Here is a 144,179-nt window from a genome sequence, read left to right on the forward strand (position 1 = left end):
GTACTTTAGTTCTCTCTGACTGCTCCTTCTTTTTTGTGCTCCTGTTTTTCTAGTGGCCACTCTTTCCCTGCCCACATGTTTGGAAGGTAGTGCAGAACAGAAGCGATCTGTGCCTCTGTTTGCAGGATGTGGCAGAATGCAAGAGGTAAAGGTAGAATTCTTTCCCCACAGCATAAGGTCAAGAGTCTTTAACACAGCATATGAAATTCTGCTTGATCTTGTCCCACAACCTGCATTACCCCATACATCATAATACACTCTGTGTTCTATTAAAATTCTTAATTAATGTTTATTCCAAATACCTTAAGCATTATACCTTTTCACTAGTTTGATCCTAGCCTAAATGTGTATTTTCTATATAACTGTTTTGACCATTGCCCTTTTATGTAGAATCTGTGACTCCGTTGACCGCACAAGTGACACTTTTCTCTTACGCATTATCAATCAGTTTTTCCTTAGCTACTGGAACCATCCAGTATCATAAAAATCTGCTCCAGTCTTTACATCTTAAAACAACAAAAACAGTAATAGCAATGACAACAGTAACGGTAACGAAGGAAACTATAAAACTCAGTTACTCTCTGGATACCACAACCCTCTATTATTAGTTTATGATTTTATGCTTCTTTTTCACGGTAAAATTTCTATAAAGATCTGTTAACTCTTGGCACTTCTACTTTCTGTAATCCCATTTACTGTACATCCCTCTCAAAAATACTTTGTTTTAGATAAACCAAACCATTGTTATTATTAGATACAGCAAACATACAGTTATTCTACCAAATTGCTATTGGAATTTGAAAATGCTTACACACAGTTTCCTAGTTCACAATTTCTATACCTAGCTCATCTAGAAAACAGCTACTGGAGCAGCAACCATCTGTGGATTCCTCTCCTTTGCTTCTGGCAGTCGCGCTCTGTCTGTTGTCCTCTTGGCTTAGTGGTAGTAAAAGCTCTGCTGCTGTTAGCCCCAGGTTCACGTAGCATCTGCTGGGGTTTTCCTAAGCCCCACTTGCATATTTGTAATTACTTTCTTTGTGAACAAATGAACCCACCTCACCTTAACCTAGGTTGAGTGGGCTGTGTGTTTCCCACAGGGACTGTGACTAATCAGTACTAAATGCCTTATCCTGGAATAGGAGGTGACTTTGTGAATTTGGCGGGGCTAGGGGGATGAGGAGGCAAAGATACTGCTCTTGTAAAGGTTTACAGAACTCTGCCAGGTCCAGGTCCAAAATACAGGGCTAAATCTGCATCTCCTTGAGCTCTTCCTTTATTGCTTCATTCATCATTCTCCTCACATAGGTCCTGTAACAGTTTCCTGGTTTTACTCTAGCTCAATGGCTACACCTTGTCAGTCTACTTCTATGAGCTTCTCCTTTATTATGTGTATTCTGAACAGTGGTGTCCCCCAGGGTTTGATCCCAGGCCCTTTTCTCTTCTATACCTATCCCCCACCCACCATGATTGCATATATTCTCAAAATTGTGAAGACCATGTATATGGTGATAATGCCCCAAGCTTATAACTCCATTCTAGATCACTACCAAGTTCCAAACAAATCTCTAATTCGTGACAGTATATAGCCACTCAGAAGTCTAAAGCCATCTTGAATTTAACATATGCAAAATAGAATTTCTCTCCATATCTGCCCCTCCCCTCAACCCCCTCAATTAATTAACCAACCAGTTAATACTAAAAGTTAGGAGTCATTTTGTTCCTCCTCTTTCTTCATTGCCTACATCCAACCTTCAACAAATCCTAAAAGATCTGCATCTGAAATGTACCCAGGTCATCCCATCTCTCTTTATCTCTGCCACTCAAATTAAAGTAACAGTCCTGGGACTTCCCTGGTGGCGCAGTGGTTAAGAATCCGCCTGCCAATGCAGGGAACACGGGTTCGAGCCCTGGTCCAGGAAGATCCCACAAGCTGTGGAGCAACTAAGCCCATGCACCACAACTATTAAGCCTGAGCTCTAGAGCCCAGGAGCCACAGCTACTGAAGCCTGTGCACCTAGAGCCCATGCTCCGCAACAAGAGAAGCCACTGCAGTGAGAAGCCCACGCACCCCAGCGAAGAGTAGCCCCCACTCACTGCAACTAGAGAAAGCCCGCATGCAGCAACAAAGACCTAGTGCAGCAAAAAATAAATAAATAAATTAAAAAAATAAAGTAACAGTCCTTAGTCATTTCTAATGTCATCTAATTCCATCTTTCCTTTTTCCATTTATTGCTATCAATTCATTGCCCACATAGGAAGCCAGAGTGATATTTTTGAACTATAACTGAGGTAAAGTCACTCCCCATTTTAAAAGTATTAGATGGCTTCACCGTGTACTAAGAATAATCTTACTTATCGTCAAATCCACCATCAACTACAAGACAGTTCTTCATTTTGCTTCTGACTGTATCTTCATCTTAATCTAATGCTAGGATTTCCTCTGTTTACTAACTCCAGGACCAATAGCCTGTTTCTGTTACCTGAACTTGCCTTCCTTCACCCTTTTCCCTCCTGCTTAGCAATAGATACTGCGATGGCAGCCACACAAGCACTCTTATTCTAGAAAGTGAAACACACACTGGTGACAAAGGCCCATGTGATGAGTTTTTGGGGTAGGAAGATGGCATGAGTTTGGAGCCTGATGATTCATTAGTCCTACACTGCCTACCATTGGACTTGTTATATGAAATAGATACCGCCTGTGTGTTTCGACCGATATTATTTGTGACTACAGTAACAACAATAATAAAACCAGTATATTTTGTTTTAACATCCTAACCGACCTTTAACTGAAAAGTCTCTGTTATAATGGTGTTATCTGCTTTTCTGATATTAGTACAGCTTTTCAAGATTTCTTTTGATAAGTTTTAACGTGATATAAGTATTTTCACCGGATATGAGCCTGGAAAGCTAGGGAGCACAGGAATTCGGTGCATACCCTACCACCTAGGAGGAATAAGGCTCTACTAAAGTCTTTTCCCATGATGAGTAGGACTTTGTTACACAGAACTCTCTGTAAATCTTTCATAATGGTTCTTTTTTTTCTCTACCTACCAGTGCCACCGAGTCTTTCCTGACTTTACCAAGGGAGAACCTGGTGGGGTTGCTGCAGATAAAACCAAAGAGAAGCATCCCCACTCGACCACAAGACTGTGGCTCTGTGGAGTTTCTCAAGGTCCTGTTAGTCTGTAATCAGCCCCAGCAATTTCACAGCATTACCATTTAAACGTACTTTATAATTTATGGCTCCAGAACTTTCATACATAGATCTTTGCTGTGATTTTATCTAGTCACCTTTCTCTCCACATTTTAGGGTGGCTGTCTGTCCTGCACCTCAGTTCTCTTATAGGTCCAACTCAAATAATAGATTTTCAATGTATTCAGTTTTTTGTTGTTGTTGTTTGTTTTATAATTGAAGTAATGGTATCCAGTCTCTTTACATGTCAGAGCTAAAACTGGAAGTCTAGAACACTGATTTTTAATATTTCATCCTCAAAGAGGCCCATCACTTTATTCATATTTCCTTTGCAAGAACTACTAACATGATCCTACCTAGATACAGATGGGTCTGGAGCATATAGTCCCTGGTTGGGCAGCTACTTTCTCTGTGAGGAGGAAGTGCAGATTTTGGTGGTCAAATAGGTTTTGCAGTCACAGACTGTATAAAGGAGAAAGGAGAAGTTGACATTCAGGAAGCACTTTCTAAGTGTCAGAAACTATACTAAATATTTTATATGTGATCTTATTTACTCTTCTTAATTACTATAAGAGATAATATTATTTTTCTCTTGTAGGAAATTGGACCAGAGAAGTTAGTCAGAAGCCCAAGGGCACATAGCTTATTAACAAGTGATTTGATATTTTAACCTAAATTCATATAACCCCCCAGACCGTGTGCTTTGGAATAAGGTTGACCTTGGTTAGTAATTTTATTGAGATTTTAATTTAAATGTGATTACATTTATAAAATCATTTGAGAAGAATCAGTCACTTACATTGGAAAATCTTCTAATCAAAGAACATTGCAAGGCTTCCCTGGTGGCGCAGTGGTTGCGAGTCCACCTGCCGATGCAGGGGACACGGGTTCGTGCCCCGGTCCAGGAAGATCCCACATGCCGCGAAGCGGCTGGGCCCGTGAGCCATGGCCACTGAGCCTGCGCATCCGGAGCCTGTGCTCCGCCATGTGAGAGGCCACAACAGTGAGAGGCCTGCGTACCACAAAAAAAAAAAAAAAAAAAAAAAAAAAGAACATTGCATCTTTTTTCACGTAGTCAAGTTGATTCTGATACACTTGTCATTATCCATGTATAAAATATGCAACACGTTCACTCTTGTTTTTCCTAAACATGATCACATTTGTTAGATCACAGTTGTTGCTGTAGGGCGTTCTGCCTCAACCAGGCACCATCAGCAGTCTGGAATTCCCTTTTCTTTATATTACATTTCTCTCCACTTTGGTGAGTAGTATTTTCTAAATGCAGTACCTCTTTATTTTGGTATACAGGAAAGTTACTGAGATAATAACTTATGCCCTTACCTGCTGTGGTTCTTGTGTGGTTTTAGTCTTCTCTTTTCAAAAGATACCCTATCTGTCCTCTAATTTTTGACTTAGGTTTTATTTTTGTGCCTTTTAATGTATATAATAAAAATAAAGACCTTTCTTTCCTTCACATCTGTGTCTACTACAAAGATCCTGACACATTTTAAGAGCTTAATGAATATTTATTAAATAAATGAATAACATAGTAAAACCAGATCACATTGTATATATTTACATACATGTAATGAATACATTAGTATAAAATCCTGACTTATCTTCCTATGTTATAGCTGAGCCCAGTTCATTGCAATTCGATATAGGAAATATTACCATTCAGGATTAAAATGATTATGTTATTTTAAGTCTTTCTCAGAATTCAAAGTAATACCTATAAAGTTAAGTTTGAAGAAATCTGAACTATGAACCACTATTGAAAATAAAACTCATAAATTGTCGATGGTTTGTACATGAAAATAAACAATGTATCTTTCTTTAAATTTGTTGATGGATTTCTTTAACTTAAAAAATGATATTGCATACTTGTAGCTGCATAGCTACTAAAGGTAAATAGTGTATTTCAATGCAAATCATGCTGATTTACTACCAACAAATGGACAACTTTTAGATGAATAAAGCTATAAATGTTTGTAAACATTGGATTCCACATAACACATCTCCTCAGAGAGCTGTTTCACGTTAATGAGCTTTATATTTTTGAATTTGCAGTACCCGGAAGAGACACAAAGCAATAATGCTATCATCAAAGCATAATGTGGAGCAGTTCATTCAGATAACTTAATGTAAGGGGCCATTTCTATATATACAATGCTGGGTAAAGCAAATGAAATAAATTAACTTGGAGCTGATCACAGATTATGGTGGATGATATAAATACAGTGATATAATAAAACTGAATTATTGTAACTTTTTTATGCATTAGAATATATTTACATTTAAGGGTGCCATATAGAAAGGGTGATAGATTCGAACTCCAGTGATCTATTTTAGCCTCTACTTTTCTAGTTACTATATCTGTGGTTTAAAGTATATCAGATAAATTCTAAGAGACCCAGTTTTCTTACCTATAAAATGTCAATGATATATATCTATTAATTGGTTCTCCTTTTCCAGAAAATGTTGTGGATGGAAGGATTTCACATGTAGAAATAACCAGCAACTGTTGAAAATGCAGAATCTAATTAGAGAAGTCAGAGTGCCAGATACAGAACTGGGACAGCCTCATAACTGGGAATGTTAAAATGATAGCAGTCCATGAGGTTTTCAACAGGAAGTTTATAGAAAGAGAAAAGTAAAGAGTTAAAGACAGAACTTGAAAAATTTCTCTCGTCAGCCTCGCTCATGAAATTCCATTCCATATATCCAAATACCTACTGGCCATGTCAATGCAAATACAGAACACACACACAAATATTGCTGTACAATAGACTCAAAAGAGTGAATGTATATTAAAATCATTAGAAACTTTCTAAGCTACATTTAAAAATTAAATTCTGGTTGGTTTCTATGATCATGATCATGTGATTATGACCATTAACAATCCATTATCTCCAATTATTTCAATAACTTCAGTAGTACCTACAGTGACACTAAAGAATCATAGACTTTTATCTTGATTTTAAATGTTTCTTGTGTCTTTCATTATTATCAGACTCCTATTATTTTTAGAAAAGCTAAAGAATAAATGAGTAAATCAAATACAAATACACATTTATTTGATATTAAAATAAATAACTGTAAGTATGTATTATATACATTGAAATTTCATAGAGTAAGCTTCTGTCATAAAGTAATAACTATTATGTTATTAATTATTCCAAATTTATGGATGACTGACCTAAAATGATAGAGGTTTGGTTACTTATAAATGATCACATGGTCACTAATTTAGTTACTTTTTGAAATCAGGAAGTTTGACCTCAGAGACAGCACGCTTTACACTATAAAGTTTCCCATATGTATAGTCTTTCATGGAAATAGTACAGTAATAATTGTTACATTAACATATACTCACATGCACATACATACTTGTTTATTTAGAAATCTGTGTCTAGATTTCTGTATTGTACCTATGTGAGAAAGACAAAATACTTTTGTCAGAATCTAATAACTGCATGCAATCTGTAAACTTAGCTTCTCTTACTGTCTCCCTCAATTCTGACAGATGATTAGGATAAAAGGTAATTCTTTGTAAATAATAATCAGGAGAAAAGAGAAAATACTCAATAGCTCAATTCACACTCAAGATATGATGCTGTATTCATATATGATGCTGTATCACAATCACATATTTATATATGATGCTATATAACAATCAAATACTCTTTTCATTCCTTTCTTCCTTTGCATTTTCATAAAACTTTACCTAAAAATTCACATGCTGGTAGTGAATTTTGTTTTTATTATGCCAGAATGAAAAAGAAAACCATTAACTCTTCAGTTTCAAGCTATGGTTGCTTTTTTTTCCTATTATTCTATTTTATACATTAGATAATTGTCTTGATATTACTAAAGCAAAGGAAGCAGAGGAGGTAACAATGGAAAATATTTGTAGTCATAGTGGCTTCTAGAAACCACCTCTTTGTATAATATTTTGGTATAAGCAATGGTAAGATTATTTTACCTAGTTGTGTTGTCTTCTAGTCTTTTATTCTTGACTCAAAGGAAGATCAATAAGGTAATCAAATCCCCCTGAAAGACAGAGACAACACTAGGAAGGAAACAAACTAAAGAAGATGAAGAAAAGGAGAAGCAGAAGGAGAAGAAGAGGGAAGAGGAGGAGGAGAAGAAGAAATAAGAGGGAAAAGGAAAGGAAGAAAAAGAAGGAATAGGGGACAAAGGAGGAGTGTCAACAATAATAGCAAAAATGATTTTTTATGTTGAATCAGACATTCACTGAGCCTTTCACATGTAACAAAATGGATTTTAACTCTATGTTGTTTTCAAATATTTTGTAAAAATATTATAAATATGCTTTTCTCTAACTACTGAATTCCCAATCTCCTGTTCATTGCCTCCCATTCACCAAACCTTACCCAAAGCCTGACGGCAAAGGAACCAAGTTGATGCAAGCCAGGCTCCTATGGCACAGACCAGGTCGAAGCATGATGACAAAATGCAATTAATTCAGTATTTTTGCCTCAAAGATTTTCATTTTAATTGAAGTATATACCTTTGTATACATAAATAATATATAACTTCTGTTTGTGTGTTCGTATGCTTTCTCATTTGGCGTCATCTTAAATAGGCTTTGAAAAACACTTAATGACTTTTAAAATGATAAGGGAAAAAATCCAAATAATTGTGAATTGTAGAACACATAGTACCTCAACATTGTACCCACTGATGCAGCATAAAGAACAATGATAACATGAGTCCACTTGAAATTTTGGTTTAAGACATCAGTCATTGCCAAATAAAAGGCTTGTACCATTTTCCTCCTCTCTGTTTATATCTCCTTATCTCCTCTTGTAAGGTATCATTCTTCTATCTTTAGTGAGAATCATTACCCCACTTTTCTTTATTGTTTTATAGTGATATATACACTCAAAATGTAGTTAATTTTTGAATGATAATTCTAGTAGGCAGAAAGATGGCCCCCTAAAAGATATCCACATCCGAATCCCTGGAATGTGCGTGACCTTAAGAAAATGGAAATGTCAAAGAAAGGAAGTTTCCTCTAGAGCCTCTAGAAGGAATGCAGCCCCGCCCGACATTTTATTTTTAGCACATTGAGACCCATTTAGAACTCTAACCTTCAAAACTGTAAGATAAATTTGTACTAAGAAACAAAGTTTATGGTAATTTGTTACAATAGCAATAGAAATCTAATCAAATGATCAGTTATAATGAAATGTGCATGCTTATTATAAATAGAATCACATTATATCCATTCTACTATGATTTGAAACTTAAGCTCAACATTTTTGTGAGATTCAACCATCAAGCATCAATAATGCTTGAGGCTACAGATTATTCATATTCATTACTGTATGATTTCCCATTGTATGAATAATCCACAATATATTTACTCATTCCAATATTAATAAATCTTTGAGATTTTTCCAATTTTGAACTTTACAAAAAATGTTTACAAACCATTCTGGAAAAATAAAAAAAGGAGATCAAGGGCCCTTGGAGAAATGGCTGATTCTGGGACCAGGGCAGGGAATAGACAAGATGATCCTGCAGTAACTTGTAGTGCCAGAGAGTAAGGATTTATTAAAAAAAAAAAAAAAGCAATGATGATGAGGTGCGCCAAAAGAACTCAGGAACCAAATGAAAGAGCTCCCAATGGCTAATTCTAGAACAATTTGTGCAAAAAAAACACGTAGTGTATAATTGGATTTAACCCAGAGCATAAAATAAATATTCCTTGGTCCATACTGACATAAAAAATGATTTTAAAAAATATATTAGATACAGAAGAATTCCAAATAATTTATGTGGATACTCTATCCTCAAAGAAATAGGGCTTAACTCCACACTACTTGTGTCAGCTGTGCATATTGAGTTTCTCCAAATGAGGACAGTATGGAAAGGGCATAATATTACCTTTAGAATGGAGAAACCTGACAAATACTACTTGTTCAAGAGGTCAACGTCAACAGTGACGTCGTGTTGATAGCATGTATCCTTGATATGTTGTGATAGAAATTCACTTTACGTCTGTGATCCTCCTTCCTAAAACCAGAAGTATAACCATGAGAAAAATAACAAATCTAATTTGAGGGACCTTCTATAAACACATGATCATTACTTCTCAAAATTGGCAAGGTCGTTAAAACAAGAAAAGTTTAAGAAATTCTCAAAACCAAGAGGAGAATAAGGAGACCTACTGACTACAGGTCATGTGATATCTTGGGGGGAGGGGTGGATCCTGGATTAGAAAAAGAAAATTAGGTTAACTATAGAAATCGAAATAATATATGGATGTTATGTAAAAATAATGTATAAATATTGATTCATTCATTGTAAACAATGTACCTTTCTAATGTGAGGTATTAGTAACAGGGGAAACTGGGTGTGGGCTGCAAGGAAACTACTATATTTGTAATTTTTTCATAAATTTAAAACTGTTCTAAAAAATAAAGTTTACTTATAAATCAGTCATTTTCATCCCATCTGCAATTTCATCTGTGTAATATATCAAGCTTTTAATAGATTTGTGTATTTGCTTCTGAGGTCTCTATGTTAAATTGATTATGTGTCTATCGGAATGTCAAAAACATACCCTTTTAATTACTATAGATTTTAAGTGAGGCAGTATTGGGTACAGCAGATTCTTTCACTTTGTAATTCTTATACATAGGTTCTTGTGTGTCCTGGCCCTTTGCCAGGACATACAAGTTTTTGAGACCCCCTATACCAAGGTCCATAAAAAGCATGTTTCAATTTTGATTTGAATTTTGTTGAATCCATAGTTCAGTTGGCAGAGAATTGACATCTTTCCAGTATTAAGTATTTCCAGCTAAGAACTTGGAAGATGTTTTCATTTGTTTAGGAGGGTTTTTATGTCTCATAGAGGTCTTGTTTATGTTTTTATTCTTGTTTTTTTATTCACATGTACTTCCTATTGTGGATGCTGTTGTAAAATGACATCCTTTTAAGCTAATTTTTAAAATACATTTCGTTGTATATAGAAATGGAACTTTTATGTTGATTTTATATACGGCAAATTTGCTGTGCTCATTTTTTAAATATCTAGTGAACATATGTTTTTCTATTTATTCTGTTTATATGGCAGATTGCATTAATGAATTTTTCTAATGTTTAAGCAGCCTTGCATTCTTGGAGTAACTCACATGGTAATTCTGCTACCCATTTTATACTTTGCTGATATTGTTTTGCTAAGAATAAGATTTTTCCATGTTCTTCATGAAGAACCTGACCTATAGCTGTTTATTCTTATATTGTGCTTCTTATTTTTTGGTATCAAAGTTATAAGCATAAGGGTATGAGTTGGGTATAATCTCCTCTTTGCCCTTTCCTCTGGAATACTGTGTTTATGTTTAGGTGTGGTTTGTGTTTTTGTGTGTATGTGTGTATGTGATTAGAAGTAGAATTTCTGAGTATACAGTATTCAACTTTATTAACAGTTGGTCTCCAAAGTGATTGTAGTAATTCATACTTCTGCTAGTTTTGCTAGTTAGTGCATAAATGTTATGTTGATTTTTACATCAGTGAAATTCTTGTAAGTGTCAGGCATTTTATATTTATCAATCTGATGTCAGTGAAATGATGTCTCATTGTTTCATTATCTATTGTCTAGATTATGTGTAAGATTCAACCTCTTTTCACGTAGTTATTGAGAATTCAGAATTCTTCACCTTTGTGTTTTATTGTATCCTCTGTATATTTTTAATTAGGTTTTTAAAATTATTATTGCTTTGCAGAAATTCTGTATATATTTTGGATAATGATCTTTGGTTAGTTACATATTTTGAAATATCTTCCCTCAGTTTGTGGCCTATACTTTAATGTTATTAATTTTATCTTTTGTTGTTTGGGAAAAAATATTTAAAATACAACCAAATAGCTAATTTATTTTAATCCTTGTGCTTTTATTTTTTAAAACAAATTCTATTCTACTCAATATCATAAAGATAGTATCCTATTTTCTAGATATCATTTGGGAATTTTTGTTTAGACATTTATGTCGTTAATGTGTATGGGAATTATACTTCATGAGGTATGATTAGATCAAACTTTATTTTTTTCCCTATGGTTAGCCAACTTTCTAATATTTACTGAGTGAATTTCCTCATGGATTTGTAATGCTTCTTTAGTAAATAGCAAATTTACAGGTTAAAATGACTTGTTCTCTTATTTTTCTCTATTCCCTTTGACTCTTTATCTACTATTTTACCAACATCATACCATAGTTTCATCATAATTGTTGCTATCTTGTAGGAAAATTTCCTTGCCTTATTCTTTTTAATATTCTCAAACTTCTTGGCCTTTTATTTGACCTTAAAATGTGTAATTATTTATCAATTAATGTCCTTATCATTATATTCAAATCATTGGTGTAAATAAGGATGTTTAGATTTAAATCTGATTTTTATTTCAGAAACTAAACATCTTTAGTGACTCTAGTTGACCAAGGTTGGTTTAAAATAAGCATGGCTATGCCATTTTGTAACATGTATTTCCTCATGGCATGATTTTATGATTTAGTCCATTCTAAATGAATTCAGTGCTTCACTGCATTACTGATGTATCTTCAAGAAAGTGCCTCTGATGAATTTCAAATGACTAAACTTTGTCCTTGTGAAACCATCGAAAATCAGCTCCATGAAGGGGTTCATCTGGTAATTTTTCAAAGTCATGATGCAGACTTAAAAATCTTGCCTGTAAAGTTAATAGATATTCATAGAAATCTGAGTACAAGCATGCACACACGCAAAAAAGTGTGTGTGCATTTCCATTTTCTTTGGTCTTTTAAAAAGGTTTCAAATATTATCAGCCAAAAGTTGTGAGTGAGTTGTGTCTATATATATGTGTGTGTGTGTGTGTATATATATATATATGTGTATATGTATATATATATATTTATGTAACAATTGCATGTTATTTTGGGGGGCATAATGTTTTTCAATGTTGTGAAATGTTTGGCTGAATCCCCTTGTTTTTGTTTTTGTATTTTTTTAAGTTATTTTATTTCTTTATTTTTGGCTGTGTTGTGTCTTCTTTGCTGTGCGCGGGCTTTCTCTAGTTGTAGTGAGCGGGGGCTACTCTTTGTTGCAGTGTGTGGGCTTCTCATTGTGGGTGGCTTCTCTTGTTGTGGAGCACGGGCTCTAGTCACGTGGGCTTCAGTAGTTATGGCACATGGGCTCAGTAGTTGTGGATCACGAGCTCTAGAGCGCAGGCTCAGTAGTTGTGGTGCACGGGCTTAGTTGCTCTGCGTCATGTGGGATCTTCCCGGACTAGGGCTCGGATGCATGTCCCCTGCTTTGGCAGACGGCTTCTTAACCACTGCGCCGCCAGGGAAGCCCTGAATCCCCTTGTTTTTAACGACAAGAACAAATGTAATGTGAATGCTTACATTTAAAGGATTAAAAATAAGTATTTCTTTTTCTTTCCCAATATTCTCAGTGAAAGAAAATATAATGACCAAGGACAATTGAATGCCTCATGTATATAAGTAATTCTGACTTTTCCGTGCAGTCACTGTCTTTGTTTTATTGACCATGTTGTAAACACTTACATTATAAAATGGATATAACCACAATATCAAAATTTAGTAAAAGTGAATTTTCGTTATACTTTAATTCATTAAATGATTGTATTATTGGATCTCATATTTCCCCAAGGCTATTTAATAAACCAAAACTTAAAAAAAATCAATATTTCCTTTTGGTTTCACTTTGCATTGATGCATTAATTTTTAACGTACTCATAATATCCTAATATTTCAAAATAGGCAGATGTACTGAGGCATATGATATCAGCATTTAAACAACATATATTTGTTCATTGTATTGATTTACAATAAAAACAGATACATTTTCTGGCGTGGATATATTGATTTACAAAACTAATCTCAAGAAGTTATGATGAGTAAAAATAAACAAAACAGAGCTTTTTACTGTCTTCCATATCCTGAAATATTCTTCAATTAATAGGAATAAAGAGAAGGTATGCTGTGGGCAAGGCATATTAATTGTGTAGGAGAAACATCTAAGTTTTTCTCTAAGGAAAACCATTTCACTAAAAGTATAACGCCAAAATAAAAATGAATCAGGAGCTTTAAAATGGTGCCTGTGGAGGGATAGAACTCTCAGAGGGCATCTAGAGTTGGATTTCAGGTCAAGGTATTTTCATTAATATGCATTACTTTTCTCAGTGGAGTTCATAGCTTTCCTACATTTATATGAAATTTTAATTTATGTATCATATACCTCTCTCTATACTGTATCCTAAGCTCTCAGAGCAAAGGTTTTTGTTTTGTTTGTTTCTGGTTTTGCTTTAATGCATTTCCGTATCACCAGTGTTTGTCACAGTTCCTGGCAAGTAGGTTTTCTAAGCATTTTTTGGATGAATGCATGAATGAATAAATGAACGAAGTGTTTCATATTTAAATTATAGTTTAAAGCATGATGAAAATACAATATTTAAAATAATTTAAATTTTTTAAAACAAAAATTGGCATTCACAGGAACCATGTCACGTTTTTTCTTTGCCCGACGAGAACCTAGATGAGTGTTACAGTTATATTTATTAAATGAATGAATGAGTGAATGACCAACATAATTTGTACCTAAGAATTATATTAGTCAATTCTTATTTAAACTATATGTGAAAAATTCCAAAAAACTAGTTATGTTTCTTTAGACAATCTGTTCTGTGATTATCTCTTACACCATTCAAAGGAAAAGCAGATGGTGAGCAAGATTACAGTCTCCAGGGTCATAGCTTATCCTTGCTCGAATAATTGTTAAATCGTATCTGGGGGGGAAGTACATTTATTTCTCTAGATGATTAGCAACTATATAGACTTTTTAGCGTAGTTAAAAAGTATGTACTAGCCTTGTATGTTGGGCTAGTGGAAATTGTCAGTGGGTAAATGAGAACAGGGGACAAAGAGAAGTGATGAAATTAACATCTGCTTCCAATGAGAGGGAAACGAACTTATCTATCCTCAAGAGAAACACATTTAAGAAAGATGAATTTCATTCTATTTTAAGTTTACCCTACAACATATTTAACATGTTAATTGTGTTCATTGGTGCATATTAGTCCATTGCTAAGCAGCAAAACCCTGCCCATTTATTTAGGCTGCTAATCTATTTATTCCGTATCTAAACTCATCAGGGTAACTCATTATAATGCTTATTAACTGCTGTGTTCCTAGCAAAAATATTAATACATTTTTGCTGCAGAAAAGATGAACTTTTAAGCCATTGACATTATTTCTCATTGTTTCAAAATACCAGATAAATAGACAGTATTTTGTACCTTTATTGCAGATGTCTGTGTAAATATTCATATAGACCTGAATGAAAATATTAAGAAAAATAATTGCTATGCAATTAATGACCAAGAAATTCTACTAATCAATGAGGCAACAGTTAATACATTTAGTATTTGTATTAAACCTTAGGCAATAGTTATTTGCATATAATTTACATATCAATGGGTAAAAGAAGTACATTTTAAATTTGTAAATATTAAAGTTTCTTTCCTAGTATATGGCAAGGAATAATAAATTTTGTTCAAGAAAACAAATTTTCACATCTCCCAATAAAATGGTAGTTACTAGGGTTAGTATAACATATACAATGGTTTGTATTAATTATGAGAGTGAATTTGAAATTATAGATGTAATGATACACAAAACATTCTTGAAATAAAGATAGCAGATTACAATATTAAACATTATTTAGGAAAGAAATAAAGCTATTTCTTGTAAAAGAGTCTAAATCATTTTCTGGTACAGGAGCAAACGCTTATACACTTACAGTGAACTCTTATTTGATTTTCATCCTCAGGGAAACTCTGTTTCAAGTTTTAATCAACAAATTTACTAGTAGATTTTAAAATCCAAACTATAGACAAGTTGTAGTCTGCATACAGATATGCACACATTTAGTTTTACATTTTTGCGTGAAATAAATGTTTGATATAAATATTTGCCACTTGGAGATAGTGCAGGTTCTATTTAAGTGGAGTTATTGTGAAACCGTAGCTTGTTCTATGAATGCCAATGTTTTTTACTGTGAATATCAGATAAAATTTTTGACAATTTTCGTTATCACTTAACATTATTGAACATAATCCATTTTCCATCACAATATATTATTAACTTAGTTTGCCATAATATGATGTTTATTTTAGGAAATATTAAATTGAATATATTAAGTAGGTCCTCATCTGTTTGAACTTTATTTGAGCAATGAAATTCTCCTGTTATACATTCCAGATTGGGTCACACAAATTTCTAATTTTTGTCATCTAATGTTCTTCTTACTAAACAGTGTACTTGACTTTAAGAATCCGTCCTTTTTAAAAACTATATACTAGGAAAGTAAAATACAAAAATGTTAGAAATTGAAAGCAAGTAACATGAGAGGCAATTTATGATTAAAATGTTTCTGACACATTGTCTGAATAGATCTAAAGTCCAATTTTCATTCCAATAAAGTGCTAACAACAATAAAGTGCTAACCTTTTTTCTGACATTCAGGGTTTTTGTGAAGAGCAAAAACAAGATATGTAAATCAGGTTACAAAGTATTTTGTAACAAGAATGTATTCAATATAAAACTAATTGATATGAGTTGACTTCTCTCTGCTGTTTTAGGTTTTTGTTTTGCTCTGCTCTGTTTTGTTTTACGGCCTTTTAGCTGCATTTTAAATGGCTATAAATGAATCATCCTTTCATTTTCTAATGGCTTGTCTGTGGAGTTGTCCTTGGGGGTTATATTCTATATTTAGTGCTAAGGTAAAACTATGAAACAGGCAAAATTTCCCATGAAGCTGGGACACGCAGTCTCATCATCGAGTCTTTTAACTTTCTCTTAGCCACATAAGAATGGGCATTGGGTCTGGAACATTTCCTTACCAAGAGAGAAAGAGTCCTCATAGCTTGTGCCTGGCTTATCACCTTGTGTGGGTAAGTTTTTCCCTGTTTCAGACTCAGTGTGTACTCTTTTGTTCCACTTAAGACAGTGTGTCATATGGCACTTGGCCAGCCCACTGCTGTATCTGTCCCCTGCGGGGAGGGGATAAGGCCCTTCTGCTGCAGCACAAGAGGTGTGAGTACAGGTCAGCTGCTCGGGGTTGGCTACGTGTAGGAACCCGCTAGCTGTGGGAGACTGAAGCCCACTATTTTTTTTTGTTTGTTTTTTGTTTTTGTTGTTGTTCTTTTTTGTGGTACGCGGGCCTCTCACTGCTGTGGCCTCTCCCGCTGCGGAGCACAGGATCCGGACGCGCAGGCCCAGCGGCCGTGGCCCACGGGCCCAGCCGCTACGCGGCACGTGGGATCCTCCCGGACCAGGGCACGAACCCGCGTCCCCTGCATCGGCAGGCGGACTCCCAACCCCTGCGCCACCAGGGAAGCCCTGAAGCCCACTATTGAAGCTGATCTTGCTCCTCTCTTCTCCTTGCAAGTAAAGCGTTGTTCCATCCAGCGTTGATGTTTTCCTTGATGACTCAGATACCAAGATGCAGTGGGCAGAAGTGCTCATCTTCTGTTCCTAACAGGCAACTGATGCCACTTGCTAATCAGAAAGCAAGCACATTAATTAAAATATGACTGATTTTACATATTCACAACTAAAGTACAAATATTTATGGACATAAAATTCCTGGGGAAAATTCTATATACTCTATATAATTCCATAGAGGGATAAATTAATTCAAGTTGTTTCCTACTAATCTATAACATAATTTACACGTGTTGTTTGAGTTTCCTTAGCAGAGGTGACATAGTTAACTGATTATGAGCACAAGCTGAACTCTATCTTTTCCTTTTGATCTTTGTATCTGACTTCTAAATACAATCATTTATAGGCACATTTTTTTGTAAATCCTACGTATTTTACTTTTCTGTTGTCTTTGTATTACATCCACATATCACTGTGTGTCCTTTAAAGATTTGATTGGATTAGTAGAATTAAATATGAATAAGGGATGCTTGAATAGGAAATAATTTCATATGTAGAGGGTTTATTATTAATTACTTAATCTTTTCTAAACAACCTTGTTATTCTGAGAACTGAAATAAATAAATTTTATAATAATCTTGTTTATATCTACAAAAACTTTGTTGGGATTTTGATAGGAATTGGGTTAAATCTGTGTATCAATTTGGGAAAAACTGACATCATATTATATTAAGTTGTCCTATCTGGTAGGACAGATAGGTATGTCCCTCCATTTATTTAGACCTTTATTTTCTTTCATCCGCATTTTGTGGTTTTTCAGCATACAAGTCCTGTATATGTTTTTTTTCGATTTACCTTAAGAGTTTTATTTTTTGAGCAATTGTAAAAATTAGTAATTGGTATTTTTTCAAAGTGTTAATGCCAATATGTATACTTTCTAAAATGACAGATTTAAAAATAAAATACAGTAGAGACTCAGCATTCCTGTAAATGCGAGCATTAACAGGAGTTTGCAGACCCATGGAAAACATTCAGTTGTCTAAGATCTTGAATTATAAACAAATCAAAGCAGACAAACAAAAGCTTTATTCACATTAAGCTGCAATATTGAGCATTTATTTAAATTACGTTCACAGTCCACAAAACACAGTACGTTAGCAGTAGTCATGAATAAAATTCACAGTAGGAATCTTTGGTATTTCCTGTTGCTTTACACTTTCATACCTAGCACAAAGTATTACTTAAACTAATTCACTTCAAAATCATGGTAATAATTAGATCTATTTCTAAATCTCAATTTTAATGTATTAATTGAAAAGCATACATATTACTATATCTCACTTTTAAAAATTTTGAAAAATGTTTTCGTATATAAAATAGATAATTTTTTCATTTAACAAGGGGGTCTTTATATGCTATATGAAATGGTCTCCAAGATTTGTTAAATAAACACTGAATAAAACAAAATGAAAAGTTTTAGAACAATATGCATATTATGCTAAAATCTGTGTGAAAAGAATATATAAGCAAATATATATACTTTAAGGAAAGTATCTCTTAAAGACCACCCAATAAACTCATAACACTGAGCAATTTCAGAAGAATTAGGTGCGTGAAAGACAGAGGCAAGCAAGAGAAATCCCTTCGTAATTTTTGAGCTGTGAGCCAGGTGTTTATTAACTTTAAAGCAATAATAATAAAAATAAAATTATAAAATATAATCAAAATAATAGTTTACTCAGGGATAATAAACATACAAACAGTTGTTTGTATGTTTAAGCACAATTTAAGTTCACGTGCTTTATGTTTATAATTATATTTTTAACTTAATTGTTGGGGCTAGTCATGTGTTTCATATAAGAAAGAGCTCAATCAATATAAGTAATAAATTGTAAGAGATACTAGCTCAGAATGTTCTTTTCATGTGTGGTATTGGAATCATCATAGGGAGCATTCAGTTCTTATATGATTTACATTCCATTCAAAATTACCAGACTTCTATTAATGTAAAACAATTTTAGAACACTACTAACAACTCTGACTTAATTTTGACTCATCAACTAGACACAAACTGTTCTAAATAGTATCATCCATTCTCTCTGCCATCACATGGTTTTACTGCATCAGAATTAAATGACTTTAATGACTTGTCATGATTTATCATCCAGAGAATGAATAAATCTATACTTTCTATTATTAATCTCATTACTCCCATGCATGACTTGACATTATAAATTATCTTGAAAAGAAACATGTTTTACTCATTTTTCTTTAGCATAATGTATTAAAATATAACTCTCATTCTGAGGGAAAATGTATACCTGATTAGCAATAAAAATGTGTATTTTACATCCATTTAAACTTTACTTGAAAATACGTTCATCTCGTGCATCAGGTTTTAATTGAACAAGAATCCACTTTAGGCATATGTATTTTTGTGTACTAGAGATAACTAATACATAATGATGAATCATTATATATTTATATATTTAATAAGCAAATAGTCTGTAAGTATAGAGAGAGCTAATTAATAATAATATAATAGTCTAAAAGGGACATGTTTCTTTTTTTTCTTTTTATTGAAGTACAGTTGATTTACAATATTGTGTTAGTTTAGGTGTACAGCATAATAATTCAGTTATACCTATATTCTTTTTCAGTTTTTTTCAAAAGAATTATGCTGTTAATATATGATATTGTTAGGTTTATTACAGTTTTGACTGTGTGGTTAAAGCAATCTAAACATGGGTATAGTTGGTTCAATAATTGTTTTTCCAACTTATTTGCTATCTACCACCAGATTTTAGAATAGACACTGTGTATAGTTTGCATATAATAATATTTATAGAGTTATTAATACTTCCAAGAAGGACACTATTTAATTAGCATCAAAGGCAAATGCTTGAATTGTTAATTGTGAACTCTGGATTTGCTTTATACCTCAGTTGCAATAATGGATATTTCTTATTGTGTATATGTTTGTGTTCATTAATTTAAATAAACTCTATCCATTTATAAATTATAGTTGAATAAAAATAATAATAGAGGCAGAACAATGTGCAAACACACAGCTTTTGTCACCAGGCATCCTAGGCCAAACCTTACACTATATATCCCTGGTATTGTAGAAGATTAATTAGTCTCTAGAGTGGTCAGATTTCTCTTCTACAAGTTTACATTATACAGATCTCTTAGATAAAATGCATTCCATATTTATTTGTCCTAAAAGGTTTAATATTCATGCCAAAAGTAAATCTTACTTTTTTGCCTAAATTTTTCTATCCTTCCCCTGGGTACAAGTAAAGCATTGTGTTCCCACTCACTTGCATTTGTCTGGTGTTGAAGTTCTCAGATAATGGCCTGGGAGAATCAGCTACTAGTCACTTAGTATAATTAGGTGGTGGTATGGTGTATGGTTAAGAACAGGTCCTGGAGCCACATTCCCAGGCTTTGATCTCAGTTCTGTCACTTACTAACTCCATGACCTTGAGCAAGTTCCTTAATCTCACTATATTTCAATCCTTACTTATAGAGTAGGGATAAATGAAAATACCTATCTATCTCATAGTTTTTGTGAAAACACTAAGTTATATATAAAAAACTTATAACATTACTTAGCATATATTAAGTATTATGAAATTGTTACCTGTTTTTATAATCATCATCATTATCATCATTGTAACCATCATCACCAAAAGCTTGTAAACTCACTTTGTTCGCTAATATATTCCAAGCACATAGAACAATGATTTGTATGCAGTAATTATTCAATAACTTTTTGTTTAATGAGTCAATGTAAGAGTGAATGTATGACATTATCCTTTTTCCTATATAGTATCATTCAATATCCACAAACCTGTGAGTTGACATTATCCTAATATAGAGATGACAGTGAAGTTGAGAAAGGAAAAAAGAGGTATATAGATGTAGTGCTTATAAGGATTTAATCTTAGTTCAATGATTCATGCACTCATTCAGTTAATTATAATTGAATGCCTTCAAACTCTCAAGTCTAATATATCCAATATTTACTCCTAAAACAAAGAAATAACAACAGGCATAAGGAGAATTTAGCATGAAAAGAGTGTCCAGTTACTTGAAACTCTATCCAGAGTCACTATGTGACTACACCCTCTAACACATTTTTTCTAAAATAATTTTCCTCAAGTTTAAAATCACATTCCTTAAGATCTTATCCTTTCCCTTTCCAAAAGCTTGGTAAATGTTAGAATAGTTATAGAGGGTCTCTTCATTTGAAACAGTGTAATTACATTACCTAGCCTACTGCATTCCTAATGTACACTGGCCCTTAGCAATCATCATTTGCACAGGAGTGGCTCAAAGCATGCTTAAAATATTAACTTGGAGAGGCAACATTTGTATGTGGGATATTGTCAAACTGAACACAACTTAAAATAAATATATAAAATAATACCATTACAGTTAGGTAGGAAGAATCACTACATTGAACTGTACTACCTTAAATATCATGCCTCCTAACTATCATTTTTGGGTAGAACAAACATCAAACTTTAAATGTTAGAGAAGTATATCAGATATCCTGAGTTTTCCCTTTAGATCTGATTATGGGAGTTTGGAAAATAAGTTCCATAGCTGATGAAAATAAAGGGATCCAAAATGTGATGAGACAGTAAGTTAGGTGTCAGCTACCATATAAAAGACAATGAAATTACTCATCATTATTTAATTATTTAAAATTAAATCTTTGAAATATTCAAGGAATTCAGTAAACAATTTTTGACTACAGTTTTTAGTATGCTGATTCAATTGGACATCAACAGACAAGCTTGAGTAAAGTGAACATAGAGAAATAATGTATTGAACACATGTGAAATATCAGACTGTAGATGTGGAGGTGTGATTTCATTTAATTATTACAATAGCCCTATAAAATAGAAATAGATATTAAATAAACTTTACTCAGAGACATTAAGTGAATTGTCATTGTTCAGTTAAGAAATGATAAGTTTAGGATTGAATCATTTGTCCGTACAATACTATCTATCTTTTCCCAGGAAGTCCCGTGAACCAAAAATATTGGCAAAACCGTATATTTAATTTTGAAAATAGAATTATTTTTGACTTAGTGCATATTTAATAGTTTAGAGGAGGATGTTGACTAGTTTGTATGAGTAGAAAAGGGATAAAATATGCTTTATTGAAACAGGATTTTTGTTTTTGGCTGTACAAATGGCTTTCTTCATGATATCAATGGTGTAATATTGAAATATGTAATCAGGGGAACTTTGATGTCTTAGTGCCTTCAAAAGTATTTATTTTCTGAAAATAATTTATTTTCTGAATTGTTTTAGACTTCCCTGAAAAGCAAAAAACAGAGCCAAAAAACTTATCAAGTTCTAAGTTTTTTTCATGAATCTGAGTTTTCCTTTTTCCAATGTGGACAAAAGTAAAATGACAGAAATGTAATTACAGAAAAAAAAAAACCCACATTTGATAATTTTATTAATTTGAAGAAAATTTAAAACTTGAAACCTTTATTTTATTCTTAGACTATTCAAGGCATAAGCTCAGTAAAATTATTCTTTTTTTAACATCTAGGCACTTAAAATAAGCAAGCAGAGAGAAGTACACTTCTTTTTTTGACACACTGCTATCATATAACTGGTTCCAATTTCTTTTCTCTATCCTCTCTTTTTCCCTTAAGCTTAATCCTGAGTAAGACTTGGAAGAATTTAATTTAATTTAATTTTTATTTCATACAAATATAAGTGATATGGTAGAATGGGATCTATAGTGTTGACCTGTGCTTTGTTTTCCCCGGCTTGTGGAAGGAAACAAAGACTAAGATCCTGTCTAAACTACTATATCTGTAGTAATTAGATAACCTCTTGCCTTGGTATCAGAACTCTTCCAAAACAGAGGAAGTCAGTTTGTTAAATCCAGGTAAAGATCTCTAAGAAGTGAATCCCCAAATTGGTGATATTTTAAATGCTCTTTAATCTTTACTAGTGGAAACACTTTTTTTTCCAGAGAAATTATATCTATAAAACAAAATTAAATTTTTATCCTAATTCCAGTTGTCTTAATAAAGGGCACTTGGATATATTACCCCAACATAGTACATGTGAAGGTTTGCCTAAGCAATGGATAGTTATGTTTCCATCAACACTGATCAATTCATGATTATATCTAAAACTATCAATTCCCTAAGAACATTATACAAAAATACAACTAGTAAGGCAGGCCCAAATAGTGTGTATTTTCTAAGCTTCTTTTGTTACATTAAATAAGGAAGGTAACATTTGGGGTGCTGTAACTAATTGGTCTTTTTTTTTTCACCTATAGAATATTGCAGTCTGTTTTGATTACTTACAGGGTATGTAAATAATGGGACCCCTTCGTCCCCCATTTCACAATTTCAATACTTTTTTTTTTTAAGGTGAGAAACAGTTACTGCTTGAGCTACTTTAATATTTAGATTCCACCCACAATGATCTCTGAAAAAGAAATACATTACATTACGTTTTAGAAGCTCAAAGCACTTCCATGTCTACTACATTACTAACTCCTAGGGAAGATATTCAGGTGTAGGAAAAGAAAATAGATTAATATGAATCCATTCAGAAATCATACATTGAATAGTTACTGATTTCCAGCACTCTGGTAGGTATTTATGATATCACGTTGAAAGTGGTATTATCCCTTGTTCTCAAGATGTTGGATATGCTTCAGGATTGCTTGAAATCCTTCTGTTCACTTTAAAATGTAGAGGACTTAGTATCATAACCATCTAGAAATATGTTGAAATAAAGTAAGAGATTTATCTGAAAATATAAAAATTTAGTACCATAAAGCAGAAAAGAGTTTATTTTTTAAGGAGAAAAGTTTAATAACTGCCTACAATGCAGGGCAACCCTTATATATAAAAGAATGTAGAAAAAAAGTCTAGTAAAACAACTTTTAAAAGATCATTTAATTACCATAGGAGATTCTGTGTGACAAATATCCACAGTTCAGTTCAGTTAATTTTATATAGGAAATGCCAAACATATGTCTGTGCATATTTTCCCTTTTTATTCTCTCTCTCCTCTCCACTCTTACACACACACATATTTACAAACTCTTTTCTATACTAATTTTGTTCAGTCTTTACAGTCTAAAGAAAGCTTTTGTCATTACAAAATTTTATATTTCAAACTTAAAATTGTGATGGTAAATGTTTAGGATTTCAGGGTTTTTTTTAAGAAAAATCTTAAGAATATTAAAATATATTAATTTAATTGGACACTTCATTTATTCATTCATAATTTATTTATTCATTGGTTTTTCATTCCATAAAATATTTATTTAGCATAGAACTCAGGTGAGGAAATATGCCTGGAGATGGATGGTTCGATGGTTGGATGTTTGGATACATGGAAGGATGGATGGGAGGGAGGAAAGGATGGAGAGAGAGAATAGATGATAGATAGATGATAGATAGATAGATAGATAGATAGATAGATAGATAGATAGATGAGTGAATCAATCAATTGAATAGATAAATGCCATACCTTACTTGCATAAAGGAGTTCAACATCTTAAAGGGGTAAAAGAACTCTAATAAAAAATTCAATCTTTATTTCATATTATAATCTATGTGCCATATATAATCTAGAATCTAGATATGTTTGCCTCAATACATACTTGTCAGAATGTAGAGCATGCTTTCTTTTATTTCATATTTCCCAGGTTAATTTGTGTTTAAACAATGAAATCCATTATCACGTTTAATAAATCATCACTGTGATCAGAATTCTACCACATTATCAAGGATTTAAAAATGAATAGGGCAAACTTCTCTCCCTAAATCACACAATCTTCAAGAACACACTCAAGTAATTGCAGCCAACCCTTTATATATATATACATGCACACATATATATATATATATATATATAATTATTCTAAGATATGAAAATTTTGATACAAACCAAGGGGACATTTTGAAAAATATCATGAGCCAAAACACAGAACAATATATATAATATTATCCATATTTACTTCAGTCACTAATTAAAATATTCATTGTAGTGGAGACTTTATTCCTCAAAATTTAAAATTTTAACATGGAGTAAATGCTATGTCTTATGACAGAGAACATGTTGACTATATATGTTCTAATTGTAAAAATAGATATTTAGAGGCTAAATCAAAAGTTTATTACCTAGTATAATTTTCTTATAATTTTAGATCATGTTCCCAGTATTTTACTTAATTTTTAAAATTGATGACACATAATTTGATAGATTTCAATTGCTATTTGTTAAGTAAGGTAAAATAAATGTATTTATTTATTGAGAATCTAAGCAGAGATATTTCTTATCAATATATTATGCATCTATCAATCAAAAATTAGTAATATCAAGGAGATATGTTTGAATTCTAAGTAGAATTTTTGAAATGGAGAGAGTATTCACTTTGTGGTTAATTTTTCTCTCTGACATAGTAAAAATTGAAGCTTCTTTCCAATATCTACTAGTATCAAGACTTTCAAAATCTATTTGAATGCCTACTTAAGAGTGTTTCTATATATAACTCAAAGTAATATAAATTGGCATAATCTACTATTTCAGTCATTTAAATATCTTTTACTATTCCTAACTAAAAATAAATATTTTGTGTTTCATTTCTTTAACATTTATTACATAATTAGATTATTCAGATTTAGCCAGTTACATACATAATTTATCTCTTTTAAAAATGTCAATTGACAGAGAACACAAGAGGCGTTGAAGCATTAACCCCCCCAAAAAAACCCTGTTTTCATAAAACTGCTAGATTTTAGGCATAGTTTGAAATGTAGGCAAATGAAATGTAATGAACAACATATATCTATACAAAAATTGAAAGAAAATATTTCATTGGCTTATGTTTCTGAATCTTGTTTCTCAGTGACTTAAGGAAGTTGGCTAATAGTTTTCCTAGGTTAACAGTGTTCTATTTCATTGGCTATTTTTTGAAGGTATTGTCATGGAAACCTCCCTATGGATTCACCAACCGTTTTTTCCGTTAAAATTGTGTCCCAGAGAAGGTGTGAAATAGGTTTACTGCTGACAGCTCATTACACTGGTAACTTTTAGGTGAGGTGTGCACTGGGATGTCTGAGGAAACACTGCTCTCTACTATTTGAGAATGCTTGAGGCTTCATCAAAGAAGAATAAAAAGTGTTCCAAAATTCTCTCTGCTAGATGATATCTAATGCATAAAAATTATTACCAACCTAAAATACGATTTTCTTGCATTTAACCTAATAATTAGAAGTTAGATAAGACTGGGTCTGAGAGGTTAATGCAACATCAAAATCATATTTCTGTTACTTCTTAGAGAATTTATTTTAAAACATTGAATTCAAGGAATTGAATGTTACTGTAGAATCAGGAAACATCAAGGGTCACTTAACAAGACATCATTTTAAGAAAATTTTATTCATTAGGATCAGGTCTCTTCACTTGACTTTATGAAAATCACTTCCTCTCTTTGGGTCTTCCTTTTCTCATCATTAAACTGAAGGCACTGATTGAGACAATCTCTATAACAGGTTCTAGCTCTAATATCTATGATTTTATAAAAGAAAGAGTCTGATGTTCTACTTCTAGCTCTTAAAATGAACTACCTTTAAGCAATAATTTAAATAAAAAGACTATAAATCTTCTCTAAATTAATGATCCCCATGTTTTTCTTAAGTAGAGCTTTCAAGTTTTCTAAGCTGCCTTATTGAAGTGCTGAAACAGCAAAGAAATCCTTTCAAATGTGTTATGGGAAAATGACTCAGTATGTCGTGTTAGATGATTAGATAGCTATAGCCTTAGCTTTATTAAGAAATTTAAAATAAATTAAAATATTAAAAGAAGGAAATGATCCATTCTAAGATAAGCTCATTCTGCACAAGAATTTCCTGATTTTTAATCGTTATAATTTATTAATAAGTTAGAGAAAATAACTCAGTGGGTAAAAAATGTGGAGTATTATATATAAAATACATATCAAGCAATATAAAGTAGCATTCTATATTTATAACAGTATACATGTGAGGACAGTTATAAATTCAATATAAATTATGTATTTGTATTATATTTTAAATTAGTTTTTTTAATTCAAGAAGAAAATATGATATAATGACACATTCTTAGAGATGTTATATAATCCAAATACAAATAAATTTAAAATGTAAAATTGCAACCTATCTTTAATAGTAATAGAAATAATAACTCTTGGTGTTAAATATTCTCTAGGTAATTGTGTGCTTTCTTATGTATAATTTTTCTTCTTAGATGTATTGTGCAATATGACATAGATGCAAAGAAATTCATAAAAAGCACTTTGATGAATAAGTATGGTGCTATCACCCATGTCATCACTCCCTAGTTCAATAATAAAAAAAGTTCCATCATCCACAAAAGCTCCACTGTGCTAGTCCTTCACCCTTAGAATTAATTAGAATCTTGATTTGTACAAATTATCATGTTTATTTCTTTATTGGTTTATGATCTGTATAAATAATAGAGTTTAGTTTTACCTGATACTAAACTACATACATAAAATACGATTTCTGTGTAAGTTGTGCTGTTGTTTAACATGCATCCCAGCAGTAAAAAACACTAAGTAGTTTTCATTATGCAAATTTTGAAAGATATTTCAATACTGTAAGTTTGGATATACTGAAATATTGAACCAACTTTATATGAAAGTTTAATTAAAGAAACATTTACTGGTATTAATTTATAAAGTTATATAATAAGTAAAACCAAACAAGTTTCCCGTTAAATCAAGGTTCATACTACAAGGTAGTGACTAATCAATACTAACCAGCAAACACATTAAATTATATAGTAATTGAGTTCCTTATAAAATGCATCAGCCAAAAGCAGATGTAGTAATACAAATGAATTCAGAAAAATCAACAAAATATGACAAACTGGCATAAATCCCTATCAGTACAAGTAGGCACCATAGAGCTCGACCATTTTTTTAAAGAAAGTCCAAGAAAGAGAAAAATTCTAAATTTGAGGAAATCTATTGCTGATATTCATTGAATATCAGTAAATTATAATAAACGGAAAAATAATTGCATCCAAATAGAATAATTTTCAATATCATAAATGTATAAGGTGGACAATTTATTCTTATAAATGTATCTTCATACAATGTGAAACCCATATTCTCAATTCTTCAAAACTTGTCATCACCGTCATAATCTAAATGAATCTCTTCATGATGCAATTATCTTTAATAAAATCACAAATATACTAATCATCTCCCCAAAAGATGAAACAATGTCCCAAAGGTCAATTTATTCTTACAGTGATGCTTATTTTGCTTGTAGATGAGACACCCTTATCTTTGGATTATTGAAACAAATATAAGTTAACTACTATGAATTATTTTTATTTTAGATGGTAAATGTATGGGTGAGGAGAAATAAAAAAGGAAAGAACTGGTTAATATATTTATAATTATATCCATATTAATGCAGAAATACAACTAATGAAGTCCCAATTTCTGTAACTGGTCACATGGTTACCACTTATTTATGATATTTATGATCATAACTGCTCATTCTTATACTCTTTGTCCTGAACTGTGAACCTAGTTTCTCCTGTTTTGTTGCCTAATTGGGTGACCTAAATATTCCTCCCTGATGGGTCTTGGTCATTGGCAAGACTGCTTACAACAGTAGTTTTCCATTAAATATTATGACCTGTGAATACAAATAATAGATATACCCTGCATGCCAAACAAAATTTTTTCTTATCCCTGATGGGTAGTAGGGATATAATTTCCCCTTGGTAGTCAGACATTTACCTTAGCCAGTGTAATAACACCCTTCTTTGCCTGTTCGTTGACTGGAATAAGGAGTTCAAAGTGGCCAAGTAGCCAAGCAGACATTTCACTGGTGTATCATAAAGGGAGTCATCCCATTTCCACCCTTTGATTTCTGGTGTCCTGTGAATCCTGGCTTTGGTAGAGACAACACTCTATGTTGGTTGCTGATTCTGAGCATATAACACATTGAAGAAGGATTTTTCTCAGTAGGATAAAACATTACCCTCATTCTGATGCTATAATGGAATCGTTAAAGACCGTTCCACCATTCCTCAGGCCAGCTGCTTTAGCCTGATTAGGAATATAGCAAAAACTATTGAATTTTATGACCAGAAGCCCAATCCGGACCCTCATTTACTGTAAAATGAGTTTCTCAGTTAGAAGCAATGCTGTGTGCCAGAAGTGTTACTGGCACAAAAAGGAAATGCATATCCAGGCAAAGTGTCTGTTTCAGTGAAGAAAAGGTACTGCCCCTTCTGTGATGAAAGTTCTCCAGTGTGATCCATGTACAACCTGATGTCTAGATGACACCCTAGGAAATGAGCCACAGTGTGTGTTTAGTGTAGGTCTTTGCTCTGGACATGGTTATGCTCAGTAGCAGCTCTAGCAACATCAGCCTGGACCAGGGAAAGTCTACTTTATTTAGTTCATTAATAAACCCCAACCTTGTCAACATAGTCACTTTGTTCATAAGCTCAGTGGAAAAAGTCTAAATATGAAATGGGTGGCTGGGGAAAGAGGCTATCTGAGATCCACACAGTGGATTGTCTTATATATGATTTTTAAGTTCTACTTCTGCTTTCAATTGTCTGGCTCTCTTTTGAACAATTTCAGTCATATGAACCTAAATTTTCCCAGATTATAAAACTTGGGCTCTGTAAGAGCTCACAACAGGCCTAAGAAAATATTCAGTACATTCGCAAAATTATTTTTTTCTCATCCATTCAATCTTGCAAATAGACAAGCATATAAATTCCAGGTGGATTTTCTTTATTTCCTTTATTAAAAAACTAAGCAGGGCTTCCCTGGTGGCACAGTGGTTGAGAGTCTGCCTGCCGCTGCAGGGGGACACGGGTTCGTGCCTCGGTCCGGGAAGATCCCACATGCCGCGATCCTCTAGGCCCGTGAGACATGGCCGCTGAGCCTGTGCGCCCGGAGCCTGTGTTCTGCAACGGGAGAGGCTACAGCAGTGAGAGACCCGCGTACCGCAAAAAACAAACAAAAAACAAAAACAAAAAAAAACTAAGCAGTTTGGCAGCTGTGACATTAACACAATTTGCTAACACTAGTGCATTGTGTATTACCTAATGTTAATTAGTTTTAATTTAGAGTAACAATAGATTTTATTTTTGTGTAGAGTAACAATAGATTTTATTTTTGTGGTACGCGGGCCTCTCACTGTTGTAGCCTCTCCCGTTGCGGAGCACAGGGTCCGGACGCGCAGGCTCAGCGGCCATGGCTCACGAGCCCAGCCGCTCCGCGGCATGTGGGATACTCCCGGACCGGGGCACGAACCCGCAGCCCTTGCATCGGCAGGCGGACTCTCAACCACTGCGTCACCAGGGAAGTCCTATAGATTTTATTTTAGTTTTAGATTCTACCTTGATTTTTAGGTACTTAAGATTTTACCTTGGTGCTTAGCCTTTAGCTATTACCTTGGTGTTTAGTGGTACATATAGTTAGAGCGACATTGATTAAGTTTACTATCTGTGAAAGGCCAAAATTACTTGGATTCTAGAATCAGTCAGCTCTTTGAAAATTGATAGTTGTATCTTCAAGCACATTTATGGCTTTTGTAATATTTTTTATTACAGAAAATATTAGTTCCTGGTGAAAGGGACTTTGGAGATGGAATTAAGCATAAGGATATTAAACTAGAGATATTACCCTTGACTGGAGTATTATATACATAATCATGGGGGTCCTTAAAAGTGGAAGAGGAAGGCAAAAGAGTGGGTGAGAGAAATGCTACTATAGAAGAAGAAACATGAGGGACTTGCTATGTGATGAGAAAGCCATCTTTGAGTTGCTGCCTAAGCATTATACAATATGACAACCTGCTTACACCCAGAGTCTGGACATTTAAATATGGACCACAGCTTAGGATTCCCACCTTTCTTTTCCCAGGACACCTTTTAAAATGACCACTCAGAATTGAGCCCATTAAAAATTAGTGACCTCTGCCCCAACCACTTTATTAGTACAGAATAGGTGTTTGCTATCCTGCTGTCTGTCTCCTGCTCACTTGTGACCTGGGACAGAGGACTACCCTTCCCCCAGCTCGTTGCACCGTGTTCTGGGATTTGTAAGTGATAAATCTTATGACTTTATTTCCTTTGTGTAAGTGTACTGGAACTACTCCCTCACTCAAAATGGCTAGGGTTTTCACCTCCCCATATTGGAAGCTTGGAGGCTGAGGGAGTACCTGCAGACCCCGAGAGGGTGGCTTGTACATCCTCATTAAGTAGGTCTTAATCTGCATGCTGTTAACACATCAGCCCCGGGGGTTCCAACACAAGCTGTTTTTGCTGACTTTGAAGATGGGGGAAGGGGACCGTGAGTCAAGGAGTTTGAGCAGCTTCTAGAAGCTGGGAATTGCCCTCAACTGTTAGCCAGCAAGAAAATATATCCTCTGCCTTACAAATTTAAGGAAATAAATTCTACTAACAACCTGAATGATCAGGCAAACAGACTCTCCCTCAGAGCTTCCAGAAAGGAACTCAGCCCTGCTGACATCTTGATTTTAGCTACAGAGAACTGTGTCAAGATTTCTGACCTACAAATCTGTAAGTTAATAAATTTGTGGGTTTTTTTAAGCCACTAAGAAATGTGTTATAGTAGCAATAGAAAACAAACATATATTTTTACCATTCCCACTTTGACTGGAGGCACATACAAGCAGCCTACTCTCTATATCACCTTTATTGTTTATGTGTTTCTTGCCTCTTATCTGATAAATGATAGGCAGTTCTGCTCACAGCACTATTAGTGGCATGGAGGAATTCTGTGCCTCTGTTTTCAATCTAGGTTGTTTTAGATGTCATCAAAATCACATTTAAGCTATTAACCAAGGTAAATTTGTTTAAAAAAAAGTTTTTGTAAGATCTTTGATTGGCAAGTGTGACAGAAATCATGCAAAAAAAAAAAAAGATGGAAAGATTTCAAGATTCTAAAACAGAAAAACAAATAAAACCTCTGGATTCCCAACTATCTAAAAGCAGAATTTAGGTTGAAAAAGCTGCAAGCCACCAAGAGAGCATACTTTCCTATCTAGAAGTGACCAAGTAGATCTATGGAAAAAACAAGAGGATAGAGGCAAGAGTTGTGGAGCACACTGGAAATGGGAGTTACTTCCCAGGAGTAAAATTGGACCTAAGATAGAAACAGTATCTATGCCCATTGTAGAGGAACCTGGTAACATTTGCCTAATGAGATTTCAGAATTGCTATGAATGAGGAAATACTGTGTGTCATATATTTTTTAGTTCAGGTTTTTTTTTTATAAGGTAAGGTTGTCTGTTGCTATCCTGTCCCTGTACCACCAGTGTACTTTGCATAAATGTTTATGAGTGTTTGGGAGGAGTGCAGAAAATTCATTTATAAATCTATAAATATGTATATACACACACACACACATACACATATACTAGCCAGATATATATATCATAACATTGTGACTTTTAAGCCTAGTGTTATAATTGAAGAAATTTGGGTGTGCTGGGAAGAAGGTGAAAAGGTGAGATTGTTTTCATATGGGAAAGTTTTGAATATTTATGGACTTGAGGGAACCCTGTGGTAATTAGATTATTATGAAAAAATATTTACTCATTTCTTCTTACATCATCATAGGAGTGGTAAACTTCCCTTTCCATTAGTGATAGACACAGCTTTATCATTCTCGTTGGCCAGTAGGATGATAGAACATGTACTGCAAGCAAAGACTTGCATTGTACTCATACAAAGAATCTTGCCAACTTTATCTTCTACTAAGACCACGAGAAAAGCGTTACGTGAAACAGACCAGAATCCAAGCTATGAACCCCATAGCAATGACAGTGAGAAATAAATGCTTCTATTGCAAGCCACTGAGTTTTGTCGTGGTTTTCTTTGCATAATTATAGTGGCAATAGATGATCAATACGAACATAGTGTCTCATCTCCATATTGTTTATTTGAGTTTACAGTTTTCATTGCTTGAGTATGTTGGTTGAGTAACTTGACCAAAGTTAGAAATGTAAAGCCTAGTTTAAAACCCAGGAAATCTATTTGAGCTACAATATTAATTAATGCTTTGTACCAACTTAGTGTCAGTATCCCAAATGAACCCCTATTCCCATACACAATATAATCCTGATAAGCAATGGGGTAAAATGGGAACTGGCTTTTACACAAAGTTACATCAGGAAACTAAAATATGACTTAAAGAAATACACACTAGATTAAACTGTGGGTCATTAATGTAGGTTTTCTTAAAGAGGTAGTCAGTTTTATACAATATAATAACATGCAGTAGGTTTTCCTGAAAACTTCAAATGTTTCATCTCCCCTAAGTTTCATATGTTTGAGGCAGTTGTGTCTCTCTAGCTCTGTAATATCTAGTTTTTTTCCTTAGTACCTGCAGTTGTTGTTCATTTCCTTCTTCACTACATCAAGCAGTGACCATAAATGGCTTTTCTGATCTTATTTCCAAATTGCTGGCCATAGGCGCTCGTATTTGGTTGCTGGAAATGAACATAGTTCTAGGCCCATTTTGCTTTCTTGAGAGAAGCTGTTAAACTGTTGGGACATTCATTTTCTTGTCTTTCTCTAAACCCTTTTCTATGACCTGATCATAAGGAGAACTTCTGACTGAAATATTCTACAACCAGTTGTAGTAGATTTATTTTATTCTTACATTTTAAATTCATTGATAAAATTAAATTCTTTATTAATCTCTACCATCTTCAGTTCTCTCCCCAGAGGTAAGAGATGTTATCAATAAGATATATGATCTCCTAAATACTTTCTCTGTATCTTCAGATATATATACATACTACTGCAATATCTGTTGGAGTTTCAGAATGTATATGTGTGAGTTTGTACATAATTGAGATAATACCATTGTACTATCTTCAAATTTGCTTTTGACTCTTAAAAATTTCCTTAGCTAGGTATGTGTAATCCCTTGTTTATAACATCAGCAAGATATTCCATAGTATGGATTTATAATAATTTATTTAAAGTTATTTATTCATATAATTATTTAAAATTTTTATTAGAAACCTTGATTGAATTAATATATTTGTATGCCACCTAAACATAGCATTTCAGGGCCAAAATAGTTGAACTCCTAAAGATTATATTAATTTACACCCCTATGAAGTCCATTTATTCTTCCAGATTGCCTAGGGGATAACTGTTGAAATGTTCATATACATTTCTCTTTCAAGGACAAGCAATAATTTGCCAAGCCTATACAATCTAAATCACTGAAGAAGACAATAAATGTTTTCCTAATGATTCCGTAGTTTTCAAGACCCCTCTTCCACAAAAGAACTAAGACTTCACAGTATAATAAAGAGCAGCACTAGTTTCATTTCTTGAGTCCCTTACAAAAATACATTTTAAAAAAGTCATTTTTCTCTTTCTGACTTAGTTCACTCTGTATGACAGATGCTAGGTCCATCCACTTTACTACAAATAACTCAATTTTATTTCTTTTTATGGCTGAGTAATATTCCATTGTATATATGTGCCACATCTTCTTTATCCATTCATCTGTCGATGGACACTTAGGTTGCTTCCATGTGCAACTAACACAACAATGTAAAGCAATTATCCTCCAATAAAGATGGTAAAAAAAAAATAAATAGATAAAAATAAAAAGTCCTTTTTGAAATACTTTATATCTTAATGGTCATGATTTTATCAAAGCAGACACCTGTGGATGAAAGTATTAGTTATAAGGACCTGAATTAATTTTTAGCTTTTGTGCACTTCCCAGTTATTATCTTTTATTTGAGTGAGTAGGGTTTCTGTTGGTATTTAATGTTTTTTTTCTTTAAAATAATTAACTATACTATCAGGTTAACTAGTGTCATATCATAGTTTTTAAATAATATTTGTTGTTAAACACACATACACACACACACACACCTACACACACACACACCCAAATGAGCTAAAAAATCACAGCAAATGGTTCTTTGTTTTTGTAGGTCCTCTTATTGTCTTGTATTACAAATGACCAAAGTGAGGTAAAGAGGTTAGCTAAACTTTCCCAAGGTCATTCATTTACATGGTAAGCCATGGATCTGGTTTCTGAACTTGAACTTTTAAACAACAAATAAAATATACCACATATAGTACATTGTGGTTTTTAATGTATATGTCAAATATCTAATATCTGAAACACATTTTGATATGTTAGTTCATCTAGAATTTGACATTAAAATCAGGAACAGTGGGAGATTGATAAGGAACTAGAGATCACTGATTAATAGAAGAACTTCATAGAATATGTTTGTTTCTTAAACATTAAATCAACTTGTCCATTTATGTTGTTGCTAACATGTTCTCCCAAATGAGAAAGGAGCAAACTCTTATTTTACTATTCCAAATAATTTGAAATACATTTTTTGTGGAAGCAAATTAAATTATATTCATTATAAAGGTAAAAGAATTTGTAAAATATACTTGAATTACAAGTTATTGCTGTCATGCCTGTATACTTCCTCTTCTCAGTTTGGAGAAATGAAATGTAATTTGAACAATACTAGATTAAAAATAGGGAAATTGCTTTCAAAATCATTTAGCACTCTAAATTTCTGTGATCCCAGAATAGTTCTATTCCAAATCCTACATTAGTTCCAGTTTTGTTTTAAAATAGCAAATAAACATAAACCATGATATTATGTTACCACATGCATCAATTTTTTTTAACCTCAAAGCTATTTCTGATTAGGTTTTTTTTTTTTTGTAAAGAGTAATAAAAAGCAATTCTCTGATTATTTCCTAATCTATATTTCTTTCATAGCATAATGGTGGCTGGCAATATCAGATGCATTGGTATATTGACAGTGAGCCATTTAAAATGTTTTAAAGCAGAAAAAATCAGTAAATCTTGATTAAGATATAATTCAAGGAAATTATTCCGCTCAGCTTTCACCTTTTGAAGTAGACCCAGGACATATATACAGTATATAAAAATATATGTCTGAATTTACACTATTTATACTTAGAAGCTTTCTGTAAGAAGGGAAAGAGTGGTACTTGGCCCATTTTACTCATGAATATCAAAATACTCATGAATGTCTCATTTGCAGGAAGCCACAAAACAGGATGTGCACATTCCCATTGTCCCAGATCATTAAACTGAGTGAACCATGCATATCGTTGAAACACTTCTGAGGAAAGTGAATGAGGTGACATTAAACCTTGATGACCTTAGGAGATATAACTTAGCCAGTCTCAAATTACCCAACTTCAAAAACTATTAATATCAAGGAGAAATTTGCAAAGGAACCCCTACTGAATTCATGTATAAGAATATACAATAATCAAGTCATTTTCTCAATATAATCAATCTCCCATTATCACAGTCTGGATCTTGCTATCTATACATATTAGAATTATAATGTTTGTAATATTGATTCATAAAAATTGACTTTATTTTTAATAGAGAAATTCCTGATTTTTATATACTTTTTATGTTGTAAAATGTATATATAAAACATTAAATTTTCCATTTTAAGTGTACAATACAGTGGTATTAATTACATTCACAGTGTTCTGCAACCGTCACCACTCTTTATTTCCAAAATTGTTTCATCAACCCAAATGGAAATTATGTGCCCATTAAGATACATGGAGCATAATTTTTGAAACATTCCATGAGGTTGATGACAGGAAACAGATCTGGGTAAAAGGAGTATATCTTTGTAACAAATATAGAGGAAAAATAGACTAGAAGAAAATAAAATAATTGTTGATTATCTATTGGTAGTAGAATACTACTCTATTTGACTTTCTAATTTTTGACAATTAATTTTTCCCATCTTTATTGAGACATAATTGACATATAACACTGGGTAAGTTTAAAGTTTAAACATGTTGATTGACATGACACATATATTGCAAAATGATTACCACCATAGCACTTGCTAATGTATCCATCATGTCACATAATGACCATTTCTTTTTTAGAGTGAGAAGTTTTAAGATACACTCTCTGAGCAACTTTCAATTACAGTTGACCCTTGACAAATGCAAAGGTTGTGGGTGCTGAGGCCCCACACAGTTGAAAATCCACATAAAACTTTACAGTTGGCCCTCTGTGTCAGCAATTCTGTTTCCATGGATTCAATCAGCCTCAGATCGTGTAGAGCTCTAGTATGTATATATTCTTAAAGAATCCAAGTATAAGTGGACCCATACAGTCAAACCAAGTTGTCCAAGGGTCAACTGTATAAATTACAGTATCATTAACTATAAACACCATTAGACCCTCAGAACTTATTCATCTCATACCTGGAACTTTGTACCTTTTAACCAACAGCTCACCATTTCCTCCAAGCACCTGGCCCCTGGTAACAACAACTCTGCTCTCTGTTCCTATGAGTTCAACTTTTTTAGATTCCACATATAAGTGACATCATACGTTATTTGTCTTTCTCTGTCTGACTTATTTCTCCTCACATAATGCCCTTAAGATTCACCCACATTGTTGCAAATGGCAGGATTTCCTTCTTTCTCATCGCTGAATAATATTCCATCATATATACACACCAAATTTTCTTTATCCATTCATCCACTGACAGACACTTCGGTGGTTTCCATATCTTGGCTATTGTGAATAATGCTGCAATGAATATAGGTATGAAAATATCTCTTTTATATCCTGTTATTTATCTTTTATTTTTGAATATATAACAAGAAGTGGGATTGGTAGGTCATATGATACCTATCTTAATTTTTTGAGGAAACTCCATACTGTTTTTGATAGTGATTGTACCAATTTACATTACCACCAACAATGAACAAAGACTCCTTTTTCTCCACATCCTCACCAAAATTTATCTCTTGTCTTTTTGATGACAGCCATTCTAACAGATGTGAAGTGATATTGTGGTTTTGTTTTGCGTTTCCCTAGTGATTAGTGATATCTAGCACCTTTCCATGTACCTGTTGGCTATTTGTACATCTTTGGGAAAATGTCTATTCAGTTCCACTGCCCATTTCTTAATTGGATTTTCTTTTGCTATTGAGTTGTATGACTTTATATATTTTGGATATTATCCTCTTTTCAGATAACTGACTTGTAAATATTTTCTCCCATTTTACAGGTTACCTTTTTATTTTGTTTATTGTTTCTTTTGCTGTGCAGAAGCTTTTTATTTTGGTATACAGTTAGCCCTTGGGTTCCACATCTGCGGATTCCACCAAATATGGATCAAAAAAAAATTCTGGAAAAAAAATTATAGAAAGTTCCTAAAAGCATAACTTGAATTTGCTGCACTGGCAATTATATGCATAACATTTACATTGTATTTACAGCTATTTACATAGAATTTACATTGTATTAGATATTATAAGTTATCTAGAGATAATTTAAAGCATACAGGAGGATGTAGTAGGTTATATGCAAATACTACACCATTAAGGGACTTGGACATCTATAGATTTTGGTATCATGGAGGGTCCTGGAACCAATTCCCCCAAAATACTGAGGGACAACCGTAGTCCCACTTGTGTTTTGTTTTTGTTGCATATGCTTTAATCATGTCCAAAAAATCATTATTTACAGATCCCATTTTGTGCCCAAATTTTTCTAAAGTTTGAATGAATATCATTTGATACATGCAATAGATACAAATTACACAAATAATAAGATAAAATGAACCACCTACCACTAATTTAAGAACCAGACCATTACTAGAAACTGCCCAAGCTCCCTGTTTGTCCCCCCTTGATTCTTTCCCATTGCTCCACCCCAGAGGTAGCTAATTTCTTTATTGTTTTAATGATCGTTTCTTCATTCCTTTGATTTCTTTTTGAAAAGGAGTTTTGCCCCACCAGATATACACATTGATCTAAACAATACAATGTTTATTTTTTTTCTTGCCTTTGAGCTTTATACAAATGGTATTATATTGTATGTAGTCTTCTGAAACTTGCTTTTTCTCAGTCAACATTGTTTGTAAGATTCATACTTGTTGTGTGTAGCTTCTGTTACTTCCATTGTTTTGAATTACACAATTTACCCATTTTCCTGCTGTGCACATTTGGATTGTTCTCTGGTTTCAGTTTTGTAATTATAAACCTTATTGATTTGAAAAAAATCTATGTGTGCTACTGGATGTTCACTAACTTAATGTGGTGATCGTGTGTGTGTGTGTGTGTGTGTGTGTGTATATATATATATATGTGTGTATATATATATATATGTATATATATGTATTTGGATCATCCTTGTTGTATACCTGAAACTAATATACTGTTATATGTCACAGTATATTAGTTAGTATATTAGTATTAGTATTAGTATATTAGATATTAGTATTAGTATTAGTATATTAGATATGTATATCTTGATAAAAACCACAGATAGAAAAAGAAATCATTGTCAAGACCAATGTCAAGGAGATTTTGCTTATGTTTTCTTCTAGGACTTTTTAGTTTTCAGTTCTTATGTTTTGTTTAAGTCCGTAAACCATTTCAAGTTAATTTTTGTGAGTGGTGTAAGATAGGGTTCCAATTTCATTCTTTTGCATTTGGTTACCTAGTTTTCCCAGCACCATTTATTCAAGAAACTACCATTTCCCCATTGAATATTTTGTCTTCCATGTCAAATATTACTTGACTGTAGTAGTATAGTTTTAAATCAGAAAGTGTGATGCTTCCAGCTTTGTTCTTCTTTTTCAGGATTATTTTACCTATTTGGGGTCTTTTTTAGTTCCGTACAACTTGTGAAAAATGTCATCAGAATTTTGATAGGGATTGCATTGAATCTGCAGATGGCTTTGGGTAGTATTGACATTTTAACAATATTAATTCTTCCAATCCAAGAACGTGAGATATCTTTTAATTTATTTCTGTCTTCTTTAGATTTTTCATCAAAATCTTATACTTTTCAGTATTTGGATCTTTCACCTCTCTGGTTAAATTGAATGCTAATTATTTTTTTATGTTATTGTAAGTGGGATTGTATTCTTCATTTCTTTTTCAGATCATTTGTTGTTAGTGTATAGAAACACAATTGATTTTTCTTTATTGATTTTCTGTCCTGCCACTTCACTGAATTCATTGATTGGGTCTAACAGGTGTTGTGTGTGTGTGTGTGTGTGTGTGTGTGTGTGTGTGTGTGTGTTTGCTAGATTCTTTAGGATTTTCGAGATGTAGCATCTGCAAAAAAAAAAAAGAGCTTAGTTTTATTAATCTTTTCAATTGTTTTTCTGGTCTCTGCTAATTTTGGGCTTAGTTTGCTCTTCTTGTTCAGTTTTTTGAGTCATAAAATTGGGTTGATTATTTCAGAACCTATTTTTCTTAATGTGTTTATCACTATAAACCTCTCTTTTAAGTGCTTTTGCTGAATCCCATAAGTTCTTAAATATCATGATTGCATTTTTGTTTGTTTCAAGATTTTTTAAATTTTACTTTGATTTCTTCTTTGACCCATTAGCTGTTCAAGAGTGTGTGGTTTAATTTCCACAAATTTGTGGAAATTTCTTCCTGATACTGATTTTTATTTTCATCTCATTGTGGTAAAAGATACTTGGCATGATTTCAGTCCTCTTAAATTTGATAAGTCTTGTTTTGTTGAATGTAATCTTTTGTTGTTTTATTAAACTTGTCAGAATATGATCAGTGCTGGAGAATGTTCCATGTGTATTTGAGAAGAATATGTATTCTCCTGCTGTTGGATAGAATGTCCTGTATATATCTGTTAGGGGCATTTGGTCTAAAGTGTAGTTCAGGTCCAACTTTTTTTGTTGATTTTCTGTCTGCATGATATATCCATTGCTTAGAGTAAGATATTGAGGCTCCCTACTATCATTATATTGTTTTCTATTTTTCCCTTCAAATCTGTTAGTATCGGCCTAATATATTTAGGTGCTCCAATGTTGGGTGCACATATATTTACAACTGTTGTATCTCTTGATGAATTGACACCCTTATCATTATATAATGACCATCTTGGTCTCATTATCATTTTTGTCTTAAAATCTATTTTGTCTGATATAAGTATAGTTACAGCTGCTGAAAAGTCAGCTGATTGTCTTATGGGAGGACTCTTATATGTAACAACTTGCTTTTTTTCTTGCTGCTTTTAAGATTTTTCTCTTTATATTTAATTTTTACCATTTTAATTATAAGGTGTTTTAATGTGGGTTTCTTTGTGTTCATCTTGTTTGGGATTCTCTGTACTTCCTGGACTTGGATGTCTGTTTCCTTCCCCAGGTTAGGGAAGTTTTCAGCCATTATTTCTTCAAATAGGTTTTCTGTCTCTTTCTCTCTTCTCCTTCTGGGATTCCTATAATGTTAATGTTAGTATATTTGATGTTGTTCTAGGAGTCCCTTAAACTACGCTCATTTTTATGATTTTTTTTTTAAATTTTCTGTTCTGATTGGGTGATTTTCACTACCTTGTTTTTCAGATTGCTGATCCATTCTTCTGCCTCCCGCAGTCTGCTGTCAATTTCCCTCTAGTGTATTTTCAAATTTCAATTATTCTATTTTTCAGTCTTATTTTTCTTTTTTATTTATTCTGTCTTTTTGTTGTTGTTCTCACTGAGTTCATCCTTTCTTCTCCTGAATTCAGTGAGCATTTTTATGACTATTACTTTTAACTCTTTATCTGGTAAATTGCTTATCTCCATTTAGTTTAGTTCTTTCTCTGAGGTTTTGTCTTCTCATTTCATTTGGAAGGTATTCCTTCGTCTCCTCATTTTGCCTAACTCTCTGTGTTTGTTTGTACACTCTAGGTATATCAGCTACATATTCAGGTTTTGAAACAGTGTCCTTATGTAAAAGGTGCCCTGTGGGGCCCAGTGGCACCATCACCCTGATCACCAGAGCCAGGTGCTCTGGGGGTATCCCTTGTGTGGCCTGTGTGTGCCCTCCTGTTGTGGTTGAGCTTCGTTTGCTCTGTGCTCACTGGTGGGTGGGGCTGGTCCCCCTCTACAAGCTCCAGCTGCAACTGCTGTGGGTGTGCTGATGTGTGGGGCTGGCCCTCCAGTGTGACTGGTTACAAGGCCCAACCACTACTGTGGAGGGCATGCTGGTGTGTGGGTCTGGTTCCCAGGATTGGGAGCCACTTTGGAGGGGCACCAGTTTCAACTAGGGCCACCCGCTGGATGGGTGATGTGGGGTTAGACTGAATAGGTGGTTTGGGTGTGTCTAGTCCTAAAGTGAAATGGTAAGGTGGGGCACATAGCGTTAGTTAAGTTGATAGAGAATGAAAGAAATGCCAACTGCCAGTGCCAGACCTACCAGGTGGAAGAAAAGTAAAAATAGAAAAAATAAATAACAATTAAAAAAAAAAAAGGCCCCACCAGCACTTCCATCCTTGGAGAAAGTTCCACTATCTCCCTTTCCCTCTGACACATGCTCTAAAATTAGTCAATGAATATCCCTCTTATATGACCCAGGTGCTTTTCAAGCTGCTGCCTCCTCACTGGTGTTTGGAGAGAGTGAGCTTGTATGTGAGCCCTTTAAGAGTGGAGTCTCAGTGTCTCAGTTTTCCAGAGCACTCTCACTCTCCTGGACATAAGCTCTACTGATTTTCAAAGTCAGACGTTATGGGGATTCATCTTCCCAATGTAGGTCTTCTGGGTTGGGGAGCTCGACATGGGGCTTGAACCCTCACTCCTCAGTTGGTACCTTTGCAGTTGTGTCACTGCACTGGGGGTGTGGGTTCTGATTAGACCGCATCTCTGCCCCACCCATCTCAATGGGCCATTTCCTCATATTCTTAGTTGTAAAAAATCAGTTTTGTCAGTTTTCAGGTGGTTCTCAGAAACAGTGGTTCAATTTTTAGTTGTAAGTTTGGTGTGCCCATGGGAGGAGGTGAGCTCAGGATCCTCCTGCTCTGTCATCTTGATCCCAAGGTCCTTACACATATGATTAAAATGAAAGATATTTTTTTCCTTCCTTATATTTTGCATCCAGAATCTCTACCATAAGAACATCTCTGCTTTGAAAGTAAAATAATCAAACATTAGTAAATGATTAAGAGGTGGATAAGTGTTCTAGCAGCTATTTTATTTGTATTTATTTCTTAGGTCTATAATTTTTTCTAAATAGCTATGAGAACCCACATGAGCCTCATCTTCTCTAAAGTATAGTAAAAATAATTGACTTTAAATGCTTATTTTTTTCCCCTAGTGTTATATAAGCTGTATTATTTACTATTTTTAAGCCCCCAGCCCCACCCCCCCCCGCTTCTGGGAAGGAATAGAAAAGTATTTTTTTTAAACACAACAGTGTTTCTATTTCCTTTTAGTCAGGATGAGAAAAAAATGATTGAAATGGAATTTACTACATTAAACATATTTAGCTTTTAAATTTAAATTGCCCCACCTCTGTCCTTTGTGTCTTTCTTCAAGAGTGAACCGAAGAAAAGAACATATATATTACCTAGAATAACATATCATTGATTGGTTGTGACTTTCTTGATCCTTTTTACAAGACTGTGTTCCTGAAAGAAGGAAAGCTCTCCTTTTCGTAAATCCAGATCAGAGACTGATGGTGTTTCTCAAACTGTGGACAAAGGGAACGTATGTAATCATTAAGGTTAAGCGTTACTTTAATACTGGAAGAAGAAGAAGTAGTGTATTGCTTACATCAAATCCTTGCAAGAACTGGAGTTGAAAATGTCTACAATTTATATGAAAATAATTGTTTAAACTGAAAAGATAACTTTTTAAACTGAAAAACATTCACATATAGTTAATTGCTAATTGTAAATTTTACTACTACCAGAGAGAAGTTGGCAGGGGTTGGAGTGTCACAAAAAATTATTAGGTGCATTATAGAAAAAAAGCAACCTCTAATTTTTTTGGATGTTGAAATGCAGTGTGAGTAATTTTTTAAATCTTATTACAGAGGAACAATAATATAGACTCACATAGATCAACAGGTTTGGGTTTCTTAGAGCAACAGTGACCTCATTTATATATATTATATGAACATTAAGGAAGACTGAAGGATTATTTTAACATATCTCAATTGTCCTGTAGAAAACTAGCAAAAGAATGAGAAACTATTTTATGATTTTTTTCAATGATGTTCTAAAGACTTAATGCTCCATTATTAAAATTTAGCCTAACATAACCTAGAATATGTGGACATTATTAAGTTATTCGTAAGGACCACAAAATATAGAGTCTTGAAAAGTTGCCATTTTTTTCTCCCAAATGGCTTATTCTTCACCCCTGCATATTTTTAGCCTTGTTTCACATGAAAGTTGTCTTAATAATATCTATTTCAATACAGTCAACTGTTCTTTCTTTTTGACAGAGATCTAAAAGTGTTTAAATACTCTGATGCCATCCTGCCAGGAATTAGCTGCAGGTAGAAAGGTGGAAGGAATCAAAAAGTAAACAAAGGTTCAACCCACTGAGAGAGCTGCTCCAAGCTACATAATAAAGACAGCAGATTTATATGCTGGTTTTTCTTCAGGGAAAGAATGTTGAACAGTTTCCTGTTGATTGATTCTCTAAATCTTTCCCTTTCATGTTCAGTCTTTCCACAGTCTTTACTACTATTTCTACTGTTCTTTCAAGGAGGGAGTTTGATTCCCAGCAGTGCTAATATTGGTTTCTTCCCAGACAAGAAAGTTTTGAAAATCTTAAAGCCAATGAGATGGAATTTTTACATCATCCATTCATGTGACAAGTTTGTTACTATCTTTGAAAATTATATTACTGAGTTGCATTGTAGTCATCTTGTAGTAGTAGACAATGAAAATGTAGCTTAACAATTCAATTTTTTATAATAAAAAAGATGTATGAGGAATTTTTATGTGGGTTCTCAAGTTTATGCCAAAGAGAAAAGCTCATATGAGGAATTTATGAAAGCCTGGATTCAGCTTTCTTAGACTGACTCTTTTTCCATTTGCTGTGGTATACAGACCAGTGATGAACATAGTAGTATCATGGACAAAAAGATTTGTCTGAGCTTAAAAAGGTAGCTTCTATCACTTTGATTCATATAATCTGTGTTCTTTTCATTCTTTCCAGCTTCCTGGAAAGCCCCTTCCCTACAAATTGAGAACTTTTTCTGTTCATGAAGATGTGAAAATTGCTTGTCAGTTCCAATGGCACTTGCATTCATAAGGCTGTATCTGGTTCAAGGAGGCAACTATGGCCTTGGTTTTATAACTCCTTCTTCAATAAGTTTGTGTCGTCCCTGAAGACACCTCACAATTTTTAGTATCCCTTCTCTGAGGCTATGGAAAGCCACTTGAGGAGGTGCTCTTGTTTTTGTTAACTAGAGGAAGGACATGAAGAATATGATGCCAGGGAGAGAGTTGGGTTTAATATTAGTGTTTCATTGCCAATGAATCTACCTCCTAGCCTATGTAGCCATTGAGAAAACTAAGGAGACTACAACAAAAAAAAAATCAGTATATCTAATTTATATTAATTTTATAATTTTTAACTTTATAATACATTTAAAGTCAATGTGAATATAATGCATTTAAATGCAGATATGTGTGTGTGTGTATATATATATACATATATATATATAGAGAGAGAGAGAGAGAGAGAGAGAGAGAGAAAGAGAGAGAGAGAGAAAATGGGTACTGGAGATAAAGAAAGGTGTTTCAAAATTAATGTAAGATGCCAACTCATACTAGTGAGCAATACCCACTCTAACCCTCCAGCACCTAACCCGCATAACATAAGAATAGAGCTTGTCAAGAAAGAGAAGCATGGACTTTGTAGGTCTGTGAGAGCTACCAATCTTGACATTTCTTCTATCCACCCTGGTCTCACCTCTATGCTAAGCCAACTACTCCCATGAGGAAAAGCAAGAGTGCATCACTGGAGCTGTGGCAGCCTTTACCCTTGGTTTATGAAGGGCAAAGCAGTTAAGAGTTCCTGTAGGTAACATGGCTTTATTCGGAAATAGCCAGGCTCAAATAATTTTGATGAGATTCTTCTGAAGAAAGTAGCCAGCTGGGGTGAGGGACTCCATAAATCCAGTATACTGCTCTGGAATGAATTGAAAGAATGTGGTCAAGAAGTTTTCTGCCAAATACTGCAGTATGTCAGGGAACTCTGAGGCATAGAAGACCACTGAAGCCTCTGAAAACTCACAGGTTCATCCCAAGGTAATTCAGAATTTGGATGCCTGCTACGCAGAGAATTATGAACAGCATAAGCTGTATTAGTTATCTTTTGTATTAGTTTTCTATTGCTGCTGTAACAATTACCTCATATTCCGTGGCTTAAAATGACACAAATTTACTATCCTACAGTTACGTAGATCAGAAATCCCTATGAGTCTCACCAGACTAAAATCAAGGTGTCAACAGACTATTCTGGAGGCTCTAGAAGAGAATCTGTCTTCTTGATCATTCACCCACTGGCATAATTCAGTTCCATTCAGCTATAAGACTGAGGTCTCCGATTCCTTGCCTGTGGTCAGTGGGAGGCAGCCCATATCTCCTAGAGGCCTCTTTTCAGTCTTTTCACATAATACCCTACCTCTCAGAACCAGGAACTGGGCGTAAAATCCTCATGTTGCTGTTTGTTTCTCTGACCTTCTTCCTTCAAAGCATCTCTGATCACAGCTGGGGAAGTTTCTCTACTTTTAAGGACTCACTTGGTTAGACTGGGTCCACTCAGACAATCCAGGATAATCTCATCTCAAACTCTGTAATCTCAATCACATCTGCAAAATACCTTTTGTCATGTAAGGCTTATTGTCATAAGTTCTGAGAATTTGTATGTGGACATCTTTGGGAGACCATTATTCTGCATATCATATACATCTTTTGTTATTTCCCTTCCTCTCAACTAACTCTGGAAGAACCAGAAGATGGAGAGACTTATAGTGAAAATATAAGTACTGCTATCCAGGTACTTCCAGTCCTCAAATCTCAGTTACCTGGCTTGAGGAGGGGAAAATTTTAAATCAAGGTGAGATTGGAGTTTAATTTGTGCTAGAAAAAGCTTTGCAATACCTTGGACTGGCTAGAAAGCTGTAAGATCTGCCCAAGGTGACATCAAAAAAAGGGAAAGGGTGATTTGAGATAACTGACTGAAAGGCAAAGCTAGAGAAAAAAGTTGTTTCCCATTTATGTATCCACAATGAATTCAACACATTCAATTAACACATTACACATATTTTAATGTTTTCGTTATTGTATTACATTATTAGCAGCATGGCTGTTTAGAAATGGCAGAGAATATATACTCATTTGTAACAGGTTTGTTTTTCCCTTGTGCTGGGGTTGCTATGATGGGGAAAAGAGAATCTTTGCTCTTGTTCAACTGGCAGATATATTCAATTACATATTTTTATGCAACTTAAAAAAACTTTTCATAAAATATAATCATAATAAAAAACAATATATTTCATAAAATATGATCAAAATTACTTACATATTCCAGGAATTATACAGATATTTTAGAATTATTATCATGTTCAACCTCACACAAATAATTGTTTTATTTTTATTTCTGCTACACATATGAGGGACCCATGTCAAGCAAATTATCTTAAGTCACACAGCCAGTAAATGGCAGAAGGCAACTTGAATCTGCATTCACCTTACTTCAAATTAGGGGTCTTAATAGATAGAACACTTATTTTTTTCTCTCATGTTTTCATAAATATATTTTTGTGGATTCACAAACAGCAAGAAAAAATTCCATACTCTCCTAAAAGTTTTATGTCAGAGAATTCTGAAAGATGACCTTGTTATTTTACAGAAGTGTGCATATAAGGAAATCTCAACAATTATGCTCTATTTCTAAAATTATAAGATAAGATATAATTTTCAGACATAATGGAGTTTATCAATTTATCAAGGAAGGAAGAATGTAGTGAGGAAATTTTTTGAAATATGTTACAAGCCTCACTTATTTTTTCAGTTTTGTAAGAAATTTTTGGAACAGGGTAATGTTATACTATATGTAAATGGAAGAAGCTAGAAGCAATCTCCAAAACAAGACAGCAGCATTTACACCTCCTGTCACTTTAAAACACCACTAATTATATACAGTAGTTGTAAAAGCATTATGTTTTCAAATGGTTAGCACACTTGAAAATATTTAAAAATTCAACATTAAGCTATATAAGCATACAGAGAGGCTGAACAATTTTTAAAAAGAAGTAAAACATGTATGAGAAATATCAGAAATGAGAAAGGACATGCTACTACATATCTTACAAACTTTTAAAGCAAAATAAGAGAATAAAGAGAGACCAAATCTACACAAAGCACTAAACAATCTGAGTTGTTCAAATCTATTTTAAAAAATGATTCTATAATCAAAAATCTTGAATTGGAAAATCAATAAACAACAAAGCCATTAGACCCATATGGCTTCACTGAGGATTCTATTAAACATTTAAGAAAGAAAAAAATATTAATACTACAGAAACTCTTTTAAAAATAGAGGACTAAACACTTCTCACCTTATTTTATGAGATTTAACCCAGGATAATAATATCAAAATCTGAGGAAGAAGTTACAAGAACAGAAAATTACATGCAAAAGAAATTTATTATAAAACTAGTTGGAAAAATTCTTAACAAAATATTAGCAAACTGAATACAGCAATATATTAAAAGTATAATGCATCACAAACAAATGGGGTTTATCTCAGGAAATCTAGTTGCTTTATTAACATTTTAAATTAAATTAATAAAATTCACTTAATAAAAATAATAAAAATGAAAAATTACATGATCATTTCAATGGTTGAAGAAAAAGCATTTGAGAAACTTCAACATCCCATGCATGCTTAAAAAATTCAGACTATTATTAATAGAAAGAAATGTCTTCCATTTGTTAGCAGGCATATTAAAAAATATCTAGTGTTAATTAATAAGTCAATGGAAAAGAACACAGAGTTTTGAAACAGAGCTACATGAGTGGTCAATTTATTTTCAGCAAAAGTACCAAGAAGACTGAATGTGTAACGGAAAGTCTTTTCAATAAATGGTGCTGGAACAAATGGATAAATATATAGCAAAATAGTGAGCCTTGACCCCTATCTCATACCATCCTCAAAAGTTAAATCAAGATGGATTAAGGACTTGAATACAAAAGTTTAAGATTTTAGCTTTAGTAAATACAGGAGAAAGCCTTCACAACTTTGGGGTAAGCAAAGATTTCATAGACAAAACTAACTCTAAATGAATAAGCAGTGCTACATTAGACTTAATTAAATTAAAATTAGATCATGAAAAGATACCACTAAGAACTTGATAAAGGAAAATGTAGATAGGGAGAAAATATTTTCAATACATACAATATGAGAATTTTTTAGAATATATAAAAAATTAATTAAAAGTCAGTAATATAAAGATAATCTGATGAAAAATGGATATTTGAACTGAAATTTTTATAGTCATTAAAATATGAAAAGGAACTCAGCAGCATCACTGTCTATAAAATGCAAATTAAAACCATAATGAGATATTATTTTACATCTACTAGCCTGGGTTTAACAATATCAAATATTGTGAAGGATGTATATGGAACTCTCATACTTTACTAGAAACAGTGTAAAATGATACATTTTTGTAAAACTACTTGGAGGTTTTATATAAATTTAAAATCTATCCTGTGACCCAGAAATTTCACTCCTGTGTATTTGCACAAGATAAATAAAAACATGCCTACAGTAATACTTGTACAAAAGTGTTCTTTCCTCATAAGAGCCCCAAACTGTAAATAACCCAAACACCCATCAACATAAGAATGGATATTCAATTTAAATTATAGTCCTACAGTGGTATATTCCTTAGCAATAAAAAGAAAAAGAAACTACTAATAAATACAGCAACATGGATCAATCCTAAAAATATTATTGTTTCAGATTCCACATATAGGTGAGATTATACAGTATTTGTTCTTTGTCTGACTTATTTCACTTAGCATAATGCCCTTGAGTTTCATCCACGTTGTTGCAAATGGCAAGATGTCCTTTTTTTGTCTGGAAAATATTCTATTTTTATACACCATTTTCTTTATTCATTTATCCACTGAAGGATACTTACATTGCTTCTATGTCTTGTCTACTGTAAATAAAGCTGCAGTGAACATGGTGGTGCATTTCAAGTGAGTTTTTTTTTTTTTCCACTTCCTTCAGATAAATACCCAGATGTAGAATTGTTGGATCATATGGTAGATCTATTTTTAATTTTTGGAGGATCCTCCACCCTGTATTACACAGTGGCTGCACCAATTTGCATTCACACCCATAGTGCACAAGGGCTCTCTTTTCTCCACATCCTCACCAACACTTGCTATTTTTTTTATCTCACTTACATTGGTGGAAATTTAATTAACAATAAAATTCAGAAAAAGAGGGAATTTTATCTGAGCCAGACTGAGGATTATGACCTATAAAACAAAGCTCTGAGAACTGTTCTACATGTTAGAAGTAGAAGGCACATTCATACACATATCTGAAGCAAAGGATTGTATATCAAAATGGCAAAATGACATTTTACATAAAGTTCACCAAGGGTAAGCACGTGCCAACTGAGCAGCAAGGCACCGTGACCCCTTACAGACCTGGGAAAGAACACTGTTCTTTTAGGAAGTTACATTGCTACCATTAAAAGAAAGAAAAAAAAGATTGATCTTTACCGTTGGGCAGGCACTCCCATCTTTGAAGAGCTCTGGTTAATGTGTAATGCGGATGCACACTGCACATTAGGGAGGGAGGGAGGAGACCCAAACAAACACAGAGAGAGAATTTAATTTTTAGTCTTTTTTTTTTGTCCTGTCTTAAAATATAAATTTTATTTCATCATTTATATGTGAAATCTAAAACAACAGCAATAACAACAAAACCCCTGAACTCATAGATACAGAGAACAGATTGGTGGGAGGTGGAGGATGGACAAAGTTGGTGAAGGCAGTCAAACAGTACAAACTTCCAGTCATAAAACAAATAAGTCCTGGGGATATAATATACAGCATAGTGACTATAGTTAATAATTCTGTATTGTATATTTGAAAGTTCCTATGAGAGTAGATCTTAAAAGTTCTCATTACAGGAAAAAAATTGTAACTGTGTAGTGATGGATGTTGACTAAATATATCGTGATGGTCATTTTGTAATATATACAAATATCAAATCATTAGTTGTACATCTGAAACCAGTATAATGTTTTATGTCAGTTGTACCTCAATTAAAAAACATGCTTTTGGCAAAAGAAGCTAGTTAAAAAATGAATTCATGTTTATGGTTGTACTTATATGAAGCTAAAGAACAGACGAAAGATATGGCAAATGAAATCAGAGCATTTCATTTCTTATATGATGGGGATTGAACAGAAAGAGGTTTATTTTCAGGAGAAAATGAACCATGTTTAGAAATACAAGGAAAAGGGATGGCAGGAGAGAGGTAGTAAACAATATTCTTCAAGCAGAATCATGACACTATCAACTCCTACTCCCACAAGCCCCAGACACTGGTAACCGGTATTGGAGATTATATCTAGTAGGGAGCAAAGACGTGGTTTACTTATTGATTTACCTGTTAATTGATTAATTAATTAATTTGTTTGTAAAACTGAACCATAGTAGAGAAAGATATATTGAAACTGATATCATGGGTGACTGTTAGTGTACCAAACCTAGAAAACAACTAGTAAAGACTGAGGCAGAATAAAGGAGTGTTTGAGGACTTTTATCTTCTGGAGGAAATGACATTAATCAATTACCTATGACCTGGTGGGGTTCAAGTGTTGGGAAAAGATAATTAAAAACAAAATATCTTATAAATACACTATATTTCAATAAAAATTAAAAAACAACACAGGACAAATAAAAAACCCAGAATCTCTTCCCAATGCAAAAAACCTCTCCGCAAGTGTAAAAGAGAAAAAAAAAGTTTATTATTGAATAAACCTTGAACTAGAATGTAATATGCATCACAGGCAATCACTAAGAGATTGCAAAGACATGAAGAAATCCCACCCTTTTATATAGCCAAGAAGATACTACCCATGACATATATGTCCTCAGGTGAGAGGACTTGACAGTACCATTTGTCACAAATAGTTCATCCTAAATGCTCTTGGTAGTGGAGTGACCGTCTGTGTTCCTGATTGGCTTTATCGACAGGAAAGATGTAGTTTTGCAGCTTGGAGCAAGGCATCTGCAGAAGTTAGGCACCTACTAGCCCAGGTGAACTGGGAGATACAAGCTGTCTCTTTCATGATAACATTTAAAAGAGATAGCTCCCAGTTCCTTGAGAAAGACAGTCTTGGGTGGTAAAGCTGTTTATTTGGGCTTCTAAAAGTTTACATTCATTTAGCTTTTTAAAAGTTTACATTCATTTCAAAGAGATAAAGAATTTATAATTACAAGCTTTCTAATGTAAATGAGTTAAGAAAAGGGAGGGGAAGTGACATTCTTTCCCTTATTTTCAACAAGAAAGCCTTTCATTTTAAGTTTATATTTGACCTTACACAGGCTCCTTTATTTCTTCTACCCAACTTTTTAATTTTTTTAAGTATTACTAGGTAACGCTCTGATTGAAAATTAAGATTTAGCACACAATTATATTTCCCATTGTTTACTCAGTAACTCTTTAAATGCACTTAATATAAGCACTCCAAAATCTTTAACAAGTCCAACAAGACCGCATCTTTGTATCTGCCTGTACTTGCAATCTCATCTCACTGTACTTTCTCCTTATCTCACTAGTTTCAGCCATGTTAATTTAATTAATTTTAATTTTGTAATTCATACAATTTGGCAAGTTATTTCTCTCTCCATCCTTTCTCTAAATAGAATTTCCTTTTCCCTGCTCCCCATCTGGAGAGCTCATATTCATCCTGAAACCTAGCTTTCTCTGATTCCAATAACTTGGATCACTCTGCTATACTCTTTCAGGCTACCTTATGTTTTCCTTAATTTATGCTCATTACCCAGAAGAGTTCTTGAGTTATAGTGGGTATTCAATTAATATTTGCTTAATGTCAATGCTTTTGAATCAAATGGTCATAGTAATTATAACTCTATTCAAAAATCCTAAACCACTAGGTGTTCAAAACCAGAAAAAAAAGAAGAAAATCCATCAGAAACCATTTTAATCATTAACTACTGATTTAGCATCTGTCTAAACTTGTCTATAACATCAAAACTTGAATAATTTATCATCTAATAATAAAGGCACATGGAATGTAAGCTATTAATTAAAATTTAGTATGGAATTTAAAATGAAATACTTAAGCAGTTAATTGCGTACATCTCATTGGGGATATCAAAATTATTTTAATAGACTTATAGCATCAGTCATTAGATCAATCAGTCTATTCCAATAGCTATTTAAAATTACTTTGCCATTGAGTTTTATTCAGGTAAAATTGTTCAGGTTTTCAAATTTCTCAAAACTCTCCTCAACATTCTGAAACAAATGGAACTTTAAGTAAGGAACAATGGAGTTTCAGTAGCATAAAGCAAAGCTTAGAATGCAGCAAGGATGTGAGAAAAATAATATTCAAATCAATGTGAACTAACAATTAATAACAGGCTCTCCTCCTACCAATGACCAATAAAATGTTTCAGTAAAAAGCCTTGTCATTGAGGAAAGAAATGGACAGAACTCTGAAATGCTAGAAAGAACAAAAATAAAAAGTTAATATGTTTGAATACTTATTATCTGGCAGATAGTGTTATCTAGATAAAGAAACAGGGAGAAAGTTTAATGGTTTTACTCATCCTAATTTGTAGGATGGAATAAAATAGGTCTTTAAATCAAGTTATAAATTAGTTATAAAAATAATCTCAAAGAACCATCCTTTCAAAATATATCCTACTCCCGATTAAGAGATTATCATTTCTGCCCACCAAATATTTTTAATTGTTTTTATTAGGATTATTATTGTTATTATTTTTTTCAGAACAGTGCTGTAATCTGTTTTATTATTTATTTATTATTTTTTAACATCTTTATTGGAGTATATTATTATATATCTCAGTGATTTTTCTTGTTAATACAGCTGCATAAAATACTAAGAAAGTTACAATTGATTCAACTCCTACAGTGTACTGGAGTGCTTTTTTAGTATATGTAAATAGATGACAGATAGATAGGTAGAGATAGATCCAGTTAGATGGATGGATTTATAAAATCTTTTTCCCATTTAAAAAATGATGAAATTGAAGTGCAGAAATTTTGAATTAGCATACATATATAGCTAGGAACCAGAAAAAGGTGACTGGAACTCAGAACTCTCTGATTCTCAATTTAGTTTCCCCTCTGCCACTCTCCCTACCACACACATGTGCACAGGTAGTAAAACAATCAAAATCACTACTTTTAAAAATACAGCTGCATTATTAATAAAGACCCCTAGGTCTTAGAGTTTTTCTAATATATGATAATATTTTGATTAGAATAAAATATTCACATGACTGCTCATAATATATTTTCAGTGCTCAGAGCACAATCATAATGAGAATAGGGATTTTAAAATTTGATTACTGATTAAGTTGTGTATTGAAGTGCTTTAATAATTATTCCAGTAACTTTTACTGCTTATTTATTTGCATTTGTTTTCTTCATGTTTAGAAAGATATATTGACTCATTCACCTTCTCACTACATTTGAAAGGTGAATACTAGTTGGAACCCTTGTTATATAGCAGAGATCAGAGAAATTAAGTAATTTGCCCAAGGTCACACAGCGCCATGGTGGCAGAGTTAAGGTTAATAAATATCTGTCTAACTCAAAACCTAAAACCCATATTGGCTGTCACCATCCTACATTGTCAATAAATAGCATGGAGTAAAGATCATAAAACTAGTGGCAGTGTTGTTTCCATGGTTATCAAGACCTCCTCTTTCAATTCTTAGACATTTTGCCATACCAATATCTTTGTAAAATCTTCTCCTTTGCAGGCTTGCTACTTGATGGACTGTTGAATGACATTATCAACAAGTGGGTACTGGTCAAATCTTTAAAAAAAATTTTAAATACTGGTCAGTCAGTGAGCTCTAATCTGTACCAGTTTTGTCAGGTACTGTAGGTTATCTGTCTGACAGCTGTCCCTTGTCATCCCCAAGTGAAATCTCACTTTTTGTTCTGGGAGCCAGTGCATCCAGATCCACAGGATGATTCATAATTTACCTAGTCCAGTCGTGATGATCCTAATCCTTTGTGCAATGTTTGATCAAGGAGCGAGCTCTGAAGTATTTCTCACAATAGAAATATTTACATCCCAGAAAGAAGATGGAATGTGAGAAAAAAAGTCATATGCAGCTATCTTGGAACCATAAAAGTAAACATTTTCATACACTGAGGAAGGCAGAATCGCAAGATGGAAAGAGTTTGTATCCTCAACCCCCTTATCACATACTTGACACCACATACTAGCTTTCTTGTCAAGTTGGTATGCTTTTAGGCAATTTTAACCAAAAGCATCCTTCAGTGAAACACAAGTTGAACAGGTAGGGAGAGCAAATAAATAAACTATTTTTTTCATTTACAAGGTATCACTAATTAAAATTGTAACTTTTTCCTCAATACTTATTTTTAATTATCTGTTGTTTCTAGGAATACAGAAACCAACAATACTGACAAATCCCTTCCTTTGTAGTTTTACATTTTGGGGGGAATCAGACAATATACAATTAATAAGTTAAATTTACCCTATGGGGGGGAGGGTGATGTAAATAGAGAATTTAGGAGAAGTCTCACTGGAATGATAATACCTGAACAAAGAACTGAAGGAAGTGTGGGAGCAAAATATATAGATATTTGTATGAAGGATATTCAGCTAGCAGGAGTAGCATGTACAAAAGCCATGTGGCATATTCACAGAAAGCAAGGGGTCTGGTATGGAGGGAGAAGAGTACCAGGGAAAGTAGTTGGAGATGAGGTCAGAGATGTTGCAGAGAGCAGTGAGGGGGATACACATACCATTTAAAGAAGTTGGTCTTTATTTTGTATAATAAAAAAGCTCACTAGGGGACTGAGCAAAAGAATGATATATTAATAAGATAATTTTGACTGTATGGAGAATAGAATGAGCATGGTGAAGGCAGAAGCAGAAATATCAGGTCGGAGGATATTACAGTTGACAAGGGGAGAGATGACTCGTCCAATTATGCATCTAATCCCTGAAGAGATTTGTATGTTCTTATATGTAAATTTTAAGAAGGATTTCTGATAGCATTTGGAGAGGTGAAGGGATCAGCAAAAGTATTTTAGACAAGGAAATACTGAAGAGTCACAGTGGTATGAATAATCATGAGATACTTGAATAAGAAGGAGGAGAATGCTTGGTAAGCTGTGTTTTAGCTCACTCAGACTGCCATAACAAATACCACAGACTGGTGGCTTAAACAGTTGACATTTATTTCTCTCAGTTGGTTCAGAATGCTGGAAGTTCAAGATCAAAGTGCCAGCAGTTTCAGTGTCTGGTGAGAACCTTCCTTGTGGCTTGCAGATTAATGCTTTCTTCCTGTGTCTTCTTACTATATGGTAGAGAGAGACTTGTGGTCTCTAGTCTTCTTCTTAAAAGGACACTAATCCCATCATGGGTGCCGCATCCTCATGACCTCATATAAACATAATTATCTCCCAAAAACCCCACCTCCAAATACCATAACAGTGGAGGTTAGGGCTTCAACACAGACATATGAATTTTGTGGGGGGTCAAGGAGTACACAATTTCAGTCCATAACAGGCTGTTTTTGAGGAATTATAATGATGCACTATATTCAATAGTAGTTATCTTCACTGTCAGATGTTGCTTAGCCAAGCCTTCTACTTAGTTACTAGACCACCACCTATTTCAAGTTGATTTTTTAATTTATTGAAATGAGTTCCTTTCCTTTACCTTTTTTCTTATCTTGTCCTCACAGCTGACCCCTCACTCCACACCCCCAAAAATGTATATCCATGTTGAACAGTACACATTATGAAGATGTTTTACATCAGTGTAACCTGGGGATTATCCAACCTGTGGTTCAAATTTGATGTGTTCCTGTGAACCTGAAGATGAAGAATCTTTAACTTCAAGCTATTATAGTCTGAGGATTGCTGAGCTTCTGATTGAGACATACACTAAGGCTGAAAATTGTTGATAGGCTTTATCCCATGGAACTCTCAAAACGGAATCTCATAAAGGTCCACAAGAGAGACATCAAGTGCTAGGATACAAACAGACCTGCAAAACATGGCAGATATCAGAGCAAATGTATATGACAGGTGGAAAAAATGTCCTGTTATGCACCCTCAGAAAAAATGGCAGCAGACAGCAGGGATCAGTCATGCCTAGAGCAGGGGCGAAGGCCAGATGGACTGCAGGCAAACCAGAACTTCAGTATTGAAAGCACTTGAGCCCCACACTTTAAATTAATATATAAATTAGAGAATTTTAATTAGAATATCAAATACTTAATCTGAAAAACAAGACAAAAGAGGGCATAAAGGAAAGCTTTCTGATAGTTCAGATGAGACCCAGCCCCAGTTGATTTCATGGATGTACAAATTTTAAAGTAATAGTATGATGTCAGCTCTGAAAATAAAAGTAGTTTTTAGATAGATGACAGAAGAAAGTGCAAGGATTTAATACTATAATCATTTTCAGAGAACTGATTAAAATTGTGGTTATATATGTGTGGTTTGTTATACAGTTTGATGAATAACAACATGATTTTTCAAAATAAAACAATAATAATAAACATTAAAATAGTTGCCTCTTTTGAGGGCATGCTATGTAGCAGGCACTGCAATACAATTCTCTGTATTTTATTTTGTGAAATCAATGCAATAAACCTGAATTCTAGGTACCATTATTCAGCTTCCAAGGACAGGAAAGTGAGTTTCAAAGAGGTTAAGTAATTTGTCCAAGGTCACAGAGTCAGTGGTTTAAACCCAAAACCTCATCTGTGCTCACTAAATCTCCCTGAATCTAACTAATCTGCAATAGAAATGTCTTTGCAATGTCCATGTTCATTGTTTGTTCTAAGCAAAACACATTGTGATAAGAAACCACCAGAGAATATTAGAGGTGGATGGAAGCTTATGAATCAAGGGGAACAGTGGTTCTCACAGAGAAGAGAAAGACGGTGACTTCAGCTTGTGTGATGTGGTGGGAGGAGGTGGCAGGAGATTGTTACAATCAAACATTTAGGGAGATTTTTAAATTGTAATCACTTTGATAAACTTCTCTAGGTGATTTATGTTAAAGATCCTGAATTACAGGCCACCTATATGGTCAAAGATTAAGAAATTAATGTCTTGAAAATGTTTCTTGGATCTCTCATAACCCTCTAGGATGATTTCTAGTATCAACCCTTTAGCCTTTTATTGTGATGCCCAGAAATCTGCATTGTAACAAACAGGCCAATTTATTCTTATTTGTAGGAAAGCTTATTTGAACACCCCATCTAAAAGTTTTGAAGCATTTGCAAAAGTTTTGCACCTAATTAGTATCTGAAACAGTTAGAATTCCAGTCTCTTCATGAATCAGAGTAATTCAAAAAGCATAATATTTGAAGAAGTTAGGAGAAACCACTGTTTCATCATGTAGGTTGTATGCCCAATACTAATATGCACAAAACAGTGAGTCCATAATAGGTGTCAGCAGAATGAGGCCACATCACATAGGCTGACAGAAGTTAACTGAAATGGAAAATTCCTGAGTACTTAGGTTTCCATGGTTTGAAAATGGAACACACTAAAATTGCAGGCAAGCTGAACTGACTGCATTTTTCTGTGTTGAACTGAGTTTATTGTGGCCTCACATTACCTTTCATCTAGTTAGAGAAAGAAGGCTTCTTGAAAAAAAGTGAGATCATAGTTTTGAAAGTTGGCAAAGAGTAAGGGAAGTTGCTTCTAACATAAGAACTGTGGATCTTAATCTCAGGAAAGTAACCATAAAAAATGTTTCATTAATACAAATACATTACTCCATATTGGCTAAAAATTAGTGGGATTAAATTTCAAAATAAAAAGAAATCATGTACATTCTTGCTATGTTTGATAATATGATGATCTTTATTATGGTTCTACAATTCAGTATTTCCTGAGTTTATCTTTACCATGAAAATCATACCTAAGTTACATAAGTACTTTCTCAGAATCTATAATTTTAAAGTATACTTATGCCTGATACAAAGCATTGTTTTGCTGTCCATTTTAAATGATAATATTATATTCAAATCCTTCAATTTCAGATAAAAGATTTTTCTTACTCTTGTCTAGATTGTTAAATATTCAATATATTATGTGTGTAGTTGTTAGTTTTTCTATAGGCTACAATATAGAGTAGTCTTGAAATTTCAGTCTTCTTAAGGGAAAACTACAAAACCAACTTGTGGTTTTCAGTGCAGTAGATTGTTTTTATAAACTTTTGTTTTGATATCTTGTGGTGCAGATGTCCAAGCATCTTGACCAGAGAAAATCTTCCTCATGCCATATGGGTCGTGTTTCTCTCCTCCTCCTCTCCTTCTGCCATAGGCTCCTGGAGTGCCATCCTTCCTTTAAACAGATGAAATGTGTGATCTCCTTCGAGATCGATATTAATGCCATTTTGGCCATTTGTAAAAATGAGATTAGAATTCTAAATGTTCAAAATCCAACAGCGTTTAATGAAAAATTGATAGGAATTATCACGTACCTAGAGCTTAGAAAGGATAGAATCGTATTTGCACATTATTAAAGATCTGAATAATTTAGGTTATTTTTAGATTTGAACTGCTTAGGGGACTTTATAGAAAGCTCAATTTAAACTGCTCAAGAAATGTACTTGCTCATCCTGATTTCAGCAATCTTATATCACTTAACATTTTTTCATATAATGGAGTGGTTTGGCTGTTACAAAATGAACACATTTTGGACCTCAGATTAATCGTGGGGAAATACTGAAATTTTAAAATAAAATGTATTTAATTCCTCTACTAACTTTAAAACTTGTTTTTGTTAGATGAATGCTTTGCTTTGTTTCTACTTTTTTCCCCAGTTCTCTGGTAAAAATTATTTTTTCTAAGTCTTGTAAGAAGTATAGAATAATAGCACTGTAATTATACATCAATAAACAGTGGAGGTGAAAATGATTTGCTATAATCCAAATGTGCTTTTTATTTTCTCCAACAATCTATTAATTCTAAACATTTTGTTTGTTCACTTTCCTCATGGATAAGTGTGAAAATATTATGTCTCTGTCTTGTGAGGACAACTGGTAGATTATAGGTACACTAGACATATTTGGTATTATCATTTATGAACCATAGATGGTGAGACAAAGATGTTTGGAGCTAGTAGGATAGTGTATTTTAAAATTAAAGATAAATAAATATGAACAAAATAATACAGGAGGTATCGTCAAGAAACACAAACCACACAATTTGCCAATCCTCAGCGAAACTAGAAAACATTTTAAACCAAAACAATATTTCCATCTAAAAATTAAAATAAGAGAAGTGGATGAAAAAAACAAACAAATTAAAAAAAAATCATGATTTGTGACCATAGGTCGCTAAAATGACCAAGAATCTAAAAATAAAACTGTAGCTTTTATTTTTTTAACCTAGTGAGTGGAATAGGTAATACTAATATATTAAGGAATTTGGGGCTATTACTCTCTATAACAGAATCTGTATCTCCACTCAAGACCCTCATCATCATCTCCTTTGCTCTTTAAATCTCCTAACCTTTTTATTAGCAAGAAGGGCTTCAAGATTATTGAATTTGTAATGGAAACTTCACAAAAGATGATTGCAAGCTGTTAGTCTAATTAAAAACTTTTTTCACAAAAGCCTTGGAATCCAAAGGAATAGTGACTATGTAACTTCAACTCCAAAAATAATATTTTGATATGGTGATTTAAATGCCTGATTTGAAATACTGTATTTATTTTTATTATTAATTTTAAAATTGTTTTAATTATCATGAACTGAAATGGACTGTTTTCTTTTTATGTAAAATCCTGGGAATGTTATTACATGTGTAGATTCACGTAAACATCACCACAGTTAGGTTAGAGAACAGTCCCATCACCTCCAAAAACAATCTTGTGCTTAATACTCCCCCACTTCTCCTACCCACAACCCTTGGCAATCACTGACCTGTTTTCAATATCTGTATTTCTAATTTTTTACTTTTTTTAATTTCAAGAATTTAATATAAATGGAAGCATATGGTATGCTACCCTTTGAGACCTGCTTGTTTCACTCAGAACAATGTATTTGAGATTCATCCAGATTGTTGCATCTATCAAAAGTGTGTTCACTTTTATTGCTGAATAGTGTTCTATTTAATTCCATTGTCCATAGTATTCCATTTGTTTATTCACTGGCCTCTTGTAAGTTATTTGAGTTGTTTCCAGTTTTCAGCGATATGAACATGCTACATATCTTCATGTAAGGGTTTTTTTTGTGTGGAAATAAGTTTACTTTTTGGAAAATACTGAGCAGTGGGATTGCATGGTCATACCCTAAGTGGATGTTTAACTTTATAAAGAAACACCAAGACTATTTTCCATAGCATCTGTGAAATTCTGCATTGTGACTAACAGTGTTTGAGAGTTCAAGTTGTTCCACATCCTCACTAGTGTGTAGTATTTTCAGCATTATTTTTATTTTAGCTACTCTACTAGTCTGTGGCTTACCTTTTTCGTTTGTTCAACAGTATCTTCCATAAAGGAAACATTTTTAGTTTTGATGTAGTCTGATTTATCCATCTCTAAAAAATGGATTGTACTTTTGGTTCCATGTGTAAGAATTCATCACTTGAAACCAGATCAGGGAACATGAACAGGATCTGAGGTGTTGCTGGGTCAAGGTGATTCCAGAGCCTCCTCCAAGATGTGGCTCAAAGGGTTAGAGTTCTTCCATTTAGAAATCACAGAGATTCTCTGACAGTTTCTGCCTGTAGGTAGGGGTCTGGGGGAGGTATGTCTGAACATCACAGCTATTGTACAGCTGTTTTCCTACCAAGGTCGTCAGCCAGCACTTTCATTTTAGTCTGATGAGACTTGTGTAAGACTTCTGACCTATAGAACAGTAAGATAAGAAGTATGTGCTGCTTTATGCCACTAAGATTTTTGGTGATTTGTTACCCGAGCAGTAGAAACTAATATAGGAAAAAAAGGGCTATTCAAATCATATTGGAGGTGTTGGCTCTCAATGTAGAAAAAGTACGTTGGATCTCATACTCTGCACAAAAATCACTTTTATGTGGATTAAGTACTAAATATGAAACGATTAAAACTTTTTGATGAAAATGTTTCTGTAGAGAAAAATTTTAAAAGACAACCTTGTTTGTTCAATAAAATATTAAGAGATTCTCAATATTCCTACTATTTAGAAAAATAAAAATGAGTTGATACTTAATTCCTGCAGGATTAGTAATTAAAAACTACTCATCATACTAATTGCTGACAGGAATTTGAGATAATAGGAACTCATGTGCTCTTGGTAAGTTTATAAATTGGTACAATCTCCTTGGAGTTTAATTGCCATTATGTAGTAATGTTAAAAATGTGAGAAACCTAGGATCCTGCAATAGTACAACTAGTTAGATCAGCTGGAAAGTTTTTCATATTAGTAAAAAAGGACACCTAAAAGAATAATTTGCTTCAGTGGCTTATGAACCTAGATGATTTTTTTATTTTTGGCTTTGACCTCTTCTGTTAAGATGCTCAGATTCTTCTCCATTTAGCCATTGGATGCAGGAACAGGAAAAAAATCTCTGCATGGGGTTATTTTAGGGGCCATCAGTTTGCTCAGACCCTATGAGCCAGAATTCAATCACATGGCCATACCTCACTTCAAGGAGGCAGGAAATATAAACTATCTGTGTGCCCTGAGGAAGAAGAAGACTGTGTTTTAGTAAATAAGTATCCTATCTCTATCATAAATACAAATAAGCAAAATCAGAGAAAACTAAATACAAATGGACAATACACTTATGAAATTATATTCAGTCTCATACCAGTATTACAAAATTGAAATTGAAAGATGATATTTCCACTTTTGTGCATTGATTGTTGTGATGTTATTTATCTAGGTCCAAGTGATGTTGAAATGGGCACATATGGTTATATAGATAAATACAAGTGGAGCTACAGCCTGCAATTCCATTTCTTATAATCTAACCAAAGATTGAAGTCTCACAAGGATATTTTTAAGATAACAAACAATTAAAAAAATTTAAAACAAACTTAAATGAAAACTTGATCATTCAGTACACTGTTTAAAATTCATCAATAATTATCAATTACTCTTAGAAAATTTATAATTTTTACTCAGAAGGTACAATTTCTGTCCTTCAAGGCCCTGCAGTCTCTGGTCTTTGCACACCTCATCAGCTCTCTCATACCTTCCCCTCCCCTTTCTTCAGTGTCCCTTGTTCCCATTGACTTTCAGTTTTGGGGGGCACACAAAACTTCTGCTTTTTCTTCTTGAAATGTTCTCCCTCCACAATCCCCATACTTAACACCTACTCACTCTTTGTGCCGAACATCAGTGTTATTCCTTCATAGAAGTTTTCCTTGATACTCCAGTCTAAATGATGCCTCTAAATACAAAAATATATAATGAAAAATTGCAATGATTGTGACAGTATTTTTATTTGATGACTAATCAATGCTTTCTCAGCATTCAAATATAATCCCAGTGGGGCTTTGATCTTATTTCTTTTGTCCACAATCGGATCACTGGATCTAGTCAAATACCTAGTATGTGATAAAAGCTCAATATATGTTTGGATAGGAAAAAAAAAAATCTCCTCCTGGGTTTCTCCTTTACTCTTGCACTACTGCTACACTCACAACACTTCTGAGACCAGTTATGGGGAGAGTTTTTCCCTTAGTAAGCATTTTTCTGCAACGCCAGCTGGATGTCCCACAATTTAACTTTATTCTGACATTATCCTCCTGGAGATAGAATCCAAACTCACAGGTGAAGGGCTCAGTCCCATGAGACTTTCCCCCACTTCCAGAAGCCAATCACAAGTGGTAGGTCTTCAGGTCTCCTGCAACTTCTGTTAGATCTGGCTACAAATTGGAAGTTCTCATGATTACCCCCTCATTGTATGTGAACATTTGCTAGAAGAGCTCACAGAATTCCAGGAAACACATACTTACGTGTATAGTTTATTATAAAATAAAGGATATTTTAAAGGATACAGATGAACAGCCAGATGAGTGATACATAGAGCAAAGTCTGGAAGAGTCCCAAGTTCAGGAGCTCTGTCCCCATGGATCTGGGGTGCACCACCCTCCCAGTAGGTGTGTTCCCCAACCAAGAAGCTCTCTGAACTCCATGCTTTTGATATTTTTATGGAGGCTTCATCACATAGGCATGATCAATCTTGAACTCAATCTCCAGCCCCTCTCTTGTTCCTGGAGGATGGGGCAGGGGTGGGGCCAGTAGGGCAGTGAGTTGGAAGCTTCTAATAATGGCTCGATGTTTCTGGTGACCAGCCTCCATCCCAAAGCTATCCAGGAGCTCACCAAGAGTCATCTCATTAGGTCAAAAGACACTCCTGTCACCTAGTAAATGCCAAGGGATTTAGGAACTCTGCCAGAAACTGGAGTCAAAGACCAAATATCAGAAAAAAAAGATACTCCTAGTGCTGGCTCTCATCACTTAGGAAATCATAAGGATTTTAGCATCTCTGTGCCAGGAACCAGAGGCAGAGACCAATATGTATTTTTTATATTATTTTAAAATATTTATTGACTGACTAAAATTGTTTCTGTATAAAGCTACACAAAGGAAAAATATGATTTAATTCACACTATACTGAGAAAAAGGTATCCTCTGAAATCAGACACAGGTGGGCTTGTTTTTCAATTCTGGTCCAATTCTGTGACATTGGTTAACTTATTCATGTTTTCTGTGCCTTTATTTCTATGTATGTAAAGTAGATGTAGCTTTCCATATCATATATAACTATATGTCTACATTATATGTGATTAGTCAGCATAAATATAAAACACATTCAGTAATATTCTTAGCATATTAATTGGAACATATTAATGTTCCAAATATTAGTTCCTGTACTAAATACTTTACTGTAGTTCTGCTTATTTTGTCTGATATTTTCTCACTATACCTAAATTGTCTATTGCACTTGCACAATAAAGGTGAATATGGAAAAAGGTAATTTTGTAATGCCACCCAAGTGCATCTGTTTATTTTTGCTGCATATGAAACCACCTTGAAATATAGTGGCTGAAGACAACAATTCTATCATTTGCTCATGATTTGCAGCAGTTAGATTGGGCTCAGCTTCAGCTGAGCACTTCCAGTTGTCTCTTGTGGGTGTCTCCTGTGGCTGTGGTCATCCGTGACTCAACTGTGGCTGGGTGGTCAAATATAGCTACACTAGCTCTTCTGGCAGTTGACATTTGCTCCACCAGACTTTCAGCCTCCTGTATGAGAGTAAAGATCTTCATTTTGATTTTCGGGAAACATTCCATGAGGGCAAGATCAAAGATGGAAAGCCTAGAAATCCATACTCATTTTGCAGTCTCAAATTGGACAAAATAAGTCACAAATCTGGCCCAGGTTCAAAGAGTGAGGAAATAAGCTCAATTTTCTTGATGGAAGAAACTGTAAAGTTACATTACAAAAGGAAACAGGAACTATTATGGTTTTCTGTGCAACTCTTTACCAAACCAAGAAACTGTTTTAATTATTGACATACTCTCTGCAGTACTTATAAATCATGCACGCTTTGAAAATAATTGGTTTGACAATAATTTATTTGATATTTATTAAGGTAATGCTAATTATGATAATTTAATTTCTGTGGGAATTTATATAATTCAAGTTATATTTGAGCATAATATGTTAATTATTAATGTGCATCATTTAAAATTATGTGATCAAATTAAAGTCATTCCCAGAACTCTATATTTATGCCCCTCAATTAAAGTACCCATGTAATACATCATTTTGACTGTTACACGGAGTAGTATATAAATCTTGCATTATCTGATTGCAGTGAACTAATGTTCTTGGAACTCTTCAGTCATTCATTAAAAGCTATCTTAAGATGACCTAAGGTAGAAGCTTGCTTCTTCCCTCCTTAAAAGTGGTAACAAAACTGAGGGAAAGCAAGAGCTGAATACTACAGAAGAAGGCACCATCATACTCTTGTTAGGGACTGATACTCATTGATGATGAATCTAAGGCAAATCAGAGAAATGACTCTCCTCTCCTGGTGTATTTGGAATTAGCTAATAGCAAAATGCTTTTCTTTTTACTAATGGATGATAATTTTACAACTTTTATACATTTGAGGACATTGAAAAGAGTTACAAATACTAGAGACAAAGTTTACCTCAGGGCATTCCCAGTGGTATTATTTCTCTTTTCTAGAGCAACCCACAAAAAAGTCAACTCCCTTTTTTATAAAATAATAATACCATTGTTTATTCTCCAAAGTTGTCAGTACTTTTTGTTCTCAGTTGCAAATTTTACTTCATATTCTTCTTCAGTGTGAGTGTGAAGGGGGCAGTTGGTCTCAGATTAGTAAGTAGATAAAGTGGATGGATGGATAGAAAAGTAAGTGAATGGAGGGGTGGATGGAAGATGGACAAATAGATTAGAGAAACCAAGAAAACAATACAGATTACATTATGACACTTTGCATTTAAAAACCATCAAATGACTCCCATTTAGGATTAATTTCATACCTTTTGCTTGATATACCCTTTCATGAGTTCTGCTTAATGACTTCATCTGCCTCATTTCCCACTACTTCCCAACATGCTCTAGCTCTAGCCACAATAAAATAACTGCAAGTATCCAAAGGCTTTGTGTATTTCCAGACTATGTCTATAAGTTTTACATAACCAAAACTTCCTCCTCTGTGCCTAGCCCATGCTAGTTGTTAAAAACTCATCTCAAGTGTTACTTCATTTGGTTAGCATTCCCTAGAATTGCTGAGCTAGATGCTCATTGTACATTCGTGTATATACCCTAAGTATACACCCTGGCCCTATCAGGGTATCTAGACCATAGGTCCTCAAGCTTTAATATGAAATCAAAATATCTGGGAGATTATTAAAATGTAGATTGCTGAGCCCTACTTTGGATAGTCTATTATTTAGGTATAGTAAAACGCTTCAATACTTTATACTCTCTAGGGAAGACTTATTCAGGTTGATGAACACAATGTAAAAAAATAAAATCTGAACAGCTCTCAATGATGCCAAAGTTATAATGGTTTGGCTTATTTTATCCTCCAACCCAGGATACTCTCTAATTTTCAAGAGCCAACATTCTCATTTGTTTTCTTTTTAATGATTTCAGATGTCTCTGGGTTTATGAATAGTTATTGAATATATATTCATTGATTAAAATCAGAAAATGCAGAGAAGGAATAGTGGGCATTTGTTTACTATTTAATTCAATTACACAAAAACTTGAAGACAGTTGTTAGGAGAATCAGTTAAATAATCTCACAGTGATTCCACCCTCATCCTCCTCTTTCCTTCTTCCTCCTCTCCTTCTTCTCTCCTTTTCTCTCCTTTTTTATAAGAATACATTTATACATTTACATCTTTTCTCTGATGACAAACATGTCATAGTTGTTGGACTACATTGTACACTACAGAAAAAAATTAAGTTTAAAAAGAACAAACAATACTAACAAGCACTGATAGACACTATTAATATGGTTACATATTTATCCATATTTTAATATATTAATATGCATACAAATTTTATTTTGTCATACTTTTTTTACAAATTTATCACTAAAAATTGTGTCAAACACATTTGCAGTGAAAATTCCATTACCCTGAATTAATGTTATCAGAATGCCACTTTAGATCACATTAAGTTAGAAAAATTGAAAAGTTTAAAGTATATTTATTTTCATTTAAAAATAATTCTAAAAAAATAAATAATAAAAATAATTCTGTACTGAATAATGGTTGTTGACAATTTATAAATTCTGACATATGGAAGAAAGTTGTTTAAGCGTTAGTCAACAATGGTCCTTAAGAAAAAACAGTTCTAGTAAAATGATATTTATGTATTTGTTCAACTATATAGACCAAAGTTTTTAATACATTTTAACTGATCAGTTGGATTAAGACAAAACATAGATCTTTATCATACCTAAGAGTTTCTTAATAATACATTGCATGTGTCTACCAAAGTTTACTTAACAAAATCTATAACTTGATGGTTATTTAAATTGTTTTAATTATTCAGATTTTTTTATAATACAGCTATGCAAATTGATATTTATCATGTAAATGGGGATTTATGAGTTTGATTTTGAACATAATAAGTATATTCTCATGTTAATCAAGTTGCTTCATTAGGAAATAACACTAGAAGTGGAAATGTTCATCAAATTGTGTATATAAATTACACATTGACACATATTAATGAAATACTTTCTAGAATGTTTTTTTAAAAAATTTCTACCAGAAGAAAATGAGAATGCCTATTTCTTCTTATCCTTATTCAGGCTCCCTACTAGTGATATTCTTTTTTAAGTTTGGACACCATTACAGGTGATTTTTATTTTATGATTAATCATGATACAAACATCTCTTCACATACGTATTTGATAGTTTATTTTTTCTTACGTGAATTATCTGTTCATGCCTTGATCCCATTTTCATTGCGATGACTTTCTCACATTGATTTGTCATAGCTGAGATTTGAAAAGTAGATAAATTCAACAATTAATTTAATGTTTCGGTAAGAATATTACATTCTATTATAATAAGTTTTACTTACTATATTAAAGTAAAAAAAGAAATAATTACTCTAATTCCTCCATCCAGAAGTCACAGTTTCCCTCTTTTTTTTTGACCTTTTATGATCTATTTGTTGCTGTTTTGGAAATTCATAATGATGAGTCTTGATCTGTGTGTGTGTGTGTGTGTGTGTGTGTGTGTGTGTGTGTGCGCGCGTGTGTGTGTGTGTGCCTTCTTTCATTGGACAATTGATGGGTACATTTAGGGTGAAAGCTCATATCCTTTAGTTGTGGGAAATTTCTTAAAGCAAGCTTCAATATTTTTTTCTGTTTTCTATTTCAGAAGATCCTATTAGTCATATATCAGAATTTATGAATTAGTAATCTAATTTCCTTATGTTTTCTATTTTTTTGTTTTCTAACCTACATTCCCAGATAATTCTTCAACCTAATTTCCAATTAATCTATATTTAAATGATATACTATTTTCTTATTTATAAGATCTCTTTTTCTTTTTATGTCTATTTCTATCCCCTCTCCCTCACTCTTCATCAACTCCATTCTTTGAAGCATGTATATAACATTTTTTCATCTCTCTTAGGATACAAATGAGTAGTTTATTTTTTTAACTTATTTTTTTTAATTTTTAGTTTAATTTAATTTAATTTTTATTTATTTATTTTTGGTTGCATTGGGTCTCTGCTGCTGCTTGTGGGCTTTCTCTAGTTGAGTCAAGTGGGGGCTACTCTGTTACGGTGTGTGGTCTTCTCACTGCAGTGGCTTCTCTTGTGGAGCACGGGCTCTAGGCACGTGGGCTTCAGTAGTTGCAGCATGTGGGCTCAGTAGTTGTGGCTTGTGGGCTCTAGAGCACAGGCTCAGGAATTGTGGCACACAGGCTTAGTTGCTCCACGGCATGTGGGATCTTCCCAGACCAGGGCTCGAACCCATGTTCCCTGCATTGGCAGGCATATTCTTAACGACTGCACCACGAAGGAAGTCCACACATGAGTAGTTTTAATATTAATTTTGTTTACTTCCTGTATATTTCTTTTAGTTTCTCTAAGCCATATTTTGGTGTCTTTCTTTCTCTTTTTTACTTTTTTTGTTTTCTCTGTTACCCTAACTTAATGTTTAAAGTTTTTCTACAATGTATCATAATTCTTAATTCTCCAAATATAAAAATGTGCAGGAAACTCTGAAGCTGATTGGTGGGAGCTTCTGGTGGGAATAGGAATTGATTTTGGAGGAATTTTCTGTAGATCAGGAATGACCTGGCTGCTTTACAAAGGACAGCAAATGTCAGCATCTGGATATTCCACTCTACTCTCTTTGGCCAAGCTTTCCTCCAGGAAACATTTTTTGGACTATTGACTGGGGACGGAATAAAGGGGAGGTGGAAGACCATGGGATAACAGCTACAAAGGTGATTGAACAAGCCCTCCTGGCAGCGTTCTGGGAGCTAATGGATTTAGATTTAAGGAAAGTCTCAGTTTAATTTTCAAGCATCTCATCACACCTTTTCTCAGGCCCAGAGATAATATGTATGTTTCAGGTTTTCAGAGAATAAATCTGCCTAGGTAGGGAAGGAGAACGGGGATTCTAAATAATCCTTATAAACACTTTTAATAAATCATTTGGTATTAACCTCATTTCTTAATTGCGCCTTTTGAGGTACTTAATCCCTACAATTTCTGAGTCTGTACTGTATCCTGAATGTTAAACAGCTTACTTCTAACTTTGTGTCCTTCTTTATAGTAGATATCAAAGCATCTGATTTATTCATTTCATGACTCTGTCCATTTACATCTTCCTAAAATTAGCAGACATTATATGTCTACTTTTTTCTTCTTTCCCATTCTGTATATCATTGGGAGCTTACGTCTTATTGTTTCCTTATTTTCAGAAGGCAGGATAGTGTGTAGACAACTGTGCTCAATCCATATTGTTTGTTCAAGACTATAATCCACTCCATTTAGTTCAGCACTTGTTTTTGTTTTTTGTTCTTTCTTTCTTTGCTTTTCCTTTTTTCCTTTTGTGGGTAGATAGGCCCATGCACATAGTTCCAGATGTTAAATATTTGGCATGGTTCAACAGCTCATAGTCCTCGGTTTAAATGGAATCTTACTACTATTATAATTATTGTTGACTTTTGTTTATGAAATTCAATTGTGGGGTTTTTTGAGCTATGCAAAATTTAAACCCTGGTAAATACTTAAATATAAGTATATACATTGAAATATTTAATATATAAAATATCAAGATAATAATTTATTCATAAAATGAAAATATATTTATACCAATAACACAGTAAAAAGTTAGGAAGTTTGTTTCAAACTTCTTTTAAAAATTCTATGTAACATTTTATAAGACTTGCATTTTTCCTTAGCGACTATAATTTTCACATATTTACTGAGTCTCTGAATACTCCTCTGTCCCTATATTTTGGTGCTTAATTATTTAAATTGTTTAAAATTATTAGGAGACAAAATAATTTTTGCCCAATAAATATGGTTGTGGTTAAATTTTCTTATTAAATAAGTGGAGGAAAAAACTAAAATGTGAGTAAGTACATTATCTGTATGGTAATATTTATAATTTATAAAATGACTATAAATATAAACATAGAAATATAGATTTATTTTCTTATATGTTTACATAAAGAACATAAAGTTACTTGCCTTTCTTGTTTTAGGTAATTACCTGAATAGAATTTCTAACATTATTTTATCTAATCTTGTATTTATGAATTAATTTTTAAAAATATTTTTGTATTTTACATATTCTACCTTTCTGCAGTGACCTACAATAAATTAACATATCCTGAAAATATTAGAAAAATACAAGGTATTAAAAGTCTAATACAATATTATCATTTTTTTTTCTTTTCACTATTATCTTTTTAAAGTGAAAACTAAACCCATAACCTCTCTAAATTATATTTGAAAATATTCCCCTGTTTGGACATTAACTGATAAGTTTGCTTTTTAAAAATGTCAGTATATCATTAAAGTAGCTATTTAGCTGCTAATAGGAACTTACCATTGTGGTAGCTTATCACAAATAGTGTTGGTCCTACAACTTTTCCATGCAGGTCACTTACATACATGTAAGTGATCATCTAAAATAAAATGAAAATGACAATATTTAAGTAAACTAGATTCAGAGATGGGACATTGTTTACAAAGCTTGCAGGTGGTTTATGATGTCACTTTCTATGACCTTAAATTCCATATATGTGTTTGTAATAATATTTCAGAATTTAATTTTGCCCTAACTTATCTCATAAGTACATTTTCAATATGTTTAAAATGTGATTTTTAATGAAATGTAATTCTAAATTTTAAAGAATTTATATTTAATGAAAATAAAAAGCAAACCACAAGAAGAGAGATTTAGCATTCTCTTATCCAGACATCCATCAAGAGCTAGAACAGCAGATTATTTAATAATTAATAATAATTATTAATAACATCAATATTATTATAATATATTATAAGTGTTATTTAATATTTAAGCATTAATAATAATTATTATTAAGCTGCAGAAAGTGTAGTGCAAAGACATGTCCTCAGATGTTCTTGGCAGCACTAATTATAATATCTAAAAGTTAGAAATGACCCATATGCCCAGCACTTGATGGATAGGTAAATAAATGTGGTATATCCAGACAATGTTATATTGATTGGCCATGTTATAGGATGAATTGTGTCCTGCCAAATTTAATATGTTGCAGTCCTAACCCCCATTACCTTAGAATTTTGACTGTATTTGGAGATAAGGTCTTTAAAGTGATATTTCATTTAAGATGAGGTCATTAATGTGAGGCCTAATCCATTGTGACCAGTGTCCTTACAAGAAGAGAATATTTGAACACAAAAATGTAAAGAAGGAAGACCATGTGAAGACACAGGGAAGAGATGGCCATCTGCAAGCTAAGGAGAGAGGACACAGGAGAAACCAATTCTGCTGACACCTTGACCTCTGACTTCTAACTTTCAGAATTATGAGAAAATACATTTCTGTTTTCAAGTCATCCAGTCTCTGGATGTCATAGCAGCTCTAGCACACTAACACAGGCTATAAAAAAACAAGTACTGATACATGCCACAACATGGATGAAGCTTGACAACATTATGCTAAGTGAAAAAAATCAGACATGAAAGATTTTATTTATATGAAATATGGAGAATAGGCAAATTCGTAAAGATGAAAGTAGATTAGTATTGGTCATTTGCTGGATAAAGGGGGGAATCAAAACTGACTACTAATTAATATAAAATTTCTTTCCATGGTGAATAAAATATTCTGGAGTTAGAGAGCTGGGACGTATGAACAAATTTGTGTATATGCAAAAACTTTGAATTATATACTTTAAAATGGTGAATTTTATTTTTTTTATGGTATGAGAACTATATCTTAATAAAGCTGATATAGAAAGATAAATTTTAAAATTAAAAATATTGTGTACATACACATATATTCATATATATTTATATATATACACACATATATAATTTCTTTATACTTTCACAGTTTTTTGGCAAATTAAAAAGCCATATGGCTTGTGTCCCATTTGTGTGTCTGAGGTTTAGCTTGGTATCCTGAGGTAAAAGTACATATTATCCAGGTCTTTAGGTAGCCTTTCTGAGGCAAAAACTTTGTGGTCATTATAGGTCACTCATCTTCCTTCCTCTTTGCTGTGGCAATCATAATGGCCACTCATTGTAGATGTTCCCATGTGACTGATGAACACATAATTCATACACTGAATATCAAGCTGGTTCTACCACAAGCAAGTCAGTCAACTTAGCAGTTGCCACTTCCTCATATGAATACCAAGCTGTGTATATACAGAGAGAGAGAGAGAGACACCAGGAGAGACCAGCCTTTCATCTGTATATGGAGTCTTATCTTGTACAGACTTCACAGAGATCTCATTCTGTTTATCACCAGTTCCTAGCTCTCTTCAAACTTTTGCTCTCTCATGGATCCTTCAAACTTGTGTTCAAACCCTGCTCAAGTCTCATAGAAGAAACTTCTACAACTCTAAAAACCTCTCTAGATGTAAAAGAATTGTTCTCCCCTTTCCAGTCTAAATTTTGGAGGAATCTAAATCCACTGAATCACTTTTTAATGCTTCTCAATTTACTGTTATTGGATTTCAGTCTTCATCTTCATTCACTCCCCTGAAACTTCCCTCTCCAAGACCAACTTCAATGTTATGGGATTCCAAAATCCAGGCCTCTATTGTTAATTTCTTTCTGACATGTTTATTTGTATGTTCTACTTTTAAAACATCTAATTATTATTAATCCACCCTGATTTTTCTCCAGAGTCCCATCTTCATATAAATGAATATAACCAGATTATCTACTTTACCCAAGCCAGAAAGATGACATTTTGGAGCACTTTCTGTTGCTCACCATCCCTGCAACCACTTAATTTATAAATTCTGTAAATTCAATATTTCTTACTAATCTTTCAATTTTTTGGCCCATACCACTTCCATTGTCCTTGTTTACCATAAGTTTGCCTGGGTTTCAGTTAAGAGTCTCTTACCTACTACCTCTGTGTTCACCGTACTGTCCCGCCACTCTACGTGTACAATGTGATTTATAGGCCAAATTTGATCATGAACCTTTATTATTTAAAGAACTACAAAGAATCCCTACTATGTACTTTCAGGATAAAATCTAAGCACACTGTGTTGGCTTTCAAATTTCTATATTTAATTGACCACTACCTCTTCAGTGTCATCTCTTATAACGGCTCCCTTTCCCTTCATTCTCCAGACAAACTGAATTACTTATAGTTTCCCCAATGTACATACTTCTCTTCCTCATGTCTAGGCCTTCAAATATTATATGCAGTCTTCTTCAAGTGGTCCAAAAATGGTCCTCCCTTGACTTATCATCTAGTTAAATGCTGCTTCTAACTCAGAAATTAATTTAGAAATTATTTCTACTAGATAGAAATATCTTTTTAAATCTAAAAGCAAAAAGTATCTTTTTTACTCTGAAAGAACATTAGATTTCCCTCTTTCAGTGACCAAACCATGCTTTAATATAACTGTCCATTACATTGCTAGTGTGAACCCTACAGTACAACTGTTTAAGAATATATGGGATGGTTGCTCATTGCTACATACAAGTGCCTGTACAATCCAATAATTTTATAAATATTTATAGAATGGCTATATAACATAAATGAAAATTTTCTCTCAGAAAATTTCTCTCTGGTCACTTAATGTAACACAGATTTATGTTTTTCCTCTGCCTGGGATGTTTGCTTTTCAAAAAATTAAATAATAGATTCAAGTTTTCAAATGTGAGACATCAGAAAGACTAAAGAAAATCCTAAATTTCTAAAAATGAGTTTCACTTAGGTGGTTTATTCTTACATTTATGTATTAAGTCTGTCTAGCTGGTAATAATTTTTTGTTGAATAAAATTCCGTTGAAGTAACAGTATTTGCCCAAGTTTGGTGCATTAAAATATAGCTGATGGATAGGTAGGTAGACAGATAGATGTGGTGATTATATCTGTGTATTACGTCCCATAATACCCTTTTTAATTTAAAATCTTTTGATTTGAGGGTTCTTTTTTCATTTGAATGTTTAATACAGTCAAAGGTTATTTATAGTTAATATTAGATAAATAGCAATAAAATGAGCACAGGTGAATCCACACACATAGAAAAATTTCAAGATTTGAAGCCATCTGTGTGCTCGTCACTCTCTCCTGTCCATGTGCTAACAGTTTTGCTAAATTTTAGGTAAATATTCAATTGTTTTTTGAAATATGCCATATAAGTATGTAATTTTAAACAATATACTCTTGAGCTTTGTATGCCTTTTAATGTTATTTAAGTGGAATTTTATATATACGTGTGTAATGAATAGACCAAAAATTATTTTCCATTCTCTTGTTGGACATTTAGGTTGATTCCAATTTTTTGCTATAATAAACATTGCTGTTGTGAATTTGTTAAACTGTCTTCAGATTCATTTGTGCAAGGGTTTCTCTTGGGTTGATGTTTAGCAGTGGAATTACTTATGCAAATTCTAGATTTACAAAATATTTTAATCATTTTTCAATATAAAATGATAAATTATTTTCCAGTGGGTTTATAAAATTTATATATTCTCTAGCAATATATGAGGTTCCCACTGTTTCAGTCCTTGAAGTTAGCTCTTCAATCTACAATTGCTTCAGTCTCTGAAGTTATCAGAACTTAAATATTTTGCTCTACTGTACCATGCAATTTATTGGTTTTTAATTTCCATGTTCCACATTGCTGATGTTCTTAGTATTACACCAGAAGATTGTTGGCTATTCAGACTTTCTGTTCACAAAAATGACTGCCTAAGAATTTTGCTTATTTTTTTCTATTTGATTGGTTATCATGATATTATTTAGTAGGCATTCTTTATATATTTTGGGAAAAAAACCTTTACCAGTGTAATATATATTGTCTCCTAATTGACACCTATCTTTTTGCTTTCTTTATACGAATTCTAATAAATTGAATTCTTAGTGAAACGTGCCAATCTTTTATATTAAGGCTTATGTTTTTTTGTGTCTTTTAGGGTTTTTTTTTTTTTTTCTATTTTTGTGTCTTTTCGGGTTTCCTTTGTTTGCCCTTTCTCAGGTTTTTGTTTCCTCAGGTCATAAATGTATAACCTATAATGTTTTATAATTTTGCTTTCTTTACTTAAGTTTTTAATGTACTTAGAATTGGCTTCTGTGTGTGAGGTGAAATAGTGTTAGATTATATTTTTACATAGATAACAAATTATTCTAGGATCATTCAGTGAATAGTCTTTTCCAAGTTCCATTACTTCTACTGATCAAAGATTGGTGGTAACTTTACAAGTTTGAGGAAGTTTTTTAGCATTACAGCTTTGTATGACAAGGAAGATTGAAATAGAAGGCTAAGAAATTATCCAGCAAGTTTTCTTTTCTTTGACAGTTGATATAATGTATTTTAAATGAAAAATAAAACCTCTCCATTAAATACTTCCTATCTGTGCCCATGTCACATTGTTCCATTTAATTATACTATATAGTTAGAATCCATTTTATACAATAGTGTTTAAACCATTAATATAAAAGTGTATGAGTGATTATTCAATATGACATTTGTATCTTAATTGGTGAGTGTTTGCATATAATTTTCTATTTAACTTTTAAGTGGAAGATTAATCAAGCTCTATATCATATGATTTTTAATAATTTTGTTAACTTTATATGTACCAGGTTTTATTTAAAAAAAAATACTGTGCCATTCCTCTTTGTAAAAATACTATACTAATCCTCTTTGCATTTTAATCTGACATACAAAATTTTTAAAACATTTTGTTTTTTATTTATTTTAAGCTATAATTTCAGTCTGTGATAAACTAGATTGTGTTTCAGCCACTTAGGGACATTTACGCAAGTTTTTATTCACAATTTGTTTTAATATTAATTCTTATCATGTCAAAAAGAGACATTGAAGAGAAAATGGTTGCAACTAAACAACTCAGATGATTTAGAAATACCTTTATCTTATACCCTTCATCCAAACTTCTTGATTCAGACAGAAAGGGATTCTTAAGTGTATTCTTTTATTCTTTCTTAAAATAAGAGCTTTACCTTATATTATCTTAACATTGTGAATATAAAGATTTCCAAAGGTAAAATCTCTACATATATTATAAACAGACAGTATATTTATCTTTGAAAATCACTTCTGCATGATATTTTCTAGTGCCTCCTTTAAATTAAAGAAAGGCAGTGATTTTTTATTTCTATTTTGTAACATGTATTAGTAGGTAAATAAATGAAATATTTTAAATAAATTTTCTCTGTATTTAAATACATGTCTACTTTTCTGTGAAAGTTCTTTTAAAACTGTTAAACAGGAATGGAATATTATTTTGTAGTAAAATTTGCATCTAGGAAAGGAAGGAAAACAAAAATCATAAAAAGCAATCAGAGAATATTAGCCATAAAAAGAAATGAAATTGAGTTATTTGCAGGGAGGTGGATGGACCTTGAGTCTGTCATACAGAGTGAAGTAAGTCAGAAAGAGAAAAACAAATACCGTATGCTAACACATATATATGGAATCTAAAAAAATATATATGGTTCTGATGAACCTAGCCGCAGGACAGGAATAAAGACACAGACATAGAGAATAGACTTGAGGACATGGGGTGGGTGGGGAGAAGGGGAAGCTGGGACGGAGTGAGAGACTAGCATTGACATATATACACTACCAAATGTAAAATAGATAGCTAGTGGGAAGCAGCTGCATAGCACAGGGAGATCAGCTCTGTGCCTTGTGACCACTTAGAGGGGTGGGATAGGGAGGGTGGGAGGGAGACTCAAGACGGAGGGGATATGGGGATATATGTATACATATAGCTGACTCACTTTGTTATACAGCAGAAAGTAACACAACATTGTAAAGCAATTATACTCCAATAAAGATGTAAAAAAAAGAAAACCAATTTGACATTCTTTTTTTTTAATGATTTAAATCATCTTGAGAAGTTAATGATGCAGTAAGGATGACATCAAATTTAAAAAGGAAAGAAGTCTTTAAGTAGAATCTGCTTCTCATTTCATGATATTTTGTGTTACATGGATTATTGAAGCTTTCCTCATTCAGTCAGGGCATCATTCATCCTCCATTTAGCAGGGTCTGCATGCAAAGTGGCCAGCAAAGAAGGAGGTATAACCCCCTTCCACTGAATCCAGATGTCAGTGGAAGCTCTTCACTCTGCACTTCTACCATAGCCCACTGAAAGAAACCTTATACTTGCTTATTAAAGCATCCTTCTCTGTATAGAGTGAAAATGTTTATCATTTAATGTGATGTGTGTGGAGGGGAAGTGGGATTCATATTAGTTACTCGCTAATGAGAACAATATTTTTCTTTGAATGTTGAGGTCTTCATCCATTTTACAGGTTTGCCTGCAACTTTTAAAAATTTATTTCTTTTAATTTAATTTTATTTTTTATTGGCGTATAGTTGCTTTACAGTATTGTGTTAGTTTATACTGTACAGTAAAGTGAATCAGCTATACGTATACATATATCCCCTCTTTTTTGGATTTCCTTCTCATTTAGGTCACCACAGAGCATTGAGTAGAGTTCTCTGTGCTATACAGTAGGTTCTCATTAGTTATCTATTTTATACATAGTATCAATAGTGTATATATGTCAATCCCAATCTCCCAATTCACCCCCACTCCTTTCCCCCTTGGTATCCATACTTTTGTTCTCTATATCTGTGCCTGCAACTTTTAGCTTGTCCTAACCCTGTCTTCTTAATTTCCTTATTCTAGTCTATTTCCTCAATCCTTCCTTGCTATTCTTTCACATCTCCCTCATTTTCTTCCACTAGAAACAAGACCATGTTTCTTTCACCTAAAAATACCCTCTCATGAAATTGGCTTCCACCAGATTCAGACTTTCATTTTACTACCAACTATATCCAGCAGGCTTCTGTCAAACAGAAATGCATACCTTTGCCATACATAATGTACATTTCTTAAAAAAAAAGTGTGTTTCTTAGGCTGTTTTGTCTGCTTCCCTATTGACATTCCAGGTCTGCCAGAACAAGGGAAATTCTTTATGTAATCAGACTCTGGGCATTACCTTTCAATATATGTGTGTGTGTGTTTATCTGTATCTGTGTAATGTATGTCAATGTTTAATCATTTGGATGTTAACTAAATGCTGTATTTCTCCAAGGAATACCTGTTATAGATGTTAATTATAGATAAAAGAGCAATACTATACTGAGAAAAATGTCATCTTTGTTGATTTAAAATCTCATCATTGTGATTTCTGAGAACAGCTTACCATTTATTCCTGATTACTTTGAAATGGAGAAACTGTTGAATCTGTATAATTAAATGTTTCAGGTTAATTTGACTGTAAGTTATTCAATAGTAAATTTTAGCCACGTATCCTCAGTTTTGATTGTTTTAAGCACATGCCACTGAATTGTAGAGTGACTGAATTGGAATAGGGGAGGCCTCTGCATATAAAAAGCCAACATTTTCTGTAATTTTCACTCTAAGCTGAAATTATGAAATTGTATAATTTAAAAGTTATGATTTCATTTTTACTGATGCTCTCTATAGAATTTATGCAGATACAGAGAAGAAGTAAGAAAAAACAATTCTGTTAAGTCTTCAAACATATCTTGGGAACTTGGGAAAATGGTTAGCCAACAACTTAGCTGAGTCATGAGCTGAGGTGATTTCAGATGTGAGCTTCCATTGCATCTCCTGGGCCTGAAGTGAGATATTCATCTTAGGGAGCTGAAAGGACCTTTGGGAATTAAAGACAAGATTGCGAATATCTAGTCACCTTTTTGGGGAGGAAGAGTTTGTATTAATACAGCATGTTCATCTACTCACAACTTTAGAATGTCAGAGCTTGTGTAAGGTATTTACGGTCTAGGAAATTCTGGACGAGTGAAGAATCACTTAAAATGTTTATAAATGGAAGGATTTACTTTTCGTTGTTCTTATTATATTGTATCCATTTATTCATTCAACATATATGTACTGAAAAACTGCTGTATGTTTAATTCTATCAGAAGAGTGAAAACGGTAATCAAGACAGTATGGTACTGGCACAAAAACAGAAATATAGATCAATGGAACAGGATAAAAAGCCCAGAGATAAACCCACGCACATATGGTCACCTTATCTTTGATAAAGGAGGCAAGGATATACAGTGGAGAAAAGACAGCCTCTTCAATAAGTGGTGCTGGGAAAACCGGACAGGTACATGTAAAAGTATGAAAATAGAACACTCCCTAGCACCATACACAAAAATAAACTCAAAATGGATTAAAGACCTAAATGTAAGGCCAGACACTATCAAACTCTTAAAGGAAAACATAGACAGAACACTCTATGACATAAATCACAGCAAGATCCTTTTTGACCCACCTCCTAGAGAAATGGAAATAAAAACAAAAATAAACAAATGGGACCTAGTGAAACCTCAAAGCTTTTGCACAGCAAAGGAAACCATAAACAAGACCAAAAGACAACCCTCAGAATGGGAGAAAATATTTGCAAATGAAGCAACTGACAAAGAATTAATCTCCAAAATTTACAATCAGCTCATGCAGCTCAATAACAAAAAGCAACCCAATCCAAAAATGGGCAGAAGACCTAAACAGACATTTCTCCAAAGAAGATACACAGATTGCCAACAAACACAAGAAAGAATGCTCAACATCATTAATCATTAGAGAAATGCAAATCAAAACTACAATGAGATATCATCTCACACCAGTCAGAATGTCCATTATCAAAACATCTAGAAACAATAAGTGCTGGAGACGGTGTGGAGAAAAGGGAACACTCTTGCACTTTTGGTGGGAATGTAAATTGATACAGCCACTACAGAGAACAGTATGGAGGTTCCTTAAAAAACTACAAATAGAACTACCATACGACCCAGCAATCCCACTACTGGGCATATACCTTGAGAAAACTATAATTCAAAAAAAGTCGTGTACCAAAATGTTCATTGCAGCTCTATTTACAATAGCCAGGACATGGAAACAACCTAAGTGTCCATCGACAGATGAATGGATAAAGAAGATGTGGCACATATATATAATGGAATATTACTCAGCCATAAAAAGAAATGAAATTGTTATTTGTAATGAGGTGGATGGACCAAGAGACTGTCATGCAGAGTGAAGTTAAGTCAGAAAGAGAAAAACAAATATCTTATGCTAACATATATATATGGAATCTAAGGAAAAAAAATGTCATGAAGAACCTAGGAGTAAGACGGGAATAAAGACACAGACCTACTAGAGCATGGACTTGAGGTTATGGGGAGGGGGAAGGGTAAGCTGTGGCAAAGTGAGAGAGTGGCATGGACATATATACACTACCAAACGTAAAATAGATAGCTAGTGGGAAGCAGCCGCATAACACAGGGAGATCAGCTAGGTGGTTTGTGACCACCTAGAGGGGTGGGATAGGGAGGGAGATGCAAGAGGGAAGAGATATGGGAACATATGTATATGTATAACTGATTCACTTTGTTATAAAGCAGAAACTAACACACCATTGTAAAGCAATTATACTCCAATAAATATGTTAAAAAAAAAAGAAGAGTGAATAAGAGTAACAGCATGTATATGCTCTCAAGAAACTTTGAACTTTAGAATAAATGTCATAAAGCATGCTATAGCAGACATCTGTACAGGCTATGGAATAAATAAAAGTGTTTCAGTTGTGCTTGGGAAAACTGAGGGAAATCTTCATAGAGTAAATGATGCTTGACCTGGGTTCTAAGATGTTAGTGGGTCACTGCCAAGAAGAGCTGAATGTCGGGCCAGGGTCTAGTGAGGGAACAAATACACGGATGAACAACACAGTATGGCGCATTTGAGAACTGCCCGGATAGGCTGAGAGACATAAGGTGGTTGAGATAAAAATAAGTAGATTATGATGTAAACTCCATTTCTTGACTGAGAAACAAAGAACTATTTAAACACAGGCACAGAAGAACTAGTTTTGAATTTTAGAAAGATCAGACAAGTAGGCAGGAATAAGGATAGTTAATTTTGATTTAGATATGGGAAGTTAAATTAAGAGATGATTTAATGTAGTCTAGACAAGAAATAATCATGCTGAAATACTGTGGATTGAGGGAACGGTGCATTTATGAATGAGATCAGGAAATCTGAATATTGAATCATCATTATTGAGTAGATGGGGGAGTGATAGAGATGTGTCTTGGACAATACTTATAATTTTGTTGTCTGTGAGGTGATGGAACTTATTTTTAAATTAGAAAACATAACCAAAAGTGTAAGTTTAGAGTGAAAGTGAGTACCTCCTTAAATTTTGTGTGCTAGGCACCTCACTTTCTTTACTCTGTTAACCACACTGATAATACATTGGTCCCTTAGATCTTGTTTACTTTTGGCACATGTGAAGTTTTGATAGGCCTCATAGAGATGCTTAATGAGCTGGGTTCTTTCTATGAGATGTACAATTTGTAGGTAGTTGAATTTTGAAATTAATACCTTATTTATTAAAATTCAAAAGCCTACTATAATAAGATGTTAAATGGAGATTCCAGATTCCTACCATCCTTAAATAGGAATCGTGACAGTTATCAGATACTAAAGTTAGTGTAAGACTCTTATTTCTTGGAAATATTTTCAAAATAATGTTGAAAATTCAGTTCAGTTTGTCTAGTATCCTTCTACCAGAGCATGAATATGAAAGGCAATCTGACTTTGGAGAGGAAAAAGACTAAGACGGTTTATAGAAGAAAGCTTTTGCAGTGCTGAGTCCAGAGCTTTTCTAACCCCAGAGCAAATGTTCAGGGGTAAAATCTCTCTCTTCTCAATTCTAGTGAGTTGGATTTTCATGACAATTTCTTTTCATGCTTAGAATCTATTCTCTGAATGGGGATAGACAAATCACCAGCAAGACTCACAACTGAGAAAACTAAAGCTAAATGATAGACATGCTCTATTGGAATTGGTCTCCCCGAGTCTCTGGAGACAAAGGATACATCAATGTTTCTATTGATGAGATGTTGGCCAATCAGGGCAGAGAGTCAGAATAAGACCCTCAGAGGGGTCAAATGTCCTTCTAAGCAAGAAGCTGAAGGTGACTGATGGATTCCTAGATCTTGAGGAAGGCATCACAAGTGACAGATCCTCTTCTCAGTATCAGTTCCATTAGTCTCAAGGGGACACTACCATAAACTATTTCTGCAGAACATTTCATCTAGTACCCCAACTCCAAGAACTCTTTGACCAAGTCAGAACTTTAAATTCACTGCCTGACCAATAGTTTAACTATCTCCCACCCTTCAAATTATCTCCTCTCTCTTTCACACTAAAATTCTGTAATTCCAGGGTCCATCAATACAATCACTTCTTAGGGTATACCCACAACTCTCTTGTTCCTCTCTCAAATCTTGTGTTCACCTTGCAAAACACAACCATGTGCAAACCAACTGTACTGAGTCAAATTGTATTATCAAAAGGATGTAAATTACGAATCAATGGACAAAGGATTAATCTCCAAAATACATAAACAGCTCATGCAGCTCAATATTAAAAAAACAACCCAATCAAACAATGGGCAGAAGACCTAAATAGACATTTCGCCAAAGAAGACATACAGATGGCCAAGAAGTACATGAAAAGCTGCTCAACATCACTAATTATTAGAGAAATGCAAATCAAAACTACAATGCGGTATCACCTCACACCAGTTAGAATGGGCATCATCAGAAAATCTACAAAAAACAAATGCTGGAGAGGGTGTGGAGAAAAGGGAACCCTCTTGCACTGTTGGTGGGAACGTAACTTGATACAGCCACTATGGAGAACAGTATGGAGTTTCCTTAAAAAACTAAAAATAGAATTATGATATGACCCAGCAATCCCACCACTGGGCTTATACCCAGAGAAAACCATAATTCGAAAGGACACATGCATCCCAATGTTCATTGCAGCACTATTTACAATAGCCAGGACATGGAAGCAACCTAAATGCCCATTGACAGATGAATGGGTAAAGAAGATGTGGTACCTATATACAATGGAATATTACTGAGCCATAAAAAGGAATGAAATTGGGTCATTTGTAGAGACGTGGATGGATCTAGAGACTCATACAGAGTGAAGTAAGTCAGAAAGAGAAAAACAAATATCGTATATTAACGCATATATGTGGAACCTAGAAAAATGGTACAGATGAACCGATTTGCAGGGCAGAAATAGAGACACAGATGTAGAGAACAAACATATGGACACTAAGGGAGGAAAGTAGCAGGGGGGTTGGTGGTGGTGGGATGAATTGGGAGATTGGGATTGACATATATACACTAATATACATGAAATAGATAACTAATAAAAACCTGCTATATAAAAAATAAATAAAATTAAATTAAAAAAACAAACAAACAAAAAAAAACCAGAGGCTTTGGAATCAGAGAAACCAGTCTTCAAATCCCAGATCCATTACTTGCATTTTGGTACCATGTACAGATTCCTACCTCTGCTGTAAATGAATCATAGTTTCCTCTGCTGTAAAAATTTAGACTCTGGGCTAATTATTTCTACCTCATAGATTTGTTCTGAAAATTAAAAGAGAAACTGTATGAAAAGCACTTAGCATAGTGAATGACACGTTAAGTGCAGTTTACATGTGTTGTTATTATTCATTTACTGTTATTATTATTATTTCTGGTTTAGAATGTGTGGGTATGAGAGAATAAAAGAACACAATGCATATGGGGGAAAAAAGATATGTAAATCAACTCTACTCCAATAAAAATAAATTTTAAAAAAAGGTACTTTCAAAACCTAATAACCAGTACCTCTGAATGTGACCTTATTTAGAAATAGGGTCTTTGAAGATGTACATAGTTAAGATGAGGTCATACTGGACTAGAGAATACCTTAATCTGATGACAGGTGCCTTTATAAGAGAAAGTAGAGACATGCACAGACATAGACAGAGCAGCATGTGATGATGGAAGCAGAGGAGCTGCACTGCCACAATCCAAGGACTGAGCTCCAGCCACCAGAAGTCAAGAGAGAGGCATGGCAAACATTATCCCTCTGAATCCAAAAGAAGGAAACAACCTGCTGATACCTTAACTTTGGACTTCTAAAGTCCAAAACTGGGATAAAATAAATTTCTGTTTTTTAACCACCCAGTTTGGAGTAATTTATTATGGCAGCCATAGGAACCTAATACATCAGCCTACTAACTTCTCCATGTATCGATATACAGCTGACAATGACTGAAGAAAATGAAGGGAAAAGCAAATGAGCAAATAAATAAGCAAAGGAATAGAACCATGATTACTAGATGTATTTCAAGTTTAAAATGACAAAACTCAAGAAGGCTTTTACAGTTTCCCCACAGCCATAATATATTTTTCTGACCCATTCAATCTCCGACTTTCCTAGACAACTCTTGTTGGTTCTCTCATTTCAAAAATCCCGCCTTAGTATAAATCATGTAGTAGTTCACCAATTGGTTTCCTTTTCTAGCTAGTACATAACTAGATTAGATTTTCCAGCATCTCTTGGTGTAGGTATGATCATGTGGCTGAATTCTTTGTGTGTGTGTGTGTGTGTGTGTGCTTGTATGTGTGTGTGTTTGATTTTTCTTTTTTCTTTTTTAAATTGGAGTATAGTTGCTTTACAATATTGTGTTAGTTTATACTGTACAGCAAAGTGAATCAGCTATACTTACACATATACCCCCTCTTTTTTGTATTCCTTTCTCATTTAGGTCACCACAGAGCACTGAGTAGAGTTCCCTGTGCTATAACAGTAGGTTCTCATTAGTTATCTATTTTATACATAGTATCAATAGTGTGTATATGTCAGTCCTCATGCTTTGCTGGTGGGAATGTAAATTGATATAGACACTATGGAGAACAGTATGGAGATTCCTTAAAAAAAATTAAAAACAGAATCCAGCAATCCCACTATTGGGCATATACCCAGAGAAAACCATAATTCAAAAAGACACATACACCCCAATGTTCATTGCAGTGCTATTTATAGCCAGGACATGGAAGCAACCTAAATGTCCATCAGCAGAGGAATGGATAAAGAAGATATGGTACATATATAGAATGGAATATTACTCAGCCATAAAAAGGAACAAAATTGGGTCATTTGTAGAGACATGCATGAACCTAGAGACTGTCATACAGAGTGAAGTTAAATCAGAAAGAGAAAAACAAATATCGTATATTAACGCATATATGTGAATCTGAAAAAAATTGGTATAGACGATCTTATTTACAAAGCAGAAACAGAGACACAGACGTAGAGAACAAATGTATGGATACCAAGAGGGAAGGAGAGAGTGGGATGAATTGGGAGATTGGGAGTGGCCAAATTCTTATAAGTGGAGTAAGAACAAAATTGGTGCATGTATGCCACTTCAAGGTTTGGCTCATATATATCTGGGTAGTCCTCTGCTCCTAATTTTACTGTGATTTATTTCCTTATGCTTCTTTTGTTGTAGGACTTTGGCTCTTATTGATATCTAAAGGCCATGAAATTTGATTTTGCATATTTATCCCTAGTCTCTCTGGCTCTAATGTCACAACACTTAAGTTATGTTGGAACTGCTTCTACCTTAGGCACAACAAAAAATTACCTGCTACTTTCCTCCAATCACAAGGGCATATGATCCACTCCACCAACTTTTAGTGGGCCTTATCCAAACACTCCAGATAAAGTGGTCCATCCACTACATCCCTTTTGTTTATTTTTTTCTCTTTGTAAATGCTAATTTCCTTACTTGATTTACAGAAATTTCAGAAACTGATTCAGAATAAAAGAAAATAAAACCATAAATAAAGACTGTGAAGAGATGGAGAATACAAAATAAAAAAGCCAGAGATGGTGTTTATTACCAGACCCATTAAACCTATGCTCTTCAAGAAACAGGTCATATTTAGGGAAATGAAACATATCACAACAGATGAGGTAGAGGCTATTCCTTTAGTTTTTTTCATTCCTTTTTTCTTTGCCTAGAGTCAGATATTCAAGGTAATGATGAAATTTTAACATTTCTGCTATCTCAAGTGTATCTTCTTATTTCTCTGACTCACTCAATATTTTTAATGATAAAACTTTATAAGAATACCTACTGAGGGAAAATTTCCTAAAAATAATTTTAAATGAAGTAATAGAGTTTAAATTGAGATAAATATGTTGATTTTGGAATTAACAAATGGGTTTTGTTCACATTAGGGAAAATAATATTTTTCCAAATTGTGTAATTTTTCTTAAAATTTAAGTAAATTACATTGAGTTTAAATCCTAAGTGTTTTATGCTCTCTTTTTAAAGAATGGTAATATCGAATATAATTTCAGAGGATTGGAAGATTGTAGATAAGACACTGCTAGAATAGCCTAAAGAATATATTCTTGGGGGGAAAAAGTAGAATTTCTATTCAAATTCACCTTCTGTGTGCTTCATACAAAACTGATTGTGTTCAGTTTATGAATTCCCCTTGAGTTAATTAAGTTACAAGACAACCAGCTGAATAGCCTTGTTTGTTTGAGTTTTTGACATTGGTACTGTAAGTAAAATTGATTTTCCAGAGAATTTTCGTTCAGTATTACCAACTGGAGTCTGGCTATCTGAGTATGAAAAACATGTTTTTTAAAATGGATGATCTATAAGGAATAAGGAAGAATGTTTTGGAAGACCACAACAATCCCCATGAATAATGCTTACATGAATAAGAAATTTGACTTTGGAATACAATGTCCCTATGTCTTTAGTAAGTTGTTGAGCAAGCCAAGGATTCTTAATTCAGAGCATATCCAGCATTTATATAAGCCCAATTTTGTACTCATTTCTTCTGTTTTCAGAGAGGTATACAGCATTAGTATAAGCTCTCCAAACAATTACATAATCCAGGAACCTACAACATAATAAATAAATAAATAAATGGATCAAACCAATTTACTGTTTTTTAATTAGAGCTAAGTATACTAAAAAGAGTTAGTCAAAGTGCAAGTTATTATTAGTGGCATATAATTATCCGTGAAGTACTTAAACAGTTTTTTCTTTACTTTTAAATCATTAAGTTGCTGTAAAAATCTAACTGTAGTGACCAAAGGCAGTTCTTTGTTAAATGGCACTGGAGTGTCATAGTTAATTATGATTTCCAACATTCTCCAGCAAATTTGTAGAAATGTATTTACATAATTAAAGGTTATCCATAGAGGGCATGTTCATTAGTATGCCTACAGCTGAATCCAGGAGTAGAGTGTGGAGGGACTTCCTCCCAGTGGAAACCAGAAGCCTCTTGAGTAATGATGGGGAGGGTAATCATTTATTTACCTCCCTACAGCATCTAATCCATACATTAGCATTTTTGTTCTTGGAGTTTCCATTCTGTAACCATGTGTTTCTCTAATGTGAATTGGCTAACCCACACGAATGAGTTGAGGAAAATCTCACAGATCATATAAAACAGTGGTTTTCATCCTGTGATACGTGTATCTTTGGCCTCACAGGAAAGCTTTCCAAAAACTCATGCACAGATTATTTCAAAGGAGTGTTTCTCCAGATCCTTTACCTCTGTATACACTTTTTTTCCTAACATGACCTTCTTGACAACTACATTTCCTATTCCAACCTCCTCCTTCACAATTATGCTTCTATCATTTTCACAGCAACAAGTACATTTTACATCCCAATAAGGTGCATTGCCCTACAGTAATGTAAAAATCTCAGGACCATTAAGCAAGGAGATAATTATAATATCTAAGGACATCCTTTTACAAGCTTTATAACACTGCCACACATCTTAATTAACTGCAATTTCAATAAAATTTGCTCTTACGATTAAGCATTTTAAAAAGTTGTAATATATATAATGTTATTATGGCCAATGGTGAACCACTAATAAATGAAATGCTTTCTCAAGCCAGAATAAATGTTTTATAAAGTAAAGCCTAATTGGCACAGGAAACTTTTTTGAAATTATATGTAAATTATAAACAATTTAAATATACACAATATGTTTTGTTTAAAACATAAACATATGTTTTATGTATAATATGTATAAAAATATTTATTGTAGGAATTCTTTGGAAAATTGAAATTGAAGGTCAAAGGAATAAATGCAAAATATATGACTACTTAACAGGAGCTTGTTTATTCTTTCAGTGGGTGATTGCAGACTTGAAATTATTAAATTCAATGCATTTGGAAGTGATGTAAAATTCAAACAATTTAAAATGTGGGAAATACATTTTTGCTTCTATTGGCATTGATGATAAAATTTTAAGAGGTCAACTTGAAAATGCATTGAGTATAAAAAATCATTTGTGATTTCAAGAGAAAAAAATAATTAAAGATCAATGATCCAGAGGCCATTCTCTTTGCCTAATCTGCCTGTTCTCTGCTCTCTGGTTATTGCTTTAATCTTTTCACAAACACTGTGGCTTCGTAGCAGCTCCTAGTGTTATTTGGTTCCCTTGATGGGCAAACATGTTTAGATTCATTTTGCAAACCTTGATATTGGTTGCAATCTTTCTCTAAATGTATACCATGGGGAGCAGGGACCCTGATTTCAACGTTCTGGCATTGATATTCTAGGTTTATTAAAAACTAATCTCTGACTGCCAGGGCAGAGAACCTGTACAATGGCTACAGCTGGGTCATACTTGAATTACTTTAGAAGTTCCATCTTCCATCCTTGAATAACAACTTTTCCCCACTCTCTAATATTTTAAACTTTGTAGCTTTAAATGAATATTACAGTTGTTATTTAATATGTTCTGGATAGTTGTCATTCACCAGAAAATGTCATTGATGATTACATTATTTGAATCTATGAAAAAAATATCAATTATATAAGATAAATGCACATTAGCAATGAATTAGGTACTTCAGATGGAAGATAAAAAGAAACTATTTTTAAAAAGTACAATTTGATTTGGAGATCTAGGGAGATAAAATATATATCCAGCTAAGGGTATCTGAGAGTAATTGATGGAGATATTTAAGCTAGGATTTGAGTAAAAAAAGTAACAATATCTAACATTTATTGAGCCCTTACTATATACCAAGTATTTTTTATTATTTAGGTAGGACATGGGTTATTACTATTTTTATCCCCATTTTATACATGAGGAATCTAGTCTTTGAAAGATTAAATAACTTATCCAAGTTCTACGAGTCACAATCAAAAGTCAATTGGATTTCAGACTACCTTGCAACCATATCTTAGAATTTACCAGTGGAGTGAAATACATAAACACTGGCAGGAAGAAAGGAAGGAAAGTGATACAGTTTGCCTGATACCTAATGTTATGCATAATAGAGCAATAGACATCACAGCTGTAAAGTTATTGAGCCCAATTTGACAGTGCTGACATGAGTTTGTGTTTATCAAGATCAATGTGATTTCATAGTCATCTACATCAAAGGGAACAGAAAATCTACATTTTATGAACATGTCAAACAAACATATTACTTTCTCTTTTCTCCATATATTAAGTACTTTTCCAAAATATTATTATCAATATTTATTTAAATATTTAATTTAAATATTTCATTTAAATTATTATGTTAATCTTTAAAGGCCCAAAGTTTTATGTAATGTAAAATGTGAAATTCAGTGAATGAGGAGTATTAGTTATCAACAGCACCTACTTAAACACAAATTTTGGCAGATACTTAAATCCTGATAAGAAAGTATAGATGACCCCTGTAGTGATTATATAGCTTTTAAATTAATATAATGTGGTCTTTTAAAAAATATTATTTGTTACTATTTTCAAAGTAAAATTATATGTAGAGAAAGCACTGCAAATACATGTATGATTTACAAGCAGTTGAAAATACCAACAGATCTCAAACCTTGAAAAGATAGTCATCTCCTGTTACCTAACTCAGGATTTGATCATTTGCAACCAGGAGGTTGGGAAGCCACAAATTGCAAATAACCCTCTACTACTATGAACCCTTGTCAGATTATCCTTTTGCCCATATTTTATAATATAATTTAAAAATCTTTATAATAAATCTGTAGTAAAAGATTCACCCACAATGTCCCATCTGAGGTCTTTGGTATAAACACAAGCACAAAGTTTAAAAAAAGCATAGTAAATATTCAGGTGATATGAAATGTGACACCAAATGCAAAGTGACTTTATTCCCAGCAATTGAGTTCCTACACAAAGAGCAATTTAACATGTGTTCTATGAATCTCCTGGACTCAACTCCCACATCAGAGAGAAAGTGCAGATCAAGGTAGTGTAATGGGTCCCACCAAATTCAGTGTGTGCCTTAGATTTTAAAAAAGAAGGCCTGAGGCAGAGTTACTCTTAGAGAGTGAGAAGAAGGTCTTGCACAATCTCCACCGAGAGCCAGCTAATTGCAGCAGATACACAGATGCTTTCTTAATTCAAATGTACAGAAAAAATTACAATGATATAATATTTGTACAAGCCATTGAGAGACTTGTGCTATAATACATTGAGGGTTTGTGGGCAAGCATTGGGTCTTATACACAGATTCCTTCTTGATAAGTGAGTACAGTCTTTGGCTTTCATTACTGTAACAAAAAGGATAAGAAATTCCATAAAAAGTAGGTTTACTGGAGAGAGAAGGAAGACAAATATTAACAGAGGATTTCCCTACTCTTAGATTTAGATACTGCCCTATATGAGATTCCTGGAAACATACCTTTATATCTCTCTCTCTTTTTAAACACTTTCATATATGTCTTTGAACTTACCAGCTACTTTTTTTCTTTTTAACTGAAGTGTAGTTGATTTACAATACTGTGTTAAATTCAGGTGTAGAGCATAGTGATTCAGTTTTTCTTTCAGATTATATTCCATTATATGTTATTATAAGATATTGAATATAATTGCCATGTACTATACAGTAAATCCTTGTTGCTTATCTACTTTATGTATAGCAGTTTGTCTCTATTAATCCCATACTCCTAATTTGTCCCTCCCTCCCTCCCTCTCCCCTTTGGTAACCTTAATTTTGTTTTCTGTGTCTGTAAGTCTGTTTCTATTTTGTACATAGATTCATTTGTATTATTTTTTAAATTCCACATATAAGTGATATCATATAGTATTTGTCTTTCTCTAACTTACTTCACTGAGTATAATATTGTCTGGGTCCATTCACGTTGGTTCAAATTACCATATTTCATTCTTTTTTATGGCTGAGTGTATTCCATTGTGTGTGTGTATGTGTGTGTGTGTGTGTGTGTGTGTGTGTGTGTATAATACATATATACACATACCACATGTTCTTAAGCCAGTCGTCTGTTGATCGGCACTTGGGTTGTTTCCATGTCTTGGCTATTGTAAATAGTGCTGCTGTGAACATTTAGGTGCATGTATCTTGTTGTATTAGAATTTTTGTTTTCTTCTGGGTATATACTCAGGAGTAGGATTGCTGGATCATATGGAAGCTCTATTGTTAGTTTTTTAAGGAACCTCCACACTATTTTCCATAGTGGCACACCAGTTTACATTCCCAGCATTTATTATTTATAGACTTTTTGATGATGGCCATTCTGACTGGTGTGAGGTGTTACCTCATTGTGGTTTTGAGTTGCATTTTGCTAATAATTACCATTGTTGAGTATCTTTTCATGTTCCTGTTGGCCATCTGTGTGTCTTTTTTTTTCTTTTGGAATTTTATTTCATTTATTTTTTTTATACAGCAGGTAATTATTGGTTATCCATTTTATACATATTCATCTGTGTGTCTTCTTTGAAAAAATGTTATTTAGGTCTTTTGCCCATATTTTGTTTGGGTTTTTTTTTTTTTTCCCAACATTATGTTCTATGAGCTGTTTGTATATTTTGGATACACACACACACTGTATATATATTTAGAATGACCCCTTGTCAGTTGCATCATTTGCAAATATTTTCTTCCATTCCATAGGTTGTCTTTTCATTTTGTTGATGGTTTCCTTTGCTGTGCAAAAGCTTTAAATTGGATTATGTCCGATTTGTTTATTTTTGCTTTTATTTCTTTTGCCTTGGGAGACTGATCTAAGAAAACATTGCTACGATTTTCAGAGAATGTTTTGCCTGTGTTCTCTTCTAGGAGTTTTATGTGTCACATCTTATATTTAGGTCTTTAAATCATTTTGATTTTATATTTGTATAAGGTGTGAGGGAGTGTTCTAATTTCATTGATTCACATGTCATGAACTTACCAGCTACTTTTACAGCTATGCATTTTGACACAGACTTAATATAATTCTGGAGATCACTGGTGCACAGGTTCAAATCTTGTGTGGTTTCTAAGGCACTACACCCATCACTGGTTCCTGAGACACTGAAGATGGCCTCAAGGGGACCCAGTCAATAATAAGGGAGAGAGTTATTTCCAGGAGTGAGGAGAGAGATAACTTGCAGAAGGAGTCTTAGTTTATGTGAGATGAATAGTAAACCCCCCCAAAATCTGACAATTACCATTGATTACCAAGGTAGAACTAGATTACTTTTAGAGGAGAACACAAAGTCTCAGAGAAGATGAGTTACTTTCAAAGTGGCAACAGGATAGTAATTGTTAGGATGACTATATTTCAGTCACACCTGATGCATTTGATAACAAAAGGAAGATGCTTAAAATAATTACTAAGTATTAAATCTATGGCTTGCCCCAAATAGGACTATCATGCACAAATTAGGTGGTTTTTTTTTAAACCAGCTTGAAAGGTGTGATTTTCCGGACAGAAGTCCCTCTCAAGTTCTGAAATCTTCACTTAGGACCCCAGGCTAGAAAAGATCTCAAGGATAGACATGGAAACTACTATATATCACCCATTTCTGGGTTATACCATCTGAACTCTAAGGCTTCTAAAAGCAATGCAGACAGGATCATATACGTCCTGTAGAACTGAAGGTACCTTGACCATCTGTTCTCTTCCTCAAGAGTATCCCAGGTCAGGTTACAGATCAGGGGATTAATTATTCTCTAGCAGATATAGGAGCTTAAATATATACTAGGACCTAGAGCTTAGGCTGAAAGTTTTTCATTAATCGTTACTTTAAAACCAATCTTTAAATTTTATCAAATCTAATACTTACTAGCTTGTATCTTAAATGTAAATTTATGGAAGTAGGCATATTAAACTCTCCCTTCACTGGATGTTATTTAATATAGAATTTTGTGGAACTACTATTCAAATTATTTTGTAAATCCTCACATAAACTGATAGCAATATATAGAATGAAATGAAAAGTTATGTGCAAAATTGGTATATGTGCCTTGAGATTAAATTTGTCATGTTTGTGGAAGTTTAAAGATTATTTCGTTGTTTTTCAAAGTTTTAATCATAGATACCATTTGGCCCAAGTGCTATTATAGCACTGATATAAATACTGTTATAACTAAATACTTACATTTTTATTTAGATTTTTAGACTTTAATTTGAGGAGGGGATTTACTGGCTTCAAAGATATAAGTATCTGAAAAACTTTTGGTATTTTTAACCAATGAAATATGCAAATCTTATTGTATTTAAATTACATGCAACTATTCTTTTTAAAAAATTCAATGATCTTAATATAGTCACAGATTTGTGCTCATATCTCCATAATCTCATTTTAGAATATTTTCATCATCCCCAAAGCAATCCTGGAACCAACAGCAATCACTTTCCCTTCCCTCCTCTCTCCAGCCCCTGGCAGCTATGAATCTACTTTCTGTCTCTATGGACTTGCCTATTCTGGACATTTTCTTTAAATGGCCTTGTTATTACTTTTAAAACTTTTCTCACCACTGGTTATTGTTCAAAGATTATTTCAATAGAATCCAAAGAAAATCACTGCACTAAATCAAATTAGCACCATTTTACCATTCTACAATTATAGACATAGAAGAAAAAGTATGCTATTTTCTATACTTTATAAAAAGAAATAGGTAAATATAATTATTATAAAAATAAAATAACAAGCAGTAAAATATAATATTGTGAAAAGGAAAAGGAACAGTTTGAGTATGCTTACTAAACCTTATTCAAAGCTCCCTGAAGAACAGCTATCGTTTCTTTCCTGGGATAATTCTTCCTCACTCACATTACTGCCCATGTAAGCCCCTAGCACTTTAATTCACAACTAAAGATTCCATGCCAGTCCCTTTACTTAACACAGTAGGAAAGAATTAACTTATGCATTTCAATAATATGTTGTACTTAATTCCACTTTTCCCCAATTTAAGCTGCTTTTCTTAAATATTGCATAAGCCAGTGGTAATTTGATTTCATGTTTTCATTTAAATTATATACATTAGTACCACTGAAATTAATCTCAATACAGCATTTAAAAATAATTAGAAGAGAAGCAGACTGGGAGTAACAAAACACATACCAAAATCATATGGCTCCCTAAGAAAGAATAGTGTTTAGAAATAATTACATTTAGGGAGGAAAACAAGCCTAATTTGTATTCCGTTTAAACTGTGGGCTATAGGTTACCATGCTACATAAAAGAAAGTTAAAATAATTATTCAGGAAAAAAATGATATACATTTGTGTGTGTGTGCACGTGTGTATAACACTTTAATTCTTTTATTTAAACTTTGAATTTAGTGATGATGAATTCCTTTTCTTACCTTTCATACTTTTGGAGAATCTCTATAGATTTTATATCCTGGAACAATACACAAAGGTCCAGTTACTCTAATAAGTAAATGCTGTGTGCTATAGTAAAAGTAAATTGACCAGGTCAAGTTAATTGACTTCTAATCTTCATTTTAGTACAACTGGACAAATGATGTCGTTCGACCTCTCTCAAACTGTTTCATTTCTGAAATGTTAAGCTCTGTGTCATTTCAGCATTTCTCAAACACAGATCCATTTTCTTCCTCATGTAATATAGAAGACATTTGAAAATGTTAGTTAGATAATCTCTAAGTTCCTTTGACTTTACTTTTTGTTTGTTGACGAGACTTATAACGTGTTGGAAAGTATACAACCTTAAAGCAATTTCTAGTCGTATACCACAAGTGAAAACTTTACTTTTTTCGTAGAATTTCAGGGTTAGTAAACTGCTTTCAATATTGTTCACATACAAAAGATACTAAATGTTTCTTTTGATTGGTATAAAAAATGAGTAAAGGTGAAAACTATTTTGACTATATTTTAGACATGTAGGGTAACTACATAATTTATTGCCTAAATCAGAGCTCTTTTGAGATGGAAATGAGGTGTTAATAAAGCATACACTAGAAGACAGTAGTTAAATGGGAATGTCCTGGGAAATCTGAGGCATATGTTCACCCTATTTGCAAACAGATAGGTAGGCAAAAAGCAAAATAATCTTACAGAGGAAACTAGCACCTATGTATCAATGTATCAATGAGCACACCAATTTGAATATTTCTGTTAGCTTCTCAGGAAAGATTGATCTCATTGGACACAGTGTTTTGTTGTTGTTGTTTGGCATTCAGTCTGTTTCCAAACATCACTTACAACCAACTGTCAATGTAAGTATCATAATCAATCCAGGTAATATCAAGGCAGCATTCTGGTTCTCCCTCACCCAGCATAAAGAAATAAGATCTCTATCTGGAATGTTTCAAACTCACCACTCACACAAATATATTTATGATTTCTTTTACTCAAAAAATATGTATAGTATTATATATATTATTTTTAATTGAATTATCTTTAAAACATTACATTATACTGTATTTAGGTATATTATTTTTAATTTTTATATTATAAAAGTCATGTATGACAATGATACTGTCACATAGAAACTTTGAAAGAAAGGGGGGAAATGTTTACTTGTTTGTAGATAAACGTATTGTCAGATCATCACTCTCATGGGAATTAATCCTTGCATCCTCAATCTTAATGACATGTTGTCAGCATATTGCCAAGAAAGTGACACATACATAATGTGAATGACAAGAACCATTAATGCATTTCAAAATGTAGAGCTAAGTGGTAAGGCATAATCCATTGTCTCTCATTGCTACACATGCTAGTCCTTAAAAGATATAAAGAGGCTAATTAAGAAGGACTAGGGTTAATAGTATTTCTAGTGATCTTGGAGGAATGGTGCAACTTAAATTTTCAAAAATATGTACAAAGTTACTTCTATCATTACTTCAACACATTAATTTGGACTGAAATAGCTAAATTAGGATCCTTAGTTTTTATTTGAACATCTTTACAAATAACTTTTGCTCATTATCATATCTAAGCTCATAATATCCCCATCTGATATATAAGAAAGGAAACTGAACCACAATATGGAGGATTATGAGGATGCTTAAATGAAAATAATAAAAATAAATATAATTTTTATGGTAATGAGATTTAAATGTGCTACAAAATTTAGTAGTAAAGAATTTGCAGTGTTTTTCCCAGCTCAGGGTACCATAGATTTTTTTGCTTCATGTTCCTATATTTGTTGCCTCAAGTAATCTTCTTTTTTCACAATGTATTTGGACACACTATGGAAAATCAAATAAAGAAAATATATCCTGGCCGCATTGTGTGTTAGATGCTTGAAGGACATAAATAACCAAGGAATCTTTTCTATCTGTTCACTTGTTTAATCCTGTAGTCACAAAATAAAAGCTGTATTATATGTACAGTACTGTATTCTCTAACTTTCACCAAAAATGATTGTTCAATACTCTCTGGTAATGAGTTTAAGTACTCCTCAAGCCTAAAATCAATTTATTACCATTTAATTTATATTGTCGTTGTGTCTTGTGTGTGTCTTTAGCTGGAGAGAAGAAACACTGTTCCTGTTCGTAAAGAACTCAGAATTTCATAGGAAATTGTATATGCAATCAAGTCAAAAAACATTGTGATGTTCACAACGATAAGCGTAGCATAGAGAGAACAAAGAATAACTTTGCCTTTAGTAAGGTGTATTGCATGAGTTGCATATAAGCCTCCATCTGGAAAAAGATATTTAAACCATGTAATACCAATAAAGAATCATTATCCAAAAACTAAAAATATCTACTACATATTATTGAGGGGAATACAAATAAATCAACTTACAAGTGTAAAGTTATGATCATGTAAACCGCAGGAGAGAATATCTGAAATCCCAGTGAACATATGAATATGTGAACTTCACCAGTAATCAGGGAACTGCAAATTAAAACAAGGAAGGAGTATAATTTCTCACTTAACTGATTGGCAAAAACAACCAACCAACAACAAAAAAAAGTTGACAACAGAAATGTTGCTCTAGTAATACTAACCTTGGCAGTAACAAGAAGCAAAGTGATTTCCTATGCATTCCTGATGAATTTGAAAATTACTACACTAATTTGAGGAGCAATTTAGCAATACCACATTAATTTGAAGAATTGAATTGCCTACTCATTTATACAATGTATATACAAAAAGACAAGTATAAGGTATATTTGTAATAGCTATCAATCGTGAACGATATAAATGTCCATTAACAAGAGAAACTATATATACCTGTGTATATATTTCTATATTTATTTATGGAATGGGATAGTATTCCATAGTTAAGCTAAAAGAAATCAACATAGTATTTAGAGAAACGAATAGCATAAAAATAGAAACAATTTGATTCCATTTATATAAAGTATTAATATATGAAAAATAATAGCATATGTATTCTAACTGATCAGTATATACATATGAGAAACTATAAAGACATTCAGGGACATAATCTTCGCATTAGATTCCTAGGGATGCTGCAACAGTGTCACAAGTTGAGTGGCTTAAAATAACAGAAATTTATTCTCTCATAGAACTGATGGCTAGAACTCCGAAATCAACTTAGCAGGGCTGTGCTCCTTCTGAAAGCTCCAGGGAAGAATACTTCTTTACCTCTTCTATCTTCTTTTCATTGAAGGCGGTCCCTGGCATTTTTTGGCTTGTAGCTGCGTCACACCAATTTCTGCCTTGGCCATCACATGGTCATCTTGATTCTGTGTGTGTCTGTCTGCTTGTGTGTGTTTTTCTCTTTAAGAGGAGCCAGTCATTACATTTAGGGTCCACCCTAATCTCATTTTAACTTGATTACATCTCAAAGATTTTATTTCCGAAAAAGGTCTCATTCACTGGGAAAGGGGGCTTCTGCGTCTACTTGGAGGGGTCACAACTCCGTCCACAGCAACACATATATCTATAACCTCAGAATTCAGAAAAGAATTTAGAAAAGACAGGATGGTGGGATTGGATAGTACCAAGGTATTTCTAAAGTTTATTGTTAACTGAATGGTTGGCACTTATATAGTCATTTTATTTAGGGTGATCAAATAATTTATTGTCAAAACTAGGCCACTTCAGGGAGTGAACTGGATGTAGTTAACCATTACTCATAAATCATAGTCCTAAATCAGAATCATCCCAGGCAACCCAAAATGTGTGGACATCTCAGTATTTTTTTTATTTTTATATCCATAATGTTTCAAAGTAAGAAGATATTTTATTCAGATTAATTCACAACAGTGGGTCATGGCTTTTTCACAAATGAGAAAATGTTCAGATAGTGCACTTTGACACACACAGTGTGTTAATAAATATTTTTTGAATGAAAACTTTGAGTGAATACAGGTGAAAGACCACATGTAGCACAGAAGTGGGAATCGTGCTTTATTTTGCTTATCTACAGTAAGGCCATAATATATTCTTTCCATAAGCATAAGGAATAAGAACTTGCACATTATTTAGAAATTTAGTTATGTATTGTTTTAAAATGTTATGATGATGACTCTGAACCACAAGTATATCCCCATTTTAGTTATTGTTCTGTCTCCTTAAACATTCCTCCCATTGACTCTTATATTAAATGAAATCTCCCATGACAGGTCAAAAATTCTCCCAAACTCCAAAACTTCTCTATGGTTTAGTAATGAATTCGTTAAAGATAATGGAAATTCAAGTCTTATATTTATCCAGATACTTTAATCTCAGCAACATTTTATTCAGCCTACCCTGGTGGCATCATCTACATCTTTTTATATTCCCTGTCACCTTTTAGAAAGATCTTACTGAGTAAGCAGACAAGGCAATTCTAGATACTTCTAATTAACCAGAAGCAGTGCTTTCATGAGTGTGTGTTGGGGGAGGGGAGTTGGCAGGAAGGAGAAAAAGGATATGGGAATAATGTTTATGCAAATAATGCATAAACTCAAAATAATGTCTATTCGAAGGTGATACATTGACATGACTTATTAAGGCTGAATGAAACACTTTACATTAAGAAAATTGAAAGCAAGACCGTAAAACCTGTAGAGAAGGTGGTCAAAACATGGCACCTTTATATTCAGTTGTTACCTTCACCAACAGTGGGGAAAGTCCCGTACCCTTAACCTCACCGGGTCATTTGTGGAGTTTTCCTGTGATATTGGAACCTGGGTACAATTTGGCAAATATTTATTTATCCTTGACAGATGAGAAACAGATTTTTCACACATGAGCTGATACCATTGGGAAAGTCCTTCTCTCTCATCTGAATAACACAATGAAGGTAATTTACAATTGGTCATATTTTTAAATTGAAGAAATATTTTCTTAATGACTATTTCTATCTGAAAACGTGATATGCCTAGTTTGAGAAGGAAGCAGCTATAGTCATCTATTTATTATACTCACTCACCTTCAAGCACATGTGCACATGCCTTTTCAGATTTGCAGAGTGGTCATTTGAATATTACTCTCTGTTGCAGGCAAATAGTAAGGAAAAATGTCTCATTTTCTTCTCCCCTGCTCTATGATTGCTCGTTAGTAGTTTAACACTTATGTATTCACGTAAAAGAGGTGTCCCTGTTCTCAACTGAGAGAAATTACAAAAAAAAAAAATCAAACAAAAAAATCAAAATTATAGATTTTTGTTTGATTTTGCTAAGTGCATTTTTCTGCTAAAACCTTTTTCTATATTGAGAATTTCAAAAGCTAGTCAATCTAAACTTCTAAGGAAAACTGTTTATATGTCTAACTGAGCAATAAATGTAGAGGAGCATTATTCTAATCATGTTGACAAGTGAATTTGTAATCAATAAATTAATTCAATTCCGGATAACTAGCATAATAAGTATGGCTTTGCATAAGATAAAAACTCAAGGGAAAAATATGAAATACTAAGAGTACCGAGAATAACTAATTGGTATTACAATTTTCACTTTATTTTCAATAGCAATTTGTATTATTCAAGCATATCCACCAGCATTATCTCGGTTATGTTATTTTTACATAATTGTACCTCCAAATTTATGCCAAATCACAAAATTAAGTTCAAAGAAATTTTCTCTGAAATTAGAAATGTGACTTAGACATTCTCTATATGTATTATGAAGCTTTTTTATTGTTTTTCTTTTTTTGAGGTTTGTAAATACCTTAAAATAGGTCAAAATATATAAAAAATGTATGCAGTGAGTCTTCTTTTAGTACAAGGGAAATACCAGCATGTAAAAGTTTAGTCCATGATAATATCTTATATTTGAATAGAATTTTGACTAAACTAATAATAAGGCATCCGTATTTTTGTGGCAAATCTACTTCTGCATTGTTTATAAAGTGATCTGTGCCTGTCTATAGATCTACAAAGGCTGACGATGCTGCAGTTATGGACATTTTTGGTAAGATGGCCCTCTTGACTCTCATCTTTTTGTGGCCATGGAAACTCACAAGAAGATTATCACGAGGTTGACATAGCAGAAGACAGCATACTTTCTGGAATTCCTTGATTCATAATCTTTCTGTAGCTCTTTCCATTGTCAAGAGAATATTAAGAAAAAATTAGCAACTCTAACCAAGTTAGTAAAATAATTCTCTCACATGTTGCGGTGCACAGATCCCAATGTGATCTTCAATGTCCCATCTCCTGGTATCTACTCCCTTGTTTTATTTCATCCTCTGGGATGTGGACAAGACCACCTGCTTCTAGTAAATCCCTTGATTTGATTACATTATATGACAAAGAAAACAGGATATCACTCCTATGATTTCATTATGTTATAAATAAGACTCCATTACAGTGACTGTAGTGGAAGATTCTCCTTGCTGGCTTAATGAAGGGAGCAGTCATGTTGAGGAAGCTCATACAGCAAGGAAGTGCAGGTGGTCGCCAGGAACTCTGAGCAGCCTCTGGGACCTGAGGGTGGCCTCCAGCCAACAGCCAGTAAAATCCGAGGCCATAAATGAATTGTGCCAAAAACTTGAATAAGCTTGGAGACAGATTCTTCCCTAGCCAAGCCTACAGATGAGAACATAGGTCAGCTGCCACCTTGAGTGCAGCCTTGTGAGACTCTAAGCAGAGTGCCTATCAGAGCTGTGCTGGGACTCCTGAACCATCATGAAACAAAAATATGTGTGCTATTTTAAGCCAATAAGTTTGTGTTGTGATAATTATTTGTTCAGCAAGAGAATATCAATACACGTATTATATAATAATAAATACCTATATCCAAATTGAAGTATAATATACCAAAAGATATCCAGTAGTTAGATCCATTTGTATATGGGTAATTGTTTTCTTATCTTTCTTGATAATCACTGCCACAAATGGGTTTAATAAAAAAATTGATTTTTTTCAGCCATCTTAAACACACACACTTGACCAGGCCACAGAAATGTCAGGTCTGTAATATCCTGAGTCCAAATAGATCTTATAAAGGTGTTTGGTAAGAGAAAAAATGGTAGGGTGGGAAATGCCACATGTGTGGAGCAAATTTAGGAATAAGTATCAGGAATATAGCAAGTGGAAGGTTCAAAGCTGCTTCGAACTGCACTCCCCATCCCCCACTCAACCCAGGCCAAACTTATTAAATCAGAAAATTTTTCTGCCCAATGTTCTGGAACTTCAAACCTCATGGACCAGAATCCATTTTTTAACAATCTAAATATATCCATGTGGGTAAGAGTACACTCATTTTTTTTTAATAACTTACCAAAAAAGCATTTTGGACTCCCAGTTATGCAAATCAACCTACATAAAAATATACATTTTTAAAACATAAGATTATTAATTTGGGTATGACATACTGAGATATTTATTCAAAGGTATATTTTACAAATGCTAGTCTACTGAAGATCAATATATTTTAAATGTGTTCATCTCAGAAACAGACTGTGAAATAAACATGGACTGCCTATCAAAAACAACATGTGTTTCCTGTCAAACTAGGCTATCGATTAGGCGGTATCTAAACTTTCAGCTTCTATACATGCCACAGATCTGCTAAAAGTATACTATATGATTGGAAAGTGCTATAGAAAACAAATAGCCTTTGACAAACAGTGCACTTATAATACAGCTGACCTCTGTTAATCAGACAATAGACTAGAATAGCAGTTTTCTGGTGTAGTTTGGACTGCAATTTTTGAAGGAAGAAGAAACAAGTGAAAAGTGTGAAACTGATGCCACCTAATTTTTTCTCATTGAAGGTATTTCTGCCATATGTTCTGTGCTCAGTATCCACATGGATTGACCATTGCTATTTCTGTGTCTTTATCCAGCTCACTGGGCCATACCAGAGCAAATGCATATACTTGGGACTCTCATCCAAGCATTCAATTTTAATACATTGATCCAATGTTTTTGGTCTATGAGTGGATGTTGTACAACAGCCTTTCTCTTGGCCAACTGCCTCTTTTCTTTTATAAAAAATTTCTGTGAACATTTTTCTTTTGTAAATTTTCTTTTGTAAAGAAATTTGCTGAGTAAATTTTGTTGAATAAATTTAAATTTCCTTAAGTAAATGAAATATGTGGTGAACATATATTTGAATTTCTCAGAATCCTAAAATATCTTGATGATAGGTAGACTAAAACAAGATTTTTAAATGAAATAAATCCATTTATTTTATTTCTAAATAAAATCATGTATTTTATTTTAATGAAATATATTAATAAATGTCCTCAATGTCATTATTTAAATATAAAATAAAGGAATATTTAGAAAAACCTGAACAGAAGAGAACAGTAATTTAAATGAGCAATTACTATGGATTATCATTATAAAATAAATAAACGTATGAAGTTATCTGCATTAAGGATAGATAGGCAGTAGAGCCTCACTTTGTGCTAGCCATATCATGTCTATAATAGAGTAAAACACTGTAAGAATTCAAACTGTAATAAAATGTCATTAGGACTCCAGTCATCCACCTAGCCCAAATCTCTGGGGTCCAAGATAATGCTCTTATTTTGAGGGAATATTGAGAAAGACACAGATATGAGAAAGCAAGGCCTGGAAATTTGCTCTTCTTGGGAATCTCATCTTGAATGTTCACAAGACAGTGAGACAGTCCCAGAGTCCCTGGAGTTATATTTTGTTATTTATTTATTGGCTGCGTCGGGTCTTTGCTGCTGCGCGCTGGCTTTCTCTAGTTGCAGAGAGTGGGAGCTACTCTTCATTTTGGTGTGCTTGCTTCTCATTGCAGTGGTTTCTCTTGTTGTGTAGCACGGGCTCTAGGCAAGTGGGCTTCAGTAGTTGTGGCACATGGTCTCAGTAGTTGTGGCTTGCAGGCTCTAGAGCACAGGCTCAGCAGTTACAGTGCACGTGCTTAGTTGGTCCGTGGCATGTGGGATCTTCCCGGACCAGGGCTCTAACCCGTGTCCCTTGCACTGGTCGGTGGATTCTTAATCACTGTGCCAACAGGGAAGCCCCCCTGGAGGTATACTTTTAAAACAATATACAGATCTTATTGTCTCAGTGCAATCTCCTTCAAACCATGAAATTGGCCTGAAATGACAGTACATTTCTTGGGTTCATCTTGGAAGCTTCAACTAGCCACAGGAACCAGAAACATTTGTATCACCCAGAAGACCCTGTGGAACACTTGAGCTGCCTGGGTTCTCTCTAGCTATGTGTTTAATCTCAGAAAGTTACAACCGAAAATTTTAAAGAATCAAATTTTTGTTCTCACTAATTTAAATGGGGCCCAATATATTAAGAAAGTTGAGGAGTGAGAGGCTATGTAGAAAAATTAGATATGCTATCTTAGATCCTAAGGAGTACAACACAAAATTTCTATAAATAGAGAATTTGTTTTGAAATAAACATTCTAATAATGAGATTATATTGAATTATTCTTGTAAGTAATAACTTGAGTAACCTATAATTTAAATTGATCAGTGAGAGACTGGTTGACTATTTCTCCCATATTGTGGGGGGAAAAGTCTTAAACACTGGTTATAAGTCGATTAGATGGCTGCTCTCACAAGGAATCCCATTCCTGACAGTTTATGTTTCTTGTGCTCCAAAATCTTTAAGATGCTAGTGTAGGTAGAAATTGTGAGACTATTTAAGGGGAAAGTAGGATTCTGATTTTTTGAACATAGTAGAAAGAAAAATTCTTGAGGGTTTGAGTTAAATGGACTTGATTTAAAACCATAATTCAGTCATTTTCAAGCTAAGTGATTCTAGGCAAGCTACTTAAAGTCTTGGGAATTAGGTTTCTTCATTTATAAAATGGGGATAATGACAAAATTACAGAGTTATCACTGGAATCACATGAGAAAATGATTATGAAAGACAATCACATGGCTGTAAAAACTCAATCATAGTAGAGAAATGTGGAATATAACACAAAAGATCCATCATGCTAAAAACTGAAAAGTGTTTGACTAAACTGTGTAAAATATACAATAAAATCCAACATAGCTCTTTAGAACAAAGTGAACTCTTGGGGTTGGAACTGTTTCTTAGGTACCTATTATCTGTATTGCATTGTTTTCTGTACTTGATTTAAAGTAATGAAACATCAATAAATGTTATTTGTGTTGATTTATTTTAGGAATAACTTGTGATTTTACCCTCGATATATAGATATCATAGAATGGACAAATAGTGTTGTTTTATTTCTATTGCTTAATATGATCTTTGAATATAATTGTGCATCTGTTTTGTGTTTTGTGTTGATAGAACATCACTTGTTAAAAATTTAGGCAAACATACATTTTGTTCCATCTGGTTTTAGTAAGAAAAATACAGTAAATAGGAGTTATGTTAGCAGGGAAAATTAGCTTTTCATATGAATTAGTATTTTTATGATACTTTAAATCTCAGTTGGGATTAGATGAAGCAAAAAATTCTCAAGGTTGATCAGTTACATTTTTATCAGTATTGATTTACTTACGTGCCACTGTAACCCAATTTGTGACCATTGTGGATCACAGACAAAATCCCAGAATAAGCAATTTTAAACAAACACTTACCATACACATTTCAATTTAACAATATTTTTCAAGTATCTATTCTGTTCATGGCACAGTGTTAGATTCTGGGGATAAAAATGTAAATAAGCAATAGTCACTGACCTTAAGAACAGATTACAAAAGGCATCACTGTAAACAGATATTTGCCATCTAAGAGGTGAAGGTTGCTATGGAGGCATGTATAAAGTTATAAAGTGCTAGAAGCACACAGCCAGGTTAACAATTAACTCTGCTTTATCAAAGGGATTCAGTAGTAAGGTAGATAAATAAACCCTTAGGAAAAGAGTTCATGTAGAATAGAAAATGTATATAATGTGTATATTATATAATGAGGATTTAATTATATTGCATTCAGAGATGGATCAAAAGAAAATTGTGAAAAGCTGTATATTTCCACTTACAAACTTTGAAGTTATATGACTAAAGGCATTGTCAGAAGTTTAACAAAACAGATAATTTCTCCCAATTCCAAGCAGCAATAAATCCTAAGGAGCAGATAGCTACATATTTTGTGGACTTCCTTCAACTGGTCACAAGAATCACAGGAATGGTGAAAAATGACAAGCTGTAGATGACCCTCTCTGAGTCAGCAAACTTGCTCTTAATATATTTCTACCTTGTGCCATGCCCAATAAAAAAGAAACCTAAATTTTTCTCAGAGAATCACTGTCTTGATTGTTTCCTACTGTAGTAGTTTGAATAATTTGCTTACCTTCACCCTGTCTGATCTCAGAGTTTTTGCTTTGACAGAGCCCAAATCATCTTCCAAGAATACTTTGAGATAAACAATTTAAAAAATAAGGGCTTCCCTGGTGGCACTGTGGTTGAGAGTCCTCCTGCCGATGCAGGGGACACGGGTTCGTACCCTGGTCCGGGAAGATCCCACATGCCGCTGAGCGGCTGAGCCCGTGAGCCATGGCCGCTGAGCCTGCACATCTGGAGCCTGTGCTCTGCAACGGGAGAGGCCACAACAGTGAGAGGCCCGCGTACCGCAAAAAAAAAAAATAAGAATAGGCTTTTATTTAATAAAACAAAAATAAGTTCATAATAATGAAATTCAAATACATGGAGAGGTTGCAAGGATAAGAAAAATTTAAATTTAAAGAAAAATTTAATTTAAAGAAAAATTTAAATAATGCAAATGATTGGGGAATTTATCTTTTTACATGCATTTTAATGGTTTAATACTTGCTACAGCCATAGTTAAATTATATAAAAAAAAACCCTACATTACTAAAGAAAGAAAATAAGTATAAGGCCAACAACTAATAACTTTTACTCTACTGTGAAGGTCAGGTACAAGTAAAATGATAAATATTACAGTTTTCTCCTAACTATATCTCCTGCTACTCACCTTTTTCTTCTCTTCATGCTTATTTGTTTTCTCCAAGTTTGGTGTAAATCTTTCGTCTGTATACATAGTTAAATAAGGTTGTAGATTACTAATTATTGGCTTTATGTCAATAATTAACATTCATTTTCCCACTAAGTGCTGAAGACATTGAGAATTTACTCAAAATTAACAGTTTGAGAATCTAAATATCCTACTTGCTGATGTTTAAAACTTAGAAGACTGGGCTTCCTAAGAGCAAATCCTGCATTTGGAAAGACCCCCCTCCCACCTCCCACATCATCCTCAGGCCCAGGCAGTCTGCTGAGAAAGCCCCAGATCCCCACCCTGGTGGTTGGCCTTTTAAAGCTGACAAGACAGAGAGGCACTTACAGCACAATTCCTAAAACACCTGCAGTGTGACTCCCAAAGAAAAAAAATGGGAATTACACACCATTTCTCCTTCTAAATCTGTGGTTAAGAAAAACTCATGTCACCTATGCAGAGATGAATGAGGAAACAAGAGGACTAAGGGCAAGAGGATTGCAGTACCAGGGTTCTCTCCTCGTGGAATAAAACCAGGGTTAGGGAAGAAATGCACCCCTGCCCAACCAGAATTGATGGTGGACTATAGGTCTTGAGCCTGAGGGGAAAAGCTCCCATTTCCCAACAACATTTTTCTCTGTGATTTGAAAAATGACCAGCTTTGCTAACTTGTGTGACTCACTTTGTGGTTATGAGGGAGGGATATGACCATTTCATCCTGAGGCACCCAAATGTGTGTTTTCCATTGTTTTCCTTCCCATTATGTCAGAATATACTTAGCTAGTTAACTGAATTCTGGCCTGGGAACATTAGGTAGGTGTCTAAATTATTTAATATGTCCAAGTTCATTTATTCAGTTTGTTTCCATGAGTTCAACTTTTTTTCACACAGAAAATAAATCCTGGTCTCCTGTTGTGATTGGAGAGAGATTGCCTCTTGCTGAATTCAGGTGTATTAGTTTTCTGTTGAATAACAAGTTACTATAGAGTTAGAAACTTAAAACAAAGCCCACTTAATATCTCACAGTTCTGTAGCTCAGAAGCCTAGGCAAGCTCAAATGGGTTCTCTGCTTAGGGTCTCACAGTCTGGGTCTCTGCTTAGGGTCTCTCAGGCTGGATCTTACAGGCTCACAAGCTTAGGGTCCCTTGGTGATTAGTGATGTTGATCACCTTTTTATATACCTATTGACCATTTGTATGTTTTCTGTAGAAACATGCCTATTCAGGTCTTTTGGTCATGTTTTAATTGGATTATTTGTGTTTTTGCTATTGAGTTCTTTATTATTTTGGATATTAACCCCTTATCAGATATATAATTTGCAAATATCATCTCATTCTGTAGGTTGTCTTTTCCATTTACTGATTATTTCCTGTGTTGTTCAGAAGCTTTTCATTTTGATGTAACCCCACTTGTTTTTTCAGCTTTTGTTGCTTGTGCTTTTGGTGACTTATCCAAGAAATTGTTGCCAAGACCATTATCAAAGATATTTTTGCCATGTTTTCTTTTAGACATTTTATAGTTTCTGGTCTTACATTTAAGTATTTGATCCATTTTGAGTTAATTTTTGTGAGTGCTGTAAGAGGAGTCCGATTAAGCTATATCTCATTGGGGACCTGTGTTACCATTTTTTCCTACAGTTAGTTCTTCATGGACTGGTACATCTGATATGTCTGATTTTCAGAAATCAGAAATCTTATACCAAGACATTGAATAAAAGAAATAGTATGTTTTATTTATGGTAATGGTTTTCAGGATGGATTAAATTGAACAGGTTTTTCCTTCTTTCATCTAAATTCTAAAACAAGTTATAGACCACATACTTTTCTTCTCTTCCTATAAAATAATTCATTCATATATTTAAAATACATTTACTGAGGTCTAACAATGTCTGAATACTATTCTAAGTGCTGGGGATTTTAAAATAATAATAGTAATGATAACACTAATAACAAGAGCAAAAACTATCATTTAGAGAACCATTGACAATATACAGTTCTCAAACATCATGCTAAGCATTTTACATGTACTAGGAAAAGTGCTTGGAGTTTCATATTTTGTTCCTTATTGAGAAAAATGAGCTTAAATGAATTTAGTAATTTGCCAGAGATCAAAAGTTTAGGGTCAGGTTTGGGTGCCTGACTTGGGTCTACCACAAAAGTCTGTGTTCTTACCTGATGTGGAATGCTGAACCGTGTTAACCCAAGATACCTATATTCATGAGTCTAGGGAAGTGAACTTAAACTTCATCATAACTTTATAACTTAAGAGAACACCCAGAAACATAGAGGTAAAGACACAAGTTAATATGATCGTGCAATTATTTTCAAAATGGTATGATTTGTCTGAATTTCTTTACTTTCTAAGTTAAGTCCCAACGGTATTGAGGAATTAATATATGTTGGGAATCAACAAAGGAAATGACTAAGGTAGAATTTGAGAGTATAATGTGCTTTAGCAGAGGAAGCTACCTTACCTTAGGAAGGTTACCTTAGGAAGCTCTGGATTAAACAAACAAACAAACAAAGAAAAAACTCTAACACCATGAAGGCAGTGGGTTCCAGTGGTAGGAAAGGTTGGAATAGGGGGTGAAGAATAATATTGGGTCTCAACAAAGATAAGTTTCTGGTACATACACTATATATTGTCTCTCAATTATCCATTCCCCCATTCTTTCTTGCTAATAGAACTACCACTCAGAAAAGGTGACTATATCATCAGTTTCAGGGAAAATCATAAATTATTTGAACCAACCAATTACCTTCACTAGTGACTGGTTTTACCATAAATATATTACCCAAATCTTGACCTAATAAGAATTCAGGTGTAGTATGTGGATGAGCCCTCTGGGAAAGGTTTCTTTGCTCTAAAGACAGAAAAATGTATCCATGCTATACTTAGGATTATATTCAACCTTTAGAGAACATAAAGGTGAAGGTCCAAAGAATAGTAAACCAGAAAGATGGAAATAATTTTAATTCTTAAGGATATCATTGAGCAGCTGATGTGAAAACATGCTATATGATTTATTTCTCATATTTACATTTTTTAAAGTTAAGTTCTGCCCAACTCACATCCCTAAAATACCAAGATGAGCTCTAATGCCAAACTAAAATGTAATCGCTGATGTGCTTCCTCCATAACCCCTGCAACATTAAGTCAAGAAATAAGGCTGTAGTGAGTTAGGGGATAAGCTAGCTTGAGTAAGCTAACTTAACAATAACTCTGAATTTACTCTCTCAGATAGGCCTGGAATTAGCTCTTTACAGTGCATGGATGTGCATAGGGAATTTATGAACTGCACTTTGCTGATTAACAGTAATTTGTACCTTTTTGAATTGGTTTAAATCAAATCAAAGAACTGATGACTTACACCCATAATTACTTATCAGTTGAAAGTAAGAGAGAAAATAAAAGAACATTTAATTCCTCATTTTTAGTCTCCATGCCCTTTGATCTCTGTCTTATTGATGTGATCCATGTTTCCTTGGACTGAGAAGGAGCTTATAAGATATTTTGCTTTCATGTAATCAACATAAAATGTGAGAGGAATCAAAACTCTTCAGTTAAAAATTGATGTTTTATTCCCTTGATTCAAGTTAAGCAAAGTTTAATGTAATGCTATTTCAATAGATAAATAACCAAGAATTTTTAGTTCCTTCATACAACAGATATTTATTGAACACCCGTTTCTATTCCAGGCATCTAAGTATTCAAGAAGTAAACAAAGTGGAAAAAAGTGTTCCTGACCTCAATGAACTTACACTGTAGAGGAGAAATGAAGAAACAAGTAAATATATTAAGAAGTCAGAAATTATGCAGAAAAACAAAGCAGAGAAAGGGAATAGGAAAAACTAGCTCTATATGTGTATGTCTAGTATTGAGGGGTTATATTTTATAAATGATGGTCAGATAAGGCCTCACAATTAAGGGAAAATTGAGCAGATACCTAAAGGAAGTGAAAGGGTAAGTCATATAAATATATGTTCAAAATATATTCCAAGTAGAGAGAGAAGCAAATACTAAGGCCCTGATACAAAAGCATATTTGCCATAGTCTATGAAGGCCACTATCAATGGAAATGAGTGAGATGTCATAAGAGGGGATGAGATCAGAGAAATAGCAGGGGACCAGGTATTATGGGACCTTGTAGGCAATTAATTTCAAGGATGTTGTTTTCACTCAGAGTGAGATGGGAATCCATTGGAAAGTTTTGAAAAGGGTGAGACTTACATTTTTTAAATTAATTTTTATTGGAGTATAGTGGATTTACAATGTTGTGTTACTTTCTGCTGTACAGCAAAGTGAGTCAGTTATACATGTACATACATCCACTCTTTTTTAGATTAATTTCCCATATACTTCATTACAGAGTATTGAGTAGAGTTCCCTGTGCTATATAGTAGGGTCTTATTAGGTATCCATTATATATATATATATAGTAGTGTGAATATGGCAATCCCAATTTATCCCTCCCCCCTTTTTACCCCTGGGTAACCCTAAGATTGTTTTCTACATCTGTAATTCTATTTCTGTTTTTTAAATAAGTTCATTTTTTTAGATTCCACATATAAGCAATATCATACGATATTTGTCTTTGTCTGTCTTTCCTCACTCAGTATGACAATCTCCAGGTCCATCCATGTTGCTGCAAATGGCATTATTTCGTTCTTTTTTATGACTAATATTCCGTTGTATATATGTACCACACCTTCTTTATCCATTCCCCTGTTGATGGACATTTACATTGCTTCCATGTCCTGCAGTGAACATTGGGGTGCATGTATCTTTTTGAATTATGGTTTTCTCCAGATATATGCCCAGGTGTGGGATTGCTGGATCACATGGTAGCTCTATTTTTAGTTTTTTAAGGAACCTCCATACGGTTCTCCACAGTGGCTGTACTAATTTACATTCCCACCAACAGTGCAAGAGGGTTCCCTTTCTTCCACATTCTCTCCAGCATTTATTATTTGTAGATTTTTTTGATGATGGCCATTCTAACTGGTGTGAGGTGATACCCTGATTTAGTTTTAATTTGCATTTCTCCACTAATTAGTGATGTTGATTTCCATTTCTCTCCTAATTAATGATTAAAGTGCTTTTTGGCCCTCTGTATATCTTCTTTGGAGACATTTAGATCTTCTGCCCATTTTCTGATTGGGTTGTTTGTTTTTTTGATATTGAGCTGAGCTGCATGAGCTGTCTGTATATTTTAGAAAAGAGTTTGTGACTGTGATGTTGGGTAGGATAAGTCTTTGCCAGGACGCGGGTGGGGGGGGGTGCTTTCCTATGCATTGCAGGATCTTTAGCAGCTTCTCTGGCCTCTGTCCACTAGATGTCAGTAGTTTTCCCCCAATTTTAACACCAAAGTCATTTGCAGACATAGCCAAATATTCCCCAGGAGAGACAAAATCACCATTAGTAACTAACCACTGTTTTAAATGGATCACAGTGATTGCTTTCAGAGAAGGCACCAGAGGGTGAGATGGCGGGGAGAGGAAACAGGAAGGGAATTCTGTAACAGCCTTTACCAATAATGCAAACATACTCTGTGGAGTTGTGGACTTTCATAGTACTGGATATTGGTGAGAACTGGCTGGATTCTGGGTACATTTTAAAGATAAAGCCTAAGCTTTACAGAATTTGTTAATGTGAAATAAAGAGAAGAGTCAAGATATTTATATATTTGTGCCTCAGTACTTACAAAATCTACCATATTATATAAATGTTTAGATGGTTCTCAAATATAGCTCAATTAGAAAATTGATTGTATTAATTCCAAGCCTGAAAGTTTAAGTTTGAAGGAACATAAATATCCCTTGGAGTTTTTGTTTACTAAGGTAAGAGAGGCACAGAAGAAGTAATTTTTGGGTTGAGAATATATAAATCAAGACTTCAGTTTTGGACCTGATAAGTATGAGACCTCGAAACACAGGTATTCAGTATGGATTTGAGCATATGAGTTTAGAGTACCGGAGGAAAATTATTGATCGGAGTTACCCACTGTGGAGCCATCAGTACACATATTAATCATCAAATGAGTATGATTAATACTGGACCCAGGGGTATTTAAATATTAGGAAGTCAGGGAGATAAGCAGGAAGCAGGCTAGGAGACTGAGAAAGAGTCTTCAGTGAGAAGAGATAACCAATTGCAGGGGATATACCGGAAGTATGTGAAGAAGTTGCCAAAATATCATTAATAAGAGAAGGAAAAAAAGGTAGAGAATTTATTTAGGAACGTGGGGGTTATCTGTAACCTAGGTTGCTATTTTTGTAGGTTGCTGTGATGCTCATTCATTACAGTATGCACCAAACAGAATTAAAGAGAGGAAGTAAACACAGAGGATGTGGACAATTCATTTGAAAAGTTTTGTCATAAAGAGGTGGGGGTGCATTGGGGTGAGAGTAAATGTAGAGAGAAGTAGAATAAAGAAGGTTCTTTGTTCTAAAATGGGAGGCATTAGAACAGGTTTCCTTGCTGAAAGAGATGATCCAGTTGAGAGGAGAAACTGGTGCAGAGGAGAGAGGGATAATTGCTGAAGTGTTAGGCTTGAGTGAGCTCCATGGGAGACAATCCAATGTAAAGAGAAATGGTCAGCTCAGATAGAATCTCAAAAGTGCATCTGTCAGAAGAGCAGAGACGACTGAGCACGTGGCTAGCAATAAAGGTAAATTGGTATGGAGGTGGAGTATGTAGCTCCTCTCTTCTGATTACTTCTATTTTCTTATTGAGATTACGAATAAGGTATTCAGCTGAGAGGGTTGTTGGAAAAAGAGTTGGTGAAAGTTTCACGAGAAAAATGATGTAGTGCTTTAAAGAGTGGGAGATTGTTCAAAAAAATAGAGTAAGTTTCCTGGAACCAATTTGTGTGTGTGTGTGTGATTGTCTTCTCTAAATATAATATTTTAAGCAAATGTTTTTACATTCATTCTATATGTTTTGCTTGGATGTTTAGTTAAGTCCTCTGTATACCCATCCTCACTATTACATAAATGTTTACATGGTTCTCAAATATAACTCAGTTAGAAAATTTACTGTATTAATCCTAAGTCTGAAAGTTTGTTTGAAAGGATATGAATATCCCTTGAGCTCTTCAAGGAGATCTTAAAAACTTGAAGCAATGTAGAGTAGTCATTGCTTTAAAGGAAAGATGACTTACAGAAGAGGAGATCATAAAATAAGATGGAATTTAGTCCTAAATTATCCAAGCCTCTATTAGTTTCCTACTATACTGTGTCTTAAACACATAAGCAAGTCATGGAGAGTAACAAAATGGATAATTATTTCATTGTAAGGGCTCTAACAGTAGTTTAAAAAAAGGTCTGAGTGACACACATGGGATTAGTTAATTTATGGAGAGTGCTTTAATGAAGGGCTTCACTGAGTAGGTGACATGTGATCTGGATCTTCAAGAATGAATAGGAGTAGAGACTATTTCAAACACAGAAATTAGAAATTGGAAAGACGTGCAGTTTTGCATGAATGACCTTCAGTGAACTAGATTTAGATGTCTTAGATACAAGTGAGTCATATTCAAATGTGCATATGATTAATAAAAGGGATGCTTTGATAGAAATGAGGGAGATACATCCCCTCTACTTTCTCAAGGCAGAGAACACCTAGATAATTATGTTTTTGACCGCCTTAACAGATATGTTTAATAAGATTTTTAAGGATTTTATAATAGTTGTTTGTAGAATGGAGTTGGTTTTAGTTGATCGTTAAGGAAAAAGGAAATAAAGTTTACATTTCCTTCATTCCTTATGAATCTGTGAGTTCTCCTTTTACTTGAATACCCTGATGTTTCTTTGTTTCTAATTCCTACAGAATCGTAGACTTCAGAAATCAGCAGTTAATGAAATAAAAGCCTGGAGCATACTTAACATTCTTTTATTAGCTCTATAGTTGATATAGCCAAACTTTCAGAGTAGTAAATCCCTCCTTTGCTAGAAGGGTTAGAGCCTGATCTGGCAGTTTGTATACTAAATCCAAGGGCAGTAAATTAAATAACCTCAGAAAATTAAAAATCACTTTACGATGAACATTCTTATTACAAAACAGAACCATGATAAATAACGGCCCATCTCTATTCTACTGTAAAGGACTATACATAGTAATTGGGCAGAATTAATTCCAATGAGACTCATGACTGTTTTCTCCCCTGATGACATTAGTATAAACTGACAAGATTTTGTCAACTGCCAATTATTTTAAAAAATCACTGCACTAAAATTTTCAGATTATTGATTCTCTTTACATCTTTAATCGTAACTATTTTTTTAATCACTGAAAATAGAAATGCTGCCAGAAATAAATATGCTACTGAGGATTTATCTTCTTATAGATCTACATGCAAACAGTCAACTGCGTTTTTCACCTTCCCATCAAGCAAAGCTAAACAATTGATTTAAATTATAATCAGGATATTCTGGAACATTTTCAATAAATAATCCTTTTCAGTTAATATTACAGAGGAATACTTTTGAATGTAACTTTCAGTGAAATATAATTTTTATTTTCTTGATAATTTACACTAATACATTTATAATATAGATCAATGGAACAGGATAGAAAGCCCAGACATAAATCCACACACATATGTTAACCTTATTTTTGATAAAGGAGGCAAGAATATACAATGGAGAAAAGACAGCCTCTTTAATAAATGGTGCCGGGAAAACTGGACAGCTACTATAAAAGAATGAAATTAGAACACTCCCTAACACCATACACAAAAGTAAACTCAAAATGGATTAAGGACATAAATGTAAGTCTCGACACTATAAAACTCTTAGAGGATAACACAGAACACTCTTTGACATAAATCACAGTAAGATCCTTTTTGACCCACCTCCTAGAGAAATGGAAATAAAAACAAAAATAAACAAATGGGACCTAATGAAACTTAAAAGCTTTTGCACAGCAGAGGAAACCATAAGCGAGATGAAAAGACAACCCTCAGAATGGGAGAAAATATTTACAAACGAAGCAACTGACAAAGGATTAATCTCCAAAATATACAAGCAGTTCGTGCAGCTCAATATCAAAAAACCAAAAATGGACAGAAGATCTAAATAGAGATTTCTCCAAAGAAGATACACAGATTGCCAACAAACTCATGGAAGGATGCTCAACATCACTAATCATTAGAGAAATGCAAATCAAAACTACAGTGAGGTATCACCTCACACCAGTCAGAAAGGCCATCATCAAAAAATCTACAAACAATAGATGCTGGAGAGGAAGTGGAGAAAAGGGAACCCTCTTGCACTGTTGGTGGGAATGTAAATTGATACAACCACTATGGAGGACAGTATGGAGGTTCCTTAAAAAACTAAAAATAGAACTATGATACCACCCAGCAATCCCACTACTGGGCATATACCCTGAGAGAACCATAATTCAAAAAGTGTCACGTACCACAGTGTTCATTGCAGCACTATTTATAATAGCCAGGACATGGAAGCAACTTAAGTGTCCATTGACAGATGAATGGATAAAGAAGATGTGGCACATGTGTACAATGGAATATTACTCAGCCATAAAAAGAAACAAAATTGAGTTATTTGTAGTGAGATGGATAGACCTAGAGTCTGTCATAGAGAGTGAGTAAGTCAGAAAGAGAAAAATAAATACCTTATGCTAACACATATATATGAAATCTAAAAAAAAAAAAAAAGAATGGTTCTGAAGAACCTAGGGGCAGCACAGGAATAAAGATGCAGCTGTAGAGAATGGACCTGAGGTGACAGGGAGGGGGAAGGGTAAGCTGGAACAAAGTGAGAGAGTGACATTCACATATATACACTACCAAATGCCAAATAGATAGCTAGTGGGAAGCAGCCACATAGCACAGGGAGATCAGCTCGGTTCTTTGTGACCACCTAGACGGTGGGTAGGGAGGTTGGGAGGGAGATGCAGGAGGGAGGGGATATGAGGATATGAGGACATATGTATATATGTATATGTATGTATATATGTATATATAGCTGATTCACTTTGTTATACAGCAGAAACTAACACAACAATGTAAAGCAGTTATACTTCAATAAAGTTAAAAATTTTTTTTAATAATTTATTTTATCAAACAATGATGTGGTTGCCTAGATATTGTTTTGCCTACATAGGTCACCATGGCATTAAGGACCCCTCAAACTAATGGCCTCCTTGTTAATTAAACCCCCCCAAATTCCCAAAACACAAAGAAAAAGCCAACGGAGCAATATGAACTATCTGAAAAAAAAATGATGCTGATTTTGTTTATTTTATGGCCTCTTATATCTGCATATTTACTGTTATGAACTGGAAATTATGAATATTTTACCTTTTTAAATACACTGACAACTACATGAGAGTATACCTATAAAACTTCTATATATTTATTTTTACAAATATTTTTACAAATGTTTTCCATATTCTATTTTTTTATACATGTGTGGTCACAGTTTGATTTTGTGATGCAAACAAAGTGGCAATCAAGTTTAGAAAAGAACCAGTGTTCTTTTGGACCTTGAATTATTCCTTCTTTTTTGAGAAATTTTCAACATATACACATGTTGTTGAGAACTAGTTAGGAGTGTTTTGATCCCTGGAATTGTGTAGAAAATAATTCAAACAGGCTTCCATTTGTTACTGAATGCAGTGTTGCTAACCATGGGGTGTAATATAGCAATAGCTATGCATCATGACTCTGTGTGTGTGTGTATGTCTGTATATGAGAGAGAGCAAGTGTTTCTATTTAAAGTAAAATAAAAATCAATTGAGTGATGTGATACTATATATAGAAAAGCCTAAAGACTCCACCAGAAAACTATTATAACTGATAAATAAATTCAGTAAGGTTTCAAGGTACAAAATTAATATACAGAAGTCTTTTATATTTCTATATACTAATAATGAACTATCAGAAACCAAAATTAGGAAAAAAATTCCATTTAAGATTGCATAAAAAACCCAGGAATAAATTTAACCAAAAAAGTGAAAAACCTGTACCCTGAAACTATAAGGTACTGTTGAAAGAAATTGAAGACAACAAATAAATGGAAAGATGCACAGTGCTAATGGATCAGAAGAATTAATATTGTTAAAATATCCATACTAAACAAAGCAATCTACAGATTTAACTAAATCTCTATCAAAATACCCATAGCATTTTTCACGGAACTAGAATAAATATCTTAAATTTGTATGGAACCACAGAAGACTCTGAATAGCCAAAGCAATCTTGAGAAAGAAAAAAATCTGGATTTTTCCCTCCCTGACTTCAAACTATACTACAAAGCTATAGTAATCAAAACAACATGGTACTGGCATTTAAAAAAATAAATGTAGATCAATGGAACAGAAAGCCCAGAAATAAACCCTTGCACATATGGTCAATTAATCTACAACAAAGGGGGAAAGAATATACAGTTGGGAAAAGAGAGTTTCTTCCATAAATGGTGTTGGAAAAACTGGACAGCTACATGTAAAATAATGAAATTAGACCACTTCTTACACCATATACAAAAGTAAACTCAAAATTAATTAAAGACTTTAAGACATGAAACCATAAACCTTCTAGAAGAAAACATAGGCAGTACATCCTTTGACATAAATCATAGCAATATTTTTGGGAATCTGTCACAAGGCAAAGGAAACTATAGCAAAAATAAACAAATGAAACCAAATTAAATTTAAAAGCTTTTTCACAGCAAAGGAAACCATTGACAAAATGAAAAGACAACCAACTGAAATGAAGAAATATTTTCAAATGATATGACTAATAACAGGTTAATATCCAAAATATATAAACATTCACACAACTCAATATCAAAAAACCAAACAACCTGAATTAAAAAAAAAAAAAAGGAAGAAAACCCAAATAGATGCTTTTCCAGTGAAGACATACAGATGGCCAATAGGCACATGAAAATATGCTCAACATCACTAATCATCAGAGATATCACCCTGTGATGAGATCAAAACTCTTGATATAATGAGATAGCACCCAATACCTGTCAGAATGTGTATTATCAAAAAGACAAAAAATAAGAAGAGTTGGCGAGGATGTGGAGAAAAGGGAGTCCTCATGCACTGAGGGTGGAAATGTAAGTTGGTTTAGTCACCATTGAAAACAATATGGAGATTCCTTCATAATTAAGAACAGAATTACCTTATGACCCAGCAATTCCACTTCTGAATATTTATCCAAAGAAAACAAAAACACTAATTTGAAAAGATATATGCACCCCCATGTTCATTTCAGTATTATTTACAATAGCCAAGATGTGACTGCAACTTAAGTGCCCATCCATAGAGGAATGGATAAAGAAGTGATATATATATATATATATATAGATATAGATATAGATAGATAGATAGATAGATAGATAGATAGATACACACACACACACACACACACACACACACATATACACATACATACATACATACAATGGAATGTTACTCAGCCAAGAAAAAGAAGGAAATCTTGTCATTTGGAACAACATGAATGGATCTAGAGGGTTTTTTGCTGAATGAAATAACTCAGACAGAAGAAGGCAAATGACATATGATTTTACTTATCTGTGGAATCTAAACAACAAAACAAACAAACAAAACCAAACAGAAACAGACTCAGACACAGAGAACAAGCTGGTGATCCATAGAGAGAGGAAGTTGGGAGTTGGGTGAAATAGATGAAAGGGGTTAAGAGGTATAAATTTCCAGTTATAAAATAAATAAGTCATGGAGATGTAATTTACAGCACAGGGAATAAGTAATAATCTTGTGATAACTTTTTGTGGTGACAAATGGTAACCAGACTCATAGTAGTGAGCATTTTGTAGTGTATATAAATGTCAAATCATTATGTTGTAAACCTGAAGCTAATATAATAATCTAAGTCAACTATATACAAATTAAAAAAGAGAAAAAAGTAGAAAAAACAGTGGTTATGAATCAGAGATGGAAATCTCTAAAATAATGATTACAATATTGTGAAGTAAACTGGGTAAAATTTATGCACCTTCAAGTTTCCGTAGAGCTGAACAATTCTATAAAACTTTAAACATGAAGCTTGGCAGTTTTTGGCTCTGAGGTGAAAGCTTATTTCCAAAACGCAATATATTTGTGGCAGGATCACTTAAAATATTTAATTTTTTTGACCTCCCCATAGGTTTCTCTTCCTCATTTTAAACACCTAGCTGGGATTTGTAATTCTTTGTGTCCTAGAGTTTGAAGAAACTCATGTTAAATGGACAGTTCGTTTTTATGAATGTCCAATTCAGTGAAGGGATAATGAAGGCTGTTCTAGAGCAGTTGAAGAGGAGAAGAGGGTTTAGGGAAAGTTACTACAAGGAGGAGAATTCCCACTATTTGGAAAAAGACTAAGAACTGTGATTCCTGCCAGTTGGGATGACAGAACTCTTGATTCCTGGTTATGCCCTAGAAGGGTGGTAAAACCTAAAGGAGAAGGTTAAATGGCAAACCCAGGAACGCTGGATGCTACACTCAGCAGTTTCCAGCTTCATCAAAAAGTTCAAGTCCTTTTTATGACATGGAAAGACAGAGAAACATGAAGGATTCCCCCGCCACGCACCAATGATATGGTGTAATCTAAGATGGAGGAAATTTTATATAATATGGTATGATAATAGACTAGGAAATAGAAATTCTCAACAGTTCAATGTTAGTAATTTAGTATTGCATTTATTTTGACCAAGGATAGACAGGCAGTCAGATCAAAAGGCAGAGAGTGACAGAAGACAAATTTCAAAATGTTTTGCACAATGCAGTCCTGAAACCAGATTTACACCCCAACCAATTATTTAACTTTTTAACAACCAAAGTGCTACTGCATCTGACCCTAGTGTTTAATTTTGTTCTTTTAAAGAACTGTTCAGTTTCTTAATTTGTTTCCACAACTGTGAAATAAGTGTTTTAATATTATGAAATAGATCCTGTGATACTTTTCCTGTCCTTCAAAGGTGATGCTGAAAGTATGAGCTGTATTGCCAAACGTGACTTATATTTGCAAGTCTAAGACTAGGAGCAGAACAAATTATTTCCCTTCTGCAAAGCCTCTGGCCTCTCCCCCATCTTTCTCTTGCTTGGCATACTTTTTTTTTTCCTTTATAGATGGCCACATGTTATTCTTTCCTCACATTTCCTGAAGGGCGAGCCATGATCATTTCTGTCTGGAAAGCATAACTGTGGCCTGCATAATGGAGGAAGCAGTGGGAGAGCTGCAGATTGTGCATCTGTCAGAGCTGCTCATTTGATGAGTTTGATGAGTTAGGAATCAGATCTACAGCTTCCTCCCTAATTTTTACTTTGACCTTTTACGCCAAGGAGTATAGAAACGTTAAGAAAGTAAGACAGTCACAATTCAATTTTGCTATTGTAGCCACAGACACAAGCTTTTAAATGAAATGTGTTCTTAATGGAGATGTCTTCTAAAATCCAGGTAGTTTGCATGTTCTTACTTTGGTAAAATTGTGAAGGAAAGGAATGACTTCCAGAATTTAACTTCATTAACAGTGTGCATATCACATTTAAGAATTCCACATTTCACCTTTTTTTTTATAGTTGTGGTCATTGGTAGCAGGAAATATATTTTATTTGGAAGTAATTGACCTTTTGACTCCAATCAATACACATGAGGACAAAATGAAAGTTAGTTAGCAAGTATTTCAAATGTTACTTCTTTATACTTTTTAAAATACTCTATATGCTTCAGCTTTCAAAAGCTTGAAAAGGCAATGCAGGCAAGTAGGTCCCTTTCTTGCCAAAATGAGCAAGTTTTGTTGTTTGCCAGGAAAAAAAATATTCTTCTATAGTTCAAGATTTTTTTCAAAGTGAGAAATCGTTTGGAAAAATGTCCTATTCTCATTTGTAAATCACAGAACTATTTTTGCTTCCTGTCCATTCTCACATTTGGATAAAACAATTTTGGTTTTGAATGCATACATAAGCCGCCTGGCTTGCTTTTTATCCTCAGCCTAATGGGGGAATGGAATGAGACTGCCTGCAGCTTGAAGCAAATCTAGAAAGGGCTGTTCTGACAATTTCTAACTCCTGAAAATAGCATACTGCCTTGCTGATAGTGTATTCAATTTATTTAAATTGTTGTGCTAAGGGAAAATCATTTTTCCTTCTGTTGCTCTTCCCATTATTCTCAGCGTCTTGTGCCATTTGACTTGATTCACTGACTCTCAGATCCCCATCACCTTCCTGAATACAACATTGAAAATAGATAACTTTCCCAAGAATGGAAGATTTTATAATTTTTCACAGATCAAATTCAATTGCATATCCAATTAGTTATTAAAATATACATATACAACATACATGGGTATTTTTGCAACTCAAGACAAATGGATAATAGCAGTTGATCAACAAATGTAAATATCCCACGTAGAATTAGAACCTAAGCAAAATCCTCAGCAGTGGTTACTGACAGAATAGTTCCTAGAAAAGGAAGAAAAAAAAGGATGGGACATCAATTCCCTACACTTTTGTCAAGTATTTATCATTTTGAGTTGGAAATGCCAATATTATTCTCGTCAAAATTTTTAATTTATATTTTGTTTTTGTTGTTTTTTTTAAAATTTATAGGTGTCTCACTTTGTTTCAGAAAGGATTTGAAGTGATTTAAATACATTCAGTACAAAAGAAGATGTTGAAAAATTATCTGGAAAAAAAAAAATGACATGAAGAGAAAACATCACTGAGAAAGACAGTGCCAGCAAAGCACAAAGTACATGCCATGGCCAAAATTGTTTGCCAAGCTTACTACTAATAAAGGGCTAAAAATTATCTTAGACCAGTCTCAAAGTTAATGCAAAGAAGACGGCATATAATGCAAAGACAGCAGTTAAATAATTCATCATGGCAATAAAATCAAATTTATTACATACAAGAACGAGAATTACACTACTACTAAAACTAACTTCCAGTTAAAAGTCAGTAAAATCAGTTCTTACTGAGTCAGAATAATGCAGCCCACATATTTTTTTCTGCTGTTACTGAGACTACCTATATAATTACACTAGTTTAATGGTTTCACTGTATCTCTTAACATAAGCCAGTTAAATGTGAGAGTATAGCAATAATAACAGCAACAAAAGCAACGCTAAACCCCATGACCTTGACTCAATAATTTTTGATATACAGCCCTTCAGTTGATTTTGATTTACAAAAGTGAGAGAGGATGTAGAATCACCAGCAGAGACTGTTATCTGATCACAATTTCCACCAACCCTGCTTCTCCCATGAATATTAAAGTCTTTTATAAGCATCAGTATCCAGAGCTCTCTATTCAACTCTAGCTCTTTAACTCATTGTGACTGTCTTACCACAAAACCAAAGCCTGAGGAAAAGTCTGTAAAGTCCCCAATCTCATATTATTCCTAATAGAAGTCTCCACAAGTTTATAAAAAGTATAACAAGGAATCACTTTTTACCTGATCTAGAGTAATCCTCCACAGCTTGCCGTATATATAGAATAACTGAAGTTACATACAATATTCGCTTCCCAAATAGAGATGCAATTAAAATGTTCTGTATTTGTACCATATTATTTCACTCAGAAATATTGTTATTTAAAAATGCTATTTGATACATCTGTATCTAAACTGAGTATCTGCATAAAAGGTATCTAGTACTTTCACCAATATTAGGATTTAAGTCCCCAAACATGATCAAGTCTGCCCTGCAGTAAGTCTTCAAAATAAGATTGAAAGAGTTCTCAATAAGAGATCCTACTTCAGAGACAATAACGTGCTTTGGTTTGTAGTTCTCAAGCTGGGCCTCATATTAGAATCATATTATAATGTCTTGTCCCTGCTCCCAGAGTTTCTGATTTAATCACCCTGAGGTAGGATGCAGTGAATTGGGTATTTTAAAAAAGCAACGAAGGTGATTTTAATAACCTGAGATTCACCATGTTAAACCAATCAGTTCCAGCTTACCAGGAAATTAAAACAAGTCTAGTGAGAAAGCTCCAGGCTCATAAAGTGAAAAGATCAATTCGTTTTCTTAAAGTTTTCAGGGTTAAAGTCAACTACTCAGTTTTTCCAGCATTTATTTTTTTCCTGAAAATGTTGATGTAGTGAGAGATCTAATTATGAAAATGGAGTCATGAAGTTTCAAACACCAACAGAAGGTAAAATTACAACCCAGTTGAAGAACCAAGACATACAGGCCCTAACTTATGGAAATCAAAAAACAAAAACAAAGTTCAGTAGACAAGTCTTTGTCACTAGAATGAGTTCCTAATATAAACCATTGGATTAATCTGAACACATCTGGAGGTTCCTCCCCCTTACCTGAGGATCTCTTTCTACACATAAGGATAGAATGTCAACTTGGTTATAGGAAATGGAAACATTTTCTGGAATTCTGGCTTAGATCACCTGTGTTAGATTGGAACTTATTGATGAATTAGCTAATTAAAGAGGATTCTTCAAGCGAGAGTTTCAGCCACCAAACAAACAATCCACAAAGACTCTCACGGTGGAGACGGTGTCAGGAAACTAGGAAGTCAGTCTCTTGGGCCAGTCTTTAATCAAAATGAGGCCAAGGAAATGCTCCTTTCTGAGATCAGAATGGGTGGTAATTAGATTCTCACTATGCCTTGATGGGACATGTAAGGAAATAGAGCTTCCCTTCTGTGAAGATAAAAGTACATGGATATTTTATATTTAGAAATCTGGAAATATTCTCATTGTGCTCAGAAAATCATAAAATCTAGATCTGATTAAGTTACCCTTCAAAGTCTTTAATCTTCCTATACTTTTCTCTTGGATGAAGGACAGTAAATTGAAGATTGTCATCATTTTCAGAATTTTCCCTACACGTCAATTACATTCCTGGGTAAGACAGGCTCCACTATATTCTCAAGCCAAATTTTGTATAAATTCAATAGAATTAGAGAAAAGATAAAATTTGATGTCTTTCAAATTTTATTTTTGCTTGAGGAGAAATATACTTTATGCACAAATAGTTTGCATATATAAAAATTGAAAATTGGAAATTATGTACTTTCTAGTTTTTGAAATTAGATTCAATAATACCATCCTGCAACACCAAGATGAACTAATTTAAACACAGTGACCGAGATTTTATTTTAAGAATATAAATTTCTCAAAAATATATTAAACTGAGAGCAAAATAATAAATTTGAAATATAATAAAAAATAAATTTCTAATAAGCAGTTACTGGGTACATTCAATACTGTGGTGAAATATCCATACAAGCTATTTAAAGAATATTGATAAAAATATAAATTGTTTGCCAAAATAAATCTAGGGTTTCTTTTTTTAAAACATTTTCCAACTTCCTCTCCACCCCTAATGACATGGCTTTGTTCTTTCAAATTGAGAATCAGTGAACCAACATGAGTATTGATTGAATTAGAATGTGGAAGGGCATCTGAGTTGCTGACAGTATATAAAATTGAATATATTTGTATTAGAGGGACCAACATGTGAAGTCAGAATTCCTGTGCAGCATAGGCGACATTTAAAAATATCCTATTTATCACACCATCCTCTACTTGCCTGAGAGTAGGGAAAGAATAGTAGATATTGAAATAACTAACTCTTACCATTCATCCCACCCCCAAGGATATGCTTCATCTTGTGTCCGCTCACTATATTGTATGTCTGTTTGTGTGGTTTTGAGTGCATGTGCACCTTTTGAGGTTCTCCCTCATCTGTCCTTCCCTGCCTTTCCTTTTGGCAGGTTTCTGCCTTGCATTGGGGAGAAACCTGTTTTCCTCTAGGCAATCTTCTCAGCCCTCTGGCAGTGCTCCAATCCTTAGGTGCATCATCCCCATGCAGTTGGTAGAGGTCTAATGGGAAAGAGTAAGTACCTGGATGCTGTTTCCTGAATATCAAATCTGTCATGCCAGCCTTTGTGCAGCCATTAAAAGTTTATTAAAATTCGGGCTGCTTACTAGTTTCCTTACTGGCTTCTACTTATTATGCTGAGTGATGAAATGAGCAGTAGGACTCTTCCCTCTTATAAAGCACGTACCTCTTTCTGAAGTTTATTTTATTTAGGAATTTTTGCACCCTCAGCTCTCAGATGGATTTTTTTTAATTAATTATTTTGTAAGTTTTCTGGGCTAACCCAATCATTAGGGTGGAAGCAAGACTCTTGTGACACTCTATATCTTTACCATCAGGTAAGGTCTGCTTGACTGTCATTGGCATATGATTCTACAGATATATACTTAGTTTAAACCTTCCACATTCTTTCAAGTCCGATAATAGTCCTCAAATAATTTGGGGATTAAGTGTACATAAATGGCATCTCATTGTACATTGCAGGAAGTCTTAAATAACTGCAAGATTATATGATTTGAAAATTATATTTTTACCTAGGTTTATCTTGGTAGTAAAAGGAAAACAACTCTTGAATCTAGGCATATGGAAAATCCTGAAACTGAGAAAAGTGCCTTAAATTATAGTTAGGTATTTAGCAATATTTATGAAAATTACTTGTCATGGATTTTGTAATTCTAGGAAAACATTACAAAAAAAACAATAATTTGTTTACACAGTATCTGACTGTGGAGTTAACAATATGGTATAGTGTCAAAACATGGACCAGATACACCTGTTTTAGATTTACAATTTGTTCCCTAAGTTTGTGATGGTTACTTTAACATCATTTCTTTACTTAAGGCAAATTAACAAAAGGAAACAGATTGATATAAGTGTTATTTTGATAAGAAAATATGAAAGTTATAAAATTGCCTATTACAATACTTGACATATATTTGCTCACTTGTTAACTATAGTTATTTTTAGTAAGACAGCTTGTTATAGAGAGGTTCACTTTGTCATCATCAGCCAACAGGTGTAAAAATACAAATTAATACCAATAATTGTAAATATTCGCTGAATATTTGTTTTGTATCCAATTCTGTGCTAAGTGCTTTATAAAGATTATAGAATATAATTTTTGCCACAGCCCTGTCCAAAGATACTATTATCCTATTCATTATACCAATAATGATACTGAGAGTCAGTTTTCCAGATCAGTAACTGATGGTTTCATAATTCTATTACAAAGAGTCTCAATTCATAGATCTTAATTTTAGCCACTATACTATCCTATTTCCTTGCTACATATTTGCCATTACATGAAATTCATGCTTATGTCCCAATATTTGCTCTCATTCTTTTTGTTCATATTGTACCTTATGCAACTTTGGCAATTGCTATATCATAGGTACACAAACAACTTGTAATTAAACTAGGGCTAAAGACTTTTTAAATCAATGCTGCTTACAGCTAATTTGTTAATCATTGTACATTATTTGAAATGGAAGGAAAAACAGCCTAGACAGTTGTTCAGCTGTCTTAACCAGCAGCATTATTCTCATTGAAAAAAATTCCCAAAGGGCATAGTGATATTTTTTTGTATAGGGAGTTAGCCTGCTGGCCTCTGATATGCTGGGAAAATTCAGAAAGACTTTTGCCTAAATTCTCCCTTAAAATCCTTAAAAAGAAATGTTGAGTGGCTATAATGGGAATAATTGGGTAAGGATCTCTGAAAATCTGCTCCACCATAAAGGCAAAGAGAACAGTAGAAAAAAATCAACTTTTTCAAACTGTGGAATTTACCAAAGTGTTGCAGTAATCTTACAGGAGTTTATTTAAGAAAAACGACTGAATCTGATGAGTATGAACAGTGAATTTTATGGCATTTTTACTTGCCTATCCCCCTTCCATATCAGAGTTCTGTAATAACCTTGAAAACCAAGAACTTTGTAGCAATAACAGTAGCCAGGAAAACCGGCATCCTAGAACTCACTGGGAGGGGCAGAACAGTTTTGAAGCTCCCCAAAAGGCTCAAGTATGGAAGGTTCATGGAAAGCCCAACTTGCAGTTTTATGTTTATTTTAACTGATTCAGAGTTTATATTTACTGCAAGAAAATGAATTTTTTGTTTGTGAGAAGTTTGTTTTCAAAACAAACAATACCAACTGCTTAACATTGCTGTTTCCTGAGACAGTGATAACCACGGATACAAAAGAAGAATACAACCAGAAGACTTAAAAGGAAAAGTTGCAGAATTGCTGTGTGTAATGGGCTTCAAAACCTCCCGTATATTCCTTGAAATTTAGAAAGTCATGTGTATGTGCAGGACTGTGTGCATACTCAGTAAAGATGTGAAAAGCCTCTGATTTCTCACTTTTGTCTTGCCTTGAAGCTCCACACAAGCAGACAGGGAAGCTTAAGATAGAATTGTAATCTGCCATCTGGAGTTTTGAAGGCATGTCCCAGCATGCACACAGAGCCTCTCAGCTAAATCTTGGTTCAAAGCACTGATGAAGTTTTTGTCTAATAATTAGCTGCCCACTAATAAAACTGAACACAGACTTCAGTGCATATGCAACAAAGAGTGTAGAATTTACAAAATTAGGAAAGTCACAAAATACGTAAAGAGCAGCAGCAGAAAAACAAAATAACAGAGAAACAAGAACAACAGATCCCAAGGAAAGAGACAGATCTATTTTCCAGAGTGACCACATTATTTTATTTAAAATGTCAAATTTTCAACAACAAAAAATGTAAGTCATGCAAAGAAATGAGGAAATGTGCATATACACAGGGAACAAAGTTAGTAGATACTGTCCATGAGGAAGTCCAGATTTTGCACTTACTACACAAACTCTTCAAATCAGTTATTTTAAATGCATTCAAAGAACTAAAGAAACCCATGTATAAAGAACTATAGGAACTATGAAAATAATTTCTCAAAAAATAGAAGATGTCAATAAAAGATAGAAATACACTAGAAAGGCTCAACTGTATATTTGAGCCAGCAGCGTAAATAATCAGTAAACTTTCAAGATAAATCATAAAACAAACAAAAAATATTATAAATAAAACTAAAGAGAGCCTCAGAGACTTTTAGAACATGACCAAATGTACAACATATGCAAAATGGGAGTCCCTCAAGGATAGGAGAGAGATTAAGGGACAGAAAAATATTTGGAAAAAAAATGATGGCCTAAAACTTCTCAAATTTGATTGAGTACATTACACATCAAAGAAATTCAATTAACCCAAGTTGGATGCTATGACTATTCATTCAACTTGACTATTATAGATAAAGTCAAAAATACCTACACCTAGACACATAATAATCAAATTGTCAAACATCAAAGTCAGACAGTATTTTCAAAGTAGCAGTAGAGAAGAGACTCACTGTGTACAAGCAATCCTCAGTAAGATTAGCAGTGCATTTCTCACTAGTAACTAGGAAGGTCAGAAGACCTTCATAGGTCTTCATAGGCTGATGTATTCAAAGTGCCCAAAGAAAGACTGTCAACCAAGAATCTATATACAGAAAAACTATCCTAAGAATTGAATGAAAAATTAAGTCATTCTCAGTTAGACAAAACTCAGAGAATCTGTCACTAGCAGACCTGCCTCGGAAAAACACTAAAGAGAAAGAACACTAGGGAGTAACTCAAATACACTTGAAGAAATAAGGAATACTAGTAAAGGTAACTGCACTGGTAAATATAAGACAGTATACATGTTTTCGGTATTTTGTGGGAGAACACTTTTCTGCTCTCATTTGATTTAAAAAACAACTCCATACATAAAATTTGTGTTGATGGGCTTATAATGTATAAATATATAATTTTATGACAATATTAACACAAAGAAGGAAGAGAGATAATATTGAAGTTAAGTTGCCCTTATTGGAAGTAGATCACTGTAAGCTAAGGTGTTAATTGTAATCCCAAGAGCAACCGCTAATAAAATAATTCAAACAATAGAGTTAAAGTAAAAATAAGGGACTAAAAATGACATTGTAGAAAACACGTATTTGACACAAAGCTAGGCAGTAATGGAGGGAGAGAAGAATAAAAAACACAAATGACATATAGAAAAACATAATAAGGCAAGCTAACTCCTACCTTTTCAGCATATCAGTTAATTACATTATAGGTGAGGAAAAAAACTCTTCAATCAAAAGACAGATTGACAGATGGATAAAAACACGATCCAACTATATGCTGTCTACAAGTAACACTAGATTCGAAGGCACAAATGTGTTCGGTAAGCAAAGGAGAGCAGAAGTGGCTATACAAATATTGCATAAAATAGATACTCAGACAAAATTTGTTATTAAAGACAAAGGCCATTTTATCAAAAAGTTAAGTCCATCAAGAGGATGTAACAATTATAGACATAAGCACCTAAACCACCAGATCCCCCATATTTTATGAAGAAAAATAGAGAAAAGTAAAAGAAGAAACTATTTAAAAATAATAGTTCAAGAATTCAATGACCCACTTTTAGTAATGGATAAAGCAAATAGGCAGAAGATTTTTTTTAAAATTTATTTTTGGCTGCGTTGGGTCTTCGTTGCTGCAAGTGGGCTTTTCTCTAGTTGAAGAGAGCGGGGGCTACTCTTTGTTGTGGTGCATGGTCTTCTCATTGCAGTGAGTTCTCTTGTTGCGGAGCATGGGCTCTAGGTGCCCAGGCTTCAGTAGTTGTGGCCCGTGGGCTCAATAGTTGCGGCTTGCGAGCTCTAGAGCGCAGGCTCAGTAGTCGTGGTGCACGGGCTTAGTTGCTCTGTGGCATGTGGGATCTTCCTGGACCAGGGCTCGAACCCATGTCCCCTGCATTAGCAGGCGGATTCTTAACCACTGCACCACCAGGGAAGTCCAGATAGAAGATTAATATGGAAAGGGAAGACATGAAAACTGTTATGAACTAATTAGACTGACCAACCATCTATAGAACACTCCCAACAATAGCCTAATACACATTCTACTAAAATGCACATGGAACATTCTCCATGAAAAACCATATATTAGATTATAACAAAGCCTCAATTTAAAAGGATAAAACTCATACAAAATATGTTCTCTTACCACATGGGTTGAAATTAGGAATCAAAACAGAAGGAAATTTGCAATCCACAAATATATGGAAGTTAAACAAGACTACTATGTAATCAATGGATCATAGAAGAAATCGCAAGGGAAATTAGAAATAGTTTGAGATGAATGAAAACAAAACCACAATATATGTAAACTTACAGAAATGCTTAGCGGTAAATTAATAACTATAAATGCCTATATTAAAAAAAGAAGAAATATATCAAATCAATAACATAACCTTCCAACATAAGAACTTGGAAAAAGAGGAAAAAAAAAAGAAACAAAGTAAGCAAAATGAAGGGAAGGCTGATAATATTAAAATCAGGAGAGAGGCAGGTCTACTACCACATTAAAAATTAGAAAATGAAAAATATGTGTCAACAAAATACGCAACTCAGACGTAATGTAATATTTTCTAGAAAGACACAAAGTTTCTAAAATGTTTTAAGGAAAAATATAAAATTTTAATATGCCTATAATAAGTAAAGACATTGAATTACTAAACAAAAGCTCAGTAGAAAGGAAATACCAGGCCCAGCTCTCTCCATTGGTAAATTCTACCAACTGTTAAAGGAGAATTAATATTAGTTATTGACAAATAGATGTAAGAGGGAATGAATCTCCTAAAATCACATTTGGCCATTTGATCCTGTCAATTACCAGTAACACAAGGGTAAAATTTAAACTCTACTGTATGACATACAAGTTCTTCAAAATAATATATATGTAGGGCTTCCCTGGTGGCGCAGTGGTTAAGAGTCTGCCTGCCGATGCAGGGGATACGGGTTCGGGTTCGTGCCCTGGTCTGGGAAGATCCCAGATGCCGCAGAGCGGCTGGGCCCGTGCGCCATGGCTGCTGAGCCTGCGCGTCCAGAGCCTGTGCTCCACAACGGGAGAGGCCACAGCAGTGAGAGGCCCGCGTACCAAAATAAATAAATAAATAAAATAAATAATATATATGTATATATGATATTCCTTAAAAACTGTAATTTGAAACATTATTTTCTGAAAGCATTATATATTTCCCCATACCATTACATTTGATTGACTAATTGCTATTATGGTCAGTTGACATGCTATCTCCTCCATTAAAATAGCTTTGTGGCACCACTAAAAATAATGGCTTCTTCAAGTGTTCTGTGACTGTAATAATTTAAATTCTAATTATTAATAATTTCTTCTAGAGTACATACTATATCTTTATGATGATAACTATTATTCTATAGCACCAGGAGATAGAAAACATCTCATTTACTTTTCTCTTTCTTAAATGACTAACAGTTGAATTGCACATGGTGGGTACATTAAAACTACATATGTTGAATTTAATTTCTCTTTTATGATATGTGAGATACTATTGGATCTAAAAGGAATAAACTGACATTCAAATAGACTGGGTCTAAAAAAAATTGTATCTTTCCTTTTAGTTGGCTTAATTTTTTGGTTTACACGAGTCATTTTTCTCATTTTCGTTTCCAGTTCTGTTTGCACCTTCTGTTAGGCAAGGTATTTTGCACTCTTAGTCAAGTATTGTAGAAAACAGAGAGGTATCCAATGAACAAATTTTGGCTGGTCAGCTTAATCCCCAGAAATGTTCTGGTCCATGTTTGGCTCCCCCAGTAATAGTAATAGCTTCTTGGAGGTCTTGATTTTAATTGTAATAGTTCTTCTATTGTGTAATAGTTGCCATACAGCCATAATTTATTACTTGAAATTTGACATTTCCTTTGCTTAAATAATTGCTTTGTATCTTTGCCATCCTATTTTTTAACTGTAGCATATAATTTTTGAGGTGGGTAGAATATAACCAATAAATAAAAACAGTATCATCCCCTTAACTCAGAATATCTTCAGTTTGGAAAGCACTTTGCTTCTCTCAGTTTTCAATCAGTGGTAACTTGGACACAAAGGGATATAGTTAAGCTTGTCTGAATTTACTTGTTTCAGGAAATTCATTGTGAGTTATTGTAGTAGATGAATGATTTGCCATCACATTTGCCAGATAAGTTGAAAAAGAAAAATCAAGTTTTGATAGTTTTGATTATTAATGTTGTGTATTTAAGATCCACATCTCAACATGTGTTGACTTTTCATGTGCTTTTAAAATGAACCATAGAGGTTTAGGACCACTTAAATAAAAATAATCATTGCCATAGAAATAAGCCCTTTGATAAGAACCTTTATTTACATAAGTTCTTTTTCTGCTCATAAAACTATGGATACTTATAAAAATTATCAGTTTTATTAAGTATTTTTAAAGGTTATTTTAGATAGGTACTCTCATCAAACATGAGAAACTTATTTTTTCCCTTAGCCTTATGTCTCTTGTATACTTATCTACTTCACATCCCATTTTGTTTCTCAAATTGCCTCCTCCACTGTGTAAAGCCCACTTATGGCAAGTTGACATTTTTATAAATGATGTGTAGAATATTTTCAAGTGCAAGGAAAGGTAAAATAAAATTTAATAAACAATTAAATTCCAGCTGCACTTCATGTCTAAACTACTTCGCACTGCTTATCAAGAAGCTTTTTGTGTCATCCTGATGGAACCCTTCTGTCTCCCTCATCAATTTTATTCATCTTTCCCCCCAGACCACAGCCATAGATTATAAGCGGAGTTTGTTGGAAGCCAAATGAGTGAAATATGCTTGGTTATGGTTGGTTCCTTCCGTTTCTCCTCATCTCTTCTACAATTCATGAAATGCCTTTTGAATTTTTGTAAGGCAGTTTTCCGATCAGTTGGAAGTCAGCGAAAGGTTAGCATTAATGAGTTCACTTTCACAAAAATTGGCTTATTACCATGCAGATTTGCAGTGTTATATGCTAGTGGTTTTATAGTCATTTTCTGTATTCTTTTATAAAGATATTCTTTTACCTGCCATATGTGCAAATAATGAGCCCAGTGAGACTCTCTTTTTATAAGTAATTGTAAGTAATAAAAACATCACTTCCATAACTCATGGTAAATTAGCTAAGTAAAATGAAATTTTTGTACAAAGAAATTACATTTGATAGCAGAGAAATTTTTATTAAGCCTGTTGTTCTTTAAAATAAATATTATGGTGATGATTTTGTTAATAATAAAATCTCACATAATAGAGGTTTATGAATACAAGGAACTTTAGATAATTATGAGTATAATGTTCTTGAGTTACTATTATGTAAAATGTTATGTACTCAACAGATTTAAAACATAGGCATCTGAAAACAAATTCATATATAAAAATTATTTAAAACAGCAACCGATCACAATTTAAAAATTTAGTTTTAAATTTGCTTATTTTCTACTGTAAATGTTTATCATAATTTGTAAAAGTGAATATTAACTAATAAATGTTATTTTCCTGTTTTCTTTTTGCTTTAGTTCATTATCCTGCCGTGATAAAACTAAAGGTAGTGTAAAATAAATTATTTATCATCAAGGAAGAGTTTTGTAAAATCATACCTTTTCAATTAATACTTAGACTTGTTCTTATATAAAAAATTGAAAGAGATAACAACTTATAAACTTATTCATGATTAATATTATTTTGTCTGCTGATTGAGAGAGTGGTCAGTAAAACATGCTGTGTACCAATATAGTATTTGTGTAAACTTAGAGCTTGGATTCACTGATTATAACTATATTGAGCAGTTTAAAGGAGATTACTTTTCAATTACATTAAAATACAGACATGAAAAACTCATTTTTAAAAAATTTATTGGAGGAAAACAAACTCACAATAATTGTCATTTTGCAGTTAACACTTTAAGTGAATAATACTTGAGAAAAATTGATTTTTCTTAAAATATATTCAACTCTGACTTTAATAGAAAATGTGTTTTTCAAAACTAGTTTAAACATTTATACCAATGATTTTTTGGAGTATTTTTATAAAACTGTGTACAAATATTAATAATCTTTTAAAGAGGAAATTCTATGTTCAATCAACATGTTTCACTCTTTCAATTTTGTAATTTTTATCTTGAACACCAAGTCCTTTTGGTTTAGGAGCAAAATATTTCAAAAACATTTTTATTTATTTATTTTTTGCTTTTATACAAAATGACACCAATCTTTATGGGTTTTATTATTTTTGTTCGTTTTAACTTATCTTTCTCTTTCAGTCATCAGTTGCAAATTATGATCGTTTGTCATTGTTCTTCTGTTGAGCTGTATGCTCAGTTTTCCAAATGGCTCCTTTTAATACACTTTGGGCCTGGAAAATGATTAGTAAGACTGGAAAACTATGTTTTTTATAGAGGGTAAATGAAGCTCTTGACTGACCTATGCATGATCAGTATTATAGGAGGGCAAGTCAGACAAATGTTTGGTTTATGTATGTAGACTTGAGCTTTAATAATTCAGTATTTTTAAAAATCCATGTATTCTGTATGATATAAACTTTAGGCTCCTTTCATATTAAAAGAATCAGCTAGGTAGATAAATGTGATAGCTCCAATCAAACTTCCAAATATCCATTTGTCCTTTTTAATCTGGATCCTTCCTTGCATATAGGTTGAAGTTTTCTGATTGTATTATGGCCAATTGGATAAGGGTCAGAATGATGGAAGACACTTCCAGAATAGATTATTAAAAGTATTTTGTGGGGTTCTTTAATTCATCGTTACCCTTATACAGTTACTTTGAAGGCCATGTTCCTTTAATGACAAATAGTGCTTCTCAAACTTAATGTTCATACTGCCTCCCAGGGTTCTGGTTACAAGCCAAGTTCTAAAAAAGCATACTTATGAGATCGTGTGAGATCTCTCGTGTGAGATCGTTCATTTCTAGCAAGCTCTCAAATGATGCTATTGCTACTGGTTCATAGAACCCACTTTGACTATCAAGGTGCTGTTTTGAATAACTTAAGGTAGACTGAGGGTCACTAACCTAGATCTGATTTTAGATGAATAAAAAGCAAAGCATCACTCTTTTAAGCCAATGAGATATTTTTTCTTTTTTTAAATTAATTTTTATTGGAGTATAGTTGCTTTACAATGTTGTGTCTTCCCATTTAGGTCACCACAGAGCACTGAGTAGAGTTCCCTGTGCTATACAGTAGCTTCTCATTAGTATATGTGTCAATCCCAATCTCCCAGTTCATCCCACCCACCCCTTACACCCTTGGTACCCATAAGTTTGTTCTCTACATCTGTGTCTCTATTTCTGCTTTGCAAATAAGTTAATCTGTACCACTTTTCTAGATTCCACATATAAGCAATATTATACGATATTTGTTTTTCTCTTTCTGACTTACTTCACTCTGTATGACAGTCTCTAAGTCTATAGACATCTCTGCAAATGGCACTATTTCATTCCTTTTTATGGCTGAGTAATATTCCATTGTATATATGTATGATATCTTCTTTATCCATTCCTCTGTTGATGGACATTTAGGTTGCTTCCATGTCTCAGAGAAATTCCACCTGATGCAATCTTGTTTGCCTCTCTGCTCTTAGGCTCTCCTTTCGCTCATATGTTCAGCCCTTCATTTTATTTAGATTTAATATTTGTAACTCCTAGAACTAACTTCTCCTAAAATTTAATAGCTGCTTTTCATCATCTTTCATTAACCTTCAATAGTTTTAGTAGTGGTTAATTTTTCAGGGAAGCAGAGAAATTTTTTGACCTGATCTTCCATCTTATTTGTCTGGAAGCATTTTTAAGGATATTTACTTATACTAGTGGAAAACTTATCATCAGTTTTCATAAAAGAAAACAATCTTTCCTTCCTCTTCTCTTTCTAAAACAGGTTTGTGTAGGATTTGCACCATTTCTTTGTCAAATGTTTTATAGAATTCACCAATGTATCCTTCTGGCCTTGGGGTTTACTTTCTGTGAAAGTTTCTAATCGTGAATTTATTTTTCAAAATGTTTATAGTGTATTCAGGTTTCCTATTTCTTAAGTCAGTATTGCATTTAAATTGTTCTTTGCAGGTCTTTATTATCCCTTTAATATCTGGAGTATCTGTAATGCCCTCTTTAATTCCTAATATTGGTAATTTGGGGGAATAAGATAATTTTCTATCTTTTAAGCTTTTTTAATATTATTTTGGCAGGAATTCAAATTACTTAAGGATTATTTGAACCTCTCAATGTTTGTTTCTTTAAATTTGTTAGTTTGCATTCACAGGAGCTATGGTACATAGAACGTTGCTCTCATAAAATATTCATAGACTTAATGTTTTAGGTGGAATTAATGCCCTGAGTGTTCAACATGGCGTCTCCACTCCACTGATTGTGAATTAAGCATCTCTCATCCTTGTGTGTGTTCTGGGCATTTTTCAGTTACTAGCTCCCATTAGTTGTTCTTACAGTTCTTAGTGGGAATTTAAGAATCTGTTGCACTACTCACACTTATTTGTTGTCACCCTATGAACACACAGCTTGAAAATTATCCAGGGAATCAAGTAGGTGCCATGCATATTACAGAGAACATTTATTCTGTGTAGCTTTCACCTCTGTAGTACTCTGCACCACAGATTTCAATTATCTCAGTCTCTTGGAATTTCAGTCTTTCTTCTCCACTGTGCAAGATCTGAGTACTCTGCTTGGATGCTTCCTTCCTTGGCTACAATTCAGGAAGTGTCCCACAAAGATATAAATCGTGGGTGAAATCATAGTGTTGGTCTCATTTGTTTCCCTTCTCTCAGATATCACATTTATTAGCTTCCTTCCAATTGCTAAATGTGTGAAAACAGATTTTTTTGTTTTTATTTTTTTCTAAATGTTTTATCTAATTTTCTAATTCATTCTAATTCAAGGACAAGTCTCATATCAGTTCTCTGTCCTGGCTAGATGTGAAGATAGAACATTCATTTATTAAGGACAGAAAATAATAACTATAAAATGTCTGTTTTCTCAGTTCTATTCACTAATTCCATGAGTTTGTGTACATTAATTTCAGATTTTTATACTCACTGTTTAATATTCCATTTGTTCATATTTATGTTCATTTATACATATAAAAGCATTTTTGCATTTTGGCTTTCACTTTTTCAGGTACATAAACATGCTATCTAAATACTTTGTTGAACTTAATGAAGAAGTAATTAAAAATTGAATATGACTTATATTATGCTTGAATTGACTAGACAGCTCTCTGGGTACGTTGTTTTAACCTACACTCAGGCTAACCTGTACCAGATTTTTAACTCCAGGGACAAAACCAGGAACATCAACAAGCACACTACACTTTTCTCAGTCTTCTTTAACAGGACAAGCTTGTAAAAGGGTAACATCACATTTAGGACAATGAAAAGAATTACATATTCATGCTTTCTGTTTCAACCTCCTTTGCTGGTGTACTGTAGAGAAATCAAGACGGTTACTATTTACTTTCCTACTTTATGTTTTAGTCTATAAACAATATAAATCCAGAAAATTTGCCTATAAGGATTTTTTAAAAATAAACATATCATTGGGCACTGATTAACTCTTTCCCACATAATTCAAATAATTTAATTGTTAACTAGTAAATATATCACCTCGATAGTGAGTTCAAAAGTTGAAATAAAATGTATAGTAAATCTTTTAGCTTTACGGAGTGCTCTCTCAAAAAGACTGAAAGACATCAGTGGATTATTCTGAGAAGCTACCACTAACATTCTTACCTCAGTCGACTTGCTCTGCTTTACTGCCTTCTAAATAATGTAAATATAATTTATATCACATATAATTCATAAAACTATGTTTATTATTACTGATTCTTGTGATTACCTAGAAAGTTTACAGTAGGATCTCATGAACTCAGGACCTGCTCAGAAAACGTGTGATAAATTTAATATTTTAAAACATAAGCAATCCTCAAAAATATATATACACATTTTTGTCTTATAATCTGAAGCATCCTAGCACTCTTTACATCATCCCAACTAGGACACAAGTCATTTACTCACTATAAATCTGTTTTCTTTTTCTTTTTTTTAAATTTATCTTATTTTATTTTTTAAATTTTTTTGTCTGCATTGGGTCTGCTGCACGCGGGCTTTCTCTCATTGTGGCGAGCGGGGGCTACTCTTCGTTGTGGTGCACATGCTTCTCATTGCGGTGGCTTTTCTCGTTGCGGAGCACAGGCTCTAGGCACTCAGCCTTCAGTAGTTGTGGCACGTGGGCTCAGTAGTTGTGGCTCGCAGGCTCTAGAGCGCAGGCTCAGTAGTTGTGGCACACGGGCTTAGTTGCTCCGCGGCATGTGGGGTCTTCCCGGACCAGGGCTCGAACCCGTGTCCCCTGCATTGGCAGGCGGATTCTTAACCACTGTGCCACCAGGGAAGCCCTAAATCTGTTTTCTATATTAAAGTATTTCTGATAACTGCCTTCATAAACATGAATAAATTAATTATGGTTATTATTAGTGAAAGTATTCTTAATGCAATAAATGAGTCATTTATTGTGATCTGTATGAACCCTACAAGCAAAGAGCCTGGTACATTCTGTGTAACATAGTAGAATTCACAAATATTAGTTTCCTAGAAAATTCTCCCACTTTATATAGTGAAATATGAATATTTCAGTTTTTATTGGCTTCTGTAAATGTGGATTTGTTATATTTAATATTTATAACAACACTACCATCTATGATAAAATTTGTCACATAAAATAGTTGTAACAGTCACAAAAATCTAAGATGACAGGCAGCCATGGCAGAACTCTTGGCAGAACTTTTGTTCACTCTCCTCCTAATGTCTCTTTGCAGATTCTAGGCTTCTCTCCTATTCCAGGTATAGAATCTTATTATTGCAAACCAGTTACTGTAGAGTCATTCACTTGACATGGAAGCTTTGGGTATGGTCACTGCTGAGAATCTCTCCAATACAATGTAAAAGGAAGCCTTCTGGAGTTCTTCTGAGAGGTTCTGTTATTCTTTTGAAGGAAGACAAAAGAGTAAGATTCCTTTCTTTTATATTTTTCTGGAAATATGTATAATTGGTAGATGCAGTTATCAGCATATGATGTCTATAACTAGTGTAGTCACTCTTGGAATCTAAAGTCAAAACAGGTGTGTCACAGAAATGATGAGTTATCCATGACATTCTGAAATACAGAACTAACCACTGTGTAACTACACTGCCTCTGCCCTCACTCTTTCAGGCTATTTTAACAACTGTTACTCACTGGTCATTGATTATGTAAGTTTTAGCATACAGTATTAGTGGAAGCATAGTAACAATTTCCTGTTAATGATATGAATTTCCAACAATAATAAATAATTAAATAGGCATTATTTACTTATTACATGGAATAATATGAAACTTAAAATATTGATATCTAAACTTCATAATATCATAGAAAATATTTAGTGAGAGAGCAAACAAATCAAAACCTAAGGAAGGTATATGCCATATATTTGTAATTATAGAATTTTAGATGTACTTTCTGTCTGCTTCTCTCAGTCTCTTTTTCTTATATGATATTTTTCAATTAATATGCATTTTATCATTTTATACCAGAAGTTTATACAAATTTAATTTCTTTCTAAAATAAAACTATGTAACAGAATTAAGCATGTCGGGGGATAGCCCCAATGTCTGAATTCAGTATCACTGAATTAAAATATTCACAAAAGAGTGTTCAAAAGAAAACTTTACATAAATTCTGTATTTTAAAAATCACGTTTACTATGACAGACTCTAATGCAACATATGAGAAGAAAGTTCAATTCCATGAAAAATAGTTGTCAAAAATAATTGTTTGGGTTTCTGTACATTGTTAACAATGGATTTAATAATTATTTTAAACTAAAGTTATCTTTCAAATTTGTGATTATCTGAAATTAATACATACAATAGAAAAATCTTATTTGTCAGTTATGGTTTCTTATATCAATGCAAAACATTGACTTAATATTCAATGATTTCTTTCTATAACTTAAAATTTATACACAATTTAGGGGAAAAAAGTGTTTAAAAACTACTTCAGAACACAATGAGTATTTTCTCACCAAACAAAGTATTTTAAATTATTCATTCTTAAGATCATCTAGATAAAATGTTAAATGTGATATTCTGATTGTCTGTTTAGAATATATTGTATTTATTCTTCCTGCCAGATATTGTACAATCTTCCTTATATTTATATTACTTTAAGTTAAATGATAAGCAGGGTTGTGTTTGTATGAAACCAGTTAATTATAATAATAAAAACCACCTGACTCTACTTATTATGTTAAAATAGAATTCAGTATAGTTTGTAAGGTTTTTTCTGTTATTATTTTCATTTATTTTCACTATGCTCAACAGTATTAGTGCTAATTTGCATTCCAAAAGATAGTTTCAAATGGTATCTTGGATTTAAGTTGAAACATAAAAGCCAAGAAATTCAAAGTTAAGCTCATATTCGATTTTGTTATAATCACCATTAAAACTGGGCTATTTAAAAAAATTTGCATATATTTCATTTATAATGCTCTCTAATAGTGTTGGCCTTACTGCTCAAAGAGACAGAATAAATACTTTAAGACTCAAGATTTAAAGGACTTTGTAGACCCCTTTGTCCATCGATGTTTCTCTTTACCCTAACTGACTTTAAACTATTTACTGTGAAAAAAATGTTTCTGTTATTCAGCAGTAATCAATGTGTACCTACTGTGTGTGACACTTAGCTTGTTGCTGGGGATTCAGAGATAAAAATCACAGTATCTTGTCCTAGAATTCTTCACAGTGTAATGGGAAAGACAAAATTATAATTTGATTGTTTTATTTATTACAAATGAATTTCAGAGACATAAAACTTACAATGCTCATCTTAGAATCATGAAAATATGGTAATTTAGTAAATAATATTTTTGCTGTTCATTAAGAAATTGTATCATTTAACTTGTAAGCATGGACATTAAATATTTCAGCATCAACTTCATGGGGGCTCAGACCCTGTGTGATTCTCTTGGGATTATTCTCCCAAAGTTTCTAAGATGTGCTTATATTCATTGAATTTCCTGGTGACTTCCTATTCTATAGTCAATCTCCAGTAAATTATAGGTTGTTTAAGCAACTTTTCTACAGTAATCAAGATCCCACTTTATTTCAAATACTTAAGACTACAAATGATAGAGCAGTTGAAAGGGACTGGGTTATGCATCTATCATCATTTAGTTCCAATTTCTTCCTTGCCAGTTAACTAGGTGTGCAATTGAATATCTGCAAAGCTCAGTTTTAACATTAATGCAAGCAAAGCCTTTACATAAAGTGGTTTAAAAATTGTTTTAAATATCTTCTTAATGCCATCTCTTTTTGACCAATATATATGTACCCAAGATACATAATTTTAAAACAGTATCATTCAACACAGTTTGAATCAAAATCACCAGCTATGCATTCTCAACCTATACAAACTCATTTCAATTTCTTTCCCAAGTGTACTTATGTGAGTAGTACAGAACAGAAGGATGGAGATGTCTAATTTCAGACATTCTCTGTACCTCTGTGCTGCCCCGGAAGTCAGGGAAGCATCAACATTCATGTATTCCTTCTTTCTTTCACTTAATACATTTTTAGAAGTTGCATTCTGTGAGTTGAGCACTGGGCCGTCCACTAAAAATACAACAGTGAGGAGGAAAGAAATGGACCCTACACCGTGGGACCATTACATTAACAGTGCACTGGGCATCCTGTCAGAGAAACGAAGGAGTCCACAGAAAGTGTTAGGCTGAAGCTGGCATGTAGCAGCTCATGAGAACAGGTTGTTAACTGTTCAGGATTTGTTCACTTTTTAGGAATTTTGCTGACCAGTTGATGTCATGTTACTCAAAATCAACCATAGTGGGAGTATTCAAACCATGGAAATCAACAAATGCCAAGATACAAATGTTTTTGCTTGTATTTTGCTCTTGTTCGCTTCTCTGAGAGCTAGTTTTAAATATTTTTCATCACACCACTTTTTGAAATGTAAAATAATGGCAGTCTACAGGGTCAGAATTGGAAGAGGTATCCTTGAAAGTCTCCTGAATGAAGTGATGTTTAAACTGAGTAGTTTAACACAGACAAAATAGATCTTGATAGAGAAAGTGGAATTTTTTGTAGATGAAATGGCATAAACACAAAGATACATAGAAAGAGGTATGATGCCTTAAATGCAATCAAAGAAGTCCAATATAGCTTAAATTAGAAAATAAAAAAGAGAATGACAGAAATTTAAGATGTGGACATGGATAGGGAAATTTTCACATAAAAACTTCCAAATCATATAAATGTCTTGATTTTTAACTCAGAGGCAATGGGGATATAATGCAGTATAATTTTATCTTAACTGCATTTAAAAATTAATTTTGCTATGGTTGCAGAGTGGATTGAAGAGGAAATAAGCGTTTTGTGGGTATTGAATAGGTAGAAAATTTTTTCTCTAGTTAGAGAAATGTAATTTTGGCTTGGATGGTAGTGGCCATGGAGTTGAAGAGAACTGGATATGAAAGCTTTTTCATGAAAAATTTAGAGGATTTGGTCATTTGGATATGTAAAGCAACAACAAAGGGGAAAGTTATGACCCACAGATTTCTTATTTGATCTTTTCACTCATTTAGTGAATGCCATTATTGGGATAGGAGGCACAGGGGCATAAGTGGGAGCTAGGGAAGATTTAGAAATATACATTTGATATGTTTAGTTTGAAGTCCCTGTATAGGTAACATTCTTATAGAAGGGATGTTGAGAAGGGAGTTGGAAGTGAGGGTCTAGAGGATTGAAAGGTAGTTATAATTTGATGATACCATCTGGGAGTGATGGAAAGAGAACACAACCATAGACTGGAAAAACATACAAGACATTTAGGAAACTTGTTTCATCTATTTTTGTGTAATAAACAACCCCTAAACTAA

The sequence above is a fragment of the Globicephala melas genome, chromosome 3, assembly GCF_963455315.2.
Source record: "Globicephala melas chromosome 3, mGloMel1.2, whole genome shotgun sequence".
Lineage (NCBI taxonomy): Eukaryota > Metazoa > Chordata > Mammalia > Artiodactyla > Delphinidae > Globicephala > Globicephala melas.